Below are 144,179 nucleotides of genomic sequence, written 5' to 3'. Positions count from 1 at the left end.
TGTTTAGTTTTAGATTGATACAGGGCTAGGTTGAGACAGTGGGGCAGTGTGTTTAGTTTTGGATTGGTACGGGGCTAGGTTCAGACAGTGGGTTTAGTTTGGGATTCATACAGAGCTTGGGTGAGAGAGTGGGGCAGTGGGTTTAGTTTTGGATTGATACAGGGCTAGGTTGAGACAATGGGGCAGTGGGTTTTTTATTGGATTGACACAGGGCTAGGTTGAAACAATGGGGCAGTGGCTTTACTTTTGGTTTGATACAGGGCTAGGCTGAGACTGTGGGTCAGTGGGTTTCGTTTTGGATTGATACAGGGCTTGGTTGAGACAGATGCAGTGGGTTTAGTTTCGGATTGATAGAGGGCTTGGTTGAGACAGTGGGTCAGTGGGTTACTTTTTAGATTGATAGAACGTTTGGTTCAGACAGTGGGGAGGTGCGATTAGATTCGGACTGATAGAGGACTTAGTAGGAATTGTGGGGCAGTGGGTTTAGTTTTGTATTGATGGAGGTCTTCGCTGAGACAGTGGGGTGGTGGCATCAGTTTTGGACTGGTACAGTGCTAGGTTGAGACAGTGGGGCAGTGGATTTAGTTTTGGATTGATAGAGGGATTGCTTGAGACTATGGGGCAGTGGGTTTCGTTTTGGATTGATGCAGGGCTAGGATGAGACAATGGGGCAGTGGGTTTAGTTTTGGATTGATACAGGGCTTGGTTCAGACAGTGGGGCAGTGGGTTTAGTTTTGTGTTGGTACAGGGCTAGGTTGAGACAGTGGGTTTAGTTTTGTGTTGATACAGTGCTAGGTTCAGACAGTGGGGCAGTGGGTTTAGTTTTGGATTGGTACAGGACTCGGTTGAGACAGTGGGTCAGTGGGTATAGTTTTGGATTGATACAGGGCTTGGTTGAGACAATGGGGTTAGTTTTAGATTGATACAGAGCTTGGGTGGGACAGTGGCGCAGGGGGTTTACATAGAAACATAGAAGATACGAGCAGGAGTAGACCATTCGGCCCCTCGATCCTGCTCCGCCATTCAATGAAATCATGGCTGATCATCCAAATTCAGTACCCTGTCCCTGCCTTCTCCCCATATCCCTTGATCCCTTTAGCCTTAAGGAATATATCCAACTACTTCTTGAATATATTTAATGAATTGGCCTCCACTGCCTTCTGTGGTAGAGAATTCCACAGGTTCACCACTCTATGGTTGAAGAAATTCCTCCTCATCTCTGTCCTAAATGGCTTACCCCTTATCTTTAGTCTGTGACCCCTGGTTCTGGACTCCCCGGCCATCGGGAACATCCTTCCTGCATCCAGTCTGTCCAGTCCTTAGAATTTTATAAGTTTCAATGAGAACCCCTCTCATTCTTCTAAACTCCAGCAAGCATAAGCCCAATCGATGTAATCTCTCCTGATACATCATTCCTGCCATCCCAGGTATCAGCCTGGTGAATCTTCGCTGCACTCCCTCCATGGCAAGAACATCCGTCCTCAGATAAGGCGACCAAAACTGCACACAATACTCAAGGTGTGGTCTCACAAAGGCCCTGTAGCAAGACATCCTTGTTCTTGTCCTCGAACCCACTCACTACGAAGACCAACATAACATTTGCCTTCTTAACCGCATGCTGCACATTCATGCTTATCTTCAGCGACTGGTGCACAAGGACACCCAGGTCTTGTTGCACTTCCTCTTCTCCCAATCGATTGCTGTTCATATAATAAACTGCCTTCCTGTTTTTGCCACCAAAGTGGATAACCTCGTATTTATCCACATTATACTCCATCTGCCATGTTCCTGCCCAATCACCCAACCTGTCCAAATCATACTGGAGTTTCTCAGCATCCTCCTCACAGCACACACGTCCATCCAGCTTTGTGTCGTCTGTTTCAGTTTGATACAGGGCTTCGTTGAGACAGAGACAGTTGGTTTAGTTTTGGATTGATAGAGGGCTTGGTTGAGACAGTAGGGAGCTGGGATTTGTTTTGGATTGATAGAAGGCTTGGTTGAGATAGTGGGAAGGTGGGATTAGTTTTGGATTGATAGCGGCTTGTTTGGAATTGTGGGGCAGTGGGTTTAGTTTTGTATTGATCGAGGGCTTGATTGAGACAGTGGGGCAGTGCCACTGGTTTTGGATTGATACAGTGCTAGGTTCAGACAGTGGTGCAGTGTGCTTAGTTTTGGATTAATAGAGTGCTAGGTTGAGACAATGGGGTTAGTTTTTAATTGATACAGTGCTAGGTTGAGAGAGTGCAGCAGTGGTGTTAGTTTTGGATTGACACAGGGCTAGTTTGACACAGTGGGGCAGTGGGTTTAGTTTTGGATTTAAACAGGGCTAGGTTGAGACAATGGGGTTAGTTTTGAATTGATAAAGGGCTTGGGTGGGAGAGTGGCGCATTGGGTTTAGTTTCAGATTGATACAGAGCTTGCTTGAGACACAGGCAGTGGGTTTAGTTTCGGATTGTTAGAGGGCTTGGATGAGACAGTGGGTTTAGTTCTGGAATGATAGAAGGCTTGGTTCAGATAGTGAGGAGGTGGGATTAGTTTTGGATTGATAGAGGGATTGGTTGGAACTGTGGGGCAGTGGGATTAGTTCTGTATTAATAGAAGGCTTGGTTGAGACAGTGGGGCAGTGGGATTTGTTTAGGTTTGATACAGGGCTAGGTAAAGACAGTGGGGCAAAGCGCTTAGTTTGGAATTAATACAGGGCTAGTTTGAGAGAGTGGGGCAGTGGGCATAGTTTTGGATTGATACACGGCTAGGTTGAGACAATGGGGCAGTGGGTATAGTTTTGGATTGATACAGTGCAAGGTTGAGACAGTGGGGAAGTGGGTTTATTTTTGGATTGATACAGGGCTAGAGTAAGACAGTGGGGCAGTGGGTTTAGTTTTGGATTGATACAGGGCTAGGTTGAGATAATGGAACAGTGGGCTTAGATTTGGATTGATACGGGGCTTGGTCGAGACAGTGGGATTAGTTTTGCATTGAGTCAGGGCTAATTTGAGACAGTGGGTTGAGTTCTCGTTTGATGCAGGGCTTGGTTGTGACCGCGGGGCAGTGGAATTAGTTTTACATTGATAGAGGGCTTGCTTGAGGCAGTGGGCAGCGGTTTTAGTTTTGGATTGATAGATGGCTAGGTTGAGACAGTATAGGCAGCGGGTTTAGTTTTGTGTTGATACAGGGCTATGTTGAGAGAGTGGGGCAGTGGGAGTAGTTTGGGATTGATACAGGGCTAGGTTGAGACAATGGGGCAGTGGGTCCAGTTTTTAATTGATACAGTGCTAGGTTGAGAGAGTGGTGCAGTGGGTTTCGTTTTGGATTAATACAGGGCTAAGTTGACACAGTGGGGCAGTGGCTTTAGTTTTCGATTGATAAAGGGCTTGGGTGGGACAATGGGTTTAGTTTCAGATTGATACAGGGCTTTGTTGAGACAGAGGCAGTGGGTTTAGTTTCAGTTTGTTAGAGGGCTGGTTGAGACAGTGGGTTTAGTTTTGGATTGATAGAAGGCTTGGTTCAGACAGTGGGGAGGTGGGATTAATTTTGGATGGATACAGGGCTAGGTTGAGACAGTGGGGCAGTGGGTTTAGTTTTGGATGGGTACAGGGCTAGGTTGAGACAATGTGGCTTTGGGTTTAGTTTTAGATTAATACAGGGCTAGGCTGAGACAGTGGGGCAATGTGTTTAGTTTTAGATTGATACAGGGCTAGGTTGAGACAGTGGGGCAGTGTGTTTAGTTTTGGATTGGTACGGGGCTAGATTCAGACAGTGGGTTAATTTGGGATTCATACAGAGCTTGGGTGAGAGAGTGGGGCAGTGGGTTTAGTTTTGGATTGATACAGGGCTAGGTTGAGACAATGGGGCAGTGGGTTTTTTATTGGATTGAAACAGGGCTAGGTTGAAACAATGGGGCAGTGGCTTTACTTTTGGTTTGATACAGGGCTAGGCTGAGACTGTGGGTCAGTGGGGTTCGTTTTGGATTGATACAGGGCTTGGTTGAGACAGACGCAGTGGGTTTAGTTTCGGATTGATAGAGGGCTTGGTTGAGACAGTGGGTCAGTGGGTTACTTTTAGATTGATAGAACGTTTGGTTCAGACAGTGGGGAGGTGCGATTAGATTCGGACTGAGAGAGGACTTAGTAGGAACTGTGGGGCAGTGGGTTTAGTTTTGTATTGATGGAGGTCTTCGCTGAGACAGTGGGGTGGTGGCATCAGTTTCGGACTGGTACAGTGCTAGGTTGAGACAGTGGGGCAGTGGGTTTAGTTTTGGATTGATACAGGGCTAGGATGAGACAATGGGGCAGTGGGTTTAGTTTTGGATTGATACAGGGCTTGGTTCAGACAGTGGGGCAGTGGGTTTAGTTTTGTGTTGGTACAGGGCTAGGTTGAGACAGTGGGTTTAGTTTTGTGTTGATACAGGGCTAGGTTGAGACAATGGGGCAGTGGGTTTAGTTTTGTGTTGGTACAGGGCTAGGTTGAGACTGTGGGGCAGTGTGTTTAGATTTGTGTTGGTACAGGGCTAGGTTGAGACAGTATGGGCAGTGGGTTTAGTTTTGTGTTGATACAGGGCTAGGTTGAGGCAATGGGGCAGTGGGTTTAGTTTTGGTTTGATAAAGGGCTAGTTTGAAACAGTGGGGCAGTGGGTTCAGTTTTGTTTTGGTACAGGGCTAGGTTGAGAGAATAGTGCATTGGGTTTAGTTTTGGATTGATACAGGGCTAGGCTGAGTCAGTCGGGCGATGGGTTTAGTTTTGAATTGATACAGGGCAAGGTTGAGACTTTGGGTTTACTTTTGGATTGATACAGTTCTTGGTTGTGACGGTGGGGCAGTGGTTTACTTTTGGATTGATATATGGCTTGCCGGAGACAATGGGGAAGTGGCTTTAGTGTTGAATTGATACAGGGCTACGGGGAGACAGTGAGGCAGCGGGTTTAGTTTTGAATTGATACAGGGCTCGGTTGAGACAGTGAGGCATTGGGTTTAGTTTTGGATTGATACAGGGCTAGCCTGAGATAATGGGGCAATGGGTTATGTTTCAGATTTATAGAGGGCTTGTTTGGGACAGTGGGTCAATGGCTTTAGTTTTGGATTTACAGAAGGCTTGGTTCAGACAATGAGGAGGTGGGATTAGATTTGGATTGATAGAGGGCTTAGTTGGAACTTTGGGGCGGAGGGCTTAGTTGGAACGGTGGGGCAGTGGGTTTAATTTAGTATTGATAGAGGGCTTTGCTGAGACAGTGGAGTGGTGGCATTAGCTTTGGATTGGTACAGTGCCAGTTTGAGACAGTGGGGCAGTGGGTTTCGTTTGAAATTGATACAGATCTTGGTTGAGACTGTGGGGCAGTGGGATTAGTTTTGGATTGATATGTGGTTAGGTTGAGAAAGTGTTGCAGTGGGTTTAGTTTTGGATTAATACAGGGCTACGTTGACACAGTGGGGCAGTGGCTTTAGTTTTGGATTGATAAAGGGCTTGGGTGGGACAATGGGTTTAGTTTCAGATTGATACAGGGCTTGGTTGAGACAGAGGCAGTGGGTTTAGTTTCAGATTGAGAGTGGGTTTAGTTTTGGATTGATAGAGGGTTTGGTTGGAACTGTGGGGAAGTGGGTTTAGTTTTGTATCAATAGACGGCTTGGTTGAGACAGTGGGGCAGTGGGATTAATTTAGGATCGATACAGGGCTAGGTTGAGAAAGTATGGGCAGTGGGTTTAGTTTTGTGTTGATACAGGTCTAGGTTGAGACAGTGGGGCAGTGGGTTTAGATTTGGATTGATACAGGGCTAGGTTGAGACAGTGGGGCAGTGGGTTTAGTTTTGTGTTGATACAGGGTGAAGTTGAGACAGTGGAGCATTGGGCTTAGTTTGGAATTGATACAGGGCTAGATTGAGACAGTGGGTTTAGATTTGGATTGATAGAGGGATTGATTCAGAGAGTGTGCCAGTGGGATTAGTTTTGGATTGTAACAGGGCTAGGTTCAGACAGTGGGGCAGTGGGGTTAGTTTTGGATTGATACAGGGCTAGGTTGAGAGAGTGGGGCAGTGGGTTTAGTTTTGGATTGACACAGGGCTAGATTGAAACAATGGGGCAGTGGCTTTACTTTTGGTTTGATACAGTGCTAGGCTGAGACTGTGGGACAGTGGGTTTAGTTTTGGATTGATACAGGGCTTGGTTGAGACAGACGCAGTGGGTTTAGTTTCGGATTGATAGAGGGCTTGGTTGAGACAGTGGGTCAGTGTGTTTATTTTTAGATTGATAGATCGTTTGCTTCAGACAGTGGGGAGGTGCGATTAGATTTGGATTGATAGAGGACTTAGTAGGAACTGTGGGCCAGTGGGTTTAGTTTTGTATTGATGGAAATCTTCGCTGAAACAGTGGGGTGGTGGCATCAGTTTTGGACTGGTACAGTGCTAGGTTGAGACAGTGGGTCAGTGGGTTTAGTTTTGGATTGATAGAGGGATTGCTTGAGACTATGGGGCAGTGGGAATAGTTTTGGACTGATATAGGGTTAGGTTGAGACAGTGGGGCAGTGTTTTTAGTTTTGGATTGATAGATGGCTATGTTGAGACAGTGGGGCAGTGGGTTTAGTTTTGGATTGATACAGGGATTGGTTCAGACAGTGGGGCAGTGGGTTTAGTTTTTGATTGATACAGGGCTAGATTGAGACAGTGGGGCAGTGGGTTTAGTTTTGGTTTGATAAAGGGCTAGTTGGAGACAGTGAGGCATTGGATTTAGTTTTGTGTTGGTACAGGGCTAGGTTGAGACAGTTGGGCAGTGTGTTTAGTTTTTTGTTGAAACAGGGCTAGGTTGAGACAGTGGGGCAGTGGGTTTGGTTTAGTGTTGGTACAGGGCTAGGTTGAGACAGTGGGGCAGTGGGTTTAGTCTTGCTTTGATAAAGGGCTGGGTTGAGACAGTGGGGAAGTGGGTTTAGTTTTGTGTTGGTACAGGGCTAGGTTGAGAGAATGGGGCAGTGGGTTTAGTTTTGGATTGATACAGGGCTAGGTTGAGAGAGTGGGGCAGTGGGTTTAATTTTGCATTGATACAGGGCTTGGTTCAGATAGTGTGGCAGTGGGTTTAGTTTTGGATTGATACAGGGCTAGGTTCAGACATTGGGTTTAGTTTTGGATTCATACAGAGCTTCGTTGAGAGAGTGGGGCAGTGGGTTTAGTTTTGGATTAATACAGGGCTAGGTTGAGAGAAATGGGGCAGTGGGTTTAGTTTTGGTTGATACAGGGCTAGATAGAGACGGTGGGTACTCGGTTTAGTTTTGGATTGATACAGGGCTAGGTTGAGACATGGGGCAATGGGATTATTTTTGAATTTATAGCGGGCAAGGTTGAGACAGTGGGTTTACTTTTCGATTGAGAGAGGGCTTGGTTGTGACAGTGGGGCGGTGGATTTAGTTTTGGATTGATATATGGCTTGTTGGAGACAATAGGGAAGTGGGTTTATTTTTGAATTGATACAGGGCTAGGCTGTGACAATGGGGCAATGGGTTTAGTTTTGGATTGATACAGGACTATGGGAAGACAGTATGGCAGTGGGTTTAGTTTTGGATTGATACAAGGCTAGGTTGAGACAGTGGAGAAGCGTGTTTAGGTCTGGTTTGAAACAGGGCTAGGTTGAGACAGTGGGGCAGTGGTTTTAGTTTTGGATTATTACAGGGCTATGTTGAGACAGTGGGTTTAGTTTTTGATTGATACAGGGCTAGGTTGAGACAATGTGGCAGTGGGCCCAGTTTTTAATTGAGAGTGCCAGGTTGAAAGAGTGGGGCGGTGGGTTTAGTTTTGGATTGATACAGAGCTAGGTTGACACAGTGGGGCAGTGGCTTAGTTTTCGATCGATACATGGCTTGGTTGAGACAGAGGCAGTGGGTTTAGTTTCAGATTGTTAGAAGGCTTGGTTGAGACAATGTGTCAGTGGGTTTAGTTCTGGATTGATAGAAGGCTTGGTTCAGAAAGTGGGGATGTGGGTTTAGTTTTGGTTTGATACAGGGCGATGTACAGACAGTGTGGCAGTGGGTTTAGTTTTGGATTGATACGGGGCTAGGTTCAGACAGTGGGGCAGTGGGTTTAGTTTGGGGTTCATACAGAGCTTGGGTGAGAGAGTGGGGCAGTGGGTTTAGTTTTGGATTGAAACAGGGTTAGGTTGAGACTATGGGGCAGTGGCTTTAGTTTTGGTTTGATACAGGGCTAGGCAGAGACTGTGGGTCAGTGGATTTAGTTCCGGATTGATAGAGGGCTTGGTTGAGACAGTGGGTTCATTTTTGGATTAATAGAAGGCTTGGTGCAGACAGTGGGGAGGTGGGATTAGTTTTGGATTGATAGAGGGCTTGGTTGGAACTGTGGGGAAGTGGGTTTAGTTTTGCATCAATAGAGGGCTTGGTTGAGAGTGGGGCAGTGGGGTTAGTTTAGGATTGATACAGGGCTAGGTTGAGACAGTGGGATTAGTTTAGGATTGATACAGTGCAAGGTTGAGACAGTGGGGCAGTGGGTTTATTTTGGATTGATACAGGGCTAGTTTACTGCAGCGGGGCAGTGAGTTTTGTTTTGAATTGAAACAGGGCAAGGTTGAGACAATGGAGCAGTGGGCTTAGTTTGGAATTGATACAGGGCAAGGTTGAGACAGTGGGTTTAGTTTTGGATTGATAGAGGGATTGGTTCAGACAGTGGGGCAGTGGTTTTAGTTTTGGATTATTACAGGGCTATGTTGAGACAGTAGGTTTCGTTTTGGATTGATACAGAGCTAGGTTGAGACAATGTGGCAGTGGGTCCAGTTTTTAATTGATAGTGCTAGGTTGAAAGAGTGGGGCGGTGGGTTTAGTTTTGGATTGATACAGAGCTAGGTTGACACAGTGTAGCAGTGGCTTTAGTTTTCGATCGATAAAGGGCTTGGGTGGGACAATGGGTTTAGTTTCAGATTGATACAGGGCTTGGTTGAGACAGAGGCACTGGGTTTAGTTTCAGATTGTAACATAGCTTGGTTGAGACAATGGGTCAGTGGGTTTAGTTCTGGATTGATAGAAGGCTTGGTTCAGACAGTGGGGAAGTTGGGATTAGTTCTGGACTGATGGAGGATTTGGTTTGAACTGTGGGGCAGTGTGTTTAGTTTTGTATTAATAGAGGGCTTGGTTGAGACAGTGGGGCAGTGGGTTTAGTTTTGGATTGATACAGGGCTAGGTTGAGAGAAATGGGGCAGTGGGTTTAGTTTTGATTGATACAAGGCTAGGTTGAGACTTTGGGGCAATGGGATTATTTTTCAATTGATACAGGGCTATGTTAAGAGAGTGGGGCAGTTGTGTAGTTTTGGATTAATGTGGGGCTAGGTTGAGACAGTGGGTCAGTGGGTTTATTTTTAGTTTGATAGAACGTTTGGTTCAGACAGTGGGGAGGTGTGATTAGATTTGGATTGATAGAGGGCTTAGTAGGAACTACGGGGCAGTGGGTTTAGTTTTGTATCGATAGAGGGTTTCGCTGAGACAGTGGGGCAGTGGGAATAGTTTTGGGCTGATATAGAGTTAGGTTGAGACAGTGGGGCAGTGGGTTTAGTTTTAGTTGATACAGGGCTAGGCTGAGACAGTGGGGCAATGGGATTACTTTTGGATTGATACAGTGCTAGGCTGAGTCAGTGGGGCAATGGGTTTAGTATTGAATTGATACAGGGCTAGGTTGAGAGAATAGGGCAGTGGGTTTAGTTTTGGATTGATACAGTGCTAGGTTGAGACAGTGGTGCAATGTGTTTAGTTTTGAATTGATAAAGGGCAAGGTTGTGACAGTGAGTTTACTTTTGGATTGATACAGTGCTTGCTTGAGACAGTGGGGCAGTGGTTTAATTTTGGATTGATATATGGCTTGCTGGAGACAATGGGGAAGTGGCTTTAGTTTTGGATTGATATAGGGCTAGGCTGAGAAAATGGGTTTAGTTTTGGATTGATACAGGGCTACGGGGAGACAGTGAGGCAGTGGATTTAATTTTGGAGTGATACAAGGCTTGGTTGAGGCAGAGGCAGTGGATTTCGTTTCTGATTGGTGGAGGGCTTGGTTGGGACAGTGGGTCAATGGGTTTAGTTTTGGATTGATAGAAGGCTTGGTTCAGATAATGAGGTGGTGGGATTAGATTTGTATTGATAGAGGGCTTAGTTGGAACTGTGGGGCAGAGGGCTTAGTTGGAATTGTGGGGCAATGGGTTTAGTTTACTATTGATAGAGGGCTTTGTTGAGACAGTGGAGTGGTGGCATTAGTGTTGGATTGGTACAGTGCCAGTTTGAGACAGTGGGTTTAGTTTTAGATTGATACAGAGCTTGGTTGAGACTGTGGGACAGTGGGTTTAGTTTTGGATTGATACGTGGTTAGGTTGAGACAGTGGGGCAGTGATTTTAGTTTTGGATTGTTACAGGGCTAGGTTGACACAGTGGGGCATTGGCTTTAGTTTTGGATTGATAAAGGGCTTGGGTGGGACAATGGGTTTAGTTTCAGATTGATACAGGGCTTGGTTGAGACAGAGGCAGTGGGTTTAGTTTCAGATTGTTAGAGGGCTGGTTGAGACAGTGGGTCAGTGGGTTTAGTTTTGGATTGATAGAAGGCTTGGTTTAGACAGTGGGGAGGTGGGATTAGTCTTGGATTGATAGAGGGTTTGGTTGGAACTGTGGGGAAGTGGGTTTAGTTTTGTATCAATAGAGGGCTTGGTTGAGACAGTGGGGCAGTGGGATTAGTTTAGGATTGATACAATGCTAGGTTGAGAGAGTGGGTTTATTTTTGGATTGATAAAGGGCTAGGTTAAGGCAGTGGGTATAGTTTTGGACTGATACGGGGCTAGGTTGAGACAATGGGGCAGTGGGCTTAGTTTTGGATTGATGCAAGGCTAGGTTGTGACAATGGATTTAGTTTTGGATTGATAGAGGTATTGGTTGAGACAGTGGGGATGTAGGTTTAGTTTTGGATTGCTACAGGGTTCGGTTTGGACAGTGGGTTTAGTTTTGGATTGATACAGGGCTAGGTTCAGAGAGTGGGGCAGTGGGTTTAGTTTTGGATTGACACGGTGCTTGGTTGAGAAAGTGGGGCAGTGGGTTTAGTTTTGGATTGATACAGGGCTAGGCTGAGACAGTGGGGCAGTGGGTTTAGTTTTGGATTGATACAGGGCTAGTTTGAGACAGAGCCAGTGGCTTTAGTTTCTGATTGATAGAGGGCTTGGTTGAGACAGTGGGTCAGAGGGTTTCATTTTTGTTTGATAGAAATCTGGCTTCAGACAATGGGGAGGTAGGATTTGTTCTGGATTGATAGAGGGCTAGGATTAGACAGTTGGGCAGTGGGTTAAGTTTTGGATTGATACAGCGCTTGGCTCAGACAGTGGGGCAGTAGGTTTAGTTGTGGATTGGTACAGGGCTAGGTTGATACAGTGGGACAGTGATTTTAGTTTTGGATTGTTACAGGGCTAGGTTGACACAGTGGGGCAGTGGCTTTAGTTTTGGATTGATAAAGGGCTTGGGTGGGACAATGGGTTTAGTTTCAGATTGATACAGGGCTTGGTTGAGACAGAGGCACTGGGTTTAGTTTCAGATTGTTAGAGGGCTGGTTGAGACAGTGGGTCAGTGGGTTTAGTTTTGGATTGATAGAAGGCTTGGTTTAGACAGTGGGGAGGTGGGATTAGTTTCGGAATGATAGAGGGTTTGGTTGGAACTGTGGGGAAGTGGGTTTAGTTTTGTATCAGTAGAGGACTTGGTTGAGGCAGTGGGTTTAGTTTCGGATTGATGCAGTGCGAGGTTGAGACAGTGGGTTTATTTTTGGATTGATAAAGGGCTAGGATTAGACAGTTGGGCAGTGGGTTAAGTTTTGGATTGATACAGCGCTTGGTTCAGACAGTGGGGCAGTAGGTTTAGTTGTGGATTGGTACAGGCTAGGTTGAGATAATGGGGCAGTGAGATTAGTTTTGCACTGATGCAGGTCTAGGTTGAGACAATGGGGCAGTGGAATGAGTTTTTGATTGATACAGTGCTAGGTTGAGACAATGTGGCAGTGAGATTAGTTTTTATTGATACAGGGCTAGGATGAGACAATGGGGCAGTGGCTTTAGTTTTGGATTGATACGGGGCTAGGCTGAGCCAGTGGGGCAGTGGGATTAGTTTTGGATTCATACAGGGTTCGGTTGAGACAGTGGGGCAGTGGGTTTCGTTTTGGATTGATGCAGGGCTTGGTTCAGACAGTGGGGATGTGGGTTTAGTTTTGGATTGGTACAGGGCTAGGTTGAGACAATGGGGCAGTGGGTTTAGTTTTGGATTGATACAGTGCTTGGTTGAGAAAGTGGGGCAGTGGGTTTAGTTTTGGATTGATACAGGGCTAGGTTGAGAGAGTGGGGCAGTGGGATTAGTTTTGGATTGATACAGGGCTTGGTTGAGACAGTGGGTCAGTGGGATTAGTTTTGGATTGATACAGGGCTTGGATGAGACAGTGGGCCAGTGGGATTAGTTTTGGATTGATTCAGAGCTAGGTTGAGACAGTGGGGCAGTGGGTTTAGTTTTGGATTTATACAGGACTAGGTTGAGACAGTGGGATTAGTTCTGGATTGCTCTGGCACTGTGCAGACACATAAAACACAAACCGTCTCCTTTTGTGCTGTGAACCTCTCTGGTTCTATAGTCCATGTTTTTAGCATCAGTGCTTGGATTGCGACGTAATTCGATGGTTTTGAAGCACTTTGGCAAGTCGTGAAGATGTATAAGGCGCTATAAGAATGCAGTTTCTTTCCTTGGTGAACTAAGCATAAAAGTGTTTCTGTCTGCTTGAGTAGCAGCGGCGATTAACTCAAACCTTAATCTTATTATCCAATGACCTAGCAGTTCAGGCAGACACGGAGCTGTGTCCTAACAAAACGTCCGAATAACACACACAAAATACAGCAGATGCTACGAAAAAGAACCGCCTGTATTTTCAGATCGGCTGCTTCCTGCGTGCGGAGGCCTCCGATCTGGAAAAAATCTACGCCCTTACCTGAGTGCTCCAGAGTTCCGGCCATTTCCGCTCCTGGGCCTCTGCTCTCCGAAATGCGCAGGGTCCAGGTTTCCCAGGGGCGCATGCGGTTCCCAGGTGTCTCTGGGACCACGTGGGCCATGGGGAGCCAATGGGAGAAGGGATTCCCCTTCATGCTTTTGACAGCTTAGACCTGTCAAAAGTATGAATGGGGATCACTGAAAAAACACATCAAAACATTAAATAACTTTTTTTAAAGCACATTTTTAAAATTAGTTAAAATTATATCAAATTTAATATTTTTAAAAAAAATTTAACGTTTTGAAAAAAAATTAACCTTTTTTACGGAGCGAAAATTAAATTTTCATTTTTTTTAAAGTATTTTTAAATTATAAATGAGTGAAATTTTTTAAAATTTTTTGTTACTTTTTTAAACTCTTATGCTGGTAAACGCTGGCCATTTACCTGCTTTTACCAGGCGTAAGATTTTTAAGTGTTTTCAGTGGGCGGAGGTTGTGCAGAAAGCGGAACTCTCCATCAGCAGAGGCCCTTCTCCAGGGCAGGCATCCGATCTGTCAAGAGGATTGTTGACGGATCGGAACAGCCGGTTTTCAGCGCATGCGCTTCGCATGCCTGAAACCGGAACTTGCGAAGTCCCTGTGGGTGTGTACACAGCTCGTACGCACCCGTAGGGATCAGAAAATAAGGTCCATTGAAAAACGGAAAAGCCAAACTTGCTTCGCCCTGCGAGTCAATCAGCCTTTCTGGAGGGACATGCTGCCTCCGTTTCCCATGTGCACCCATCTTACGTACATAGGATAACATAGGATTACACAGGATATCCGGCACAGTACCAGGCCATTCGGCCCAACCAGCCTATGCTGCTCTTTATGCTCCACTCAAGTCTCCTCCCGTCTTTCCCAATCTAACTATCAGCATAACCCTCTATTCCCTTCTCCCTCATATGCTTGTCTAGCCTCCCCTTAAATGCATCAACACCATTTGCTTCAACCACACTCTGTGGTAGCGAGTTCCACATTCTCACCACTCTTTGGGAATATAAGTTTTTTTCTGAATTCCCTATTGGATTTCTTGCTGACTTTCCTTTATTGATTGCCTCTAGTTTTGCTCTTCCTCACAAGTGGAAACACTCTCTCTCTATCTACTCTATCAAAACCTTTCATCATTTTAAAGAGCTCTCAGCCCTCAGCCTGCTCTTCTCAAGAGAAAAGAGATCCAGCCTGTCCATCCTTTCCTGTTAGGTATCCTCTCGCATTTCTGCTATCATCCTTGTAAATCTTTTATGCAGCCTCTCCAGTGCCTCGATATCCGTTTTATAATATGCCGACCAGAATTGTACGCAGTACTCCAAGTGTGGTCTAACCAAGTTTTGATATAAGTTTAGCATAACTTCACTACTTTTCAATTCTATCCCTCTAGAAATAAACCCTAGTACTCGGTTTGCTTTTTATGGCTTTGTCAACCTGTGTTGCTACTTACAGTGATTTGTGTATTTATACTCCTAGATCTCTTTGTTCCTCTCCCCCACTTTGATTCGTATTTTCCAAGTAATATGTGACCTCCCTATTGTTGATTCCAAAGTCTAAATCATTAATAATGAATTGTGAACAGCAGTGGTCCCAGCACTGATTCTTGTGGGACCCCACATCCCACCTTCTGCCACTCTGAATAGCTACCCTTTACCACTACTCTCTACTCTCTGTCTTGAAGCCAGCTAGTTATCCAATCTGTTACTTATTCCCTGGCTCCGCATACGCTCACATTATTCATCAGTCTATTATGGGGTACCTTATTGGAGGCCTTTTGAAAATCTAGGTAAATTACATCTGCTACATTATCCTTGTCTACACTCTCTGTAATGTATTCAAAAAATTCAATGAGTTTGGTCAAGCAAGACTTTCATTTTTGAAATCCATGCTGACAATTCTTTATTATATTTTTAATTTCTAGATGTTCTTCTGTTTTCTCCTTTAACATTTCATTTAACTATACTTACAATGATGCAGTCAATGTCATCAAGAGAATAAGTATCACAGTTACATAAATTGACCATTTACAATAATATATTGCTGGGTTAATGGAGTGAAGTGGATATGTTACTGGACAAGTATAGCTTGAGTTTAACGAGTTGAGTTTAAATCCCACTGCGGCACTTTGAGTATTTCAATTCAGTTTTTTTTATAATCTGGTGTAAGATCTTAATGATCTCTCAGAGTTCTTGGATGAGACAACCAAAATACGTAGCAACCAGTAGTGCTTGGGCAATAGATCAAGATTTATTAAGCTTACAGCATAATATACTCAACAACAGGCGATAGTTTAAGGAGTACCTCACTGCTCTTGGTCTCTGGAACCTCTCGGACACAGGTGACATGGACTTCAGTCTGTTCCTTTGCTCTTGCAGTACGTCTGTGTAAAGTTGTTCTTTGAGTATCGAGGTTTTAACCCTTTTCTTAGCAAAAGTTCCTTTGGCCAGTGTCCATATATGGTCTTTAAACAAATCACCTTTTTTTAATTGGTTCTAATGGTAAAAATACCATTGTCACTCAGACTAAGGGGAGCATCTTGGCCCCTCCTTTCCAGTATTATTTCGACAACTTTACCCTGTTCATCGTTATCTTGTTTATAGTTCTTCACCCCATTGAATTTACCTTAACTCTCTCATTCTAGCTTCCCTGGTATGAGCAGTACAAGACCTCGTAAGCTGTGTAAGCTGCATAACTGTCTGTTATCAGAACTAGTCAAGACTGTTTCTTACTGTAGTTGAGGTTACATTTTGAACAAGCCTGAGCATTTTAGTTACAAGGTATTATGGCTCATACCCAGGAGTAATTCTGGGTAAGATTAGTTGGTCAATGGCTACACTTGAATTTATATATATATTTATATGGTTCTCAGCTACTGGGGACTGCTTAATATCAGTCTTTCCTACACAGACACCAGTAAAATTAACCATGAATCTTTCAGATTGTTGTTAAAATCCAACTGATTCCTTTAGGAAGGAAACCCGCTGTGATTGCCCGGTCTGGCCCTATAATGTGACTCTAACCCCACAACAACCTGGCTGATTTTTAAGTATGAAGTGACCCAGCACGACACCCAGTTCTCTCAATTCGCTACAAAGAACAGCACTGCAGGAGATATCATCACACAGAGAGCAGCGGGTCAAGAAGACGGCCCACCATGACCTTCTCAAGGTAGCTAGGGATGGGCAAGCAGCAGCACAACAGAAACACAACTAGAATCTTCTTATAATACCAACATACGCGGGATTCACTTCTCAGCTACCAAGTGCTGTCCTCACCTTCCGCTCAGCAGCTGCAGTAACAACTGCAATAGTCCAGTCTGGCACCACTCCAGTATCATAGGAGGATTGAAGTATTATGGCCAGACCCTCCGCGATTCCCATCCTTACTCCCATCAGCAGTCTAGAACACAGCTTAAATATATAAGATACTTAGGGGGTTCGACAAGGTAGATGCAGAGAAGATGTTTCCCCCCATTTGGGATTCTAGAACTAAGGGGCATAGTATCAGAATAAGGGGTCGCCCATTTAAAGCTGAGATGAGGTGGAATTTCTTCTCAGAGCGTCGTAAATCTGTGTTATTCTCTGCCCCAGAGAGCTGTGGAGGCTGGGTCATTGAATATATTTAAGGTGAAGATAGACAGATTTTTTAACAATAAGGGAGTGATGGTTTATGGGGAGCGGGCAGGGAAAAGGTGCTGAGCCCAAGATCAGATCAGCCATGATCTCATTAAATAGTGGAGCAGGCTCGAGGGGCCAAATGGTCTACTCCTGCTCCTATGTCCTCACCCAGACCAGGTGATTTTCGACTTTGTTTACAGCCAACTGTTTTAGTAGCTCCTCTTCATCTATTTTTATCCCGTCCAATTTCTCTACTACCTCCTCAATTATTGTGACATTGGCAGCATCCTCCACTTTAGTGAAGACAGATGCAAAGTATTCACTCAGTACCTCAGCCATACCCTCTGCCTCCACAAGAAGATTTCCTTTTAGGCACTTAATCGACTCCGCGCTTCCCATGACTTTCCTTTTCCTCTTTATATATTAATAAAATACTTTGTTACTCACTAAGCTTTCCCCATACAGTCCCTTTGCCTGTCATATTTCCTTATTCATTAATTCTCTGCCATCTCTGTATTCAGCTTAGAAACATAGAAACATAGAAGATAGGAGCAGGAGTAGGCCATTTGGCCTCTCGAGCCTGCTCCGCCATTCAATGAGATCATGGCTGATCATCCAAATTCAGTACCCGGTACCTGCTTCCTCCCCATACCCCTTGATCCCTTTACCCTTAAGAAATATATCCAACTCCTTCTTGAATATATTTAATGAACTGGCCCCCAACGCCTTCTGTGGTAGAGAATTCCACAGGTTCACCACAATCTGGGTGAAGCAATTCCTCCTCATTTCTATCCTAAATGGCCTACCCTTTAACTTTAGACTGTGTCCCCTGGTTCTGGACTCCCCGACTATTGGGAACATCCTTCCTGTATCTTGTCTGTCCAGTCCTGTCAGAATTTTGCAAGTTTCAATGAGATCACCTCTCATTCTTCTAAACTCCAGAGAGTACAAGGCCAATCGACCCAATCTCTCCTCATACGTCATTCCTGCCATCCCAGGTATCAGCCTGGTGAATCTTCGCCGAACTCCTTCCATGGCAAGAGCATTCTTTCTCAGATAAGGCGACCAAAACTGCACACAATACTCAAGATGTGGTCTCACCAAGGCCCTGTACAACTGCAGCAAGACATCCTTGTTCCTGTACTCAAACCCTCTCGCTACGAAGGCCAACATACCATTTGTCTTCTTAACTGCCTGCTGCACCTGCATGCTTATCTTCAGCGAGTTGTGCACAAGGACACCCAGGTCTCGTTGCACTTCCCCTTCTCCCAATCTATTGCCATTTAGATAATAACCTGCCTTCCTGTTTTTGCCACCAAAGTGGATAACCTCACATTTATCCACGTTATATTGCATCTGCCATGTTTCTGCCCAATCACCCAACATGTCCAAATCATCCTGGAGTTTCTCGACATCCTCCTCACAGCACACACGCCCACCCAGCTTTGTGTCGTCTGCAAATTTGGAGGTATTATATCTAGTTCCATTGTCCAGATCTTTTATATATATTGTGAATAGCTGGGTTCCAAGGACCGATCCCTGCGGTACCCCACTAGTCAGTGCCCGCCATTCCAAAGAAGACCCGTTAATTCCAACACTTTGCTTTCTGTCTGCCAACCAGTTCCTCTATCCAAGTCAATTCCTTGCCCCCAATCCCATGTGCCTTAAATTTACACGCTAATCTCTTATGCGGGACCTTATCGAAGGCCTTCTGAAATTCCAGATACACCACATCCACTGGTTCTCCCTTATCTATTTTACCAGTTTCATCCTCAAAAAATTCCAGTAGATTAGTCAAGCACGATTCACCTTTTGTGAATCCATGTTGACTTTGTCCGATCCTGTCACTGTTTTCCAAGTGCTCTGCTATTACATCTTTTATAATGGACTCTAGCATTTTCCCCAATACCGATGTCAGGCTTACCGGTCTGTAATTCCCCGTTTTCTCTCTACCACCTCTTTTGAATAGTGGGGTAACATTAGCTACCCTCCAATCCATGGGTACTGTTCCAGATTCCATCAAATGTTGGAAGATGATCAGCAATGCATCTACTATTTCTAGGGCCACTTCCTTAATTACCCTAGGATATAGAGTATCAGGCCCTGGGGATGTATCGGCCTTCAGTCCCATCAATTTCCCTAACACCATTTCCCTACAAATACTGATTTCTTTCAGTTCCACCCTTTCATGTTCCGCAGCATCCCTGGGAGGTTATTTGTGTCCCCCTTTGTGAAGACAGAACCAAAATATGGATTTAGTTAGTCTGCCATTTCTTTGTTCCCCATTATAAATTCCCCTGATTCTGACTGCAAGGGACCTACGCTTCACTTCACCAATCATTTCCTGTTCATGTATCTATAAAAGCTTTTACAGTCTGTTTTAATGTTCACTGCAAGCTTACTCTCATAACCTATTTTCCCCTTATTAATTAATCCCTTTGTCCTCTTTTGTTGAATCATAAACTGCTCCCAATCCTCAGGATTATTGCTTTTTCTGGCCAATTTATATATCCTCTCCTTGGATCTTATGGTATCCCTAATTTCCCTTGTTAGCCACACAGTTGAGTCACCTTTTTTGTTTCATTCTTATGACAAACTGGGATGAACAAATTCTGTAGTTCATCCATGCGGTCTTTGAATGTTTGCCATTGCCTATCCACCGTCAACCCTTTGAGTGACATTCCCCAATCAATCCTACCCAACTCGCGCCTCAGACCATTGTAGTTTCCTTTATTTAAATTTAGGACCCTAGTCTCTGAGTCAACTACTTCATTCTCCATCTTAATGAAGAATTCGATCATATTGTGATCGCTCCGACCCAAGGGGCCTTGTACAACAAGATTGCTAATTAATCCTTTCTCATTACATAATACCCAGTCTAAGATGGCTTGATCTCTGGTTGGTTCCTCGACATATTGGTCCAGGAAACCATCCCGTAAACACTCCAGGTATTCCTCCTCCACAGTATTGTTACTAATTTGGTTAGCCCAATCCATATGTAGATTAAAGTCACCCATGATGACTGCTGTGCCCTTATTGCATGCTTCTTCAATTTCCCTTTTAATGCCAATCCCAATCTCCGCCTTACTGTTTGGAGGTCTATATACCACTCCCACTAAAGCTTTCTGCCCCTTGGTATTTCTCAATTCTACACATACGGATTCCACATCATCAGAGCTAATGTCCTTCCTTACACTTGCGTTAATTCCTTATTTAACCAGTAATGCTACCCCACCTCCCTTTCCTTTTTGGCTATCTTTCCTGAATATCGAATACCCCTGGATGTTGAGTTCCCAGCCTTGGCCATCCTTGAGCCACGTTTCCTTAATCCCAACCAAATCATATTCCTTTACCTCTATTTGCGCAGCCCATTCATCCACCTTATTACAAATGTTCCTCACGTTAAGACACAAAGCCTTCAGGCTTGTTTTTTTAACGCTATTACAGCAATTAGAATTATTATTTACTGTGGCCACGTTTGATTTAAACCATTGATTTCTCTGACTGCCACTTGTGTTTTTCTCCTTCCTATCTTTTGCTTTTATCATTGTTTCCCTTTCCTCTGCCTCCCTGCTCAGGTTCCCAACCCCCTGCCATTTTAGTTTAAACCCTCCCCCAGAGCACTGGCAAACACTGCCCCTAGGACATCGGTTCCAGCCCTGCCCAGGTGCAAACCGTCTGGATTGAACTGGGCCCACCTCCCCCAGAACTGGTTCCAATGTCCCAGGAATTTGAATTCCTCCCCATTGCACCATTCCTCTAGCCACATATTCATCTGAAATATCCTTCTATTTCTACTCTGACTAGCAAGTAGCACTAGTAGCAATCCTGAGATTACTAACTTTGAGGTCCTATTTTTTAATTTATCTCCTAACTCCCGATATTCAGCTTTTAGGACCTCATCCCAGTTTTTACCTATATCGTTGGTACCTATATGCACCACGACAACTGGCTGTTCACCCTCCCCTTCCAAGATGTTCTGCAGCCGCTCCAAGACATCCTTGACCCTTGCACCAGGGAGGCAACACACCATCCTGGAGTCTCGTTTGCGGCCGCAGGAATGCCTATCTATTCCCCTTACAATAGAATCCCCTATTACTATAGCTCTACCCCTCTTTGTCCTCCCGTCCTGTGCAGCAGAGCCACTCCTGTTGCTAGGAAGTTGGCTGCTGCTGCCTTCCTCTGATAAGCCATCCCCCCCAACAGTTCTCAAAGTGGTGTATCTGAGAGGGGGATGTCCACAGGGGACCCCTGCACGACCTGCCTGCGCCTAGTACTCTGCCTGTTGGTCACCCCTTCCCTTTCTGCCTGTCCAACCTCTAGCTGCAGTGTGTCCAACTCCGTAAACATGCTATTCACGATATCCTGAGCATCGCAAATGCTCCAGTATGCATCCAGTCGCAGCTCCAGCGCCACAATGTGGTCTCTCAGTAGCTACAGCTGGATGCACTTCCTGCACATGTAGTTGTTATGGACACACGAAGTGTTACCGAGTTCCCACATAGCGCAGGAGGAGCATACGATGGCACTGGGCTGTCCTGCCATGATTTCCCCTTTAATTAATTGAAATTAAATTATATCATTCAATCCCACCAATTACACTACAGTTAAATGGTTTACCAACCGTCCCCGCTACACCACAGAGACCTTAGTAACTTTAAACCACAGAGTTTAAGTTTAAAAATAGAGAAATACTCACCAACCAATCACCTACCTGCTTTCTGGTGATGTCACACTTCAATTACTTTTTACTTCTCTCCCTCCCGCTGAGCTCGGAGACTGGAGGCTGGTACACCTCACCTGAACTCTGGCGCCCTTTTTAACCCACCGCTCAGCCTGATGCTTTACTGTATGAAGAACCTGACGTAAGTCTGCTTTTTGACTTCATTTTACTCTGTTTCTTCAGGCAGCCAGCGAGCTCTAGCTTTGGATGTCCTGCCGCTCCCCCTCGTGGGAATGTGCCTATTCAGTGTCCAAACCATCTCCTCTTTGAAGGCCTCTCATTGTGCATGTACTGTTTACCTGCTAATCTTTATTTCCAATCCTCCTAGGCCAGATCCTTTTTCAACTTACTAAGCCCGAGTAAAACTGAAGCCAATGGAGATCAGGGGTAAATTCACCAGTGGTTGAAGTCAATCCTCGCAGAAAGGAAGATGTTTGTTGAAAGCCAATCATCTCAACCCCAGAACATTACTGCAGGAGTTCTTCAGGGCAGTATTCTAGGCCCAACCATCTACTTCAATGAATTTCTAAGATTCTAGATTGAGGCAAGACAGGGATGAGACAGAGACTATCCAGTGTTCTGGCAAATCTTTTCATGGGTCAAACGGCCATAGATCAGTGAGAGTTGTACAAAAAGTAATTAATCGTGATACAGAACCAATTTATACCCCAAAGGGCAAGACCTCTGCTTGCCAAAAAAAAGTAAACCGCCATGGACGACAAAATAGGTAAGGAACTACATAAAACTAAGCAATAAGCATGCAAAAAGCAGCACGGGTCCTGACGACTGGGAGAGGTAAGAACAAAAGGTGACAAAACAGATAGTAAGCGTTTGGGAATATGAATTAAGTTAGGAAAAAAAGCGTGGTCAGGAGCAATGTGGGCTACAACGTGATATTGCAAATGAAAATAAGGAAATGGCAGACAGTGAATAATTATTTTACATCAGTATTTACAGTAGAGGAAGAGGATAGCATGTCGGAAATCCCAAGGAAACTAATATTGAAACAGGGACAGGACTCACCAAAATAACATTAATGAAGAAAATAAAGGCATGAAAGATTAACAAATCCCCAGGGCCAGATGGTTTCCATCCCAGCTTTTTAAAGGAAGTCGGTGAGCACATTGCAGATGTGCTAACTATAATCTTACAAAGTTCTCTTGATTTGGGCACGTTCTTTCAGTTTGGAAAATTGAACATGTCACTCTGCTATTTTAGAAAGGTGAGAGCGAAGCCAGGGAATTATAGAGCAGTTAGCTTAACATCTGTTGTCGGGAAACTACTAGAATCTATCATTAAGGATAGAGTGACTGAAATTCTTAAATTCTCAGCTAACCAGAGAGAGCCAGCATGGATTTGTAAAGGGTTTGTAAAGGGTAGGTCATGCCTGACGAATCTTTTTCAATTTTTGAAGAGGTGACTAAAGTACTGGCCAGAGAAATGTCTATGGATGTTATTTATAGGGACTTCCAAAAGGCATTCGACAAAGCCCCTCAGAAGAGATTGTTAGCTAAAGGTGAAGCTCATGGATTCGAAGGCAAATTATTGACCTGGTTAGGATATTAGCTGAGCGCTAGGAGACAGAGTGGGGGTAATGGGCAGGTTGTCTAATTGGCAGGACATGACTAGTGGTGTCCCGTATTGATCTGTGTTGGGGCCTCAACTATTCACCGCATTAATTAATGACTTAGATGATGGGAAAGAGAGCTACATGTCCAAGTTTTCCGATGACACAAAGATAGGTGGCATGTACGCAGTGTAGATGGAAGCATAAAATTACAGAGATCTTAATAGATTAAGTGAATGGCAAACCTGAGGCAAATGGGTTACAAACGTGTGAGGTCATCCACTAGGACCTAAAAAGGATAGATCAGAATACATTTTAAATAGTGAAAATATAGAAGCAGTGGAGGTCTAAAGAGACTTAGGGGGTCCATGTACATAGATCATTAAACTTTCACGGAGAGGAACAGAAAATAATTAAAGAGGCTAATGGAATGCTGCACTTTATATCTAGAGGACTGGAGTACAAGGGGGTAGAAGTTGTGCTACAGCTGTACAAATCCATGGTTAGACCATACCTGGGGGTTATTTTGGCCAAAGGGTGATAACAGGCGCTAAATGGGTGCTGTACCAAATGGGCGCCTGTTTGAAAATCTGGCGATCATGAGACCAGCTGTTACCATCAGCATATGTGCCAGAGGGTCAATCACAGGAGGTGGAGGAGGAATGGGGGAAGCACCAGAGTCTTCCAGCTAGACAAGCCGCCCCTGGGAGGGACGCTCGTCGCAAGCTAATTGAACAGAGCTTTAGAGACCAGCTCCACCAGACCCCAGAGAACTGTGGCCACACGAGGTACCTTCCACCAGAGAGTCCATCATCTGCACTCAATCTGGTCACCCCTTCCCCCTGAAGATCACACTAAGAGACCACCGATTCCACCACTACCCAATTACCATAATCAATGTTTTATACACATCACAAACAAAATATGTAAATATGACAGAAACAACATCACTTGAAAACATTAAACGGTTCACCCTGGGGTTTACCCTCAGTGGCTATCGATAAGTGCTGCTGGGTAATCTGGTGCTTCTACAAAGTGCAGCCCCACTGTCAGCAGCAGGCGAGGTGGAGGCTGCTCAGAATCTAGAGAGGGAGGTTCAGATGTCCTCCTGGGACGCCCTCGAGAGGCTGAGGGCCGTGATGGCCCCGACTTAGATTGCATCATCCCAGCATGGGCTTCAGCAGTCTGGGCCACCTGGCTGACAGGCAATGGCAAGAGCAATGGTGGAGTGGCGGGGGAGGGAGCAGGAATGCTGGTATCCGGAGAGAGGCCCATAGGTTCCTGCTCCACGATTCCCACGCCACTACCTGGGGGCCTCTTTTCAGCCCACCCAATGATCTGGTAGAGGACAGATCTGCATCGGAGACACTCTGCAAGCCCGTTTCTGCCGAGGAGCCCAGAGCCACCAGGGCAGCTGCCTGAGCTTCCATGGGAGCTGCAATGACTGCAGTGGAAGCTGCGACCTCAGTCATCAGACGCTGCATGATGTCGGGCTCCGCAGGTCGCTGGCTGGAAGTCACCAGCCTCTCCACGCTGGAGAAGATGTGTTCCAGGCTCTGGGTCCAGCCCCGGACCAAGGTGGAGGCGGACTCCACCATCCCTCTCGCCACGACCAGTAGGCTGTCAGGCAGGCTCTCCATTGCAACAAGCATTTGGTTTGTCGTATCCATCAGCCTTCTTCTGAAGCTTGGCCCTGTGAGGTCCTCATCCGACTCCTCTCCAGTAGAACTAGTGCGAGACCTCGCCTCAGGGAAATGTGGCATCTGTGTTCCTTCCACCCAGCGTGGCTGCTGCCCGCTATTGCCTGGTGCATCCCTCGGTGAGGATTCCTCTTCTAAGCCAGCTTCTAAGTTGCTCGTGGTGCCGGCCTCTGAGCGGATGCCTGCAACAGTGGTAGCCAGTGATACAGTGCATTAGTCCTTGCTCTCCTGGCTTCACCAGGCTGATACCTGGGATGGCAGGAATGACGTATGAGGAGAGATTGTGTCGATTGGGCTTATACTCACTGGAGTTTAGAAGATTGAGAGGGGATCTCATCGAAACCTATAAAATTCTGTCAGGCCTGGACAGACTAGATGCTGGAAGGATGTTCCCGATGGTCGGGGAGTCCAGAACCAGGGGTCATAGTCTAAGGATAAGGGGTAGGACATTTAGGACTGAAATGAGGAGGAATTTCTTCACCCAGAGAGTGGTGAACCTGTGGAACTCTCTGCCACAGTGGGTGGTGGAGGCCAGTTCATTAAATATATTCAAGAAAGAGTTGGATATATTTCTTGAGGCTAAAGGGATCAAGGGATATGGGGAGAAGGCAGGGACAGGGTACTGAATTTGAATGATCAGCCATGATCTCATTGAATGGCGGAGCAGGCTCGAAGGGCAGAATGGCCTACTCCTGCTCATATCTTCTATATTTCTATGTTTCCTCTTCCTCCAGGGAGTGAGCTGGCTGTTGCTCTTGCTGAACCTGCTCCACGGGGCAAGGTGCATCTTGCTCCTGGTAATCTACAATGTAAAGCGGGAAGCGAGGATGCCTTTTGGGCGATTAGAGATAAGGAATAGGCTTGCATCTGCAAGGAAGCTGCAGTGGCCACCTACCTCTCTGCGAGATGCCCTCTGCTCTGCCTCTGGCCCCAATGCCTGCCAAGCCCCTCCTGATCACGTCCAGCACTGCCTCCTCAAAGGGAGTGATCTCTGGAGTCTTGCTTCCCCTCTCCCGGTCGGCTGCTGCTGTTGCTTGCCATGTGCTTGTTTTTCCTGGAACAGAAAAAGAGTGGCGATTGTGAAGGAGTGTATTGGCAGGCGTGTTGTGTGTGTGTGTGTGTGTGTGTGTGTGTGTTTGTGTGTGTGTGAGATGCCTCACATGGTTGAGGAGCTGTGAGATGTGTCTGAGGTGTGTGTACTCTTCTGATGGGTACACTAAAACCAATAGACTGTAACTAATAAAACTTTAAAAGAACCTTAACAAATTAAATTAAAATTGAATTGGCCAGGGTGATGATGCACTCCAGTCCCCGTGGCACCCACCGGTCGTGGAAGGCCTCAAGCATGCCGGCGGACACCACGTGCTCCATCTCCAAGGCCACCCGGGCGCGAACATGGCTGTGGAAGAGAGAGGCAGGCAGTCAGGCCCCCTCGACCGCCCACTGCCTGGACCAGTTGAGTGCATTATCACCCCGGCCAATGAAATTTTAATTTAATTTGTTAAGGTTCTAGGTAATAGAAAAAGGTTATAGCCTAAAAATTAAAGCCAAGCCTTTCAAGGGGGAAGTTAGGAAACATTTCTACATGCAAAGGTTGTAGGAATTAGGAACTCCCTTCCACAATCAGCAATTGTTACTAGGTTATTTGTTAAGTTTAAACTGAGATTGATATATTTTTGTTAACCAAAGCTATTAAGGGGTATGGTGTAAAGGCAGGTCTATAGCGTTGGTCACAGGCCAGCCATGATCTCATTGCATGGAGGAACAGGCTCGTGGGGCTAAGCAGCCTGCTCCGGCTCCTATGTTCCCTCCATCATAACGTCAGGAATGGGCCTGTTCGCTAATAGTTGTAGTACTCAGCTCAATTCGCAACTCCTCAGATAGTGAAGCAGACATATATATGAGTGAGAGGGGAGCAGAGGGTTATGCAGATAGATTTAGATGAGGAAAGGCGGGGGGAGGCTCTAGTGGAGCACAAAAAATGAAATGGACTGGTTGGATCGAATGGCCTGTTTCTGTGCCTTATAATTGTGAAAATTGACAGACAGGATGTACTAGAAGGGCTGGGTATGCTTAGAGTGGATAAGTCGCCTGGTCCAGATGGCTTGCATCTCAGAATGCTAAGGGAATTGGGGGAGGGGAGAACGGAAGTACTTGCTTTAATTTGCCAATCTTCCCTGGATGTGGGGGAGGTGACTGAGGATTGGAACCTGGCAAATGTGACACCATTCTTCAAGAAAGGGTGTAAGAACAATCCTAGTAACTGCAGGCCAGTCAGTTTAACATCAGTAGTGGGTAAAGTTTTAGAAACAATTATCAAGGAAAATATTAACGTTCACTTGGAGAGGTTTAAGCTACTTAAGGAGAGTCAACACGGGTTTGTAAAAGGAAGATCGTGTTTGACTACACTAATTGAATTTTTTGATGAAGTAACAGGGAGGATCATTGAAGGGAATGCATTGGAAGTTGTCTACATGGATTTTCGGAAGGTGTTTGACAAAGTACCAAATAGAAGGCTGGTTAACAAAATTGAGGCTCATGGAATAGGTAGGTCAGTGGCAGCTTGCATAAGGAATTGGCTTAAGGACAGAAAATAGCTAGTTGTGGTAAATAGCTGTCTTTCAGACTGGATGAGGGTAGACAGTGGTGTTCCCCAAGGGTCAGAACTGGGGCCACTGCTTTCTTGATATAAATAAATGATCTGGATATTGGAATACAGTGTAGAATTTCTAAATTTGCTGATGACACCAAACTTGGGGGTGTGGCAAACAGTGAGGATAATAACAATCGACTGCATCAGGACATAGAAAGGCTAGCAGAATGGGCAGACACGTGGCAGATGGAATTTAATACAGAGAAGTGTGAGGTGATGCATTTTGGCAGAATGAACAGGGAGAGGCAATATACTACACTTAATGGCACAGTTTTAAAGAGTGTGCAGGGACAGAGGGACCTGGGAGTTAATGTGCATAGGCCCCTGAAGGTGGCAGGACATATTGAGAGAGTGGTTAACAAAGCATATGGGATCTTGGGCTTAATAAATAGAGGTATTGAGTAGAAAAGTAGAGAAGTTATGCTGAATCTTTATAAAACGCTGGTTAGGCCACAACTGGAGTATTGTGTCCAGTTCTGGTCACCACAATTTCGGGAGGACATGAATGCACTTGAGAGGGTGCAGAGGAGATTTACCAGAATGGTTCCGGGGATGGGGATGTTAGCTACAAGGACAGGTCGGAAAAGCGGGATTTGTTTTCATTAGAGCAAAGGAGGTTGAGGGGTGATTTGATAGAGGTGTACAAGATTATGATGGGTTTGGATAGGCTGTTCCCACTAGCTGATGGTACAAAGACTAGGGGACACAGATTTAAGGTTTTGGCAAGAGTTACAGTCAGGATGTGAGGAAAAACTTTTTTATGCAGCGAGTGATGAGATCCTGGAACTCGCTGCCAACGGAAGTGGTGGAAGCGGAGACACCCAATGTTTTCAAGGGGGGCTGGATAGGCACTTGAGGGAAATAAACTTGCAGGGCTACGGTGATAGAGCGGGGGAATGGGACTGACTGGACTGCTCTACAGAGAGCCAGCATGGACTCGATGGGCCGAATGGCCTCTTTCTGTGCCATTATGTCTCTATGGCCCTATGACATTGTCCCTTTAAAGAGACACAGAGACACTGCCCCTTTAAACAGACACAGAGACACTGCCCCTTTAAACAGACACAGAGACACTGACCCTTTAAACAGACACAGAGACACTGCCCCTTTAAACAGACACAGAGATACTGCCCCTTTAAACAGACACAGAGACACTGACCCTTTAAACAGACACAGAGACACTGCCCCTTTAAACAGACACAGAGACACTGCCCCATTAAACAGACACAGAGACACTTTCCCTTTAAACAGACACAGAGACACTGCCCCTTTAAACAGACACAGAGACACTCTCCCTTTAAACAGGCACAGAGACACTGCCCCTTTAAACAGGCAGAGAATTATATCGCCGATCCTTTATCGTTGCTGGGTTAAAATCCTGGAACTCCCTCCCTAACAGCACTGTGGGCTTCCGTGACCGGTGTGCGCCACGGGGACTGGAGTGCATAATTGATTTGGACAACCAAATTTTAATTTGATTTGTTAAGGTTTATTTAAAGTTTTATTAGTTACAGTTTATTTTGCTTGGTCCAATCAAAAGAGGAACAGCACTGTGGGAGTACCTTCACCACACAGACTGCAGCGGTTCAAGCAGGCGGCTCACTACCACCTTCTCAATAGTAACTAGGGATGGGCAATAAATGCTGGCCTTGTCGGTGACGCCCACATCCCATAAACAAATTAGACAAAATATAAGTGTTGCCCTAAAACAGTCAAACCAAATTTTAATTTGATTTGTTAAGTTTTAGTTGAACTTTTGTTCATTTACAGTCCAATTTGGGTTTTTTTTTTTTGGTCCAATCTAAAAGAGTGCCCTAAAACCGGCACTTGTTGCGATGATTGTTGTTTGATAACTGTGTGGGCGGGGGGCAACCCAGTCTCACCCTTATTGGTCCATCAAAAAGACCCAATGACTGAGGATCGGTTTCGATTCGCAGCGCCTTTTCCAGTCAATCCCATGCGACCTGACAAGATGCTGTCTCTCAATCAGCACGGACACCCATTGGACGAGAAAAATGCTGACGTCACTGGTCACAAGGATTTGATTAAAGCTGCGGTTTGATTGGTCAACGCACGGTTAGAGTCCCGTATAAATCAGAGCTGTGGGCTGAAGAGAAGTAAACACAGAGATAAGAGATGCTCAGCGAGGTTTGATTTGATGTTCTCTGGAAGTAGTTTCTGGGGTTACAGAAGAGCAAGTTATAGTGAGCGGGCGATTGTTTCTCTCTCCCTGCTCTGTTTGTTTTCCTTCTGTCTTTAGTTGGGAACCAAAAAGTTTCGGGTTGAAGCTGGAGCAGTTTCTGTGCTGATGTTTGAGATAGTTGCTGTAATCTCTTATTTAATTATTTATAAGCAGCTGGTTAACCGGCGTGTTTGGTTTTCCTGGTCTCGGCTGCTGGATTCCTTCTGATTTAGGCTAAGCCTCTTTTGTAAGCTACGCGGCCGGGAGTTCAGCGCTGCAATCAGAAGAACATAAATAGGCCACTTGGCCCCTCGAGCCTCCTCTGCCATTTCTGAACCTCCTTCACACTTTCCTCTATTTGCTGCCACATTACCGTGTCTTCAAGATATGTTAATGGCCATTCCTAACTGAGCTGATTGTCTCCTTCTGATGCAGATCCGATTAAATCTGTCATTCGGTGTAAAACTAGCAGATATGGAGAGTGGTGCCAAAATCAATTTACCTTGGAGTTGTGGCGTTCCAAAGGCTGTGGTGAGCCCTCTGATTGAACGGGAAGAACTCTGCGATTCTGGTATGTTGCTTTTTTCTTTCTACTCACTCGGTCTCTGAAATCCAGATGTTTGGGAGATCCCTGGTTTAGCGGCCGAGTCTGGAGAAGGTTCACTCGGTGTCCTGGATGTTTAATGTCTCCTGACTATTAGAATGATCTCTCTTCTAATGGTGTTAAGAATCTTAAACTTTCTTTCATGTAGCGTCTTTCATGACCTCGATGTCCCAAAGCACCTTGTGCCCAATAAGACATTAAGTGTAGTCACTTAAGTTGTGATGTGAGCGTGGAGATTAATCTGTCCAGATCTAATGGCTTGCCCCACATCGTTCCACTCTCTAATCTTACTCTGGGTTTGTAGAGAGGAACTAGATGTGAGTAGAATTTTTACCTTGCCAGTTGGGTGTTGGAGGGGCCCTTGCTCTCAAGAGCTGTGATGGGGCATGAGTTCACTTGCTGGGCCTTAATGGTTTGTTAAATTTGGAAAATACTTTGCAAACTTCTGTGAAATATATCAAGGTATTGTACCATTTAATTTTTAATCAAACTGGGTCAAAGGAATTAGAAAACATATTAAACCCGGTCCATCCGCAACTCGGTCATGATGGGCGGAGTTTAATGCCCACTTTACTGATCAACTTGTGTCGAGCTGTGGTTCTGCTGGTACCGCCCACACCTGAAGGTTATGGGTTAATTCCCGTTACAGACACTTGAGCATAAAAAAATCTAGGCTGAGAATCCAGCGCAGGACTGAGTGCTGCATTGGCTGGAGGGTGAGATGTTGAACCGAGGCCCTGTCTGCTCTCGGAGATTTAAGATTCCAACAGTGGTTGAAGAGCAGGGAGTTCTCCCTGATGTCCTGGCCAATATTTATCCTCAATCAGTATCACTAAAGCAGATTATTTGGGCACTATCATTGTGGGATCTTGCTATGTGCAAATTGGCTGCTGCGTTTGCCACACTACGACAGTGACTCCACTTCAAAAGTACTGCTTTGGCTGTAAAGCGCTTTGAGACGTTTGGCGGTCGAAGAGGCGCTATACTGATGCAAGTCTTTATTTCCGAAGAAAATCTGAACTTTGACCAGAACCGATGCTATAGGACAACAGGAAGAGGAGGAGGCAATTTAGCCCCTCGAGCAATATTCTGCCGTTCAATGAGATCATGGCTGATCTGTGACCTAACTCATTCCCGCCTTTGCCCCTTATCCCCGAATACCTTTTGATTAACACATCTTTGAGTTAAATTTAACATTTGAGCTATCAATTGTTTGCGGATGAGTTCCCAAATTCTACCGCCCTGTGTACTGTCATCTCTCCGAATAATGTTTCACTTTTTGCACCGAACCTGGTACTGCCGGATTAGACACTTTCGATGTGAAGTTTACTTTTCAAACTTTGCCCCGCCTCTGTCTCGGTGACCTACCCGTCCGACCCGGCTATTCACGTGGGCCACTCGAGTGATCTTTCCAATCCAGGCTCTCGGGAGTCTGGGCTCACAACCGCCAGGCTGGGTTCAAATTACTGCCGTGAACAGACCGAGCCCGGAGAGTGTTCAACTTTTCACTGGGACCTAACCCACTGCCTGCCGCAGTCTCTGGGCTGGAAGTTCCCGGAGGATTATAACCGGCTGGGTTAGAATGAAATGCCATCCTTTGCTGAAGTGGTTTGGGAGCGAATGAGGAACTGTTCTGACTCGGGTTATTGTCTCGCTAACGCTGGGCTGGGATCCCTTTCAAGGCTTGTGATGCAGGATGTGTCTATCGTTGAATCCTCTTACAGCGCAACTTCTGCTTTTGTGACCGACAACCTGCGATGCCCTGTGAGCGCCCGCCGTTTAAACCTAATAACGAGTTAGGAATGGGTCTGTTTGGTGCTTGTATACATACTCCTAAAATCAAGCGAACCCGAGGGAGTGATTTTCAAGGTTTGGGGGCCGAGGATTTACCCCGTTCCTTTATTAACCGCTCACCCTCTGTACAAGGAAGGGCTGCGAATTCCTACTCCGGGGAGTGTCTCTTGTGGGATCGAGGGCTCAATCCAGACTCGGATCCTGGAGTTTGTTTGAAAATGGCTGTAGACTGCTTAGAATACCGGCTTGGCCTCAGTATCACAATTTAAGAGATCTGACCGCCCCACCTCCTAAACTCCTGCCTTTCTCCTCCTGTCTCTGCAGAGGGCGGAGCGTCGAGCGCTGGAATCTCCACCAGTCCCCCGAACACGGTAAATTCGCTGGCGGCCAGGAGACGGTCCGCTGCTGAGGGTCTGACCCAGCCTCTGGGGTAAGTAATGCCGAGTCTCCCTCAACCTCCAGTGGCGGAGTCCTTTAGATTGGCCGTGTCACCATTCAGGCTCCGCGTTGGCCGTGAAGACCAGGCTCAATGTGAGGAATGAGTTCGGGTTTCCAGGAATTATCCAGGATCTCTGAAGACCCTGCCTGATACGATCCGGCTTGTCTGTGCTCCCTCCGCCGACCGGTGACTACCGAAGGATTGGTGATTAGCTTCGTTGAATTGGGGTTCGAACTAGTTTCAACATAGATTTTAGGGGGATTGTTGCTGCCAGAAATGTAACATAGCATTAATTTAAAAAGCAGACCCTCCAAGGTAGTAATCTCTGGATTATTCCCAGTGCCACGTCCTAGTGAGCAGAAATGGGAAGTGAATGAATGGCTAGAGACATGGTGCAGGAGGGAGGGCTTCAGATCCCTGGGACATTGGGAGCAGTTCTGTAGCGGGAGGGGCCTGTTCAAGAAGGCCGGCTTGCACCAGAACAAAGCTGGGACCAATACTTCTGGACAAGTAAGTCAATGTTGGGAAGGTTTAAACTAATTCGGCAGGATGGTTGGGTACCAATATGTAGTATTTATAAAGTAGAAATAAGATGTACACTACTGAGTTTCAGTTAGAAATACAGAATTGGGTGGGATCATAGACAATAAAGTCCAAGTTCGATTTGGAGTGCATGTGTGCACAGGTTGGTGAGCTGCAGGCGCAAAAAACCGCGAATATGATGTGGCACTAACGAGAACTGTCTCAATGTGAGGATTGGATGCTTCATATGGTGGTTCCAAAGTCTTCAGGAGATGGGGAGGGGACCAAGCACGAGGGGTAGCGGTTTTGATCGAGGGAAATATTCTAAATGTCCTTGAGGATCAAAGGCAGAATCTTTGATTTGTAGTTGAGAAAGTGTGGAGATATTGCGCTACTTGGGGTATTTTATAGGCCATTAAATAGTGAAGGAGATACATGGGCAGATTTTTCAAAAACTAGAGATGCATGAACGATAGTAGTGATAATGGGAGACATTAACTCCCTCTATGAAATGGGGCTGTGATTTTTCAAGGAGGGAATTCGGGTGTGCTCAAGAGAAATTTATTGATCAGTAGGTTATTAGCCAAAGAGGAAAGGAGGCATTGCTGGATGTAGTCCTGGAACTAACTCGATCAATTAGCGAATGTAACATTTGGAGAGCATCTCGAATATTTATCATAGTATGGTAAGATTTAGTCTAGTTATGGAGGGCTATTTTCAGTGAATTGATTAGGATCTGGCCCGGGTAAATTGGAGTTGCAAGACTTGATGTCAGACATGACAAACCATGAGGATGAAACCAATCGACTGCAACAAGAGGTAGAAAGGCTAGCAGAATAGGCAGGCAAGTGACAGATGGAATTTAAGTGAGGTGATGCATTTTGGCAGAAGGAACAGGGAGCGGCAATATACACTTAAGGGCGCAACTTTAAAGCGTGCAGGGACAGGGTGACCTGGGAGTTAATGTGCATAGGTCCGTGCAGGTGGCAGGACACATGAGATCTTGGGCTTAATAGAGGTATTCAGTACAGAAGTGAAGAAGTTATGCTCGGCCTTTATAAAGCACTGGTTAGGCCACAACGGGAGTATTGCATCCAGTTCTGGTCACCACATTTTAGGAAGGATATGAAAGTATTGAAGGAAGGGGAGGTGGGGTGGCTGTTAATAAAGGAAGGAATCACTAATAGAGAAATTATATTGGGTCAAAAGATCAGGATAATGAAACAGTTTGGGTGGAGGTAAGGAATAATAAGGGGGGGGAAACACTAGTGGGTGTAGTCTATAGGCCTCTGAACAATGGCAACTCTGTTGGATGGAGTATCAATCAGGAAATAGTTGAGGGTTGTAATAAGGGAACATCTTTAATTATGGGGGATTTTAACTATCATATTAATTGGACAAATCAAATTGGGCAGGGCTGCCTTGAGGATGAGTTCATTGAGTGTATTAGGGATGGGTTTCTTGAGCAGTATGTAACTGAACCGACCAGAGGGCAAGCAACCTTGGATCTGGTCCTGTGAAACGAGACAGGATTAATTAAAAATGTCCTAGTAAAGGATCCCCTTGGAATGAGTGACCATAACATGGTTGAATTCCATATTCAATTAGAGGGTGAGAAGGTTGGATCTCAAACAAGCGTGCTAAGCTTGAATAAAGGAGACTATGAAGGTATGAGAGCGGAATTGAGTAGAGTGGATTGGGAAAATAGATTAAAGGGTAAGAGGATACATGATCAGTAGTGTACATTTAAGGAGTTATTTTACAACTTCCAAAAAATATATATTCCACTGAAGAAAAGGGTGTAAAAGAAAAGACAGCCATCCATGGCTAAGTAAAGAAATTAAGGATAGTATTCGACAAAAAAACAAGGGCATATAACATAGCCAAATCTAGTGGGAGGATTGGGAAAACTTTAAAAGACAGCAAAAAATAACACCGATTGATTAAGAAAGGGAAGATAGATTATGAAAGTAAATTAGCAAAAAATATAAACATAGTAAGAGTTTTTATAGTTATATAAAAAGTAAAAGGGTGGCTAAAGTAAATGTTGGTCCCTTAGAGGATGAGACCAGGAAATTAATGGTGGGAAATATGGAGATGGCAAAAACACAATGAATATTTTACATCAGTCTTTACAGTAGAAGACACTAAGAATATTCTAACACTGGACAAACAGGGGGCTAAAGGGGGGGGGAGGAGCTAAACACGATCAAAATCACGAAGGAAGTGGTACTCGGTAAAATAATGGGACTCAAGGCGGATAAATCACCTGGACCTGATGACTTACATCCTAGGGTCTTGAGGGAAGTGGCGGTAGGGATTGTGGATGCATTGGTAATAATTTTCCAAAACTCCCTGGACTCAGCAAAGGTCCTGGCAGACTGGAAAACTGCTAATGTAACACCCTTATTTAAAAAGGGCAGTAGACAGAAGGCTGGAAACTATAGACTAGTTAGCCTAACATCTGTGGTAGGTAAAATTTTGGAGTCCATTACTAAGGGGACAGTAACAGGACATTTGGATAATTTAATAGGACAAAGTCAGCATGGTTTTATGAAGGGGAAGTCATGTTTGACAAATTTGCTGGAGTTCTTTGAGGAAGTAACGTATAGGGTGGATAAAGGGCAACCAGTGGACGTAGTGTATTTAGACTTCCAAAAGGCATTTGACAAGGTGCCACACAAGATTATTGCTTAAGATAAAAAATCACGGGATTGGGGGTAATATTCTGGCATGGATAGAGGATTGGCTATCTAACAAGGCAGAGAATTGGGATAAATGGTTCATTCTCAGACTGGCAATCAATAACTAGTGGTGTTCCACAGGGGTCAGTGCTGGGTCCCCAACTCTTTACAATCTATATTAACGATTTGGAGGAGGGGACCGAGTGTAACATATCAAAGTTTGCAGATGATACTAAGATGGGAGGGAAAGTAGTGTGAGGAGGACATAAAAAACCTGCAAGGGGACATCGACAGGCTAAGTGGGCAGAGATTTGGCAGATGGAATACAATACTGCAAAGTGTGAGGTTATGCACTTTGGCAAGAAAAATCATAGAGCAAGTTATTATCTTAATGGCAAGAAACTGAAAGTACTGAAGTACAAAGGGATCTGGGGGTCCTGGTGCACGAAACTCAAGGTTAGTATGCAGGTGCAGCAAGTGATTAAGGTGGCCAATGGAATGTTGGCATTCATTGCTAGGGGGATAGAATATAAAAATAGGGAGGTATTGCTTCAGTTGTACAAGGTATTGGTGAGACCGCACCTGGAATACTGCGTACAGTTTTGGTGTCCATACTTAAGGAAGGACATACTTGCTCTCGAGTCAGTACAAAGAAGGTTCACTCGGTTAATCCCGGGGATGAGGGGGTGGTCACATGAGGAGAGGTTGAGTAGATTGGGACTCTACTCATTGGAGTTCAGAAGAATGAGAGGCGATCTTATTGAAACATATCAGATTGTGAAGGGGTTGGATCGGGTGGATGCGGGGAAGATGTTCCCGATGGGTGAAACTAGAACTAGGGGGCATAGTCTTAGAATAAGGGGCTGCTCTTTCAAAACTGAGGAGGAACTACTTCACTCAGGGTGGTAGGTCTGTGGAATATGCTGCCCCAAAAAGCTGTAGAAGCTACATTACATAAATAAAAACAAATAGTTTCCTAGAAGTAAAGAGAATTAAGGTTTATGGGGAGCGGGCAAGAATTTGGACATAGTCTAGGTTCGGATCGGTCATGGCCCTGTGGGTAGCGGAGCGGGCCCAGGGGCCGTGTAGCCTGATCCTGCTCCTATTTCGTGTCTAATTCTGTTCGATTCAGGAGATGGTTCTGTGATAGTGGATTGGTGGTTAGGATAAGATCAGCCATGATCTTATTGAATGGCGGAGCAGGCTCGTGGGGCTGATTGGCCTACTCCTGCTCTTATTTCTTATGTTATGTACAGACGAGATTTACCGGGATGAGTAATTGCAGTTACGTGGATAGCGAAGCTGGGGCGGTTCTCCATGGAGCCGAGGAGGCTAATCGGCTGTTTAATAGTGTTTAAAATCAAAGGGTTTAGAGAACTTCTTACAATGGCTGAAGGGTAGCTCACGAGGGCACAGATTTAAGGTGATTGGCAAAAGAACCAAAGGCGTCATGTGAAACTTTACGAGTGGTTAGTCTTTGGAATGCACTGCCTGCTGGGATGGTGGATGCCGACTGAACAGTAGCCTTAAAGGGAACTGGATAAATGCTTGCAGGGGATAAAAGTGCATGGATTGCACGCCGAAAGAACAGGCGCAGACTCTCACTACTCCCTGGATATCGTGACTGTCGGCCTTGCTCTGGCGGCTCCTCACTTCACAGTTCACTGGCTGCAAGTGCAAGTGGAACAGTCAGCTCGAATGCTGTTTGAAGACTCGCCTTGTTAATTCAGCCTGGTTACATCCCGGGAGCCAGTGCTGTGGTTCATTGAGCCTCTTTAAACTGTGGCCAGAAATCGGCTGGCTTCTCCCACCTGCCCAATTTGGTCTCCTTTGAGAACTGGCTGGTCTTGGTCGTATTTTCTCCCACCGCCAGTTGCTCATATCTAGACTTCACCAGCAAATTGTCCGGTAAATTTAAGCTCGAGTTCCTTTCCAGAACAGTGGCCGATTCACCAGGTAGTTAACTCCCACAGTCAGGACTAACTGAATGTGGTAGTAATAACCAACAGGTTTCACTTGGTTCCATATAACGCTTCCTTATTTCAGCCTGAAGATGGTCTCCCTCTGATAAAGATAATTGGATGTTCAATGAACCGCCTTCTCTTCCGGCAAGCTTGCTGCAGCCCAACAATCGGGAGGTGCTCGAGGTCACGTGGTGATCCCCGGAGACCCAAGCTGACTCTGCCATGAACTCCCACAGTTCTCAATTAAGTTGCAAACACACGTCGGTCCGAACTGGGCTTGTTCCTTCAGTGTCCAGCTTCCCCATGACTTGACTTTCTAGGGCGGTGCCTTTTAACCGAGAATCCGAATCAGTGGGATAAATGCATAGCTCCTGTTGCAACTGTTCTTTCTCACGGTCGCGGGTCTGATGGGGGCCAGGGAAAGATTGCCTTGTTTCCCTTGCTAATAGTTGGGCTACAGCTAGAGCCCTGCATACAGCTTTGGGGTCGCCATTAAAGGAAATGTGATTGCACTAGAGAAGGTACAAGGGGATTTACCAGGATGTTGACAGGACTGGAGAACTTTAGCAATGAGGAATGATTGGATGGGCTGGGGTGGTTTGCATTGAGGTGTCTAAACTGGGGTCTAGGTAGTGGATAGGACGGACCTATTTCAGTTGGAGGTCAATAACTAGAACAGATTGAAAGTCGTCTTTAGAGGTGTTTAGAAATGTTCACCTGGGGTGGGGGTCTGGAACTCGCTGCCTGAGAGGGTGGTAGAGGCAGAGACCCTCATCGCATTACATAGTACTTGGATATGCACAGTGTAGTAACCTGTAACGATACGAACCAAAAGATGGAAAGTGGGATTAGACTAGATGGCTATTTCGACATTACATGATTGGACGAATGGCATCCTTCTGTACCGTAAACTTCCGATTGTGATTTCCATCAATCCCGATTCACCACATTGAGCCTCTATCTGCTGTTGTCACCCGTGCTAACTGCTCTCCTGTCAAATCAAACCTCGAGTTTCGGATTTGCCTCGGATTCATCAGGAATAGTTAAGTGAAGTCATGCCGCCCAAAAGTCAGTGTCCGGATAGCGCCTTTTGAGACCTGTAAATTCTAAATTCACGCTGCTTCTTGCAGTGATTCCCTGGGTTAAACGCACCACTTAATAATTAAAACCGATCGAAGCTTAATTCCTTAGTCTGGACCTGATTTCTACCGCTTCAGCTGAGTGTTGGACCATCAGGTGCCCCCCTATCCATTTAGAATAAGAGGTGGGGATGGGGAATGGCTCCAGTGTAGTGTCACCTCTGGTCTCGTAAATCTGATTCTGAGGCGTTGGCTCCCTGTCTGTTGTCCGTGCGTGAGGCTCAAACCTGCGCAGTTCAATTATCTAACCAGGAACTAGCGACCCTCCAGTGACTCTGGGGCCGAGGGGAAGTAGGACTGGGAATAGAAATGACCATTGCAGACCTGGTGATTTTTGAAGTTCAGAGCCAGATTAGCTATCGCAGCCCCGCTAATGGGTGACCTGTGCTAAGGAAGTCTACAGGACTCCGAGCTGGTCTCGCTCACCCCGAAGGTTTGAGCCTTCACTCGATGCTGGAGGGCATTTTCCCTCCGAATAACCCTGAACTTAAACAGCCCGAGACCTGGCTAGAGGATGATCACCAGCTGACTCATGACTCCAGTGAAGCCCCCTATAGTTCAGGTCCTGGCACCTGTCCCAATTCCTGCTCACCTTGTAAATTACTGGGGTTGGGGTGCAAATTGAACCTGGATTTTCTTAGGAATTCGCCACCTTTGTGGGAGTGAGGCAGGGAGGAGACGGCTGCTGCTCAGTTGGGAGCAACCTCGCCTGAGTGAGGAGGTTGTGGTTTCAAGTCTCACTGCAAAAACCTGTACAATAATCTAGGCTGACACTCCAGTGCAGTACTGAGGGAGTGCTGCACTGTTGCTGGTGCTCACCTTTCAGATGAGACATTAAACCCAGGCCCTGTCTGTTCTCAGATGGACGTAAAATCTCCCATGGCACTAAAGCAGCAGGAGTTATCTGCGGTGTGCTGGCCAATATTACATCAATCAACGTCAGTGAAACCGATATCTAAAAATACTGCAGATGCTGGAAATCTAAAATAAAAACAATGCTGGAGGTCAAGTAGCATCTGAGAAACAGATTTAACGTTTCATGTCGATGACCTTCCGTCAGTACTGGAAAAAAGCAGGAAATGGAACAGTTTTTTAAGCAACTGCAGGGGCTGGGAAAGTGGGGAGGGGATGAAAGAACAAAAGGGAAGGTCTGTGATGGGATACAAGGCAGGAGAGGTTCAGATATTCAAGGCAAAAGGAGGTGGTAATGGGACAAGTTAAATAAAGTATCAGATTAAACATTTTCTCGTCTATTTGTGGGAGCTTGTGTTCAGATTGGCTGGCACGTTTCCTACATTACGACAGTGACTACACTTTCAAGTTTTAAAGCATTTTGGGACGTGAGCTATATAAAACAGGTCTTAAAATAAACTTGCTTTCTTTCTCTGGAGAGCTTGAATTGTTGGTGCGAATCAAGTTCATGAAGAATAGACTGTCTAATTTGTAGTGTTGGCCAGCCTGCGTGAACTAACTGCCAACTCCGCTTTTCTGGGTGAACTAACCACATCTGTGCTTCCCTTTATCCCTAGGCGGTCCAGGAGCCATGTATACTGGAGGCCAATGAGCTCGGAGTAGCAGGAAATGTCGACAATCGCTCGATTACAAAGGAAGACGGCAGAGCACAGGCGGCTCAACGAAGCAATGATGCATCTCGCGATTGCTGGCACAAGTAAATTGGTTGACTGCGCGTGGCTGATTTGGAAGAGATTCCAGGTGTCCCTTTTGTAGGGAGGTGTCTATAGCCAGTGTTGGAGAGATGAAATGCAAGGTTCATTAATGCTATTTCGTGAGGCTGACTTTAGGTAGCCCACAGGCTATTTGTAACCCACTGAACTATGGGGAGAAGGCTGGTGTGTATGCGGTGCGTAGGTTGTATTGCCTTCCAAGTAATTCAGATTATGTTTCTACAACTGGAGCTCTACCTGCGATCATGTACAGAGTTCAATTTGATTCCCAACATTGTCCATTCTAAAAGCTCATTTTTCATGATTGCCACTGTCACCAGTTTCATCTGAGTGTTCGACAAGGGAAAGAATCCCGGACCATTAGCCAATTCCATCAGTTAGTTGATCAGAGGCTGATGGTCAGTATTTAACACAGCGGCAGAGGCTAATAATTGGGTCCGTTTGAAGATCGGCTTCTTTAATCTGCTGAGTTTGGAGTCACCAGTCGTCTGTATCTGTATTGTCTCTTCCACTCCGAAGTTTCTTCCCAGCAGGATGGCGTGGCACCACATCCCTACTGAGCATCCCGGGGATGGATAGCGCTGAATGCTTTCACTGGCACGGAGTGACTTCAGAGTGGCCTCAATTCCTTCTGGGGCCCTGGATCATTCTTCCTGTGCTGAGACATAAGGCAGTAGCCAAACGACACCGCTCCATTCTGTCTTGGGCTTTTAACTCCAGCTCATCCTTTCAAGTTCACTTCAGCTGCATCCCTGTTGGGTTGCGTCCAGCTCCACATTTGTTTAGGATCTTTGTCAGGAATGCAGAATATGATTAATCCAGGTCCATCTTCTGGCTAGTGGCATGCAGTACACTTGGGCCACCGGATCACGGTAAATCTATTAGGATAAATGATCGTCCACGAGAAAATATTGGGTGGGGTCTCCCACTATCAATGGCCTCCAGGATCTTGCCCAAGTGGTTATGTTTGTGAGGCAGTTCTATGCAGGAGCGGGCACATCACTGAGCCTGATCATTGCCATATTCCAATGTAGAGCTGCTGACAGGTCAAGTGGTGTCCCTCGTGTTTCCCTCTTCTGAGATGGATGATGGCCAGTGAATTGCTGTCGTTGATGCTCTGCCAGAGTCCAGCAACTCTGCCCCAAGGCGTGAGACTGTCCTGAGCCTTAATCAGCACCACATAGGTGGCCCGTTTCTCAAGTTCTGGGAGAACTTGAATATTGACCTTGTGCCCTTCTGAGCTGCGTCACTTTAAACGCCCTCCTGTTAATTCTGAAATGGTCCCCCTTGCTCTGCTGATGTATCCAGTTTTATAGAATGTTTCTTGCTGTTCGCCTTCACTTGCACTACAGCAACCTCTTCAGCTCCTGCTGTGGACTTTCCGTTAAGGGTTCAGAAAGTGATAATCCCGCAACTTTTAAATTTTGGGGGTGACTGGAGAAGTGATATCCCAAGTGGGAAGCAGGGAGATCCATGAGGAGAGACACCCAGATTTCCAATATGCATCGAAGATTCCACAGGACAAACTATAGGTTGACTAAAAGGTTTAGAGATTGCATTATAGGCAGTGGTGCAATCAGGCTATTCGGCCCAACCAGTCCATGCTGGCATTTATGCTCCACTTGAGCCTCCCCCCTGTCTTTCGTCTTCTAACTCCATCTGTAGCCCTCTATTCCCTTCTCCCTTAAGTACATCCATACTATTTGCTTCAACCACTCCCTGTGGTAGCGAGTTCCACATTCTCACCACTGAGTGAAGAAGTTTCTCCTGAATTCCCTATTTGATTTCTTGGTGGCTATCTTATATTGATGGCCTCTAGTTAGTTATGCTCTTTCACACTAGCAAACCTTTCATACTTTTAAAGACCTCTGGGTCACTACTCAGCTGTCTCTTTTTCAAGAGAAAGGAGACCCAGCCTGTCCATCCTTTCCTCAAGCCAGCTAGTTATCCATTTTGCTACTTGTCCCCTGACTGCATTCTCTGGCCTTGTTCTGCATTCCCTGACTTTGTTCATCAGTCCCTTATGTAGTACCTTATTTGAAGGCCTTCCGCAAATCTAGATAAATTACACCTACTGCATCACCCTTGTCTGCTCTCCCTGTTGCCTCTTCAAAAAAAAATTCAGAGGTTGAACAAACAAGCTTTCCCTTTTGATTTCAATGTTGACTGTTCCTTTATTGGCTTTTCTAGATTTTGTTTTCTCCTTTAGTAGGTATTCCATTTATATTTCCTACCATCATTAAGCTGACTGGTCTATAGTTCCCTGGACATGTTCTATCTCTCCTCAAGTATAGGTATATTCGCTAACCACCAGTCCTCTGGCACCACCATTTTTAACGAATTACTAAATATGTAATATGAGCCTATATCTTCCCTAGATTATTTTAAAATGTGCAGATGTAACCCATCTGAACCAGGTTTCTCCTTAGTATGATTAGTTTATTTAATATCTCAATGCACATCTCTAATTTTGCCTTCCAGCATCATGTCCACCTGTTCTATCTCCCTGGTAAATATAGAAGCCAAGTAATTATTTAATTTCTGCCATCTCTCTATCGCTGCCTGTGGTATTATCCTGTCCATCTTAGTGGCCCTATTCCCATTCCCACCTCCCTTTTTTAGCTTGTCTAAAATATTTTACAACATGTTCCTTGATTTAATTTCATAGTCCCTCTTTGCCTTCCTAATTGTTGACTTTTCTCTCCTAATCACTTCGTATTCTCCCTTATGCTCTCCCCTTGCTGTCCACGTAATGTATGCCTCTTTCCTTACCCTCATTTTTCCCTTGTGGCTTTAATCATCCATGATATCTCATTAGTGTTCAGTTTGTTTTTAGCAGAATCTCGAGAATGCGAGCTTGGGTGAAGGATACAGTGGGCACTTGCTAGTCAGGCTGAGGGTCAAAGGTGAGAATCGGGTCTTGTGGGCAGACTGGGGAAGGCCTGATGCCTTTTCCATCTTGAGTTAATCTACAGGAAGACATTGGATTCATCAATTCAATGTAAAAATGGCAAATTTGTAGCTAAACCTGGGACCGGGTAAAGAGGTGGTTGTGTGGGGGGAAAAACCGGAGGGAATTTGGATGGAGCAGTGTCTGTTAAGTACCTATCGGTAGTGTGGAAATGGCAAATGCGTGTTGGGTCTTTAAGCGGACTGAGCTATCCGATGCTGCCTTCAATCTTGTGATCTCCTCAGGTCAGAACATGAGGAATTCCATCCCGCTCACCAGGCCGATCAATATCCAGCTCCACACAAACAGGCCAGCCGAAGGTCACCGGGAGTCCGGATCAGAACCAGAGTACAAACTGTCGCATTTCATCAAGGATCTCCGCAAGTACCCGCCCTCGGTGAGTGAACACCGAGAACCACGGTAACATTTCACCATCCATTTAACGCTGAGAGGAATCCCAAGATACCTTGAGCTGTTTCTCATTAAAAGCCCTGATGGCTACATAAACAGGAGCAGGCTATTTAGCCCCTCGAACCTGTTCTGCTATGAGATCATGGCTGATCTGTGACCTAACTGCATATACTCGCTTTTGCCCCATATCCCTTAGTAGCTTTGGCTAACGACCTATCCAGCTTAGATTTAAAATTAACAATTGATCCCAGCATTAATTGCCGTTTACAGAAGTTCCAAACTTCTAACACTATTTTATGTCGAAGCGTTTACTAACTTCACCACTGAAAGGTATGGTTCCAATAGGCTATGTCCCCTAGTCCTAGACTCCAACCAGGAGTAATAGTTTCTCTCTTTACCTTCAGTTCGCTTTAATATCTTTAACTTCGACCAAATCCACTTAACCTTAAATGCCAGCTAATACCACTCCTGTTTGTATAATTTCTCCTCGTAAGTTAACCCTTGGCAGTCAGGTATTCTGGTAAACCTGCACTCCCGCCAAGCCAATATACGTACCCGTACGTACCAGATTTAGGAACAGCTTCTTTCCCAGGGCAGTCATCCTACTGAACTCCACAAATAAACTCTAAAGCCTGCACATCTGCCAAAGCACTTTATTATGGTTATGCTTATGTTAATGTATTACAAGCCAAATGTATGTTGAATGTTTAAATGTCTTAATCTAAATGTACACTCTTGGGAACCACAAGCCTATATTTCGTTGTATGCACTTGTGCACTAACAAGTTGATTTGATATCCTTAAGGTGTGGTGCCCAGAACTGTGCTCAGTTCTCCAGATGTAGTCTAACCAGGGCTTTGTCTAACAGTAGCATAACTTCTACCTCTTCCCCCTTGGTTAATCCTCGAGATATAAGACCAGCATTCATTAGCTATTTTTGATTTTCTGTAGCTGTCCGTGAAATTTTAACGATCTATGTACATGGCGGGAGGCCTTTTTTTAGGCCTCTACTGTTACTAGCTTTTCACCATTTGGAAAGTACTCTGATCTATCCTGCATTCAAAAGTGGATGACCTCACACTTGCTTTGAAATCCATTTGCCACAGTTTTGCCCATGCGCCTTTCTATCCCATTTAGTTAATAAATAGTGAATAGTTGAGGCCCAACACATTCCTGTGGGACACCACTAGTTACATCCTGCCAATTATCCCTACTGTCTCCTGCCACTCATCCAATTTCCTAACCAGGTTAATGATTTGCCTTTAATTCCATGAGCTATCAGTCTTGAGGAATTTATCAAATGCCTTTTGGAATTCCATAGACCCTCCTCCGACTCCACCTCCGTCAGGCATGACCTGCCTTTCACAGATCCATGTAGGCTTTCTGATCAGCTGCCACTTTTCAAATGTTTAGTCTCTACATCCTTGGACTCTAGTAATTTCACAACAGGTGTTAGGCTAACTGCTCTAATTCCTGGATTCACACTCCTTGAATAGCGAGTATCATGCAGCTTTCCCATTAAAGGAATAGTTGTTGAATCGAGAACCATTTGGAACCTCATAGTTGGCGCATCTGGCATGTTCTTATCTGCTCCCTTTAAATCCCTGGGATGGGAGCCATTGGGTCACTTAGTGCCATTACTGTTTGCTTTCATTGAGTCCACATTTCGTTGATGTCTGGCATTATTCAACATGGCCACCATTTCCGTATTTTCACTTATCGATTTTCAAGGGGGCGCATGTCACTCACGACCACCTGCTTTTTCCTAATATAAACGGAAATAATTGATTGGTGCCATGCTGTGAGCAGATGAAGCCCATGCTGTAATTGAGTATAAGGAAATGGCAGACTTGCGAAATAATAAGAGGAAACTAGAATTAATTGGCTTTAAATCTAAGAATGGTAATGGGGGCTGAAGATTGACAAATCTCTACGACATTAGTGGTAGATTGACTGAGCACTTGGACAACGGAGCCAGCATAGCGTTGTAAAGGGTAATTGATTTGCCTATTTTTCTTGGTCACGTTGTAAATGTATTTAAATGGAAATTAATTTAAAGGAGTTGGTGCATCGTGGTAAGGAAATGAGTCCACAATCCTTGGTAAACAAGAATTGAAATGCAGTAGAGAAGTTCTCTAACAGATTCTCAAATCAAAAGTAGCAACAGCAAGGCCGGTTTAAGAGCGCATACAAACCAAACATTGGGTTTCACTAGAAGCAAAGAATTGAAGAGCAGAAGTTCTGGTTAATTTGTATAGGACTTCTTGTACTGTACACGTGATCTCTATTGAAAAGAGGCACTGGAGAAGGCTCATCCATGCAATTTCTTGCACCATCAGGAAAGACTAACTGGCTGGGGCTGAGGTGACCTGATGGAAGTCTCCAGTTATGCGGGGCTTTGGGGGAAACAACTAGACAGATGTGTCTGCTTGTAGAGAACCCAAAACTAGATCATAAGATCGTCCCTAAGATTTCAAGAACTACTTGATAGAATGTGGAACTGGATACCACGAGGGTAGTTGAGGCAAATAGTATAGATGCATTTAAGGAGCAGCTACATTAACGAGGGAGAAAGGAATACAAGGTTGTACCCATGGAGTTGATGAACTAGGGTTGGAAGGAAGCTCTTGTGGAGCTTACAGCAGTAGGACCGAGCGGCCTGTTCCTGTGTTGGGGATTCAATGTAATTCTACGGATGTTATTTATATGGACTTCAGAAGGCGTTGGTTTACGGTTTCACGAAATACTGTTGGCATAAATGAAAGCACATGGAAAAGGAGGCAGCCATTTGACATTGGTTAGCAGGCAGGAGACAGTAGGGCTACTGGACATGTACTCCAATTGGCAGGTTGTGACTGCCGGTTCCCCTAGGGAATCCGTACTAGGGCGTCAGCTTTTTCAATGAGTTGGATGAAGGAATAGAGATCCGTATATCCAAGTTTGTTGACGAGAGCAATTTAATGGTGCAGTTAGTAGTGTAGGTGGGAGCAGCAATTTTCAAAAGGCCGCTGATCGAGCAAAACTGTGGCCAGCTGGAGTTTAATGCAGGGCAGTAAGGTCATCCACTTTAGACCCTGAGGAACTTGGATCCGAGTATTTTTATAAATGGTCAGCTAGGAACTGAAGGAGTAGAGATTGAGGCACATGAGCAGATCGTTAAACTAGTGGACAGGTACAAAATAACTTTACAAGGCTATGGGATGTTGGGCATCCTCGAGTAAAGGCCATCAGTGGAAGTACTTGGTTGTACAGAGCTCTGTTTGGACCACCTCTGGGGAACTTGGTTCAGTTCTGGGCAACGCGCCTCGAGAAGGATGTATTGGGCTTGGAGAAGGTGCAAGACATTGTATGCATTGATATCAATCCTGGGATTGGCAGAGTAGATTGAGATTCTGCACTAACGCTACTGTCATTCCAGACACACACAACCAGAGGACGCACCGTGCCAAGGCCGATCAACTTGTCTTGCCCCAGGAAAAGGGAGTGCAACGATGCGGCTCTCTGGCAGTATATCTCGATGGCAGAATACATTGACGTGTTTGAACATAGCACACAAGCGAGAGGCGGCAAGCTGGCCAGGCGCCAGGAGACACCAGGTACTATAGTCGGCTCTTCTCCCGACCATTCTCGGAGGCCCTCTCTCTTCTGCTCCACCCGCCCCGCCTTCTCCGCGCTCTCTGCCCATAGTCTTCAATTCAGAAACCTTGAAATGAGAACCGATTTAAACGTTGATTCTTCCCCCCCCCCCCAAACATTGTCCTGTTCGAGCATCTCTGGACACGCCCAGCTCTTGCTGCCCGACCCGAACAACGCGGTGCCCGAGCTAGTATCGGAATCTGCCGCTCTGACCAGGGCCTCCGGCGGGTCTGTGCCTGTTGAGAAATGGCTTGAGGCCCAAGTATTTTTAGAGCCGGGAGAGGCCTCGCCAACGCCGGGCTGGATATGAATCTGACCCCAGAGGTAAACTGAGAGCGTCTGAGCTGTGAGACTCTGCCAACTAATGGCTCCCGGCTCTGGACATTGAGACCCAGGAATCGTCCGTTTGTTTCCCAACAGGACCCTGGGGATTGGAGTCTCGTTCCCTGACGGGTTATTGGAGGGAGGTCGGGGATGAACGGGCCCGCACTCTTCCTCATCGTCAATCTGCTCTAATTGTGCTATTAACGTACAAAGAACTGGGTAAAGGGAAGCTTGTTTAAACTGGACTGAAATAACTGGGTGGGCGTGGGTAACCATCAAACCCTGGATTTATATCCCTTCTCCCAGCGGGTTGCGACATGAACGGGAAGATCTCGGGTCCTGCTGAGTGACTCGGTCTATCGCGGGCTGTCCGGGACACAAACTATTAGAGCGGGGCCGGGGTGAGTCCAGCTAGTCAGAAGTCACTGTCTTGAGACTGAATTCCGCGTTTCTCTTTCCCTCTGCACTTTACAGATGAACAAGGCGGGTTGAGGCTAAAGGGAGACTGTGAAAACCGGGATCAGTGAGCAGTCGAGAGCCGGAATTTCCTGATCAGTGTGTCCGTTTGTCGTTGCTCAGTCCGGTCTTATCCAAGGGCCTCCTTTGTGAAAACTCTTCCATGTTTTAGTTTTACTACTGCCGCCGGTATAATCCTCATCATGCGGTCAGTGAATGATTCCGGTCCGGTTTAGTGTCTCGTCAAAACCCAACCAGGCAGCGGAACTGTTTTCTAAGCTGAAATTTTGAAAACGGGCCAGCGCCCGAGAGATAACATTTTAAGACCGGGGTTTATTTCACTGCTCCAAGGTCACGCGGGGTCTCAGCGGGTCAGTGAAATTTTATTCATTCTTCAGACCGATCCGCCCTCCACTGGCGCTCACCCGGCCGATTCGATCAGTCGCTGACCTTATTGGATCAGAAATGTTTAAATTAGTTTGAATAGTGATGCACGAGTCTCTAATCTGCAAGATTTGCTCTTCCTGACCCCCAGAGGGGAATCTTCCCCAATCCAAATCTCCTTTCCCTGTATCTGGTTTCGAAGATGCTGATGGCCGTTACTGCGGGACTGTGGTCCCAGGGGAGCCGGGCAGTAAGTGGCCAGGGATTGTCAAACTCGGTACATGTATGGATGTGGTTTTAATGTTTAATACTTGTTTGTACTTAATAAATACCTTCCACGTAAGGTTCTGGTCTCCGGTGTTTGGATCTTGAACAGCCGAGCTTATTCCGGGTGAAGTGAAATTCGGTGTCGCAGGAATAGCAAATGAGACTGGGCCGGAGCTGGTTAAACTCTGGGTTAGATCGTGTTGTATTGCAAATATCCTGTGGTGCATTAACAGATTTCGGGAATGTCCACTTTTGGAATAATGTGATTTTTTTTTTCCTGCCTCTCTCCCTCTTTCCTGCGGACCTTGCCTCATTAGGCCGCTCCTCCTGTTCACGGACTCGCCCCGCTGGCAATGGAGGCCCAGCCGATTCACCGGGTTTAATGGGCTAACTCAGGACTCGGGTCCCCAGTCCCAGCACGGTCAGTGATCCATATTCAATCATCAGTCTGAACCGCTGCTGCCACCTGCCTTTAACCTTTAATAACAAAGCATTACCTCGAGTGCTTGACCTCTCCCCGCCCCCCGCTCCTTCTTATCGACATGTTGCAGGATTTCACAGGGCTGGCAGCGTGCGTATGGAGTCATAAGCGCCCCACAAGTTCCAGCTTTCCACGTGCAATGGTGCCCATCCGCTAGAAATTCACTTCTGCTGGCACAGGGTTGGGCATTTATTGAGGTGTATAAAATTGAGGGGCCTAAAAGTGGATAGAAGAAGGGTCAAAAACCAGGGGAGACAGATTTAAAGTAATTGGAGGAAGGTTTAGAGGGGATTTGAGGGGAAATGTCTTCGCCCAGAGGGTCGTGGGGGTCTGGAACTCACTGCCTGAAAGGGCGGTAGAGGCAGGAACCCGAGCCACATTTAATAAGTACTTGGATGTGCACTTGGGATGCTGGAACCTGCAGGGCTACGGACCAAGAGCTGGGAAGTGGGATTAGGCTGGATAGCTTTGTTGGCCGGCACGGACACGATGGGCTGAAATGGCCTCCTTCCGTGCTATAACTTTCTGATTCGCCCAACAACTGCACTGCCCAGCCCATACCCACCAAACTCTTGCGCCTTCTTGCAACTGCATAAGGCTTTAAATAATTGTTAATTACAAATTTTATAACTATTTACATTGGCTTACATTTAAAATTAGGTCAATTTTTTTTCCTGGTTAAAGTTTTTTTTGTTTACATGGTAATAAATTTTGAACCTGATTTACTTTTACTTCATTGTTTAATTATTTTTGGGGATTTCTATTCTGCTTGTGGAGGGTTCCCTACGTAAATGGAATCCCATGAGCACAATGGGAATCCCCCTTTGTCATTGGTTGGCCTGGCCCAGGTGATCCCAGAGACGCTTGCGAACCTCCTGCGCCCCCTGGTGTGCGTGGGCCTTTATGCAGGTGGACCCCTGCCGGCCCAGCACCGCCAGATTCAATTCCCAGTCAAATGTGCCGGTATCGCATTTACCCTGACGATACGCAGTAGTAACCCTCGAACCTTCCTGACTGAGCTGTCACGCTGCTTGTCTGACATCAAGCATATGCTCAAACATTTTTCCTGTAATACTGGCCAGACTGAATCCCCAATCTGCGGTTGCCAACTCACTCCATCACTCCCCCTGACGGCTTTGAATGAGGCGGAACCAGACCATTCGCAATCTCGGCGCCTTATTTGACTTTCATTTTATATAGCGCCTTCCGCTACCTCGGGACAGTCTAAAAGCGCTTTTGAGCTGTTGTATTGTAGAAAATGCGGCAGTCAATTTGCGCACCGCAATGTGATAATTACAAGATAATCCGTAAGTGATCTTGACTGAGATAAATATTGACCAGGACACCGCGGATTACTCCCTCGTTCTTCAAAATGGTGCCATGGGATCATTTACGTCCATCTGAGAGCGGGCCTGGCCTCAGTTTAACAGCACCTCCAACAGTGCAGCAATGCCTCAGTCCTGCACGAGTGTCAGCCTAGATTTGAACCCACAATCTTGACTATCCTAACTCGCAGCAAGTCCCCTTCACTCATCACCCCTGTGACCTCTGATCTACATTGGCTCCCGGTCTGGCAAAGCCTCGATTTAAAATTCTCACCCTTGTTTATTAAAACCTCTCTCTGCTACTGAGATCTGTGCGCTCTTGTACACCCAATTTTTATCCTTCCACAATTGGCGGACGTGCCTTCAGTTGCCTAGGCCCTAAGCTCTGGAACACCCTCACTAATCCCCTCCACCTTTCTGGTTATTTCTCATTGATTAAGCGGCTCTGTAAAACCTACCTTTGACCAAGCTATTGTCACGTGTCCTAATATTTCTGTGGCTCGAAGTCAAATTGTTTGATGCCACTCATGTGAAGCGCCTTGGGACGTTTGACTGTTATGGGCGCTATATAAAGGCAAATTGTTTTGACCTTAATGGCATTTGGGTCTCTTTATTTAAGGAGGGATATATTTGCATTGGAGGCAGTTCAGAGAAGGTTCTTTAGGTTAATTCCTGAGTTGAAGGGGTTGTCTTGAGAAATTTGAGCAGTTTGGGCCTATAATCGTTGGAGTTTACAAGAAAGATGTGATTGTGGCGGAGCCACCAAGGGTCTCAGAACAATTAGTAATAATCCCTTCATCTAGTGTAGTGCAGCCGCAGACTGCACCTTTGAACTGCCTGATAACTACTGTATTGTGTTTTCCTGCACTCCACGTGAAGATGTCATGACGCCAATCACGTGACCACCAGTGCTGTGAAGAACGTCATGACGTCAGCTTCCAGAATCTTCCAGTAGTCGTCGAGTACCCAGCAAGCTGACTAGACCTGTGTACTGTTTCTCTTGTAGTTTCCCTGTTAACTTCGTTGTTCATTAAAACCTGTTGATTTGATTCATCGAGTCGAATACCTTTATTCAGATAGGAACCTCTGTTCCTACATTGGTGACCCCGATCTCGGTGGATAACTTTATTCGAGGATGAACACGAACGCCGTCGCCCTTAAACTGCCGCAGTTCTGGAACAGCATCCAACAGCATGGTTTTTCCAGGCAGAAGCAGTGCGCTCTCCGGGACGTCACAGCAGACGTGACCCGTTATTATGTGGTTGCCGCTCTCGACAGTGCCACGGCCTCGCGGGTCATCAGCATCCTTGGAAGCCAACCGGAGGAGGGCAAGTACGAAGCGCTTTAAGTCCGTTTACTACAGGTATTTGATTTTAAGTCGGAGCGGGCACGCAAGCTTATTTCCATGCCCGGCCTCGGGGACTCAACCATCAGAGCTGATGAGTCAAATGCTCACGCTGTTGGGCGCGGAACCCCAATGTTTTTTATTCCGTGAGCTTTTCCTCTGCCAGCTTCCCGAACTGGTTCAGGTGGCCTTGGCCAACACTGCCATCACAGACGGTGCTGAACTCGCTGCACAGGCAGACAAGATATTTACTGTTACTCAGCAATGTTGTGGAGCCACGAGGTGCCTGTCTCCCCGCCCCCCCCCCCCACGCGAGCGAAGCCCAGCCCTCCCCCAGCAGGATGCTGCGCGTACCACGCCCGTTTTGGCGCCAAAGCTCCCTGCTGCCGGCCTCCTTGCAGTTTCCCTCAAGGAAAAAAAAAAACACCAACAAGCCCGCGTCCTCCCGGACGGACGACAAGGTCTAAAAAGCATAGCAAGTTAGCTATGGCGCCGGGCTCAGCGGGCAAACTCATTTATGTTACAGATTCCGTTATGGGCCAACGATTCCTGTGCAACACTGGTTCACAGTGCAGCATCCGCCCAGCCTCAAAGCTGGACCTACTATCCGGCGGCCAGGGGCCTTCCCTCGTGGCAATAAATGGCACTGCCATGCGTACATTCGGGAAACAGACGGTAAACTTAACCTTCGCCGGTCAGCGTTTTGTCTGCGACTTTATTACAGCTAATGTCTCGCAGGCCATCCTGGGGGCTGATTTTTTTTTTTTCTGTGCCAATGGTCTGCTGGTCGACGTCCAACACTGCTGACTCATTAATGCATCCACTTTCCACGCAGTGCACTGCCACCGCAGCACCGCCGTGGCCTGTGCGGTTCTGTCGCAAGACGGGTTTACGCGCCTGCTCGGCGAATTCCTGGAGCTCACCAGGCCCACTTTTTTTTGGCTGCAAGCACACGGCACGGGGTGGAGCACCATATTTCCATGACCGGAGCACCCGTTTATGCTCGGGCACGGTGATTAGAAGCTGCAAAGGCTGAGTTCCAGACCATGGAGCGCCTGGGAATCATCCAGCATTCGGACAGTCCTTGGTCCTCCCCACTGCATATTGTACCCAAACCAGGCGGCGGATGGCGACCTTACGGGGATTACAGACTCTTAAACGACGCCACGACACCAGACAAGTACCCTATTCCCCACATCCAAGATTTTTTGGCACATCTGGCTGGCAACACTATTTTCTAAAGTGGATCTTGTTCGTGGATATCGCCAAGTTCTGGTGCACCCTCCAGACGTCCCCAAAACGGCAGTCATCACTCCGTTCGGCCTTTTTGAGTTCCTCCGCATGCCATTCGGTCTGAAACGCAGCGCAAGCATTCCAGCGTTTGATGGACTCTATTACGGGACCTGCCCTTCATTTTTGTATATTTGGACAACATCCTAATAGCCAGCAAGGATACGACAGCTCACATGGCACATTTACGTACACTTTTCGCCCGACTCAGCCAACACGGCCGTATTGACAATCCGGCCAACTTGAGGCGACCCAACTGGGTGGACAGGCTCCCATGGGTGATGCTAGGCCTCCGGACAGCACCAAAGGAGGATCTTCAGTCTTCGTCGGCTGAACTGGTTTATGGCCAGACACTCTGGGTGCCAGGTGATTTTCTCCCTCCGCACACCAAACCGTGGTCCACAGCTCAACAGCTCCTACTTCATCAGGAGGCGGCTAGGAATTTTCTGCCCATCCCAACCTCGCAGCATGACTGGCAGAGGCCTCGCATCCTGACAGCTCATGAGTTCAGACTATGTCTTTATTCGACAGGACGGTCACAGAGACCCACTCAAGCCACCGTATACCGGACCTTTTCGTGTCATCTCATTGGGGGGAAAGTTTTTCAGTTGAAGTCGGTGGAAAATCTGATACCGTCTCTATCGACCGGCTCAAACCAGCCCACCTGGATCGGAGTGAGCCTCTCGTGGCTGCCCAACCGCCTTGCCGCGGCCGGCCGCCAGACCAGCCGTGCACCAGCCCGCTGTCGAACAGCCCGATCCGGCCTCAGACACAGCTGCACCTCTGCCTACCATTTCTGCCCCGCCCGAAACGCTGTTTCTGCCGCAATCCGTCACTGCTTCTACGAACGTCCCGTTTCCGCTGCCGGAGTTTCATTGCCGTTCAGCCAGGATCATTAAGCCTCCTACTCAGTTGACAATGTCCGTTAAAGTGGATTCTGGGGGGGGCACCTGTTACAATTAGTAATAATCCCTTTAACTACAGTGTACTGCAGCCGCGGATTGCACCTTTTTAAACTGCCTGTTAACTACTATTGTTTTCCTGCACTCCGTGATGACGTCATGACGCCGATCACATGACCACCAGTGGCGCAAAGAATGCGATGACCTCATGACGTCAGCTTCCAGTAGTCGTCGAGTGCCCAGCAAGCTGAACAGACCTGTGTACCGTTTCTTCTGTAGTTTCCCTGTTAACTTCGTTCATTAAAAACTGTTGATTTGATTCATCGAGTCGAATACCTTATTCAGATAGGAACGCCCGTTCCTACATGATCTTATTAAAATGTAAGATTGAGGGCTTGACAAGGTAGATACAGCGAGGATGCTCCCCTCGTGGGGAATCTAGAACTAGGGGGCATAGTTTCAGAATAAGGAGTCGCCCATTTAAAACTGAGGAGGAATTTCTGAGGGTCGCGAATCTTTGGCATTCTCTACCCCAGAGAGCTGTGGTGGTGGAGTCGGTGGATTTCTTTTCAGGTGGAGATACAGATTTCTGAATGGGAAGGGAGTCGAGGGTTATGGGGAGTAGAGGCCGGGAGGTGGAGTTGAGGCCAAGATCAGATCAGCCATGATCTTATTGAATGGTGGAGCAGGCTCGGGGGCCGAATGGCCTATTCCTGCCCTTATTTCTTATGTTCGTGTCATTCTCGGGATAAGGGTGTCACAAGCAAGGCTGGTAATTGTTGCCCTGAGCAGGTGGTGATGGGCCGCCGCCTTGAACCGCTGCAGTCCCTGTGGTGAAGGTGCTCCCACAGCGCTGTTTGACCCAGTGACGGTGGTATTTGCCGCGATGTGATGCAACTGAATGGCTTGCTGGGGCACTTCCGAGAGCAGCCGTGTTGGTGAGAAACTGGAGTCACATAGGCCAGACCAGGTAAGGACGGCAGCTTCCTTTCCCTAAAAGACATTAGCGAACCATTTGGGTAGTTACGACAATCTGACAGCATCGTGGTCAGTTTTTTTCGGATGTCAACTTTTATTCTAAACTGGACTCAAATTCACAAGCCTAGTGCGATTTTAAACCCGTTATCTGGATTATTAGTGACATGACCACGACACTGCCGAACAGCACATTGGCTTTCAATGCAGTTTTTTTAAGATAAATACTTGGAAAGCAGAAATTATGGTTCAGGGAGCATCTGTAAATGAGAGCGGTGTCAGACCGTACAGTCCCTCTCCACATCCATTTGTCTCCAGGTTGATCAGCAGCCCAATCACTCTCCTTCCCACTTACTTCCTCCAAATAAAATGTCACTATGGGAGATATTGGGGGGAGTATTGCTATACATACTTTACCTCTAATAGGAAACATTGAAACTCTAGTGAGCACCGTATATTAAATCGTCACTGAGATAATAACCTAACCCATTATACGCCGTGTATGAGGTAAATACCAGTTCTAACATTATAAATCACATACCAGTGACTCCCGTCAACAGCTAGACAGTGTGTCGTCATAAACTGCTAAGACTAACACAGTCCCCCCAGGAGCTCTACCTTTTGTATATGGTTAATTTGGTCCTGGGTTAACGCTATTATGTCAGTGTACTTTCTCTCCAACAGGCCTAAAGACTTGCACTTGTATCGCGCCTTTCACGACCGCGGGACGTCCTAAAGAATTTCACAGCCAATGAAACACTTTTTGAAGTCTAGTCACTGTTGTAATGTAGGAAATGCAATGTCGCCTGCACAGTAACCTCTGTTTAATCACTAACGAGAAACCGTGGATCGGTTATGTCCATTTTATCTCTTCCCAGTAAATTCCTAAAACAAGCGTATTCATCCCACATCACAGTCACTTAAGAGAAGAAATAAGAGCAGGAGTAGGCTATTCAGCCCTTCGAGCCTGCTCTGCCATTCAATGAGATCATGGCTGATCTGCCTCAATTCCATTCACCGGCCCTATCGCCATATCCCTTGATGCTCTTACTAGTCAGAAATCTATCGACTTCTGTTTTGAATATACCCATGACTGAGCCTCCCGAGAATTCCAAAGATTCACCACCCTCTGAAGAAATGTTTTCTCATCTCAGTCCTGAGTGGCCCCTGGTTCTAGACTCTCCAGCCAAGGGAAACATTCTCCCAGCATCCACCCTATCGAGCCCTGTAATAATTTTGTATGCTTCAATGAGATCCCCCCTCATTCTTCTGAATTCAAGAGAATACAAGCTTAGTTTACTCAATCTCTTCTCATACGACAGTCCCACCATCCCAGGAATCAATCTCGTGAACCTTCGTTGCACTTCCTCTGGCAAGTATATCCTTCCTTGGGTAAGGAGACCAAAATTTTAGACAGTACTCCAGGTGTGGTCTCACCAAGGCCCTATATAATTGGAGTAAGACTTCTTTACTCCTGTACTCAAATCCTCTTGTAATGAAGGCCAACATATCATTTGCCTTCCTAATGGCTTGCTGCACCTGCACATTCACTTTCAGTGACTCATGTACAAGGACAGCCAAGTCCCTTTTTGAGCATCGGCATTTCCCAATCTTTTGCCATTTAGGAAATACTGTGCCTTTTTTTTCTACCAAGGTTTATCCACATTATATTCCATCTGCCATGTTTTTGCCCACTCACTGAGCCTGTCGAGATCCCCTTGACGCCTCTTCACATCCTCAACTGACACTGCCACCTAACTTCATCAGCAGCAAATTTGGAATTGTTACACTTAGTCCCCCTCATCCAAATCATTGATATAGATTGTCCCACTCATCCAAATCATTGATATAGATTGTAATAGCTGGGGCCCAAGCACCGCTCCATGCGGTACCCCACTATTCACAGCCTGCCATCCTGAAAGACCCATTTATCCCTAATTTGTTTTGTCTGTTAACCAATTTTCAATCCATGCTAGTATATTACCCCCAAATCCATGTGCCCTAATGTTGTTCACCAACCTCTTGTGACCTTATCGAAGGCCTTTTGAAAATCCAAATATGCCACATCTACCGGTTCCCCTTTGTCTACTCCACTGGTTACATCCTCCAATAGGTTTGTCAAACAGGACTTCCCTTTCATAAATCCATGTTGACTCTGCCCAATCTTACTATTAGTTTCTAAGTGCACAGATATTGCATCCTTTATGACCGATTCCAGCATTTTCCCAACTACTGATGTGAGGCTAACAGGTCTGTAGTTCCCCCGTTTTCTCTCTCCCTCCTTTTTGTAAATAGCGGGGTTACATTTGCTATCCTCCAATCTGCAGGAATCGTTCCAGTATCTATAGAATTTTGGAAGATGACAACTAATGCGTCCACTATACTAACGGCCACCTCTTTCAAATCCCTAGGATGTAGGTCATCCGGTCCTTGGGATTTATCGATTTTTAGTCCCATTAATTTTGCTAGTACTATTTTTTTTTTACTAATTTCTTTAACTTCTTCATTCTTGCTATACCTGTGGTTTTCTCGTATTTCTGGGAGTTTTTTTGTCTTCCACTGAAGACAAACAAAGTATTTAATTCCTCTGCCATTTCCTCATTCCCCATTATAAGCTCTCCTGTCTCTGACTGATTTGCTATATTTTCTATTGGATGGCTAATGAGAATGTTTCCACCTTTTCCAGGCCTGTCCCTGTATAACCGGCAGCTGATTTCGTGTTAATATGTGGACATATTTACAAAGCTCACCATGGGTTTTCTACTTTCTACACCTATACTTGCATTTCCCAACTTGAGGCTCCAAAATAACCTGGTTGCATCCTCGAAGCCTAGTTTCCTGTCCGTGCTAACATTCCCGTCACTTACAACAGTCTGCTTCTGTCGGGGGCAATGTTTACTTGAATTTCTGTGACATTGTGGGCCCTTGCAGGCAGCAATATCTAATCTCCAATTTTAGTCATTCTGGTTGGTGTAAGCGAGAATGTTGACCACATGAAGGGCCCCGTGCGTGTAGAGTTTCTCATAAGCTGTAATCACAGGTGATCTCATTGAAGTCTGACAGGGTAGATGCAGGAGGATCTTCCCCCTGGCTGGGGACTCTAGAACCAGGGGTCACAGTCCTAAATGGCTGACCCTTTATTCGGAGACTGAGATGCGGAGAAATGTCTTCACTCAGGGTGGTGAATCTTTGGGAATCTCTAACCCAGAGGGCTGTGAAGGCTCATCATTGAGTAGATTCAAGACCGAGATCGATAGATTTTTGAGTATTAATGGAATCGAGGGATATGCGGATAGTGAAGGAAAGTGGCGATGAGGTAGAAGATCAGCCATGACCTTATTGAATGGCGGACCAGGCTCCAAGGGTCAAATGACCAACTCCTGCTCCTATTTCTTATGTTCCTCGCTTCAGGAAGTGCCAAAAAGATTTGCAAGGTTGTCACCAGAACTGAGATTAGCTATTGGAAAGAATGAACAGGTTGTGGTTTTCTCTTCAGAAGAGACCTGATCGACGTCTTTACATTATGAATGGCTTGGTGAGAGGTGGAGAGAACGTTTCCACTTGTGGGAGAATCCAAAACAAGGGGCCATAAATAAAAGAGCTACTAATAAATCAAATAGGGAAATAAGGAGAAATATCTTTACTGAGTGGTTAGAAAGTGGAACTCGCTGCCACAGGAAGAAGTTGAGACAAATAGCTTAAATGCTTTCAAAGGGAAAGAGACGAGTACACGAGCGAAACAGGAATAGAAAGATATGCTGAGAGGTTGAGATGAGGTCGATGCAATGGGAGGAGACTGGTGTGAATCATAAACAGCAGCACAGACTAGTTGGGCCGAATGGTCTGTTTCTGTTATATCTAATTCTATGTATTGCTGTTGTCCCAGGATTCAGTCCCAAAATAATGTCATTCCTCTTGCAAGGCTCCATGGTATCATACACCGATCTGAATATTCGCACATTGCCCCGATCCATATCCCCATCTGATTTCCAGATATCCATATCTTTGGCAAATATAACATTTTGGATCCTATCGTGTTCTACACCTGTGGTAAACCACGTTCACTATCTTATCACTGTTAGTAGTTAGCACTGTTCACCACTGTTCGTTATAACTGTATCACTGACCACTATTGTATCACGGTACGAGGTCGCCTCTTGCCACACTGCTATACCTGGGATGACCACTGCCGACTCCGCCTTGGCTCCACCCACCAGGCCAGGTATAAAGGTGAGCGACTGGCTGGTATTCCTCCTGCTTCGATCGGATCACCCACGAGAGTGGGCTCTGTTATTTAGTCAATAAAAACCTTTAGTCACCTTCGTAACTCTTCGCCTTTTATTGGAGGAATTGATAGGTATATCAATTTTATTGACTAAATTTAATGATGTCCGACAACGAGTCACAACCGGCGGAGGAGCCACCAGCGCAGCTCCCAGGAGCACAGCCACACCAGCCAGCTTGGCTGCGAGCACTCAGACCGCCGTACCTGGACCTGAACCCACGAGCAGCAAACTCAGCCGCAGACTTTAAACACTGGCTGGTCTGCTTCGAATCATACCTGAGAGAATCCAGCGTCCCTCAGGCATCCAAACTAAGTGTCCTGCAGGCACAACTGAGCCTGAGAGTATACACTCTCATCGAGGACATGACTACCTACGAGACCGCCATCAACCTGCTGAAACAGAAGTACCGGACCCCGGTAAACTACATGTACGCTAGGCACCTCCTAAGATCACGGCCGCAACAGCCAGGAGAATCAGTAGCCGAATTCTCACAGGCGCTATATGCACTCGCCAGGAACTGTGACTTTAAATCGGTGTCGGCAGCCGAAAATACTGAAGATAATATCCGCGACGCATTCCTGAAAGGCCTACGGTCCGAGTACTCACGGCAAAAACTGCTGGAAGCTAAAGACCTCAGCATGGAAAAAGCTGAAGCCCTCGCTATCTCCCTGGAAGTGGCCCACCAAGATCAGGAAGCATTCACCAGGTACTGCTCGCGACCCTGGGACTCGGGCCCGAACCCTACCACAGCACCCTTCCCAGCACCGCCCCCGGGACCTAACTCTGCGTCGGCGTCCCGGACCCGACCGGCCCCGCCACCCCCGGCACCGGCCCCGACATCGGGCATCCGCGATCGGGCCGCCGGCTGTTTTTTTTGTGGCCAGGAGAAGCACCCGAGGTCGCGCTGCCCAGCCAAGAACTCCATATGTAAAACCTGCCTGAAGAAAGGCCACTTCTCCAAGGCCTGCAGGAGCGGATCCTCAGAGGCCAGCAGTGCCGCATGCGAACTATGGGGGCGGCCATCTTCGTTTAGGGCAACTGAGGCCAGCATCCCCACACATGAGTCATGGGGGCGGCCATCTTTGTTTAGGGCAACTGAGGCCAGCATCCCCACACATGAGTCATGGGGGCGGCCATCTTTGATTAAGGCAACCGACCCCAATAGTGCCTCATGTGAGCTACGGGGGCAGCCATCTTCTCCGTCATTTTGCCCTACCTCGTGGGAGACGCCATTTTACTCACCACGCCCGACCGCCTCGCCCGCAGACGACAACGACTCGCTCAGCTACACACTAGCTTCCGTCACCCTGGACCAAGTCCGCCCGCACCATCTGTCCAAGTCAATGATGGACATCAAAGTGAACGGCCACGCCACGACCTGCCTGTTCGACAGCGGAAGCACGGAGAGCTTCATCCACCCAGACACGGTGAGCCACTACTCCCTCTCTGTCCTACCAATGCGCAGCCGAATCTCGATGGCATCGAGGTCCCATGCCACGGACATCAGCGGCTACTGTGTCGTGACCCTGTCGGTTAAGGGCACGGAGTATAAAAACTTTAAACTCCTCGTCCTCCCCCATCTCTGCGCTGCCGTCCTACTAGGGCTGGACTTCCAATCCCACCTCCAAAGCGTAACCCTAGCATACGGTGGACCCCTCCCCCCACTCACAGTCAACAACCAGCAAACGTTAAACCGCCCACCGCATAACACCTGCAGCCTCTCCACCCTCAAGGTCCCGCCACCCTCTCTGTTTGCTAACCTTACCCCTGACTGCAAACCCATCGCTACCAAGAGCAGGCGGTATAGCGCCGGGGACAGAGCCTTCATTAGCTCTGAGGTGCGGCGCCTCCTGAAAGAGGGCATTATCGAGGGGAGCAGCAGCCCCTGGCGTGCCCAGGTCGTAGTCGTAAAGACCGGCGATAAAAACCGCCTGGTCATCGACTACAGCCAGACCATAAACAGATATACCCAGCTGGACGCATACCCCCTCCCCCGCATATCTGACATGGTCAATCAGATTGCACAGTATAAAGTATTCTCGACCATCGACCTGAAGTCGGCCTACCACCAACTCCCTATCCACCCTGAGGACCGCCTGTATACCGCCTTCGAGGCGAATGGGCGCCTATACCACTTCCTTAGGGTCCCCTTCGGTGTCACTAATGGGGTCTCGGTCTTCCAATGGGAGATGGACCAGATGGTTGACCAGAACGAACTGCAGGCTACATTCCCCTACCTAGATAACGTCTCTATCTGCGGCCGCGACCGGCAGGAACATGAGGCGAATCTGGAGAAATTCCTCCGTACGGTCCAACGGCTGAACCTCACCTACAATAAGGAGAAATGCGTGTTTAACACCACGCGCCTTGCCATCCTCGGCTGCGTAGTGGAGAACGGAATCATCGGCCCCGACCCAGAAAGAATGCGCCCCCTCATGGAGCTACCCCTCCCCCACTGCCCTAAAGCACTTAGGAGAACCCTGGGGCTTTTCGCCTACTATGCCCAATGGGTACCCAATTACGCGGACAAAGCCAGACCCCTCCTGAAAGCCACTTCCTTCCCCCTCACGGAGGAGGCGTGCGCGGCCTTCTCCCTCATTAAGGGAGACATAGCCAAGGCCACGATGCACGCAGTGGACGAGTCCATCCCCTTCCAGGTGGAGAGCGACGCATCCGACTTCGCCTTAGCCGCCACCCTAAACCAGGAGGGGAGGCCAGTGGCCTTCTTCTCAAGGACCCTACAGGGCCCCGAGATCCGACATTCGTCGGTCGAGAAAGAGGCCCAGGCGATCGTGGAGGCAGTACGGCGCTGGAGGCACTACCTGGCAGGCAAACGATTTACCCTCCTCACCGACCAGCGTTCGGTGGCTTTCATGTTTAATAACAAGCTGAAGGGCAAAATAAAGAATGACAAGATTTTGAGATGGAGAATCGAGCTCTCCACCTACGATTATGAGATCTTGTGCCGGCCAGGCAAGCTGAACGAATCCCCTGATGCCCTTTCACGAATGACATGCACCAGCACGCATATCGATAGGCTTCAGACCCTCCACGACCAGCTCTGCCACCCCGGAGTCACCAGACTCTACCATTTCATTAAGGCCCGCAACCTGACCTACTCCATCGAGGAGGTCAGGACCATGGCCAGGAACTGCCAGACCTGTGCGGAGTGCAAAGCGCACTTCTATAGGCCGGACCGAGCAAGCCTGATCAAGGCCACCCGCCCCTTCGAGCGCCTGAGCATCGACTTTAAGGGGCCCCTCCCGTCCTCTGACCGTAATGTGTACTTCCTCAACATCGTTGATGAGTACTCCCGTTTCCCCTTTGCCTTCCCCTGCCCCGACATGACCAGTAGCACGGTCATTAAGTGCCTGAATGCCCTCTTCGCCTTGTTCGGGTTCCCGAACTATATACACAGCGACCGGGGCTCCTCCTTCATGAGCGAGGAACTCCGGCAATTCCTCCTAGAGAGAGGTATTGCAGCAAGCAGGACCACCAGCTACAGCCCCAGAGGTAACGGACAGGTGGAAAGAGAGAACGCGACGGTATGGAAGGCCGTCCTCTTAGCCTTAAAGTCTAAGGGCCTCCCAACCGCCCGCTGGCAAGAAGTCCTCCCGACAGCGCTGCACTCCATCCGGTCATTACTTTGCATGGCCACTAACACCACCCCCCATGAACGAATGTTCGTTTTCCCCAGGAAGTCGACTACGGGAACCACTCCACCAACCTGGCTGACCGCCCCGGGGCCGGTCTGGCTGCGGAAACACGTGAGGACCCATAAAACGGACCCCCTGGTCGAGAGGGTGAACCTCCTGCACGCCAACCCCCAGTACGCCTACGTGGCGTACCCAGACGGGCGGGAGGACACTGTCTCCCTACGAGACCTCGCACCCTCAGCCGATCCGGAAACACCGCCACCACCCCCCCCTACCTCAGTCCAGGTAGACGGCATGCCGGAACCCCACGAGCCCTCGCCGACCACGCAAACACCAGCATCAACACCGGATAAGGCACCAGCACCGGATAAGGCAACACCACCGCTGCGGCGATCGGAGAGGCTTACGAAGCCTCCGGACAGACTGACCTACCAGAATTGGTAGTACACTTCACCCCGCCGGACTTAATTCTAAACAAGGGGTGAATGTGGTAAACCACGTTCACTATCTTATCACTGTTAGTAGTTAGCACTGTTCACCACTGTTCGTTATAACTGTATCACTGACCACTATTGTATCACGGTACGAGGTCGCCTCTTGCCACACTGCTATACCTGGGATGACCACTGCCGACTCCGCCTTGGCTCCACCCACCAGGCCAGGTATAAAAGTGAGCGACTGGCTGGTATTCCTCCTGCTTGGATCGGATCACCCACGAGAGTGGGCTCTGTTATTTAGTCAATAAAAACGTTTAGTCACCTTCGTAACTCTTCGCCTTTTATTGGAGGAATTGATAGGTATATCAACACCATCCACCTCTTTCTGAACCTGATTCAGCGCAAACCCTCCATACATGCAGCACGTGATTGCCCGTGAGACCAGTTGCTCCTTGTAATCTTTGTTGTTCTGAATGATTACTGTATCAATTTTATTGCTAATCTGCCCGACCCCTTCTGCCAGTTCAGTCACTGACCCTGCTTGTTATGTAGCACCATCCCCTTTCTGCCTGTTTATTCTTTTAGGCCAGCCCTGTAATTGTTAGAGCACTGTCCCATCATCTTCCCGCACCGTCCCATCATCTTCCCGCACCGTCCCATCATCTTCCCGCACTGTCGCTGTTAATTCATCTAAATAACCTGACTTGTGATTAGTAAAATCGTGTATCATTTCTCTTAGCACCGCAGACTACAAATTCAACACACATTCAAGTACATAAATAGAAAGGCAAAGATACAGAAGAAAAGCTTAACAGTAGGAATAATCGGGAGTTTCAATCCACCCTATAAATCTTTTAGGTGTACGTGTCCCTACATGTCATTTACAGATCCTTCCAGAAGATGGCGAGTCTCCCAGCTCTCAGTTTTATTTCAGTTGCTGTCTGTTGCCTGTGTTATACATCACCGTGAAAGAGCTTGTTCAAGAAGTGCTTTCGTAGTCGCTAAAGCAGTACAGTGACCAAAAGGAATAGCTTCGACCCACGAAAGGAAATAATCAACAGTAACTAGAAGATATTTATTTGCCCCTGCCGTCTGAGGCAGCTCGCCTGTGTAGTCAATTTTCAATCGTTTACAATATCCCTTCGGGGGTTGGCTAAGGAGGGAGTCTCGCTTCTTGCGGGAGGGTGGATTGTCATGTGCACAAGGGAGCCGAATATCAAGGTGGGCCTTGACCTCATCTTTGCACCGGCAGCTAGCAGCCGTGACCCCCTGTAATAAAGAGCAGGAAATCCCCCATGGCTCATCTGCGGAGTCCTGGAATGGGTGAAAGAAACGCATTTGTCAATTTTCTAATAGCCTTCTGTCATCATGGTTAGTGTATTTGGTAAATAGACCCTCAAATTAAAGCTTGACATGTAACATAGAAAATTAGGAGCAGGAGTAGGCCATTCGGTCCTTCGAGCCTGCTCTGCCATTCAATATGATCATGGCTGATCCTCTGTCTAATACCATATTCCCGCTCACTCCCCATACCCCTTGATGCCTTTTGTGTCTAGAAATCTATTTATCTCCTTCTGAAATATATTCAGTGACTTGGCCTCCACACCCTTCTGTGGTAGAGAATTCCACAGGTTCACCACCTCTGAGTGAAGACATTTCTCCTCATCTCATGTCCTAAATGTCCTACCCCGTATCCCGAGACCGTGACCCCTCGTTCTAGACACCCCAGCCAGGAGAAACATCCTCCCTGCATCCTGTCTGTCTAGCCCTGTCAGAATTGTATACGTTTCAGTGAGATCCCCTTTCATTCTTCTAAACTCTAGTGAATACAGGCCTAGTCGACCCAATCTCTCCTCATACGACAGTCCTGCCATCCCAGGAATCAGTCTGGTGAACCTTCGCTGCACTCTCTCTATGGCAAGTATATCCTTTCTTAGGTCAGGAGACCAAAACTGCACACAGTACTCCAGGTGTGGTCTTGCCAAGGCCCTGTATAACTGTAGTAAGACATCCTTGCTCCTGTACTCTCATCCTCTTGTAATGAAGGCCAACATACCATTTGCCTTCCTAACTGCTTGCTGAACCTGTGTTTGCTTTCAGTGACTGGTGTACAAAGACACCCAGGTCCCTTTCTCCATCAGCATTTCCCAATCTAGCACCATTTAAATAAAACTCTGCCTTTCTGTTTTTCCTACCGAAGTGGATAACTTCACATTTATCCACGTTGTACTGCATTTGCCTTGTAATTTCCCACTCACTCAACTTGTCTAAATCACATTGCAGCCTCTCTTCAACCTCCTCACAACATATAATCCCACCTAGTTTCGTGTCATCGGCAAACTTGGAAATATTACATTTGGTTCCCTCATCCAAATCATTGATATGTATTGTGAATAGCTGGGGCCCAAGCATTGATCCCTGCAGTACCACACTAGTTACCGCCTGCCACCCTGAAAAAGACCCATTTATTCCTACTCTCTGTTTCCTGTCTGTTAACCAATTTTCAATCCATGCCAGTATATTACCCCCAATCCGAGGTGCTTTAGTTTTGCACACTAACTTCTTATGTGGGACTTTATCAAAGGCCTTCTGAAAATCCAAATACACCACATCCACTGGTTCTCCCTTATCTATTCTACCAGTTACATCTTCAATAAACTCCAGTAGGTTTGACAAACAAGATTTCCCTTTCATAAATCCATGTTGACTTTGTCTAATCCTGCTGATATTTTCTAAGTGTACTGTTATCACATTCTTTTATAATAGACTCTAGCCATTCCCTACTACTGATGTTAGGCTAACCGGTCTGTAGTTCCCTGTTTACTCTCTCTTCCTTTTTTAAATAGTGGGGTTACATTTGCCACCCTCCAAACTGCAGGAACTGTTCCATAATCTATGGAATTTTGGAAGAGGACAACCAATGTATCCACTATTTCCATGGCTACCTCTTTTGGTACTCTGGGATGTGGATTATCATGCCCTGGGGATTTATCAGCTTTCAGTCCCATTAATTTCTCCAGCACACTTTTTTTACTAATACTAATTTCCTTTAATTCCTCCTTTTCACTAAACCCTTGGTTCCCTAGCATTTCTGGGAAGTTATTTGTGTCCTCTTCTGTGAAGACAGAACCAACGTATTTGTTTAATTGCACTACCATTTCCTTGTTCCCCATTATAAATTCTCCAGTTTCTGACTGTAAGGGGCCTACATTTGTCTTCACTAATCTTTCTCTTTTTACATACGTGTAGAAGCTTTTACAGTCTGCTTTTATGTTCCTTGCAAGTTTACTCTTATACTCTATCTTTCCCCTCTCAGTCAATCTCTTGTTCCTTTTTTGCTGAACTCTAAACTGTCCCCAATCCTCAGGCTTGCTACTTTTTCTGGCAGCTTTATATGAATTCTCTTTGGATCTAATACCATCCTTAATTTCTTTTGTTAGCCATGGTTGGGCCACTTTTCCTATTGTGATTTTTGCGCCAGAAAGGAATGTATAACTGTTGCAATTCATGCATTCGTTCCGAAATGTTACCAATTGCCTATCCACCATCATGCTTTTTAATGAAGCTCCCCAATCTATCATAGCCAACTCACTCCTCATACCTTCGTAGTTTCCTTTGTTTAGATTTAGGACCCTAGTTTCGGATTGGACTTCTTCACTTTCCATCTTAATGAAGAATTCTATCATGTTATGGTCACTCTTCCCTAAAGGACCCCGCACAACAAGATTATTAATTAACCCCTTCTCATTGCACAATACCCAATCTTGGATTGCCTGTTCCCTAGTTGGCTCCTCAATGTACTGGTCTAAAAAAACATCTCGTACACACTCCAGGAATTCATCCTCTACAGTAGTATTGCTAATTTGGTTTGGCCAGTCTCGATGTAGATTAAAGTCATGCTGATTACTGTAGTACCCTTGTTACATGCATCTCTAATTTCCTGTTTTATGCCATCCCCTACATTACCACTAGTGTTTGGAGGCGTATAGACAATTCCCACCAATGTTTTCTGCCCCTTGCTGCTGCTTAGCTCCACCCAGACTGATTCTGCATCTTGATTTTTCTGTGCCAATATCCTTTCTCACTATTGCTCTGAATTCATCCTTTACTAACAAGGCCACCCCACCTCCTTTTCCTTTTCGCCTATCCTTCCTAAATATCGAATATCCTTGGATATTCAGCTCCCAGCCTTGGTAACCCTGCAGCTATGTCTCCATAATCGCAATTATACTGTATCTGTTTACATCTGTTTGCGCTGTTAATTCGTCTACCTTATTACGAATGCTTCGTGCATTCAGATATAGTGCCTTTAGATTTGTCCTTTTAACATTTTTAGACATCTTAACATTTTTTTGTACTGTGCCCCTATTTGTCTTATTAGTATTTTTTCTTACCCGGACCCTATTTGTTAATGCACTCCTTTGTCTGTATGCACTATCCCTTCCTGACACAATCTGGTTATCCTTACCCCAATCACTTTCCTGCACTGCTTCCTTGTCTTTTCTTCTCAGCATCTTTAGTCATTCACTTATCTCATCCATTCCAACACTAACATGTTCATAAGGGGGAGAATCTATTCACTGCTCTGTATGTGGAAAGTGATTCAATCGACCATCCCATTTACTGACACGCCAGCACAGTCACACCTGAGAGAAACCGTTTAGATATGTCACGTGTGGGAAGGGATTCACTCCGTTGTCCCACATGTTGACACTCCAGAGTGTCCACATTGAGAACTGTTGCTGTAAATACTCTGAATGTGAGAAAAGCTTTCAAAGTTCCAAGAAGTTGATGCACGATCAGCGCATTGATGCTGGAGAGAGGCGGTTTCAATATCCTGTGTGTGGGAAGAAATTCACCCCACCTGCTGAGACTCCAGTGAGTTCACAGGTGACTGCAGGGGTTTGGATTCTGTTCTTAATCACATCCAGGACAGAATCATGGCAAAGTGGTTTTCTGTGTGAATTACTGATTAATTTTCTCTCTGTCGGATCACGGAAACTCATTCGCCATTCAAGAATTGGTACTTTCAATGGCGGGGCTTGTCCCCAGCATGCCCCCCGGGGGAGAATGTGCCCGATAACAACTGGAAGAGCAAAGAGCACAGTGCGCAGGCGCACTTCCCGACTATATTCGGCGCATGCGCAGTGTCACTGAGACGAGCTGTGCGGGTACCAGAAGTGGACAAAGGCGGGAGATGCGATTTTTGCGTCGATTATGATTCAGCGGGGCGCAGGGAGGTAACGCACTCGGTGGGCGGGCTTCATAAACACCTGGTGTAGGCGGCAAGTCTCGAATGAGAACTTACAGTTTCCGCGTTTGCAACTCCGGGGCTTTTTCCTGCTAATAAGCCGAGGCTGATTGCGGCCATCTTTGTAAAGGAAAGCTGCAGGTGTGTTTGTCACAGACTTGCTTCATCAAGCGGTAGAGTGCGTGCACGGCCATTTTTGTAAAGGACCCATTAGTGGACGGGGCTTCAGCATCCCACTGAGTGAACTGAACCCAGCCAGAGGCAGCACCTTCAGGGGAGGAGAGGGAGGGGAACCAGTGAGTATGGAACTGAACCCAGCCAGAGTCATAACCTTCATAGAAACATAGAAGATAGGAGCAGGAGTAGGCCATTCGGCCCCTCGAGCCTGCTCCGCCATTCAATGAGATCATGGCTGACCAAATTCAGTACCCCGTTCCTGCCTTCTCTCCATATCCCTTGATCCCTTTAGCCTTAAGAAATATATCCAACTCCTTCTTGAATATATTTAATGCATTGGCCTCTACTGCCTTCTGTAGTAGAGAATTCCACAGGTTCACCACTCTCTGGGTGAAGAAATTCCTCCTCATCTCTGTCCTAAATGGCTAACCCCTTATCCTTAGACTGTGACCCCTGGTTCTGGACTCCCCGACCATCGGGAACATCCTTCCTGCATCTAGTCTGTCTAGTCCTGTTAGAATTTTATAAGTTTCAATGAGATCCCTTGTCATGCTTCTAAACTCCAGCGAGTATAAGCCCAATCGACCCAATCTCTCGTCATACGTCATCCCTGCCATCGCAGGTATCAGCCTGGTGAATCTTCACTGCACTCCCTCCATGGCAAGAACTTCCTTCCTCAGATAAGGTGACCAAAACTGCACACAATACTCAAGATGTGGTATCACCAAGGCCCTGTACAACTGCAGCAAGACATCCTTGTTCCTGTACTCGAACCCTCTCGCTACGAAGGCCAACATACCATTTGCCTTCTTAACCGCCTGCTGCACCTGCATGCTTCCCTTCAATGACTGGTGCACAAGGACACCCAGGTCTCGTTGCACTTCCCCTTCCCCCAATCTATTGCCGTTCAGATAAAATCTGCCTTCGGGGAGGTGAGGGGGGGAACCAGTGAGTGCAGAACTGAACCCAGCCAGAGTCAGCACCTTCAGGGGAGGAGAGGGAAGGAAACCAGTGAGTGTAGAACTGAACCCAGCCAGAGCCAGCACCTTCAGGGGAGGAGTAATGTTATAACGGCACAGAAGGAGTCCATTCGACCCATTGAGTCCGTGCCGGCTCTCTGTAGAGCAGTCCCATTGCCCTGCTCTATCCCCGTAGCCCTGCAAGTTTATTTCCCTCAAGTGCCTATCCAGTCACCTCTTGAAAACATTCAGTGTGTCTGCTTCCACCACTTTCATTGTCAGCGAGTTCCAGATCATCACCACTTGCTGCGTAAAAAGTTTTTCCTCACATCCCCCCTGTATCTCTTGCCCAAAACCTTAAATCTGGCTTCCCTAGTCCTTGTACCATCAACTAGTGGGAACAGCCTTACCCCGTCTAGCCTATCCAAACCCGTCATAATCTTGTACACCTCTATCAAATCACCCCTCAACTTCCTTTGCTCCAGTTAAAACAAATCCAGCTTCTCCAACCTGTCCTTGTAGCTAACATACCCCATCCCCGGAACCATTCTGGTAAATCTCGTCTGCACCCTCTCAAGGGCCTTCACATCCTTCCTAAAGTGTGGTGACCAGAACTGAATGCAATACTCCAGTTGTGGCCTAACCAGCACTTTATAAAGATACAGATTCACCATAACTTCTCTACTTTTGTACTCAATACCTCTATTTATGAAACCCAAGATCCCATATGCTTTGTTAACCACTCTCTGAATATGTCCTGTCACCTTCAGGGACCTATGCACATTAACTCCCAGGTCCCTCTGTCCCTGCACACTCGTTAAAATTGTGCCATTAAGTGTATATTGCCTCTCCCTGTTCCTGCTACCAAAGTGCATCACCTCGCACTTCTCTGTATTAAATTCCATCTGCCACTTGTCTGCCCATTCTGTTACCCTTTCTATGTATGTCCGTGGCAGTCGATTGGTATCATCCTCACTGTTTGCCAGACCCCCCATGTTTGGTGTCATTGGCAAATTTAGAAATACTACTTTGTATTCCATTATCCAGGTCATTTATATATAGTACTGACCATTGGGGAACATCACTGTCTACTATCCTCCAGGCTGAAGAACAGCCATTTACCACAACTCGCTGTTTTCTGTCCTTAAGCCAATTCCTTATCCAAGCTGCCACTAACGAACCTGTTCCACGAGCCTCCATTTTGTTAACCAGAGGGAGAGAGGGGACTCAGTGACTGTAGAACTGAACCCAGCCAGAGTTAGTACCTTGAGGGCAGGAGAGGGAGGGGAACCAGTGAGTGTAGAACTGAACCCAGCCAGAGTCAGCACCTTCAGGGCAGGAGAGGGAGGGGAACCAGTGAGTGAAGAACTGAACCCAGCCAGAGTCAGCACCTTCAGGGGAGGAGAGGGAGGGGAACCAGTGAGTGTAGAACTGAACCCAGCCAGAGTCAGCACCTTCAGGCGAGGAGAGAGAGTGGAGCAAAAGACAAACTGTCCTGAGATGTGTGATTGTTTTGTGTTTTAACACAGGGAGGAGGGACAATGTGTGGGACGGGGATTTACAGCTTTGGGGGAACAAGAGAGGAAAGAATGTTCCATAGAAACTAGAATTGTCTGTTCTGAATTTCTGTCCTGTACTTACAGTGATGAGTGTTGTAAACTCCTTTTACAGGGTATTAGAAAGGGAGGATTTGCTGACGGAATCTTGAACCAAACATCATGTCAAGATCTGTCAGTCACTCGATTCATCAGGACCTGAATATCGTCGGCCTTTGAATTTGGAAGGAGAATTGTTTGTCTGTTCTGTCTGGGAAAAGATTTCAAACATCAATGTGACTGGAAAAGCACCGAGACACACACACCCGAGTGAGAGTGTTCCAGTGCACTGACTGTAGAAAGAGCTTTAACCAGTTACACAGCCTGGAAAAATATCGCACCATTCACAGCGGGGAGAAACCGTTCACATGTTCACATGTGGACGAGACTTGAATTGATAGTCCAACCTGGAGAGACACAAGGACACCCGCACCACGGAGAAACCGTGGAAATGTGGGCACTGTGGGAAGGAATTCATTTGTCGTCTAATCTGGAAATTCATCGGCGCAGTCACGCTGGGGAGAGGCCGTTCACCTGCTCCAACTGTGGGAAAGGATTCACTACTTCATCCCACCTACTGAGACACCAGCGTGTTCACAAGTGACCGGAGTTGGATTCTGCTGTTATTGCTGCTTTCAATCACATCCCGACTGAATCATGCCCATTCTGACAGTTGGAGTTTGTTTCTGCTGATGTTAATAACCCCTATAACTGGGCTGGAGTTTAGTATTTTGATATTTCAAATAACACAGTGTGGCGATATTTGATGTCTCCAAGAGCAGACTAATTGATGTCCTGTTACCAACTGCTCCATTTTTGGGCCTTTTCTCATTTCTAACTCGAGATTATTTCAGTTCTCCTACCTTCGGTTACTCTCATGGACAAGTCCCAGCTCCCCATACCTTCCAGAGTGCCTCTCCTAGCCTTGGTATCCAGGGAAGGTCTCGGTAACACGCCCGAGATTACTAAACACAAAACCCAGTCTGTTAATCACGTTCAGCTACTGGACTTAGCGTGTGTCCAACAGCATCTCTCTCACGTTTGATGTGTGAATAGAGCATCACGCCTGCAAACCTGCTTTCAATTTAAATTTGAATCCTCTCAGTGAGTGTATTTTTAAAAATTACGTACAATTAAACAGATCACATCAAATAATTGGCAAAGATTTAGAGTCAACAAGATGAACAAGTGAACACATCATGGCCCAATACCCCAGCTCTATATTCACAGGAGAAAGTCTGTTATCTAACTTCTCGAGTGGACAGAATAGAGAAAGATCCCAACTCTAAGAACATCTAGAATCTGTTGTAAATATCTTTCAAATCCTGACTGGTCCAATCCGTCAGTTTCCTTTCAATTGAAGTGAATGGAAGATGAGAGGGGTGTTGACATATGGACCTCGGTTAATTCAACTTCTGGAAGGTGTTTATGTTTAGTTCATTTGATATTGGGGAAAATGTGGTTGGTATCATTAGAGAGAGAGAGAGATTTCACTGGGCAACTGCTGGTATTTGCAACCAACTGGCCTTGGATATTTTCATCACAGAATATTTCAATCAGAAATATGATGTTGGGATAAGAAAAGTCTGGAGACTAGAGGTTTGTGCTGCCCCAGGAAGGCCAGTGTTTTTACCTGCTTCTAATGTTGTTGATGTGTGTTGAAGAAAATGCAGACTTGTGTCTCTGGACTGTGCATTAGCCAGAGACGACGATATTAGGCAATGCCAGCTCCAGTTTGATAAGAGGTTGATGGCAGAGCAAGAGATCCAGCAGTTTTAAGAATTTATCTCTCGTTATCTGCAGACATCGAATGTTGCAGCATGCTGACAAAATTGGACTTAAGACTTTAACCTATTGGGTTAAATTATTGGGATCGATTGTTATAGAATTGAATTGTTATAGAATGGAAAAGTAGTGAAGTTATGCTAAACTTGTATCGAACCTTGGTTAGACCACACTTGGAGCACTGCGTACAATTCTGGTCGCCATATTATAAAAAGGATATAGAGGCACTGGAGAGGGTGCAGAGAGGATTTACAAGGGTAATACCAGAAATGAGAGGGTATACCTGTCAGGAAAGGATGGACAGGCTGGGTCTCTTTTCTCTTGAAAAAAGACTGAGGGGTGACCTAATTTCATGAAAGGTCTTTAAAATTATGAAAGGTTTTGCTAGAGTAGATAGAGAGAGAGTGTTTCCACTTGTGGGGAAGAGCATAACTAGAGGCCATCAATATAAGATAGTCACCAAGAAATCAAATAGGGAATTCAGGAGAAACTTCTTTACCCAGAGAGTGGGGAGAATGTGGAACTCGCTACCACAGGGAGTGGTTGAGGCGAATAGTATAGATGCATTTAAGGGGAGGCGAGACAAGTACATGAGGGAGAAGGGAATAGAGGGTTATGCTGATAGAGTTAGATGGGGAAAGACGGGAGGAGGCTCGAGTGGAGCATAAAAGCCGGCATGGACTGGTTGGGCCGAATGGTGTGTTTCTGTGCCGTATATCCTGTGTAATCCTATTTTCCAAGACACATTGCTCGAAGGGGAGGATAAATGACTCGCATCCAAACACAATTGTTACTTTTGTCTTCTTTGTAAAATCACATAGTCTGGGCATAATTTGTTTGTGAAATTAAAATTGATTATATGGACTAGAAGTAATTGAATCAGGAAATGTATTTTATAATGATGTGCATTTTGAAATTGTACTTGGAACATCTCCTCATTAAAGACCACCCATTGTTCCATTACAGTTTTTCCTGTCACTCTTTAGTTCCATTTTACCCTGGCTAGATCCTTTCGCATCCCATTAAAGTTAGCCCTATTCCACTCTAGATTGTTCCTTGCTCCTCTCCATTGCTCATCTAAATCTTATGATACGATGATCACTCGTACCCAAGTGTTCTCCCACAGACACTTGGTCGACCTGGACCACCTCATTCCCCAGCACCAGATCCAGCGATGCCTCCTTCCTAGTTGGGCCAAGAACATACTGTTCCAGGAAATTCTCATGAACGCATTTCAGAAATTCCCTCCCCCTCCTTTCCCTTTACCCTAGTGTAAGTGAGGAAAATCTGGATGGTAAAACAGAACTAACAGACTCAGGTGTTACCCAGTTTATTACGAGTGCACATGGGAGAACCACCTCAGCCAACCCCAGCTGGAGGCTCCGTTCTCAGAGGAAAAGTGACAATACTGCTTAGTTTATACAGTTTATTAGACAACACCCACTTATTACTAATGGGGGGCGTATACATGGGAATATTGATACTTCATTGGTTTACATGGTTAATCAATCAACTACTAAGCCTGTCCTTCGAACTCGAGTACCCCCTGAATACATCAGTAAAAAGCTTATGGGCTGCAAAGGCATCATTCTAACTTCGCATTCATTAGCTTATCTCTTATTCTTGTTATCAAAATAGGGAGGCAGGCATCTTCAGCACGACATGGCCTTGCTGAACAAAGCCCTCGTCAAAAAGGGCCAGCTGACTATTCTCTAAGACCTGTCTGCAAAGGTCTCATCAATGTGCCTTTGTGCCTTATCTCTTTCAAGAGGCCTCCTCCAAACATGTACTCGGAGTAATTTACGAGCGAAGCTTTGGAATGTCCTTGGTCATCTGCTTGTTAGTTTAAAAAGAATTAATATAGCCAAGTATCCCATGGTGCTTTGCATTTTGTTTTCCAGCTAACAAGACTAAATGGTACCTTTCAGACAGTTTTATACCGGTTGAATATTGAGGACCCCTTTATATCTTTTAAACCAAATTTTATCCTAACAATCCCCTCTTTTGGCCCTTGGCTAAGCCCAAGGTAGCCAACCCCTATCTGTCACCTATATGCAGGATGCTGTACCTCATCTTAACCAGATTCCCTTCATGGTGGCCACCAGTCCGGGTGGAAGAGACACAGAACATCTGAAAGTCCTATCAAACTATGATTGTCTCCCCTTTTATATGCACCTTACCCCGGTATATACTACTCCCGGTACCACTCAGACGTGTCCTTTGTTGAGATCAAAGAGGCACTGGGGACATTCTCACCCAGTCTCTGCTTTACTGCCTTAGCCAACCTTTTCATCCTCTGCCTATGACATTTATTACAGGCCATGAAAATCAAGAAGCACATTATAACAAACTGCACTACTATTAATACATATGAGATTAATCTAATCCAAAGATGGATCTGTATATTCAGCCCCCAACTCCAAAGGTCATCCCACCAAGCGGTGACTTTAATTTGATCAATGTCATGCTTAATGTTTTTATTGTTCTGTTGTAGGTTATAATAAACCTTCTGGGAGAGGCATATCTCCATTTTCAATACTTTCAAGTGTTCGGGCAACAGGGTATCGGATACCCAAATGTGTTCTGATAGTCTTTTAAGTCTTTCTTGATATCTTCAGAAACTTGTAAGGTGGTGAGGTTATGCTGGTGTATCTCCACCAATTCCTCGTGTCCAATCCGTACCGGGATTTCCGGAGTGGAGCAGAACTCTGAACTTGGAATATCACAAGTTAGATTGGCATATTTAAACATTTTCAAATTAGTTGTAACGCAATATTCACCCTTTCCGGCGTATGCCACTTGAGTGGGTTTTAAATCCGCCTCTAAGGCCTCCATGGTACAATTAATATCCCGTACTTACAAGCAGCTAGAGATGGCAGCAGGAAGGGACCGCGCCAGAGAGGGGAGGGGGGTCAAGTAGGTATTAGGGCTATTTATTAATTGCCAGAACTTTATCCTAGAATATGCAGAAATGGCCCGACTATACAGGATTTGATCAAAGGGGGATGCCCTTACAAATAGATTCCGACCAAGGAACGCACTTCACGGGCAAAATACTGAAGGATATATGTAAACTAATGGGAATTAAACAAAAGTTCAACATACCCTATCGTCCGCAAAGTTCGGGCATGGTGGAACGCATGAACCGTACATTAAAGCAATCCAAGAAACAGGGCAATGCATGGGCAGACGAGGCAGCCAAGCGGGCAGCTGAGAAAGGGAATCTGACCAATGAAGCCCAGGTGTTCGTGTTTAGTTAAAGTGTGAAAACACAACTGTCTTATTCGATCGGGAAAGTTTTTTTTTTATTTACGTGAAGGGACGCAATTGCGTAAGGCTGATAATGTTTTGCTCCACCTTCAAAAGCCTGCAAAGGAGTTAACACTTTCCACTGTTAAGTTACTTAAAAAAAGTTAGTTAATAGTCGAATAATTAAAGGCACGGCAGAGTAACTTGGTCCAGCGGATGCACATCCTGTGCCTTTCCACCATCTAAAAGGCACAATTCAGGAGTGTGCTGGAATACTCTCCACTTGCCTGGATGAGTGCAGCTCCAACAACACTCAAGAAGCTCGACACCAAAGCAGCCCACTTGATTGGCACCCTATCCACCACCTTAAACATTCACTCCCTCCACCACTGGCGTACCGTGGCTGCAGTGTGTACCATCTACAAGATGCACTGCAGCAACTCGCCAAGGCTTCTTTGGCAGTACCTCCCAAACCCGCGACCGCTTCCACCTAGAAGGACAATGGCAGCAGGTGCATGGGAACACCACCACCTCCAAGTTACCCTCCAAGTCACACACCATCCTGAATTAGAAGTATATCGGCCGATCCTTCATCGTCACTGTTTCAAAATCCTGGAACTCCCTCCCTAACAGCACTGTGGGAGTACCTTCACCACACGGACTGCAGCGGTTCAAGAAGGTGGCTCACCACCACCTTCTCAAGGGCAACTAGGGATGAGCAATAAATGCTGGCCTTGCAAGCGCAGCCCACATCTTATGAACGAATAAAACAAAATATGGGAACTCCAGGATGCTTCCCATGTCCTGGACAACCACGTGTGCAGGAGGTGTCATCAGCTGGAGGAGATCGAGCTCTGGGTTTCGGAGCATGAGCAGCAGCTGGTGTCACTGCGGTGCATCCGTGAGGCTGAGAGCTGTGTGGATAGGATGTTTCAGCAGCTGGTCACCCCGCAGCTAATGAGTCTGCAGGCAGAGAGGGAATGTGTGACTGCTAAACAGAAGAGGAGGACCAGGCAGGTAGTGCAGGAGTCCCTGGAGTGCATCTCGCTCTCCAACCAGTATTCTGTGCTGAGTACTGTTGAGGGCGATGGTTCCTCTGTGGATTACAACCAGAGCCAAGTCCATGGCACCACAGGTGTCTTAGCTGCACAGGGGTGGAGGAGGAAGACAGGGAAAGCAATAGTGGGAGGGGATTCAATAGTTAGCGGAGCAGACAGGCGTTTCTGCAGCTGCAGACCTGACTCCAGTATGGTATGTTGCCTCCCTGGTGCCAGGGTTAAGGATGTCACTGAGTGGATGCAGGACACTCTGAGGGGGGGAGTGTGAACACCCAGAGGTTGTTGTCCATAACAGTACCAACAACGTAGGTAGAAAGAGGGATGAGGTCCTGCAGATAGATTTTAGGGAGCTGGGAAAGAGATTAAAAAGCAGAATCTCAAAGGTAGTAATCTCTGGATTACTCCCAGTGCCACGCGTGAGTGAGTATAGAAATAGGAGGATAGAGCAGATGAATGTGTGGCTGGAGAGACAGTGCAGGATGGAGGGCTTCAGATTCCTGAGGAATTGCGGCCGATTCTGGAGGAGGTGGGATCTGTACAGGCCGGACAGGATGCAGCTCAACAGAGCCGGGACCAATATCCTCGTGGGAAGGTTTGCTGGTGTGGCAGTATTGGTTAAGGAGAATGTTACAGTGCTGGAGAGGGAGGATGTCCTGGAGGGGTCAAGGACATAATCTATATGGCTGGAGTTAAGAAGAAATAGAGGTGCCATTACACTACTAGGTGTATTCTATAGACCACCAAATAGTGGGAAAGATATGTAGGAGCAAATTTGCAGAGAAAATACAGAGAGGTGCAACAACTATAGAGTAGTGATAATGGGGGACTTCAACTATCCTAATATAGACTGGGATCATAATAGTGTTAAGGGCAGAGAAGGGGAAGAATTTCTGAAGTGTGTTCAGGAGAACTTTCTTGATCAGTATGTTTCTGGCCCAATGAGGGAGGAGGCATTGCTGGATCTGGTTCTGGGGAATGAGGTGGGTCAAGTGGAGCAAGTGTCAGTAGGTGAACATTTAGGGAACAGTGATCAGAGTATCATAAGGTTTAGATTAGCTATTGAAAAGGATAGGGAGCAATCTAGAGTAAAAATGTTTAACTGGGGGAAGGCCTATTTCAGTGGGATGAGAACGGATCTGGCCTGGGTAAACTGGAATCAAAGATTAGCAGCAAAACAGTAATGGAACAATGACACATTCATTACAGGCCTCAAGATTAACCCACACAGGGACATTGCTGTCAGTGAAGAGAGACGAGAAAGACCAAAGTGCCGTTTGCCCCTCTCAGTGTGGCCCTGAAGGACTGTGTCCAGGCTATAGTTCAGTACCCGCCGTACGATCCTCCCCCCAGATTGTCCTTTCTGAGCACCAGCCAGGTGATGCTAAACACTCAGGTGGGAATGACAAAAATCTACAACAATGTGTTTAAAGCAAAGCTGATTTATTTGACATATTCCAGAATATTAATAACCCCTGTAACTGGGCTGGAGTTTAATATCAGCAGAAACAAACCCCGACTGTCAGAATGAACATGGTTCCTTTGTTAATTGTTTCTCGTTCTCTCCTCTTGTGTGAAACCAAATTAACAAATAAATTGTAACTAAAAACCAATAACCCCTTAAATAAACCTTAACCCCTCAAATTAAAATTTGATCATTTGAACTAATTATGCACTCCAGTCCCCGCGGCGCCCACCGGTCACGAAATTGCTCGAGCGTGCCGGCGGAGACCGCGTGCTCCATCTCCAGGGCCACCCGGGCGCGAACATGGCCGCGGAAGGGCGGGAGGCAATCAGGCCGGACGACCCCCTCGACCGCCCGCTGCCTGGACCGATTAATGGCTTTCTTGGCCAGGCCCAGGAGCAGGCCCACGAGGAGGTCCTCCAACCTGCCCGCTCCCCTCCGCACGGGGTGACCGTAGATCAGGAGCGTGGGACTGAAGTGCAACCAAAATTTGAGGAGCAGCCCCTTCAAAAAATGGAAGAGGGGCTGCAACCTCTCACACCCCATATATACGTGGAACACGGACTCCTCCAGACCGCAAAACAAACAGGCGGTCTGGGAGTCCGTGAATCTATTTAAAAATCTATTGCACGGAACTGCCCTGTGCAACACCCTCCAGGCCAAGTCCCCGATAGATGAACATGGTTCAGTCCTGGATGTGATTAACAGCTGCAAAAACATCAGAATCCAACCCCTGCAGTCACTTGTGAACTCGCTGGTGTTTCAGCAGGTTGGATGACTGAGTGAATCCCTTCCCAGATCAGTGCAGGTGAACGGCCTCTCCCCAATGTGAACTCGCTGGTGTGTCACCAGGGAGGATGACTGAGTGAATCCCTTTCCACACTCGGAGCAGGTGAACGGTCTCTCCCCAGTATGAGTGCGCTGGTGTACAGTGAGGTCAGATGATCGCCTGAACCCAGTTCCGCAGTGAGAGCACCTGAACGGTCTCTCATCAGTGTGAACATGTTGATGGCACATCAGTTCCCCAGAACTTTTATAGCACTTCCCGCAGTCCGGGCATTTAAAAGGTCTCTCGTCAGTGTGAACTCGCCAGTGCTGCAGCAGGTGGGATGAATTAGTGAATCCCTTCCCACACTCAGTGCAGGTGAATGGCCTCTCCCTGGTGTATTCAGCTCAGACGGGTAGTTGAATTGCTTCCCATGGAACCACATTTACATGGTTTCTCCCCGGTGTGACTGCGCTTGTGTCTCGACAGGCCGGAGGATCGGCTGAAGCCTCGTCCACACACAGAACACGTGTACAGTTTCTCCCTGCTCTGAACGGTGCTTTCTGCTTCCATGCTCAAAGGTCCTGATGATATAAGCGACTCTGTCAGATCTTGAAATGAAGTTTGGTTTGAGTTTCCCATCTGAAAAGCCACCTCTTCTAATACCCTGTAGAATTAATTTCAAAGAGGAAAAAGGGAGGGTGGGAGAGAATCCACAAAAACACAAACGCAAGTTGTGAAATTGAGCTCAATGCATCTGGGAATTTGTGGGTCCGGCATTAGAAAAAAGTGACCATGAAAGCTGCCGGATTGTCGTAAAAACCCAACTGGTTCACTAATGCCCTTCAGGGAAGGGAACCCGCCACCCGGTCTGGGCCTACACAAGACTCTGGCCTCTATGGGAGGAGAGAGAGTGAGGTGGGAGGGGGAGGGGTGAAGGTGAGTGACTTTATACATCTGGAACTCGACGAGAACTTTGACAGACCCGCCCAAACACGTGACCTCCACCACCTAGAAGGACAAGGGCAGCAGGTGCATGAGAACATCATCATCTCCCAGTTCCCCTCCAAGTCACACACTGTCCTGATTTGGGCATATATCGCCGTTCCTACATCGTCGCTGGGTGAAAATACTGGAACTCCTCACCGAACAGCATTCTGAGAGTACCTTCACCACACGGACTGCAGAGGTTCAAGAAGAAGGCCCAGCATCACCTTCTCAACGGGCAACTGGGGACTGGCAATATCTGCTGGCCCTGCTAGTGACACCCACATCGAATTAATTTTAAAAATCTGTACATATAAAATGGATTGAAGGCCTCTACAGAAATACTTGTTCCTAAAACGATAATCTTTTACACTGCACAGACAATGTCTGTTTAGCAAATTAATCTCCCCTAGAATCCAACTCCCTTTACAGTCTCACATTGGAAATTGTTGGGTCCCACTGGGCTCAGAGGTACTGGGGGTTAAACCCAGCAGATTCTCCCCCCTCTCCACTCCAGCTCAAACTGCTGCAACAAGAAAGCCCCACAAAGGAGGCCAGGGACCGAGTTCCACAGCCACCACCCACTGTGATGCTAATTGGCTCTGAATTGCTCCCTCTGCTGTATAAATGCAAGTTGTCATGTTTCTTGTCTGGGGGAGGCGCTGCACCTTGGGGTTAATGGTGCCAGTATCCTGGGCACACATCCGCTGGCTCTGACTCGGGGCCTGAGAACCACAATCAGTGTTGCTGAGGGATTCCAACCCTGGGACTGTACATGGGGATAAAACCCTGGGAATGTACATGGGGATTCTAACCCTGGGATTGTACATGGGGATTCCAGCCCGGGGACTGTACATGGGGATTCCAGCCCTGGGACTGTACATGGGGATTCTAACCCTGGGACTGTACATGGGGATTCTAAACCTGGGACTGTACATGGGGATTCTACCCCTGGGACTGTACATGGGGATTCTAACCCTGGGACTGTACATGGGGATTCCAAACCTGGGACTGTCCATGGGGATTCCAACCCTGGGACTGTACATGGGGATTCCAAACATGGGACTGCACATGGAGATTCTAACTCTGGGACTGTACATGGGGATTCCAACCCTGGGACTGCACATTGGAATTCTAACGTTGGGGCTGTACATGGGGATTCTAACCCTGGGACAATACATGGGGATTCCAGCCCTGGGACTGTACATGGGGATTCCAACACTGGGACTGTATATGGGGATTCTAAACCTGGGACTGTACATGGGGATTCTAACCCTGGGACTGTACATGGGGTTTATAACCCTGGGAGTGAGAGAGAGAGAGACTGGGAATGAATGAGAGAGAGATTGGGTGTGTGTGAGAGAGAGATTGGGAGTGTGAGAGAGAGACAGGGAGTGTGAGAGAGAGAGAGACTGGGAGTGAGAGCGAAAGAGATTGGGAGTGTGAGAGAGAGAGAGTGATTGGGAGTGTGAGAGAGAGAGAGAGAATGGGAGTGTGAGAGAGAGAGAGATTGGGAGTGTGAGAGAGAGAGATTGGGAGTGTGAGAGAGAGAGAGATTGGGAGTGTGAGAGAGAGAGAGTTTAGGAGTGAGAGAGAGAGACATTGGGAGTGTGAGAGAGAGAGAGACTGGGAGTGAGAGAGAGAGAGATTGGGAGTGTGAGAGAGAGAGATTGGGAGTGTGAGAGAGAGAGAGTGATTTGAGTGTCAGAGAGAGAGATTGGGAGTGTGAGAGGGAGAGAGATTGGGAGTGTCAGAGAGAGAGATTGGGAGTGTGAGAGAGAGAGAGGATGGGAGTGAGAGCGAGACAGAGAGATTGGGGGTGTGAGAGAGCGAGATTGGGAGTGTGAGAGAGAGAGATTGGGAGTGTGAGAGAGAGAGACTGGGCGTGTGAGAGAGAGATTCGGACTGTGAGAGAGAGAGATTGGGAGGTTGCGGGAGAGAGACTGGGAGTGAGAGAGAGAGATTGGGAGTGTGAGAGAGAGAGAGATTGGGTGTGTGAGAGAGAGAGAGATTGGGAGTGTGAGAGAGAGAGATTGGGAGTTTGACAGAGAGATTGGGAGCGTGAGAGAGAGAGATTGGGAGTGACAGAGAGAGAGACTGGGAGTGAGAGAGAGAGAGATTGGGGGTGTGAGAGAGAGAGATTGGGAGTGTGTGAGAGAGAGAGAGAATGGGAGTGTGAGAGAGAGAGAGAATGGGAGTGTGAGAGAGAGACATTGGGAGTGTGAGAGAGAGAGAGGCTGGGAGTGTGAGAGAGAGAGAGTATAGTAGTGTGAGAGAGAGAGAGATTGGGAGTGTGAGAGAGAGATTGGGAGTGTGAGAGAGAGAGAGATTGGGAGTGTGAGAGAGAGAGAGATTGGGAGTGAGAGAGAGAGAGATTGGGAGTGTGAGAGAGAGAGAGACTGGGAGTGAGAGGGAGGGATAGGGAGTGTGAGAGAGACAGAGACTGGGAGTGAGAGAGAGAGAGATTGGGAGTGGGAGAGAGAGAGAGATTGGGAGTGAGAGAGAGAGATTGGGAGTGTGAGAGAGAGAGACTGGGAGTGAGAGAGAGAGAGAGATTGGGAGTATGAGAAAGAGAGAGATTGGGAGTGTGAGAGAGAGAGAGATTTGGAGTGAGAGAGAGAGAGAGAGATTCGGAGTGTGAGAGAGAGAGAGATTGGGAGTGAGAGAGAGAGATTGGGAGTGTGAGTGAAATAGTGGGTGTGAGAGAGAGAGGGATTGGGAGTGTGAGAGAGAGAGGTTGGGAGTGTAAGAGAGTTAGAGATTGGGAGTGTGAGAGAGAGAGAGATTGGGAGTGTGAGAAAGGGAGATTGGGAGTGTGAGAGAGAGAGATTGATGTGTGAGAGAGAGAGAGAGATTGGGAGTGTGAGAGAGAGAGAGGTTGGGAGTGTCAGAGAGAGAGATTGGGAGTGTGAGAGAGAGAGAGATTGGGATTGAGAGAGAGAGAGTGAGATTGGGGGTGTGAGAGAGAGAGATTGGGAGTGTGGGAGAGAGAGATTGGGAGTGTGAGAGAGAGAGACTGGGAGTGTGAGAGAAAGATTGGGAGTGTGAGAGAGAGAGAGATGGGGAGTGTGAGGGAGAGAGACTGGGAGTGAGAGAGAGAGATTGGGAGTGTGAGAGAGAGAGAGATTGGGAGTGTGTGAGGGAGAGAGTTTGGGAGTGTGAGAGAGAGAGAGATTGGTGTGTGAGAGAGAGAGAGATTGGGAGTGTGAGAGAGAGAGATTGGGAGTTTGACAGAGAGATTGGGAGTGTGAGAGAGAGAGAGATTGGGAGTAACAGAGAGAGAGACTGGGAGTGACAGAGAGAGAGATTGGGGGTGTGAGAGAGAGAGATTGGGAGTGTGTGAGAGAGAGAGAGAATGGGAGTGTGAGAGAGAGAGAGAATGGGAGTGTGAGAGAGAGAGATTGGGAGTGTGAGAGAGAGACATTGGGAGTGTGAGAGAGAGATAGGCTGGGAGTGTGAGAGAGAGAGAGAATAGTAGTGTGAGAGAGAGAGAGATTGGGAGTGTGAGAGAGAGATTGGGAGTGTGAGAGAGAGAGAGTTTGGGAGTGTGAGAGAGAGAGAGATTGGGAGTGAGAGAGAGAGAGATTGGGAGTGTGAGAGAGAGAGAGACTGGAAGTGAGACGGAGGGATTGGGAGTGTGAGAGAGACAGAGACTGGAAGTGAGAGAGAGAGAGATTGGAAGTGTGAGAGAGAGTGAGATTGGGAGTGAGAGAGAGAGATTGGGTATGTGAGAGAGAGAGACTGGGAGTGAGAGAGAGAGAGAGATTGGGAGTATGAGAGAGAGAGAGATTGGGAGTGTGAGAGAGAGAGAGATTGGGAGTGAGAGAGAGAGAGAGAGATTCGGAGTGTGAGAGAGAGAGAGATTGGGAGTGAGAGAGAGAGATTGGGAGTGTGAGTGAAAGAGACTGGGTGTGAGAGAGAGAGGGATTGGGAGTGTGAGAGAGAGAGGTTGGGAGTGTAAGAGTTAGAAATTGGGAGTGTGAGAGAGAGAGAGATTGGGAGTGTGAGAGAGAGAGATTGGGAGTGTGAGAGAGAGAGATTGGGAGTGTGAGAGAGAGAGAGAGATTGGGAGTGTCAGAGAGAGAGATTGGGAGTGTGAGAGAGAAAGAGATTAGGAGTGTCAGAGAGAGAGATTGGGAGTGTGAGAGAGAGAGAGATTGGGATTGAGAGAGAGAGAGAGAGATTGGGGGTGTGAGAGAGAGAGATTGGGAGTGTGAGAGAGAGAGACTGGGAGTGTGAGAGAAAGATTGGGAGTGTGAGAGAGAGAGAGATTGGGAGTGTGAGGGAGAGAGACTGGGAGTGAGAGAGAGAGATTGGGAGTGTGAGTGAGAGAGACTGGGAGTGTGAGAGAAAGATTGGGAGTGTGAGAGAGAGAGAGATTGGGAGTGTGAGGGAGAGAGACTGGGAGTGAGAGAGAGAGATTGGGAGTGTGAGAGAGAGAGAGATTGGGAGTGTGAGAGGGAGAGAGTTTGGGAGTGTGAGAGAGAGAGAGGTTGGTGTGTGAGAGAGAGAGAGATTGGGAGTGTGAGAGAGAGAGATTGGGAGTTTGACAGAGAGATTGGGAGTGTGAGAGAGAGAGAGATTGGGAGTGACAGAGAGAGAGACTGGGAGTGAGAGAGAGAGAGATTGGGGGTGTGAGAGAGAGAGATTGGGAGTGTGTGAGAGAGATAGAGAATGGGAGTGTGAGAGAGAGAGAGAATGGGAGTGTGAGAGAGAGAGATTGGGAGTGTGAGAGAGAGACATTGGGAGTGTGAGAGAGAGATAGGCTGGGAGTGTGAGAGAGAGAGAGAATAGTAGTGTGAGAGAGAGAGAGATTGGGAGTGTGAGAGAGAGATTGGGAGTGTGAGAGAGAGAGAGTTTGGGAGTGTGAGAGAGAGAGAGATTGGGAGTGAGAGAGAGAGAGATTGGGAGTGTGAGAGAGAGAGAGACTGGGAGTGAGAGGGAGGGATTGGGAGTGTGAGAGAGACAGAGACTGGAAGTGAGAGAGAGAGAGATTGGGAGTGTGAGAGTGAGAGAGATTGGGAGTGAGAGAGAGAGATTGGGTGTGTGAGAGAGAGAGACTGGGAGTGAGAGAGAGAGAGAGATTGGGAGTATGAGAGAGAGAGAGATTGGGAGTGTGAGAGAGAGAGAGATTGGGAGTGAGAGAGAGAGAGAGAGATTCGGAGTGTGAGAGAGAGAGAGATTGGGAGTGAGAGAGAGAGATTGGGAGTGTGAGTGAAAGAGACTGGGTGTGAGAGAGAGAGGGATTGGGAGTGTGAGAGAGAGAGGTTGGGAGTGTAAGAGTTAGAGATTGGGAGTGTGAGAGAGAGAGAGATTGGGAGTGTGAGAGAGAGAGATTGGGAGTGTGAGAGAGAGACATTGGGAGTGTGAGAGAGAGAGAGAGATTGGGAGTGTCAGAGAGAGAGATTGGGAGTGTGAGAGAGAAAGAGATTAGGAGTGTCAGAGAGAGAGATTGGGAGTGTGAGAGAGAGAGAGATTGGGATTGAGAGAGAGAGAGTGAGATTGGGGGTGTGAGAGAGAGAGATTGGGAGTGTGAGAGAGAGAGATTGGGAGTGTGAGAGAGAGAGACTGGGAGTGTGAGAGAGAGATTGGGAGTGTGAGAGAGAGAGAGATTGGGAGTGTGAGGGAGACAGACTGGGAGTTAGAGAGAGATTTCGGGAGTGTGAGAGAGAGAGAGATTGGGTGTGTGAGAGGGAGAGAGATTGGGAGTGTGAGATAGAGAGATTGGGAGTGTGACAGAGAGATTGGGAGTGTGAGAGAGAGAGAGAATGGGAGTGAGAGAGAGAGAGACTGGGAGTGAGGGAGAGCGAGATTGGGGGTGTGAGAGAGAGAGATTGGGAATGTGAGAGAGAGAGAGACTGGGATTGTGAGAGAGAGAGAGAGATTGGGAGTGTGAGAGAGAGAGAGAGAATGGGATTGTGAGAGAGAGATTGGGAGTGTGAGAGAGAGAGAGACTGGGAGTGTGAGAGAGAGAGATTGGGAGTGTGAGAGAGAGAGAGATAGGGAGTGTGAGAGAGAGAGAGATTGGGAGTGTGAGAGATAGAGATTGGGAGTGTGAGAGAGAGAGAGATTGGGAGTGAGAGAGTGTGAGAGATTGGGAGTGAGAGAGAGAGATTGGGAGTGTGAGAGAGAGAGACTGGGAGTGAGAGAGAGAGAGATTGGGAGTGTGAGAGAGAGAGATTGGGAGTGTGAGTGAGTTAGAGATTGGGAGTGTGAGAGAGAGAGAGATTGGGAGTGTGAGAGAGAGAGATTGGGAGTGTGAGAGAGAGAGATTGGGAGTGTGAGAGAGAGAGAGAGATTGGGAGTATCAGAGAGAGAGATTGGGAGTGTGACAGAGAGATTGGGAGTGTGAGAGAGAGAGAGATTTGGAGTGAGAGAGAGAGAGACTGGGAGTGAGAGAGACAGAGATTGGGTGTGTGAGATTCCTGGGAATCTACAATGTAAAGCGGGAAGCGAGGATCTCTTTTGGGCGATTAGAGATAAGGAATAGGCTTGCATCTGCAAGGAAGCTGCAGTGGCCACCTGCCTCTCTGCGAGATGCCCTCTGCTCTGCCTCTGGCCCCAATGCCTGCCAAGCCCCTCCCGATCACGTCCAGCACTGCCTCCTCTAAGGAAGTGATCACTGGAGTCTTGCTACCCCTCTCCCGGTCGGCTCCTGCTGTTGCTTGCCATGTGCTTGCTTTTCCTGGAACAGAAAAAGACTGGCGATTGTGAAGGAGTGTATTGGCAGGCGTGTTTTTGTGTGTGTGTGTGTGTGTGTGTGTGTGTGTGTGTGTGTGTGTGTGTGTGATGCCTCACTTGGTTGAGGAGCTGTGAGATGTGTCTGAGGTGTGTGTACTCTTCTGATGGGTACATTAAAACCAATAGACTGTAACTAATAAAACTTTAAAAGAACCTTAACAAATTAAATTAAAATTTAATTGGCCGAGGGGGTTTTGCACTCCAGTCCCCGTGGCACCCACCGGTCATGGAAGGCCTCAAGCATGCCGGTGGACACCACGTGCTCCATCTCCAAGGCCACCCGGGCGCGGACATGGCTGCGGAAGAGAGAGGCAGGCAGTCAGGCCCCCTCGACCACCCGCTGCCTGGGCCAGTTGGTTGCATTATCACCCCGGCCAATGAAATTTTAATTTAATTTGTTAAGGTTCTCGGTAATAGGAAAAGGTTATAGCCTAAAAATTAAAGCCAAGCCTTTCAAGGTGGGAAGTTAGGAAACATTTCTACATGCAAAGGTTGTAGGAATTAGGAACTCCCTTCCACAATCAACAATTGTTACTAGGTTATTTGTTAATTTAAACTGAGATTGATATATTTCTGTTAACCAAAACTATTAAGGGATATGGGGTAAAGGCAGGTCTATAGCGTTAGGTCACAGGTCAGCCATGATCTCATTGAATGGAGGAACAGGCTCGTGGGGCTAAGCAGCCTGCTCCGGCTCATATGTTCCCTCCATCATAACGTCAGGAATGGGCCTGTTCACTAATAGTTGTAGTACTCAGCTCCATTCACAACTCCTCAGATAGTGAAGCAGACATATATATGAGTGAGAGGGGAGCAGAGGGTTATGCAGATAGATTTAGATGAGGAAAGGCGGGAGGAGGCTCTAGTGGAGCACAAACAATGAAATGGACTGGTTGGATCGAATGGCCTGTTTCTGTGCCTTATAATTGTGAAAATTGACAGACAGGATGTACTAGAAGGGCTGGGTATGCTTAGAGTGGATAAGTCGCCTGGTCCAGATGGCTTGCATCTCAGAATGCTAAGGGAATTGGGGGAGGGGAGAACGGAAGTGCTTGCTATATTTTCCAATCTTCCCTGGATGTGGGGGAGGTGCCTGAGGATTGGAACCTGGCAAATGTGACACCATTCTTCAAGAAAGGGTGTAAGAACAATCCTAGTAACTGCAGGCCAGTCAGTTTAACATCAGTAGTGGGTAAAATTTTAGAAACAATAATCAAGGAAAATATTAACGGGCACTTGGAGAGGTTTAAGCTACTTAAGGAGAGTCAACACGGGTTTGTAAAAGGAAGATCGTGTTTGACTACACTAATTGAATTTTTTGATGAAGTAACAGGGAGGATCGTTGAAGGGAATGCAGTGGATGTTGTCTACATGGATTTTCGGAAGGCGTTTGACAAAGTACCAAATAGAAGGCTGGTTAACAAAATTGAGGCTCATGGAATAGGTAGGTCAGTGGCAGCTTGCATAAGGAATTGGCTTAAGGACAGAAAATAGCTAGTTGTGGTAAATAGCTGTCTTTCAGACTGGAGGAGGGTAGACAGTGGTGTTCCCCAAGGGTCAGAACTGGGACCACTGCTTTCTTGATATAAATAAATGATCTGGATATTGGAATACAGAGTAGAATTTCTAAATTTGCTGATGACACCAAACTTGGGGGTGTGGCAAACAGTGAGGATAATAACAATCGACTGCATCAGGACATAGAAAGGCTAGCAGAATGGGCAGACACGTGGCAGATGGAATTTAATACAGAGAAGTGTGAGGTGATGCATTTTGGCAGAATGAACAGGGAGAGGCAATATACACTTAATGGCACAGTTTTAAAGAGTGTGCAGGGACAGAGGGACCTGGGAGTTAATGTGCATAGGCCCCTGAAGGTGGCAGGACATATTGAGAGAGTGGTTAACAAAGCATATGGGATCTTGGGCTTAATAAATAGAGGTATTGAGTAGAAAAGTAGAGAAGTTATGCTGAATCTTTATAAAACGCTGGTTAGGCCACAACTGGAGTATTGTGTCCAGTTCTGGTCACCACAATTTCGGGAGGACATGAATGAACTTGAGAGGGAGCAGAGGAGATTTACCAGAATGGTTCCGGGGATGGGGATGTTAGCTACAAGGACAGGTCGGAAAAGCGGGATTTGTTTTCATTAGAGCAAAGGAGGTTCAGGGGTGATTTGATAGAGGTGTACAAGATTATGATGGGTTTGGATAGGCTGTTCCCACTAGCTGATGGTACAAAGACTAGGGGACACAGATTTAAGGTTTTGGCAAGAGTTACAGTCGGGATGTGAGGAAAAACTTTTTTATGCAGCGAGTGATGAGATCCTGGAACTCGCTGCCGATGGAAGTGGTGGAAGCGGAGACACCCAATGTTTTCAAGGGGGGACTGGATAGGCACTTGAGGGAAATAAACTTGCAGGGCTACGGTGATAGAGCGGGGGAATGGGACTGACTGGACTGCTGTACAGAGAGCCGGCATGGACTCGATGGGCCGAATGGCCTCTTTCTGTGCCATTATGTCTCTATGGCCCTATGACATTGTCCTTTTAAAGAGACACAGAGACACTGCCCCTTTAAACAGACACAGAGAAACTGCCCCTTTAAACAGACACAGAGACACTACCCTTTAAACAGACACAGAGACACTGCCCCTTTAAACAGACACAGAGATACTGCCCCTTTAAACAGTCACAGAGACACTGCCCCTTTAAACAGACACAGAGACACTGACCCTTTAAACAGACACAGAGACACTTTCCCTTTAAACAGACACAGAGATACTGCCCCTTTAAACAGACACAGAGACACTGCCCCTTTAAACAGACACAGAGACACTGCCCCTTTAAACAGACACAGAGACACTGCCCCTTTAAACAGACACAGAGACACTTTCCCTTTAAACAGACACAGAGACACTGCCCCTTTAAACAGACACAGAGACACTCTCCCTTTAAACAGGCACAGAGACACTGCCCCTTTAAACAGGCAGAGAATTATATCGCCGATCCTTTATCGTTGCTGGGTTAAAATCTTGGAACTCCCTCCCTAACAGCACTGTGGGCTTCCGCGACCGCTGGGCGCCATGGGGACTGGAGTGCATAATTGATTTGGACAACCAAATTTTAATTTGATTTGTTAAGGTTTATTTAAAGTTTTATTAGTTACAGTTTATTTTGCTTGGTCCAATCAAAAGAGGAACAGCACTGTGGGAGTACCTTCACCACACAGACTGCAGCGGTTCAAGCAGGCGGCTCACTACCACCTTCTCAATAGCAACTAGGGATGGGCAATAAATGCTGGCCTTGTCGGTGACGCCCACATCCCATAAACAAATTAAACAAAATATAAGTGTTGCCCTAAAGCGGACAAACCAAATTTTAATTTGATTTGTTAAGTTTTAGTTGAAATTTTGTTCATTTACAGTCCAATTTGGGCTTTTTTTGGTCCAAACTAAAAGAGTGCCCTAAAACGGGGACTTGTTCCTCTTTTTAAAGAACCAAGTAATATCAACAATAAAACTGTAAATAAACCGTTAAAAAAAAACTTCAAATAAACCCTTGGAAATCAAATTAAAATTTGGTTCTCCAGCCCAATTATGCACTCCAGTCCCCGCGGCGCCGACCGGTCACGGAAGTGATCGAGCGCGCCGGCGGACACCGCGTGCTCCATCTCCAGGGCCACCCGGGCGCGAACATAGCCACGGAAGAAAGGGAGGCAATCCGGCCGGACGACCCCCTCGACCGCCCGCTGCCTGGACCAATTAATGACTTTCTTAGCCAGGCCCAGGAGCAGACCCACGAGGAGGTCCTCCAACCTGCGCGCTCCCCTCCACACCGGGTGAGCGTAGATCAAGAGCGTGGGGCTGAAGTGCAGCCAAAACTTGAGGAGCAGCCCCTTCAAATAATGAAAGAGGGGCTGCAACCTCTCACACTCAATGTAAACATGAAACACGGACTCCTCCAGACCGCAGAATAAACAGGTGGTCTGGAGTCTGTGAACCTACTTAAGAACCTATTGCACGGGACTGCCCTGTGCAACACCCTCCAGGCCAAGTCCCCAATAGAACAAGGGAGGACTCCCGCATAGAGAGCCCCCCATTGGGAACTCCGCCTCCGTCGGAAGGTAAAACGGCACGCCACGGCGTGTCCGGACGGCAGGCGAAGATGGCAAAGTGGAAGGTGTTCAGGAGCAGCCCGTACAGGAAACCCCTCCGTGCGGAATGAAAAGGCACGGAGGGTATTCCCTCGAGACGGCTCAAGTTGTGAGGCGCCGGCTCCCGAGGGGGGTTCGGGGCTGGGCGCCGACAAGGAATTCCGTCTGAACGGGGGAAAGCTCAGACGGGATCACCCCATGTGCCAGAGCCGCCTCGATACGCCTAGTGGTGCCGGGGCGCACTTTCGCCTTTATCGACTCGACGCCATCGGCCGCGAGCTGGACGTTGACCCAAGACATGCGCCTCGCCAACTCCTCCGGCGCCATCCAGCCTGCTCCTCCGCCATCGAGCAGGTCCCCGACTCGAGTCATCTTGCCAGCCATAGCTCTACGCTCCACCAGCCACCCGAACCTGCGGACGTGGAGGTGCGGATTCCTGAACTGTGGCTCCCGAAGGACAGCCACCATTCCTGTCGGGAGAGAGCTGCGCCTGGAAGCAACCTGATTCCAAATCCATAGCAGTTCCTGGTAGAAGACAGGCAGCTCTCGCAGGCTGGCACACGTGCCACCCACATTCACAAACAGGAGCTGCGTGTCATAATTGATGCCGCGCAGCTGGCGGAAGAAATACGTCGCCAGCGCACACCATCTTGGAGGAATCTCAACAGACAGGTATCTCTGCAGCGTCTGAAGATGGAAAGTCGCAGCCTGGGTGCGAAGGCACACCAGCGCCTGACCGCCCTCCCAAAGTGGGAGACTCAGAACTGCGGCAGAGACCCAGTGCATCCTGTTGTTCCAGAAAAAATCGACGAGCTTCTTCTGTATCTTGGCGACAAACACAGGGGGAGGGATCAGAGTAACCAACCGGTACCACAACATGGCGGCCACCAGTTCGTTTATGACCAAAGCCCAACCCCTGTAGGACAACACTCGGAGCAATCCTGTCCAGCGTCCTCAGCGAGTGCCGACTTTGGCCTCCAACTCATGCCAGTTCGCCGGCCAGGCGTCCGCGGCCGGGCTGAGGTAGACTCCCAAGTAGAGGAGGTGCGTAGTGCTCCAGACGAAGGGCCTGAACTCCTCCGGCAGGGAGTCCACCCGCCACTGACCCACCAGGAGTCTGGAACATTTCCTCCAGTTGATACTGGCGGAGGATGCGTCCGAGTAAATCTGCTGGCATTCCCGCATCCTCCGCAAGTCAACGGGATCTGTGACCATGAGGAGCACGTCATCGGCGTAAGCTGAGAGGACCACCTCCACGCCCGGCCCTTGCAGAGCCAGTCCCGCCAACCTCTTCCGCAAGAGGCGCAGGAAAGGCTCTATGCAAATGGCATATAACTGGCCGGACATGGGGCATCCCTGATGCAACCCCCTCCAGAAGGGAAGGGGCGCCATCAAGGACCCGTTAACTTTAATCAGACACTCCGCGGCAGCGTACAGAAGTCGGATCCGGGCGACAAAATGCATCCCGAACTCGAATGCGCGCAGAGTCCCGAAAAGGTACTCGTGATCCACCCTGTCGAACGCCTTCTCCTGATCCAGGGAAAGGAAGGCGACCGACAGACCAGCCCTCTCGGAATGTTGGACCAGGTCGCGGACCAGATGGATGTTATCATGGATAGACCGGCCCGGGACCGTGTAGGACTGGTCGGGGTGGATCATGTGGGCCAGCACGGCACCAAGGCGAGCAGACATGGCCCTGGCAAAAATTTTGTAATCCGTGCTGAGGAGGGAGAACGGGCGCCAGTTCTTAAGGAGGCGGAGATCGCCCTTCTTAGGCAGCAGGACAATCACCGCCCTGCGCCAAGAGAGGGGCATCTCCCCGGTCGCCAAACATTCCCCCAGGACCCGCGCTTGGTCGCCCCCCAAGACGTCCCAGAACGCCCTGTGAAACTCCACGGTCAGCCCGTCCAGCCCCGGGGACTTCCCCCTAGAGAGCTGGCGGAGGGCGCCGGTCAGCTCCTCCAGAGTCAGAGGAGCGTCCAATTTTTCGGCACCCTCCAGGCCGACCTTCGGCAGGTCCTCCCATAAAACTCTGCACGCACCCTCGCTGGACGGATCCGGAGAGAACAGAGCCCCGTAATAGGGGCGGGTCTCCGCGCGGATTCCCTCCGGATCTGAGACCAGAGATCCGTCGTCGGCCAGCAGCTCCAAGAGCTGCTTACGGACCCCCCGTCTTTTTTCCAGCGAGTAGAAGAAGAGGGAGCCGCGGTCCAGGTCCCGCAGGAACTGGATCCGCGACCTCACGAACGCGCCTCGGGACCCGACGAGCTGCAGGTCATTCAGTGCGCCCTTCTTCTCTTCGTACACCAACCGCAGGGCCGGGTCCTCGACGCCTTGACTGAGACGGGACTCCAGGTCGAGCACCTCCTTCTCCAACCGCCCGACCCGGGCCTCCCGCCTCTCGGTCGACCCCCTCGCATACTCCTGACAGAAGAGACGGAAGTGAGCCTTGCCCACGTCCCACCATAGCCTCAAGGAGGGGAGGCCCCCCTGCTTCCTTCTCCAGCAGGCCCAGAACCAACTAAACGAATCACGGAAACATGCGTCCTCCAGCAGCAGGTTGTTAAAGTGCCAGTACGCGGACCTCCCCCACGTGCGCAGCGGAACGAGCTCCGCCCACACCAGGTGGTGGTCCTTGCATGGCACTCCCGCATGGAAGCCGCCGGAACGCAGGAGACGTATGCTCGGGAAATGTAGAGGCGGTCGATTCTGGACGCTCCTCTCCCAGACCTCACACAAGTGAAGGCGCTGGAGTCGGGATGGAGATTTCGCCAGACGTCCACCAAGTCGAGGGACCCGACCAGGTCCCTCAACTTCTCCATCGCCGCCGGGTTTCGCAGGCTGCCCGTGCGGTCCTTTGCCTCGAGGGTGCAGTTAAAATCCCCCCCGAGGATGATGCACTCGCCCGCGTCGATGGAGCCCATAAGAGTGGACACTTCTTCAAAGAAGCGCGCTAGCTGCGCACCGGTCTGAGGGGCGTACACGTTCACTAGATGGAGCGGCACGCCCCCCAGGTGAACAGTGACCTGGAGCAAGCGGCCCGGCACGAGTTCCTTGACCCCCAAGATCTCCGGCTGAAAATGCGGTGCCAGCAAGATAGCCACCCCACTGGAAACACTGGAGAGGTGACTCATGCTGACCCCTCCTTGCCACTCCAGGAGCCACGTGGCCTCATCTCCCGGAACGGTGTGGGTTTCTTGCAGGAAGCACACCGCATACTTCCCGTCCTGAAGGACCGAAAAGTTATTAAATCTGCGGCTAGCTTCCCAACAGGCACTTTTTGCGATGATTGTTGTTTGATCCTCTTTTTGTGAAAACATAAATTTAGAAAAATAAAAACTGTAAATAAACCATTAAAACTTCAAATAAACCTTAAGAATCAAATTAAAATTTGGTTTTCCAACCCAATTATGCACTCCAGTCCCCGCAGCGCCCACCGGTCACGAAAGTGATTGAGCGCGCCGGCGGACACCGCGTGCTCCATCTCCAGGGCCACCCAGGTGCGAACATGGCCACGGAAGAGAGGGAGGCAATCCGGCCGGATGACCCCCTCGACCGCCCGCTGCCTGGACCAATTAATGGCGTTCTTTGCCAGGCCCAGGAGCAGACCCACGAGGAGGTCCTCCAAACCGCCCGCTCCCCTCTGCACCGGGTGACCATAGATCAAGAGCGTGGGACTGAAGTGCAACCAAAACTTGAGGAGCAGCCCCTTCAAATAATGGAAGAGGGGCTGCAACCTCTCACACTTGATATATATATGAAATACGGACTCCTCCAGACCGCAGAACAAACAGGCGGTCTGGGAGTCCGTAAACCTACTTAAGAACCTATTGCAAGGGACTGCCCTGTGCAACACCTTCCAGGCCAAGTCCCCAATAGAACAAGGGAGGACTCCCGCATAGAGAGCCCCCCATTGGGGACCTCCACCTCCGTCGGAAGGTAAAACGGCACGCCACGGCGTGTCCGGACGGCAGGCGAAGATGGCAAAGTGGAAGGTGTGCAGGAGCAGCCCGTGCAGGAAACCCCTCCGTGCGGAATGAAAAGGCACGGAGGGTATTTCCTCGAGACAGCTCAAGTTGTGAGGTGCCGGCTCCCGAGGGGGGGTTCGGGGATAGGCGCCGACAAGGAATTCTGTCCGAACGGGGGAAAGCTCAGACGGGATCACCCCACACGCCTGAGCCACCTCGATACGCCTAGTGGTGCCGGGGCGCACTTTTGCCTTTATCGAGTCGATGGCATCGGCCGCGAGCTGAACGTTGACCCAAGAGATGCGCCTCGCCAACTCCTCCGGCGCCATCCAGCCCGCTCCTCCGCCATCGAGCAGGTCCCCGACTCGAGTCACCTTGCCAGCCACAGCTCTGTGCTCCGCCAGCCACCCGAACCTGCGGACGTGGAGGTGCGGATTCCTGAACAGTGGCTCCCGAAGGACAGCCACCATTCCTGTCAGGGGAGAGCTGCACCTGGAAGCGACCTGATTCCAAACCCATAGCAGTTCCTGGTAGAAGACAGGCAGCTCTCGCAGGCTGGCATGCATGCCACCCACATTCACAAACAGGAGCTGCGTGTCATAATTGAGGCCGCGCAGCTGGCGGAAGAAATACGTCGCCAGCGCACACCATCTTGGAGGAATCTCAACGTACAGGTATCTCTGCAGCATCTGAAGATGGAAAGTCGCAGCCTGGGTGCAAAGGCACACCAGCGCCTGACCGCCCTCCCTAAGCAGGAGACTGAGAACCGCGGCAGAGACCCAGTGCATCCTGTTGTTCCAGAAGAAGTCGACGAGCTTCTTCTGTATCTTGGCGACAAACGCAGGGGGAGGGATCAGAGTAACCAACCGGTACCACAACATGGCGGCCACCAGTTGGTTTATGACCAACGTCCGACCCCTGTAGGACAACACTCGGAGGAATCCTGTCCAGTGTCCTAAGTGAGTGGCGACTTTGGCCTCCAACTCGTGCCAGTTCGCCGGCCAGGCGTCCTCGGCCGGGCTGAGGTAGACTCCCAAGTAGAGGAGGTGCGTAGTGCTCCAGGCGAAGGGCCTGAACTCCTCCGGCAGGGAGTCCACCCGCCACTGACCCACCAGGAGTCCGGAACATTTCTCCCAGTTGATCCTGGCGGAGGAAGCGTCCGAGTAAATCTGCTGGCATTCCCGCATCCTCCGCAAGTCAACGGGATCCGTGACTATGAGGAGCACGTCATCGGCGCAAGCCGAGAGGACCACCTCCACGCCCGGCCCTTGCAGAGCCAGTCCTGCCATCCTCTTCCGCAAGAGGCGCAGGAAAGGCTCTACGCAAATGGCATATAACTGGCCGGACATGGGGCATCCCTGACGCACCCCCTCCTGAAGCGAAGGGGCGCCATCAAGGACCTGTTAACTTTAATCAGACATTACGCGGCAGCGTAAAGAAGTTGGATCCAGGCGACAAAATGCGTCCCGAACCCAAATGCGCGCAGAGTCCCGAAAAGATACTCGTGATCCACCCTGTCGAACGCTTTCTCCTGATCCAGGGAAAGGAAGGCAACCGACAGACCAGCCCTCTGGGAATGGTGGACCAGGTCGCGGACCAGATGGATGTTATGATGGATAGACCGGCCCGGGACCGTGTATAACTGGTCGGGGTGGATCATGTGGGCCAGCACGGCGCCAAGGCGAGCAGACATGGCCCAGGCAAAAATTTTGTAATCCGTGCTGAGGAGGGAGACCGGGCGCCAGTTCTTAAGGAGGCGGAGATCGCCCTTCTTAGGCAGCAGGACAATCACCGCCCTGCGCCAAGTGGGGGGCATCTCCCCGGTCGCCAAACTTTCCCCCAGGACCAACGCGTAGTTGCCCCCCAAGACGTCCGAGAACGACCTGTAGAACTCCACGGTCAGCCCGTCCAGCCCCGGGGACTTCCCCCTAGAGAGCTGGCGGAGGGCGCCGGTCAGCTCCTCCAGACTCAGAGGAGCGTCCAATTTTTCGGCGCCCTCCAGGCCGACCTTCGGCAGGTCCTCCCACAAAACTGTGCGCGCATCCTCGCTGGACGGATCCAGAGAGAACAGAGCCCCGTAATAGGCACGGGTCTCCGCGCGGATTCCCTCCGGATCCGAGGCCAGAGATCCGTCGTCGGCCAGCAGCTCCAAGAGCTGCTTACAGACACCCCGTCTTTTTTCCAGCGAGTAGAAGAAGGGGGAGCCGCGGTCCAGGTCCCGCAGGTACTGGATCCACGACCTCACGTACGCGCCTCAGGACCCGACAAGCTGCAGGTCCTTCAGCGCACCCTTCTTATCTTCATGCACCAACCGCAGGGCCGGGTCCTCAACGCCTTGACCGAGACAGGACTCCAGGTTGAGCACCTCCTTCTCCAACCGCCCGACCCGGGCCTCCCGCCTCTTGGTCGACCCCTTCGCATACTCCTGACAGAAGAGATGGACGTGAGCCTTGCCCACGTCCCACCATAGCCTCAATGAGGGGAAGACCCCTGCTTCCTTCTCCAGCCGGCCCAGAACCGACTAAACGAATCCCGGAACTGTGCGTCCTCTAGCAGCAGGTTGTTAAAGTGCCAGTACGCACCCCCCCCCATGCGCACAGCGGAACGAGCTCCACCCACACCAGGTGGTGGTCCGTGCACGGCACCGGCCGCATGGAAGCCGCCGGAATGCAGGAGACGTATGCCCGGGAAATGTAGAGGTGGTCGATTCTGGACGCTCCTCTCCCAGACCTCACGCAAGTGAAGGCGCTGGAGTTGGGATGGAGATTTCGCCAGACGTCCACCAAGTCGAGGGACCCGACCAGGTCTCTCAACTTCTCCATCGCCGCCGGGCTCCGCAGGCCGCCCGTGCGGTCCTTTGCCTCGAGGGTGCAGTTAAAATCCCCCCCGAGGATGACGCACTCGCCCGCGTCGATGGAGCCCAGAAGAGTGGACACTTCTTCAAAGAAGCGCGCTTGCTGCGCACCAGTCTGAGGGGCGTACACATTCACTAGATGGAGCGGCACGCCCCCCAGGCGAACAGTGACCTGGAGCAAGCGGCCCGGCACGAGTTCCTTGACCCCCAAGATCTCCGGCTGAAAATGCGGGGCCAGCAAGATAGCCACCCCACTGGAAACACTGGAGAGGTGACTCATGCTGACCCCTCCTTGCCACTCCAGGAGCCACGTGGCCTCGTCTCCCGGAACGTTGTGGGTTTCTTGCAGGAAGCACACCGCATACTTCCCGTCCCGGAGGACCGAAAAGTTATAAAATCTGCAGCTAGCTTCCCAACGGGCACTTGTTGCAATGATTGTTGTTTGATCCTCTTTTTGAGAAAACATAAATTAGACAAATAAAACTGTAAATAAAACCATTAAAACTTGAAATAAACCTTAAGAATGAAATTAAAATGTTGTTCTCCAGCCCAATTATGCACTCCAGTCCCCGCGGCGCCCACCGGTCACGGAAGTGATCGAGCGTGCCGGCGGACACCGCGTGCTCCATCTCCAGGACCACCCGGGCGCGAACATGGCCACGGAAGAGAGGGAGGCATTCCGGCCAGACGACCCCCTCGACCGCCCGCTGCCTGGACCAATTAATGGCTTTCTTATCCAGGCCCAGGAGCAGACCCACGAGGAGGTCCTCCAACCCGCCCACTCCCCTCCGCACCGGGTGACCGTAGATCAAGAGCGTGGGACTGAAGTGCAACCAAAACTTGAGGAGCAGCCCCTTCAAATAATGGAAGAGGGGCTGCAACCTCTCACAATCGATATATATATGAAACACGGACTCCTCCAGACCACAGAACAAACAGGCGGTCTGGGAGTCCGTAAAACTACTTAAGAACTTATTGAACGGGACTGCCCTGTGCAACACACTCCAGGCCAAGTCCCCAATAGAACAAGGGAGGACTCCCGCATAGAGAGCCCCCCATTGGGGACCACCACCTCCGTTGGAAGGTAAAACGGCACGCCACGGCGTGTCCGGACGGCAGGCGAAGATGGCAAAGTGGAAGGTGTGCAGGAGCAGCCAGTAAAGGAAACCCCTCTGTGCGTATTGAAAAGGCACGGAGGGTATTTCCACGAGACGGCTCAAGTTGTGAGGCGCCGGTTCCCGAGGGGGGGTTCGGGGCTGGGCGCCGACAAGGAATTCCGTCCGAACGGGGGAAAGCTCAGAAGGGATCGCCCCACACGCTTGAGCCGCCTCGATACGCCTAGTGGTGCCGGGGCGCACTTTCGCCTTTATCGACTCGATGGCATCGGCCGTGAACTGGACGTTGACCCAAGACATGTGCCTCGCCAACTCCTCCGGCGCCATCCAGCCCGCTCCTCCGCCATCGAGCAGGTCCCCGACTCGAGTCACCTTGCCAGACACAGCTCTGCGCTCCGCCAGCCACCCGAAGCTGTGGACGTGGAGGTGCGGATTCCTGAACAGTGGCTCCCGAAGGACAGCCACCATTCCTGTCGGGGAGAGCTGCGCCTGGAAGCGACCTGGTTCCAAACCCATAGCAGTTCCTGATAGAAGACAGGCAGGTCTCGCAGGCTGGCACGCGTGCCACCCACTTTCACAAACAGGAGCTGCGTGTCATATTTGAGGCCGCGCAGCTGGTGGAAAAAATACGTCGCCAGCGCACACCATCTTGGAGGATTCTCAACGTACATGTATCTCTGCAGCGCCTGAAGACGGAAAGTCGCAGCCTGGGTGCGAAGGCACACCAGCGCCTGACCGCCCTCCCTAAGCAGGAGACACAGAACCGCGGCAGCGACCCAGTGCATCCTGTTGTTCCAGAAGAAATCGACGAGCTTCTTCTGTATCTTGGCGACAAACGCAGGGGGAGGGATCAGAGTAACCAACCGGTACCACAACATGGCGGCCACCAGTTGGTATATGACCAACGCCCGACCCCTGTAGGACAACACTCGGAGCAATCCTGTCCAGCGTCCTAAGCGAGTGACGACTTTGGCCTCCAACTCGTGCCAGTTCGCCGGCCAGGCGTCCTCGGCCGGGCAGAGATAGACTCCCAAGTAGAGGAGGTGCGTAGTGCTCCACGCGAAGGGCCTGAACTCCTCCGGCAGGGAGTCCACCTGAAACTGACCCACCAGGAATCCAGAACATTTCCCCCAGTTGATCCTGGTGGAGGATGCGTCCGAGTAAATCTGTTGGCATTCCCGCATCCTCCGCAAGTCAACGGGATCCATGACCATGAGGAGCACGTCATCGGCATAAGCCGAAAGGACCACCTCCATGCCCGGCCCTTGCAGAGCCAGTCCCGTCAACCTCTTCCGCAAGAGGCGCAGGAAAGGCTCTACGCAAATGGCATATAACTGGCCGGATATGGGGCATCCCTGACGCAACCACCTCCCGAAGCGAAGGGGCGCCGTCAAGGACCCGTTAACTTTAATCAGACACTCCGCGGCAGCGTACAGAAGTCTGATCCGGGCGACAAAATGCGTCCCGAACCCGAATGCGCGCAGAGTCCCGAAAAGATACTCGTGATCCACCCTGTCAAACGCCTTCTCCTGATCCAGGGAAAGGAAGGCGACCGACAGACCAGCCCTCTGGGAATGGTGGACCAGGTCCCAGACCAGATGGATGTTATCATGGATAGACCGGCCCGGGACCGTGTAGGACTGGTCGGGGTGGATCATGTGGGCCAGCACGGCGCCAAGGCGAGCAGACATGGCCCTGGCAAAAATTTTGTAATCCGTGCTGAGGAGGGAGACTGGGCGCCAGTTCTTAAGGAGGCGGAGATCGCCCCTTTTTGGCAGCAGGACAATCACCGCCCTGCGCCAAGAGAGGGGCATCTCCCTGGTCGCCAAACATTCCCCCAGGACCCGCGCGTAGTCGCTCCCCAGGACATCCCAGAACGCCCTTTGGAACTCCACGGTCAGCCCGTCCAGCCCCGGGGACTTCCCCCTAGAGAGCAGGCGGAGGGCGCCGGTCAGCTCCTCCAGACTCAGAGGAGCGTCCAATTTTTCGGCGCCCTCCAGGCTGACCTTCGGCAGGTCCTCCCACAAAACTCTGTGCGCATCCTCGCTGGACGGATCCGGAGAGAACAGAGCCCCGTAATAGGCGTGGGTCTCCACGCGGATTCCCTCCAGATCCGAGACCAGAGATCCGTCGTCGGCCAGCAGCTCCAAGAGCTGCTTACGGATCCCCCATCTTTTTGCCAGCGAGTAGAAGAAGGGGGAGCCGCGGTCCAGGTCCCGCAGGAACTGGATCCGCGACCTCACGAACGCGCCTCGGGACCTGACGAGCTGCAGGTCCTTCAGCACGCCCTTCTTCTCTTCGTACACCAACCGCAGTGCCGGGTCCTCGCCGACTTGACCGAGACGGGACTCCAGGTCGAGCACCTCCTTCTCCAACCGCCCGACCCGGGCCTCCCGCCTCTTGGTCGACCCCCTCGCATACTCCTGACAGAAGAGATGGACGTGAGCCTTGCCCACGTCCCACCATAGCCTCAATGAGGGGAAGACCCCTGCTTCCTTCTCCAGCCGGCCCAGAACCGACTAAACGAATCCCGGAACTGTGCGTCCTCTAGCAGCAGGTTGTTAAAGTGCCAGTACGCACCCCCCCCCATGCGCACAGCGGAACGAGCTCCACCCACACCAGGTGGTGGTCCGTGCACGGCACCAGCCGCATGGAAGCCGCCGGAATGCAGGAGACGTATGCCCGGGAAATGTAGAGGTGGTCGATTCTGGACGCTCCTCTCCCAGACCTCACGCAAGTGAAGGCGCTGGAGTTGGGATGGAGATTTCGCCAGACGTCCACCAAGTCGAGGGACCCGACCAGGTCTCTCAACTTCTCCATCGCCGCCGGGCTCTGCAGGCCGCCCGTGCGGTCCTTTGCCTCGAGGGTGCAGTTAAAATCCCCCCCGAGGATGACGCACTCGCCCGCGTCGATGGAGCCCAGAAGAGTGGACACTTCTTCAAAGAAGCGCGCTTGCTGCGCACCAGTCTGAGGGGCGTACACATTCACTAGATGGAGCGGCACGCCCCCCAGGCGAACAGTGACCTGGAGCAAGCGGCCCGGCACGAGCTCCTTGACCCCCAAGATCTCCGGCTGAAAATGCGGGGCCAGCAAGATAGCCACCCCACTGGAAACACTGGAGAGGTGACTCATGCTGACCCCTCCTTGCCACTCCAGGAGCCACGTGGCCTCGTCTCCCGGAACGTTGTGGGTTTCTTGCAGGAAGCACACCGCATACTTCCCGTCCCGGAGGACCGAAAAGTTATAAAATCTGCAGCTAGCTTCCCAACGGGCACTTGTTGCAATGATTGTTGTTTGATCCTCTTTTTGAGAAAACATAAATTAGACAAATAAAACTGTAAATAAAACCATTAAAACTTGAAATAAACCTTAAGAATGAAATTAAAATGTTGTTCTCCAGCCCAATTATGCACTCCAGTCCCCGCGGCGCCCACCGGTCACGGAAGTGATCGAGCGCGCCGGCGGACACCGCGTGCTCCATCTCCAGGGCCACCCGGGCGCGAACATGGCCACGGAAGAGAGGGAGGCATTCCGGCCAGACGACCCCCTCGACCGCCCGCTGCCTGGACCAATTAATGGCTTTCTTATCCAGGCCCAGGAGCAGACCCACGAGGAGGTCCTCCAACCCGCCCACTCCCCTCCGCACCGGGTGACCGTAGATCAAGAGCGTGGGACTGAAGTGCAACCAAAACTTGAGGAGCAGCCCCTTCAAATAATGGAAGAGGGGCTGCAACCTCTCACAATCGATATATATATGAAACACGGACTCCTCCAGACGACAGAACAAACAGGCGGTCTGGGAGTCCGTAAAACTACTTAAGAACTTATTGAACGGGACTGCCCTGTGCAACACCCTCCAGGCCAAGTCCCCAATAGAACAAGGGAGGACTCCCGCATAGAGAGCCCCCCATTGGGGACCACCACCTCCGTTGGAAGGTAAAACGGCACGCCACGGCGTGTCCGGACGGCAGGCGAAGATGGCAAAGTGGAAGGTGTGCAGGAGCAGCCAGTAAAGGAAACCCCTCTGTGCGTATTGAAAAGGCACGGAGGGTATTTCCACGAGACGGCTCAAGTTGTGCGTTGCCGGTTCCCGAGGGGGGGTTCGGGGCTGGGCGCCGACAAGGAATTCCGTCCGAACGGGGGAAAGCTCAGAAGGGATCGCCCCACACGCTTGAGCCGCCTCGATACGCCTAGTGGTGCCGGGGCGCACTTTCGCCTTTATCGACTCGATGGCATCGGCCGTGAACTGGACGTTGACCCAAGACATGCGCCTCGCCAACTCCTCCGGCGCCATCCAGCCCGTTCCTCCGCCATCGAGCAGGTCCCCGACTCGAGTCACCTTGCCAGACACAGCTCTGCGCTCCGCCAGCCACCCGAAGCTGTGGACGTGGAGGTGCGGATTCCTGAACAGTGGCTCCCGAAGGACAGCCACCATTCCTGTCGGGGAGAGCTGCGCCTGGAAGCGACCTGGTACCAAACCCATAGCAGTTCCTGATAGAAGACAGGCAGCTCTCGCAGGCTGGCACGCGTGCCACCCACTTTCACAAACAGGAGCTGCGTGTCATATTTGAGGCCGCGCAGCTGGTGGAAAAAATACGTCGCCAGCGCACACCATCTTGGAGGATTCTCAACGTACATGTATCTCTGCAGCGCCTGAAGACGGAAAGTCGCAGCCTGGGTGCGAAGGCACACCAGCGCCTGACCGCCCTCCCTAAGCAGGAGACACAGAACTGCGGCAGCGACCCAGTGCATCCTGTTGTTCCAGAAGAAATCGACGAGCTTCTTCTGTATCTTGGCGACAAACGCAGGGGGAGGGATCAGAGTAACCAACTGGTACCACAACATGGCGGCCACCAGTTGGTATATGACCAACGCCCGACCCCTGTAGGACAACACTCGGAGCAATCCTGTCCAGCGTCCTAAGCGAGTGACGACTTTGGCCTCCAACTCGTGCCAGTTCGCCGGCCAGGCGTCCTCGGCCGGGCAGAGATAGACTCCCAAGTAGAGGAGGTGCGTAGTGCTCCAGGCGAAGGGCCTGAACTCCTCCGGCAGGGAGTCCACCTGAAACTGACCCACCAGGAATCCAGAACATTTCCCCCAGTTGATCCTGGTGGAGGATGCGTCCGAGTAAATCTGTTGGCATTCCCGCATCCTCCGCAAGTCAACGGGATCCATGACCATGAGGAGCACGTCATCGGCATAAGCCGAAAGGACCACCTCCATGCCCGGCCCTTGCAGAGCCAGTCCCGTCAACCTCTTCCGCAAGAGGCGCAGGAAAGGCTCTACGCAAATGGCATATAACTGGCCGGATATGGGGCATCCCTGACGCAACCACCTCCCGAAGCGAAGGGGCGCCGTCAAGGACCCGTTAACTTTAATCAGACACTCCGCGGCAGCGTACAGAAGTCTGACCCGGGCGACAAAATGCGTCCCGAACCCGAATGCGCGCAGAGTCCCGAAAAGATACTCGTGATCCACCCTGTCAAACGCCTTCTCCTGATCCAGGGAAAGGAAGGCGACCGACAGACCAGCCCTCTGGGAATGGTGGACCAGGACCCAGACCAGATGGATGTTATCATGGATAGACCGGCCCGGGACCGTGTAGGACTGGTCGTGGTGGATCATGTGGGCCAGCACGGCGCCAAGGCGAGCAGACATGGCCCTGGCAAAAATTTTGTAATCCGTGCTGAGGAGGGAGACTGGGCGCCAGTTCTTAAGGAGGCGGAGATCGCCCCTTTTTGGCAGCAGGACAATCACCGCCCTGCGCCAAGAGAGGGGCATCTCCCTGGTCGCCAAACATTCCCCCAGGACCCGCGCGTAGTCGCTCCCCAGGACATCCCAGAACGCCCTTTGGAACTCCACGGTCAGCCCGTCCAGCCCCGGGGACTTCCCCCTAGAGAGCAGGCGGAGGGCGCCGGTCAGCTCCTCCAGACTCAGAGGAGCGTCCAATTTTTCGGCGCCCTCCAGGCTGACCTTCGGCAGGTCCTCCCACAAAACTCTGTGCGCATCCTCGCTGGACGGATCCGGAGAGAACAGAGCCCCGTAATAGGCGTGGGTCTCCACGCGGATTCCCTCCAGATCCGAGACCAGAGATCCGTCGTCGGCCAGCAGCTCCAAGAGCTGCTTACGGATCCCCCATCTTTTTGCCAGCGAGTAGAAGAAGGGGGAGCCGCGGTCCAGGTCCCGCAGGAACTGGATCCGCGACCTCACGAACGCGCCTCGGGACCTGACGAGCTGCAGGTCCTTCAGCACGCCCTTCTTCTCTTCGTACACCAACCGCAGTGCCGGGTCCTCGCCGACTTGACCGAGACGGGACTCCAGGTCGAGCACCTCCTTCTCCAACCGCCCGACCCGGGCCTCCCGCCTCTTGGTCGACCCCCTCGCATACTCCTGACAGAAGAGATGGACGTGAGCCTTGCCCACGTCCCACCATAGCCTCAAGGAGGGGAAGCCCCCCTGCTTCCTTCTCCAGCCGGCCCAGAACCGACAAAACGAATCCCGGAACCGTACGTCCTCCAGCAGCAGGTTGTTAAAGTGCCAGTACGTGGAGCCCCCCGGCGCGCGCAGCAGAACGAGCTCCGCCCACACCAGGTGGTGGTCCATGCACGGCACCGGCCGCATGGAAGCCGCCGGAACGCAGGAGACGTATGCCCGGGAAATGTAGAGGCCGTCGATTCTGGTCGCTCCTCTCCCAGGCCTCACGCAAGTGAAGGCGCTGGAGTCAGGATGGAGATTACGCCAGACGTCCACCAAGTCGAGGGACCCGACCAGGTCCCTCAACTTCTCCATCGCCACCGGGCTTCGCAGGCCACCGGTGCGGTCCCTTGCATTGAGGGTGCAATTAAAATCCCCCCCGAGGACGACGCACTCGCCTGCGTCGATGGAGCCCAGAAGAGTGGACACTTCTTCAAAGAAGCGCGCTTGCTGCGCACCGGCCCCAGGGGCGTACACGTTCACTAAATGGAGCGGCACGCCCCCCAGGCGAACAGTGACCTGGAGCAAGCGGCCCGGCATGAGCTCCTTGACCCCCAAGATCTCCGGCTGAAAATGCGGGGCCAGCAAGATAGCCACCCCGCTGGAAACACTGGAGAGGTGACTCATGCTGACCCCTCCTTGCCACTCCAGGAGCCACATGGCCTCGTCTCCCGGAACGGTGTGGGTTTCTTGCAGGAAGCACACCGCATACTTCCCGTCCCGAAGGACCGAAAAGTTATTAAATCTGCGGCTAGCTTCCCAACGGGCACTTGTTGCGATGATTGTTGTTTGATAACTGTGGGGGCAACCCAGTCTCACCCTTATTGGTCCATCAAAAAGACCCAATGACTGAGGATCGGTTTCGATTCGCAGCGCCTTTTCCACTCAAATCTTTTATTTAAATCTGGTAATACTTATTACAATACACCAACTTCATAATAAATCCATTACATTCATTAACCACAATAAGGCTAACCTTAACAAAAATCAACTTTAAGATTAACAGTACAAATAAAATAATACATTTTTTCAGACAAATACAATGTCAACAATACAATTACCCATAATAAAAAACAATACATATCGGTCCTACTGACAATCTAGTAACTCCTCATTTTTGCTTAGTATAACCTGTTGTCTTTTTAAATTTTAACATTCAAGTACAACAGCACTTATACAACTCAACAGTTACATAATAAATCCATTACATTCATTCACCAATTATAGTCAACAATATAAATATAACAATAAATTTTACAGGTTTATCAATAATATTTAACAGTACAAACTGCAACTATTCAATAAACCAAGAATCCGTACACGCCAGTCCAACTGGCATTGTTCAATCATTCATTCCTCCATTCGTCCATTCGTTCGCTCAAGCGTAAATTCCATGTGCATGTGTGCCGTTTCTATCTGCATGCATGCCTATGTGTTCGTTCATCTGTCCGGCAGACCTCACGCTCACCAGGCGGCACTCGATTCACCTTGGGAGCGAGGGTCCTTCATTCAGTCGAACGCAAGTTCCAATGTATATACGTGCGTATCATTTGTCTACCTGTATGCATGTGTGCGTTCGTTCATCCATCCGGCAGGCCTCACGCTCACCAAGTTTCCCCCATCCCGGGGAGCGGGCCCTTCATTCGGTCGAACGTAAGTTCCATTATGTATGTGTGCGTGCGTGCATATATTTGTATCCGCATGGGTGCGTTCACTAGAGCGTTCGTTCGTTCGATTAAGGAAGGTTATAACATTAGATACCACCACAACATATACAGTCCCACACCCATATCAAAAATCACTTCAAATAAACTATTTTTAACCAAAACCCCAAAAACTTCTTCAACAAAGTAATACCAGTCCAACGCCAGTCCTATTGCCTCTCTCATAACTCCTCGTCTTCACTTGATGTTATCCAACCATATAATGTCATAATCCTTATCCACAGTCTTCAACCTTTCCACAGAAAAAGAAGCCGTCCACTTTCTCAAATCCCGTAAAAGAGGAAAACAAATACAAAAAATTTCCTTCTTCTTGCTGTTATCACTCACAGGACCCAACCATCAAGACATTCGTTATCCCTTGCCAATACTTATTTTGCCTTTTATCTTCCTTTTATTTTCCTTTTTCACTTTTAATCCATTCTCTTTTCCCATCATTGGCTGTTCAAACACGATACTATAGATGGGAACAGTCTGTCTTTCCTCCACCAAAATGGCGGCACAAACCCGATCCCATCACCGAAACAAAGCCTCACAGCTGCCAGCAGATGGAGCACAGGCGGGGCAGCTGGAACTCATTCGGGCCAGAGACCGTTCTTCGACCTTAGTAACCGTACAACATGCTCACCCACAGCATCATCCGACTCCGCTCCTGGCGGCCAGCCGCTCCACCCTAAGCCCCCCGCCGCCTTCCGCACTGGCGTTCCCCCCGAGCAGCCGAGGTGTGGAGCAGTCTGTTCATCCAGCACCGAGCCGAGCTGAGCTGAGCTCGCACATACGCACCAATAATTTGGGTTGAAAGAGGCTCCAATGGAGAGATAAACATAGGAGGAATAAAGCTCCATGTTGATCTGCTTGTTGACAGCATCCTCACAGTCCTTGTGATAGTTCTGACGCACTTGGGAGGCCATCTTAACTCTTCCTGTTGCAAAGCACTGAGCTCAAACTCCACTGTAGTAACAACCTCACACTGGAGAGGTGACTCATGCTGACCATTCCTTGCCACTCCAGGAGCCACGTGGCCTCGCCTCCCGGAACGGTGTGGGTTTCTTGCAGGAAGCACACCGCATACTTCCCGTCCCGAAGGACCGAAAAGTTATTAAATCTGCGGCTAGCTTCCCAACAGGCACTTGTTGCGATGATTGTTGTTTGATAACTGTGGGGGCAACCCAGTCTCACCCTTATTGGTCCATCAAAAAGACCCAATGACTGAGGATCGGTTTCGATTCGCAGCGCCTTTTCCACTCAAATCTTTTATTTAAATCTGGTAATACTTATTACAATACATCAACTTCATAATAAATCCATTACATTCATTAACCACAATAAGGCTAACCTTAACAAAAATCAACTTTAAGATTAACAGTACAAGTAAAATAATACATTTTTTCAGACAAATACAATGTCAACAATACAATTACCCATAATAAAAAACAATACATACCGGTCCTACTGACAATCTAGTAACTCCTCATTTTTGCTTAGTATAACCTGTTGTCTTTTTAAATTTTAACATTCAAGTACAACAGCACTTATACAACTCAACAGTTACATAATAAATCCATTACATTCATTCACCAATTATAGTCAACAATATAAAGACAACAATAAATTTTACAGGTTTATCAATAATATTTAACAGTACAAACTGCAACTATTCAATAAACCAAGAATCCGTACACGCCAGTCCAACTGGCATTGTTCAATCATTCATTCCTCCATTCGTCCATTCGTTCGCTCAAGCGTAAATTCCATGTGCATGTGTGCCGTTTCTATCTGCGTGCATGCCTATGTGTTTGTTCATCTGTCCGGCAGACCTCACGCTCACCAGGGGGCACTCGATTCACCTTGGGAGCGAGGGTCCTTCATTCAGTCGAACGTAAGTTCCAATGTATATACGTGCGTATCATTTGTCTACCTGTATGCATGTGTGCGTTCGTTCATCCATCCGGCAGGCCTCACGCTCACCAAGTTTCCCCCATCCCGGGGAGCGGGCCCTTCATTCGGTCGAACGTAATTTCCATTATGTATGTGTGCGTGCGTGCATATATTTGTATCCGCATGGGTGCGTTCAGTAGAGCGTTCGTTCGTTCGATTAAGGAAGGTTATAACATTAGATACCACCACAACATATACAGTCCCACACCCATATCAAAAATCACTTCAAATAAACTATTTTTAACCAAAACCCCAAAAACTTCTTCAACAAAGTAATACCAGTCCAACGCCAGTCCTATTGGCTCTCTCATAACTCCTCGTCTTCAATTGATGTTATCCAACCATATAATGTCATAATCCTTATCCACAGTCTTCAACCTTTCCACAGAAAAAGAAGCCGTCCACTTTCTCAAATCCCGTAAAAGAGGAAAACAAATACAAAAAATTTCCTTCTTCTTGCTTGTTATCACTCACAGGACCCAACCATCAAGACATTCGTTATCCCTTGCCAATACTTATTTTGCCTTTTATCTTCCTTTTATTTTCCTTTTTCACTTTTAATCCATTCTCTTTTCCCATCATTGGCTGTTCAAACACGATACTATAGATGGAAACAGTCTGTCTTTCCTCCACCAAAATGGCGGCACAAACCCGATTCCACCACCGAAACAAAGCCTCACAGCTGCCACCAGATGGAGCACAGGCGGGGCAGCTGGAACTCATTCGGGCCAGAGAGCGTTCTTCGACCTTAGTAACCGTACAACATGCTCACCCACAGCATCATCCGACTCCGCTCCTGGCGGCCAGCCGCTCCACCCTAAGCCCCCCGCCGCCTTCCGCACTGGCGTTGCCCCCGAGCAGCCGAGGTGTGGAGCAGTCCCTTCATCCAGCACCGAGCCGAGCTGAGCTGAGCTCGCACATACGCACCAATAATTTGGGTTGAAAGAGGCTCCAATGGAGAGATAAACATAGGAGGAATAGAGCTCCATGTTGATCTGCTTGTTGACAGCATCCTCACATTCCTTGTGATAGTTCTGACGCACTTGGGAGGCCATCTTAACTCTTCCTGTTGCAAAGCACTGAGCTCAAACTCCACTGCAGTAACAACCTCACACTGGAGAGGTGACTCATGCTGACCCCTCCTTGCCACTCCAGGAGCCACGTGGCCTCGCCTCCCGGAACGGTGTGGGTTTCTTGCAGGAAGCACACCGCATACTTCCCGTCCCGAAGTACCGAAAAGTTATTAAATCTGCGGCTAGCTTCCCAACAGGCACTTGTTGCGATGATTGTTGTTTGATAACTGTGGGGGGGGGGGGCAACCCAGTCTCACCCTTATTGGTCCATCAAAAAGACCCAATGACTGAGGATCGGTTTCGATTCGCAGCGCCTTTTCCACTCAATCCCATGCGACCTGACAAGATGCTGTCTCTCAATCAGCACGGACACCCATTGGACGAGAAAAATGCTGACGTCACTTGTCACAAGGATTTGATTAACGCTGCGGTTTGATTGGTCAACGCACGGTTAGAGTCCCGTATAAAGCAGAGCTGTGGGCTGAAGAAAGGTAAATACAGAGGTGAGAGACGCTCAGCGAGGTTTGACCTGATATTCTGTGGAAGTAGTTTCTGGAGTTACAGCAGAGCAAGTTTTAGTGAGCGGGCGATTGTTTCTCTCCCTGCTCTGTTTGTTTTCCTTCTGTGTTTAGTTGGGAACCAAAAGTTTCGGGTTGAAGTTGGAGCAGTTTCTGTGCTGATGATGTTTGAGATAGTTGCTGTAATCTCTTATTTAATTATTTATAAGCCGCTGGTTAACCGGCGTGTTTGGTTTTCCAGGTCTTGGGGTGGTCTCCTGGTCTCGGCTGCTTGAATCCTTCTGATTTAGGCTAAGCCTCTTTTGTAAGCTACTCGGCCGGGAGTGCAGCGCTGCAATCAGAAGAACATAAATAGGCCACTTGGCCCCTCGAGCCTGCTCCGACATCATTTCTGAACCTCCTTCACTCTTTGCTGCCACATTACCGTGTCTTCAAGATATGTTAATGACCATTCCTAACTGAGCTGATTGTCTCCTTCTGATGCAGATCCGATTAAATGTCATTCGGTGTAAAACTAGCAGATATGGAGAGTGGTGCCAAAATCAATTTACCTTGTATACCTTGGAGATGTGGCGTTCCAAAGGCTGTGGTGAGCCCTCTGATTGAACGGGAAGAACTCTGCGATTCCGGTAAGTTGCTTTTTCTTTCTACTCACTCGGTCTCTGAAATCCAGATGTTTGGGAGATCCCTGGTTTAGCGGCCGAGTCTGGAGAAGGTTCACTCGGTGTCCTGGATGTTTAATGTCTCTTGACTATTAGAATGATCTCTCTTCTAATGGTGTTAAGAATCTTAAACTTTCATTCATGTAGCGTCTTTCATGACCTCGATGTCCCAAAGCACTTTGTGCCCAATAAGACATTAAGTGTAGTCACTTAAGTTGTGATGTGAGCGTGGAGTTTAATCTCAGTCCAGATCTAATGGCTTGCCCCACATCTTTCCACTGTCTCTAATCTTATTCTGGGTTTGTAGAGAGGAACTAGATGTGAGTAGAATTTTTACGTTGCAAGTTGGGTGTTGGAGGGGCCCTTGCTCTCAAGAGCTGTGACGGGGCACTAGTTCACTTGCTGGGCCTTAACGGTTTGGTAAATTTGGAAAATACTTTGCAAACTTGTGAGAAATATATCAAGGCATTGTAACATTTAATTTGTAATGAAACTGGGTCAATTAATTAGAAAACAAATTAAACCTGGTCCATCTGCAACTCGGTCATGATGGGCGGAGTTTAATGCCCACTTTACTGATCAACTTGTGTCGAACTGTGGTTCTGCTGGTACCGCCCACACCTGAAGGTTATGGGTTAATTCCCGTTACAGACACTTGAGCATAATAAAATCTAGGCTGAGACTCCAGCGCAGGACTGAGTTCTGCATTGGCTGGAGGGTGAGATGTTGAACCGAGGCCCTGTTTGCTCTCGGAGATTTACAAGATTCTAACAGTGGTTGAAGAGCAGGGAGTTCTCCCTGATGTCCTGGCCAATATTTATCCTCAATCAGTATCACTAAAGCAGATTATTTGGGCACTATCATTGCGGGAGCTTGCTGTGTGCAAATTGGCTGCTGCGTGTCCCACACCGACAGTGACTCCACTTCAAAAGTACGACTTTGGCTGTAAAGCGCTTTGAGACGTTTGGCGGTCGAAGAGGCGCTATACTGATGCAAGTCTTTATTTCCCAAGAAAATCTGAACTTTGACCAGAACCGATGCTATCGGACAACAGGAAGAGGAGGAGGCAATTTAGCCCCTCGAGCACTATTCTGCCGTTCAATGAGATCATGGCTGATCTGTGACCTAACTCATTCCCGCCTTTGCCCCTTCTCCCCGAATACCTTTGGTTAACACATCTGAGTTAAATTTAACATTTGAGCTATCAATTGTTTGCGGATGAGTTCCCAAATTCTACCGCCCTGTGTACTGTCATCTCTCCGAATAAAGTTTCACTTTCTGCACCGAACCTGGTACTGCCGGGTTAGACACTTTCGATGTGAAGTTTACTTTTCAAACTTTGTCTCGGTGACCTACCCGTCCGACCCGGCTATTCACGTGGGCCACTCGAGTGATCTTTCCAATCCAGGCTTTCGGGAGTCTGGGCTCACAACCCACAGACCAGGCTGGGTTCAAATTACTGCCGTGAACAGACCGAGCCTGGAGAGTGTTCAACTTCTCACTGGGACCGAACCCATTGCCTGCCGCAGTCTCTGGGCTGGAAGTTCCCGGAGGATTATAACTGGCTGGGTTAGAATGAAATGTCGTCATCCTTTGCTGAAGTGGCTTGGGAGAGAATGAACTGTTCTGACTCGGGTTATTGTGTCTCTAACGCTGGGCTGGGATCCCTTTCAAGGCTTGTCATGCAAGATGTGTCTATCGTAGAATCCTTTTACAGCGCAACTTCTGCTTTTGTGACCGACAACCTGCGATGCTCCGTGAGCGCCCGCCGTTTAAACCGAATAACGAGTTCGGAATGGATCTGTTTGGTGCCTGTATATATGCTCCTAAAATCAAGCGAACCCGAGCGAGTGATTTTGAAGGTTTGGCGGCCGAGGATTTACCCCGTTCCTTTATTAACCGCTCACCCTCTGTACACGGAAAGGCTGCGAATTCCTACTCCGGGGGGTGTCTTTTGTGGGATCGAGGGCTCAATCCAGACTCGGATCCTGGAGTTTGTGAAAATGGCTGTAGACTGCTTAGAATACCGGCTTGGCCTCAGTATCAGGGGGCGGTCAGAACTCTTATATACCATCACCTAAACTCCTGCCTCTCTCCTCCTGTCTGTGCAGAGGGCGGAGCGTCGAGCGCTGGAATCCCCAACACTCCCCCGGACACGGTAAATTCGCTGGCGGCCAGGAGACGGTCCACCGACGGCCGACTGTTCGCTGCTGAGGGTCCGGCCCAGCCTCTGGGGTAAGTAATGCCGAGTCTCCGTCAACCTCCAGCGGCGGAGTCCTTTAGATTAGCCGTGTCACCATTCAGTCTCCGCGTTGGCCGTGAAGACCAGGCTCAATGTGAGGAATGAGTTCGGGTTTCCAGGAATTATCCAGGATCTCTGAAGACCCTGCCTGATCCGATCTGGCTTGTCTGTACTCCCCCTCCGCCGCCCGGTGACTACCGAAGGATTGGTGATTAGCTTCGTTGAGTTGGGGTTCGAACTGGTTTAGCATAGATTTTAGGGGGGATTGTTGCTGCCAGAAATGTAACATAGCATTAATTTAAAAAGCAGACCCTCCAAGGTAGCAATCTCTGGATTATTCCCAGTGCCACGTCCTGTGAGTAGAAATGGGAGGTGAATGAATGGCTAGAGACATTGTGCAGGAGGGAGGGCTTCAGAACCCTAACACATTGGGAGCAGTTCTGTAGCGGGAGGGGCCTGTTCAAGAAGGCCGGCTTGCACCAGAACAAAGCTGGGACCAATACTTCTGGACAAGTTAGTAAATGTTGGGAGGGTTTAAACTAATTCGGCAGTATGTTTGGGCACCAATATGTAGTATTTATAAAGTAGAAATAAGATGTACACTACGGAGTTCTAGTTAGAAATACAGAATTGGGTGGGATCATAGAAAATAACGTCCAAGTTAGGTTTGGAGTACATGTGTGCACAGGTTGGTGAGCTGCAGGCGCTAAAAACCACGAATATGTGGCACTAATGAGAACTGGTTCAAATGTGAGGATGGGATGCTTCATATGGTGATTCCGAAGTCTTCAGGAGAGATGGGGAGGGGACCAAGCACGAAGGGTAGCACTTTTGATTGAGGATCAAAGGCAGAATCTTTGATTGTAGTTGAGAAACAGTGTGGAGATATTGGGCTACTTGGTGTATTTTATAGGCCATTAAATAGTGAAGGAGATACATGGGCAGATTTTTCAAAAACTAGAGATGCATGAACGATAGTAGTGATAATGGGACACTTTAACTCCCTCTACGGAATGGGGCAATGATTTTTTTTTCAAGGAGGGAATTCAGGTGTGCTCAAGAGAAATTTATTTATCAGGTTTATTAGCCAAAGAGGAAAGGAGGCATTGCTGGATGTAGTCCTGGAACTAACTCGATCAATTGGCGAATGTCACATTTGGAGAGCATCTCGAATATTTATCATAGTATGGTAAGATTTAGTCCAGTTACGGAGGGCTATTTTCAGTGAATTGATTAGGATCTGGCCCGGGTAAATTGGAGTTGCAAGACTTGATGTCAGACATGACAAACCATGAGGGTGAAACCAATCGACTGCAACAAGAGATAGAAAGGCTAGCAGAATAGGCAGGCAAGTGGCAGATGGAATTTAAGTGAGGTGATGCATTTTGGGAGAAGGAACAGGGAGCGGCAATATACACTTAAGGGCGCAACTTGTGTAGGGACAGAGTGACCTGGGAGTTAATGTGCATAGGCCCCTGAAGGTGGCAGGACATATGAGATCTTGGGCTTATTAAATAGAGGTATTCAGTAAAGAAGTTATGCTCAACCTTTATAAAGCGCTGGTTAGGCCACAACGGGAGTATTTCATCCCGTTCTGGTCACCACGTTTTAGGAAGGATATGCAAGTCTTTGCGGGTACAGACGAGATTTACCAGAATGGTTCCAGGGATGAGTAATTGCAGTTACGTGGATAGCGAAGCTGGGGCGGTTCTCCTTGGAGCCGAGGAGGCTAATCGGCTGTTTAATAGTGTTTAAAATCAAAGGGTTTAGAAAACTTCTTACAATGGCTGAAGGGTAGCTCACGAGGACACAGATTTAAGGTGATTGGCAAAAGAACCAAAGGCGACATGAGAAACTTTACGAGTGGTTAGTCTTTGGAATGCACTGCCTGCTGGGATGGTGGATGCCGACTGAACAGTAGCCTTAAGGGAACTGGATAAATGCTTGCAGGGGATAAAAGTGCATGGATTGCACGCCGAAAGAACAGGCGCAGGCGCAGACTCTCACTACTCTCTGGATATCGTGACTGTCGGCCTTGCTCTGGCGGCTCCTCACTTCACAGTTCACTGGCTGCAAGTGCAAGTGGAACAGTCAGCTCGAATGCTGTTTGAAGACTCGCCTTGTTAATTCAGCCTGGTTACAGCCCGGGAGCCAGGGCTGTGGTTCATTGAGCCTCTTTAAACTGTGGCCAGAAATCGGCTGGCTTCTCCCACCTGCCCAATTTGGTCTCCTTTGAGAACCGGCTGGTCTTGGTCGTAATTTCTCCCACCGCCAGTTGCTCATATCTAGACTTCACCAGTAATTTGTCCGGTAAATTAAGCTCGAGTTCCTTTCCAGAACAGTGGCCGATTCACCAGGTAGTTAACTCCCACAGTCAGGACTAACTGAATGTGGTATTAATAACCAACAGGTTTCACTTGGTTCCATATAACGCTTCCTTATTTCAGCCTGAAGATGGTCTCCCTCTGATAAAGATAATTGGATGTTCAATGAATCGCCTTCTCTTCCGGCAGGCTTGCTGCAGCCCAACAATCGGGAGGTGCTCGAGGTCACGTGGCGATCCCCCGGAGTCCCAAGCTGACTCTACCTCGAACTCCTACCGTTCTCAAGTAAGTTGCAAACACGTCGGTCCGAACTGGGCTTGTTCCTTCAGTGTCCAGCTTCCCCAATGATTTGACTTTTTAGGGCGGTGCATTTTAACCGAGAATCAATCGGTGGGATAAATGCATGGCTCTTGTTGCAACTGTTCTTTCTCACGGTCCCGGGTCTGATGGGGGCCAGGGAAAGATTGCCTTGTTTCCCTTGCTAATAGTTGGGCTAGAGCCCTGCATACAGCTTTGGGGTCGCCATTAAATGAAATGTGATTGCACTAGAGAAGGTACAAGGGGATTTACCAGGATGATGACAGGACTGGAGAACTTTAGCAATGAGGAATGATTGGATGGGCTGGGGTGGTTTGCATTGACTTGTATAAACTGGGGTCTAGATAGTGGATAGGACGGACCTATTTCAGTTGGAGGTCAATAACTAGAACAGATTGAAAGTCGTCTTTAGAGGTGTTTTAGAAATGTTCACCTGGGGTGGTGGGGTCTGGAACTCGCTATCTGAGAGGGTGGTAGAGGCAGAGACCCTCATCGCATTACATAGTACTTGGATATGCACAAAGTGTAGTAACCTGTAACGATACGAACCAAAAGATGGAAAGTGGGATTAGACTAGATGGCTATTTCGACATTACATGATGGGACGAATGGCATCCTTCTGTACCGTAAACTTCCGATTGTGATTTCCATCAATCCCGATTCACCACATTGAGCCTCTATCTGCTGTTGTCACCCGTGCTAACTGCTCTCCTGTCAAATCAAACCTCGAGTTTCGTATTTGCCTCGGATTCATCAGGATTAGTTAAGTGAAGTCATGCCGCCCAAAAGTCAGTGTCCGGATATCGCCTTTTGAGACCTGTGAATTCTAAATTCACGCTGCTTCTTGCAGTGATTCCCTGGGTTAAACGCACCACTTAGGAACTAAGCTTCGATCGGTTTTAATTATTTAGTCTGGACCTGATTTCCACCGCTTCAGCGGAGTGTTGGGCCATCAGGTATCCCCACTATCCATTTAGAATAAGAGGTGGGGATGGGGAATGGCTCCAGTGTAGTGTCACCTCTGGTCTCGTAAATCTGATTCTGAGGCGTTGGCTCCCTGTCTGTTGTCCGTGCGTGAGGCTCCAACCCGCGCAGTTCAATTATCTAACCAGGAACTAGCGACCCTCCAGTGACTCTGGGGCCGAGGGGAAGTAGGACTGGGAATAGAAGTGACCATTGCAGACCTGGTGATTTTTGAAGTTCAGAGCCAGATTAGCTATCGCAGCCCCGCTAATGGGTGACCTGTGCTAAGGAAGTCTACAGGACTCCGAGCTGCTCTCGCTCACCCCGAAGGTTTGAGCTTTCACTCGATGCTGGAGGACATTTTCCCTCCGAATAACCCTGAACTTAAACAGCCCGAGACCTGGCTAGAGGATGATCACCAGCTGACTCATGACTCCAGTGAAGCCCCCTATAGTTCAGGTCCTGGCACCTGTCCCAATTCCTGCTCACCTTGTAAATTACTGGGGTTGGGGTGCAAATTGAACCTGGATTTCCTTAGGAATTCGCCACTTTTGTGGGAGTGAGGCAGGGAGGAGACAAGCGAGGTTGCTCCCAACTGAGCAGCAGCTGAGTGAGGAGGTTGTGGTTTCAAGTCTCACTGCAAAAACCTGTACAATAATCTAGGCTGACACTCCAGTGCAGTACTGAGGGAGTGCTGCACTGTTGCTGGTGCTCACCTTTCAGATGCGACATTAAACCCAGGCCCTGTCTGTTCTCAGATGGACCTAAAATCTCCCATGGCACTAAAACAGCAGGAGTTATCCGTGGTGTGCTGGCCAATATTCCATCAATCAACGTCAGTGAAACAGATATCTAAAAATACTGCAGATGCTGGAAATCTAAAATAAAAACCATGCTGGAGGTCAGGTAGCATCTGAGAAACAGATTTAACGTTTCATGTCGATGACCTTCCGTCAGTACTGGAAAAAAGCAGGAAATGGAACAGATTTATAAGCAACTGCAGGGGCTGGGAAAGTGGGGAGGGGATGAAAGAACAAAGGGGAAGGTCTGTGATGGGATACAAGGCAGGAGAGGTTCAGATAGTCAAGGCAAAAGGAGGTGGTAATGGGACAAGTTAAACAAAGTATCAGATTAAACGTTATCTAGTCTGTTTGTGGGAGCTTGTGTCCAGATTGGCTGGCACGTTTCCTACATTACGACAGTGACTACACTTCCAAGTTTTAAAGCATTTTGGGACGTGAGCTATATAAAACAGGTCTTAAAATAAACTTGCTTTCTTTCTCTTTGGAGAGCTTGAATTGTTGGTGCGAATCAAGTTCATGAAGAATAGACTGTCTAATTTGTAGTGTTGGCCAGACTGCGTGAACTAACTGCCAACTCCGCTTTTCTGGGTGAACTAATCACATCTGTGCTTCCCTTTATCCCTAGGCGGTCCAGGAGCCATGTATACTGGAGGCCAATGAGCTCGGAGGAGCGGGAAATGTCGACAATCGCTCGATTACAAAGGGAGACGGCAGAGCACAGGCGGCTCAACGAAGCAATGAGGCATCTCGCGATTGCTGGCACAAGTAAACTGGTTGACTGCGCGTGGCTGATTTGGAAGAGATTCCAGGTGTCCCTTTTGTAGGGAGGTGTCTATAGCCAGTGTTGGAGAGATGAAATGCAAGGTTCATTAATGCTATTTCGTGAGGCTGACTAGATAGCCCACAGGCTATTTGTAACCCACTGAACTATGGGGAGAAGGCTGGTGTGTATGGGGTGCGTAGGTTGTATTGCCTTCCAAGTAATTCAGATTCTGTTTCTACAACTGGAGCTCTACCTGCGATCATGTACAGAGTTCAATTTGATTCCCAACATTGTCCATTCTAAAAGCTCATTTTTCATGATTGCCACTGTCACCAGTTTCATCTGAGTCTGTTCTACAAGGGAAATAATCCCGGACCATTAGCCAATTCCATCAGTTAGTTGATCAGAGGCTGATGGTCAGTATTTAACACCGCGGCAGAGGCTAATAATTGGGTCCGTTTGAAGATCGGCTTCTTTAAACTGAGTTTGGAGTCACCAGTCGTCTGTATCTGTATTGTCTCTTCCACTCGGAAGTTTCTTCCCAGCAGGATGGCGTGGCACCACATCCCTACTGAGCATCCCGGGGATGGATAGCGCTGAATGCTTTCACTAGCACTGAGTGACTTCAGAGTGGCCTCAATTCCTTCTGGGGCCCTGGATCATTCTTCCTGTGCCGATACATAAGGCAGTAGCCACACGACACCGCTCCATTCTGTCTTGGGCTTTTAACTCCAGCTCATCCTTTCAAGTTCACTTCAGCTGCATCCCTGTTGGGTTGCGCCCAGCTCCACATTTGTTTAGGATCTTTGTCAGGAATACAGGATATGATTAATCCAGGTCCATCTTCTGGCTGATGGCATGCAGTACACTTGGACCATCGGATCACGGTAAAGCTATTAGGATAAATGATCGTCCACGAGAAAACATTGGGTGGGGTCTCCCACTATCAATGGCCTCCAGGATCTTGCCCAAGTGGTTATGTTTGAGATGGTTCTATGCAGGAGCGGGCACATCTCTGAGCCTGATCATTGCCATATTCCAATGTAGAGCTGCTGACATGTCAAGTGGTGTCCCTCGTGTTTCCCTCTTCTGAGATGGATGATGGCCAGTGAATTGCTGTCGTTGATGCTCTGCCAGAGTCCAGCAACTCTGCCCCAAGGCGTGAGACTGTCCTGAGCCTTAATCAGCACCACATAGGTGGCCCGTTTCTCAAGTTCTGGGAGAACTTGAATATTGACCTTGTGCCCTTCTGAGCTGCGTCACTTCAAACGCCCTCCTGTTAATTCTGAAATGGTCCCCTTGCTCTGCTGATGTATCCAGTTTTATAGAATGTTTCTTGCTGTTTGCCTTCACTTGCACTACAGCAACCTCTTCAGCTCCTGCTGTGGACTTTCCGTTAAGGGTTCAGAAAGTGAAAATCCCGCAACTTTTAAATTTTGGGGGTGACTGGAGAAGTGATATCCCAAGTGGGAAGCAGGGAGATCCATGAGGAGACACCCAGATTTCCAATATGCATCGAAGATTCCACATGACAAACTATAGGTTGACTAAAAGGTTCAGAGATTACATTATAGGCTGTGGAGCAAACAGGCTATTTGGTGCAACCTGTCCATGCTGGCATTTATGCTCAACTTGAGCCTCCCCCTGTCTTTCGTCATCTAACACTACCTGTAGCCCTCTATTCCCTTCTCCCTTAAGTACATCCATACTATTTGCTTCAACCACTCCCTGTGGTAGCGAGTTCCACATTCTCACCACTGAGTAAAGAAGTTTCTCCTGAATTCCCTATTTGATTTCTTGTTGACTCTCTTATATTGATGGCCTTTAATTTTAAAGACCTCTTGGGTCACTACTCAGCTGTCTCTTTCAAGAGAAAGGAGACCCAGCCTGTCCATCCTTTCCTCAAGCCAGCTAGTTATCCATTTTGCTACTTGTCCCCTGACTCTGCATTCTCTGACTTTGTTCATCAGTCTCTTTTGTAGTACCTTATTTGAAGGCCTTCTGCAAATCTAGATAAATTACACCTACTGCATCACCCTTGTCTGCTCTCCCTGTTGCCTCTTCAAAAAAATTCAGAGGTTGAACAAACAAGCTTTCCCTTTTGATTTCAATGTTGACTATTCCTTTGGCGTTTCTAGATTTTGTTTTCTTCTTTAGTAGGTATTCCATTTATATTTCCTACCATCATTAAGCTGACTGGTCTATAGTTCCCTGGACATGTTCTATCTCTCCTTAAATATAGGTATATTCGCTAACCACCAGTCCTCTGGCACCACCATTTTTAACGAATTACTAAATATATGTAGTATGAGCCTATCTCTTCGCTAGATTATTTTAAAATGTGCAGATGTAACCCATCTGAACCAGGTTTTTCCTTAGGTTGATTAGTTTATTTAATATCTCAATGCACATTTCTAATTTTGCCTTCCAGCGTCATGTCCACCTGTTCTATCTCCCTGGTAAATATAGAAGCCAAGTAATTATTTAATTTCTGCCATCTCTCTATCGCTGCCTGTGGTATTATCCTGTCCATCTTAGTGGCCCTATTCCCATTCCGACCTCTTTTTTTTAGCTTGTCTAAAATATATTTTACGACATGTTCCTTGATTTAATTTCATAGTCCCTCTTTGCCTTCCTAATTGTTGACTTCTCTCCTAATCTCGTCGTATTCTCCCTTATGCTCTCCCCTTGCTGTCCACGTAATGTATGCCTCTTTCCTTACCCTCATTTTTCCCTTGTGGCTTTAATCATCCATGATATCTCATTAGTGTTCAGTTTGTTTTTAGCACAATCTCGAGAATGCGAGCTTGGGTGAAGGATACAGTGGGCACTTGCTAGTCAGGCTGAGGGTCAAAGGTGAGAATCGGGTCTTGTGGGCAGACTGGGGAAGGCCTGATGCCTTTCCCATCTTGAGTTAATCTACAGGAAGACATTGGATTCATCAATTCAATGTAAAAATGGCAAATTTGTAGCTAAACCTGGGACCGGGTAAAGAGGTGCTTGTGTGGGGGGAAAAACCGGAGGGAATTTGGATGGAGCAGTGTCTGCTAAGTACCTATCGGTAGTGTGGAAATGGCAAATGCGTGTTCGGTCTGTAAGCGGACTGAGCTATCCGATGCCGCCTTAATCTTGTGATCTCCTCTCCGGTCAGAACATGAGGAATTCCATCCCGCTCACCAGGCCGATCAATATACAGCTCCACACAAACAGGCCAGCCGAAGGTCACCGGGAGTTCGGATCAGACCAAGAGTACAAACTGTCGCACTTCATCAAGGATCTCCGCAAGTACCCGCCCTCGGTGAGTGAACACCGAGAACCACGGTAACATTTCACCATCCATTTAACGCTGAGGAAGAATCCCAAGATACCTTGAGCTGTTTGTCATTAAAAGCCCTGATGCCTACATAAACAGGAGCAGGCTATTTAGCCCCTCGAACCTGTTCTGCTATGAGATCATGGCTGATCTGTGACCTAACTGCATATACTCGCTTTTGCCCCATATCCCTTAGTACCTTTGGCTAACGATCGATCCATCTTAGATTTAAAATTAACAATTGATCCCAGCATTAATTGCCGTTTACAGAAGTTCCAAACTTCTAACACTATTTTATGTCGAAGCGTTTACTAACTTCACCCCTGAAAGGTATGGTTCCAATAGGCTATGTCCCCTAGTCCTAGACTCCAACCAGGAGTAATAGTTTCTCTTTACCTTCAGTTCGCTTTTAACTTCAACCAAATCCACTTAACCTTAAATGCCAGCTAATACCACTCCTGTTTGTATAATTTCTCCTCGTAAGTTAACCCTTGGCAGTCAGGTATTCTGGTAAACCTACACTGCACTCCCTCCAAGGCCAAGCCAATATACGTACCCGTACGTACCAGATTTAGGAACCGCTTCTTTCCCAGGGCTGTCATCCTACTGAACGCCACAAATAAACTCTAAAGCCTGCACATCTGCCAATGCACTTTATTATGGTTATGCTTATGTTAATGTATTACAAGCCAAATGTATGTTGCATGTTTAAATGTCTTAATCTAAATGTACACTCAGGAACCGCAAGCCTATATTTCGTTGTACTGCACTTGTGCACTAACAATGACAATAAAAGTTGATTTGATATCCTTAAGGTGTGGTGCCCAGAACTGCTCAGTTCTCCAGGTGTAGTCTAACCAGGGCTTTGTCTAACAGTAGCATAACTTCTACCTCTTCCCCCTTGGTTAATCCTCGAGATATAAGACCAGCATTCATTAGCTATTTTTGATTTTCTGTAGCTGTCCGTGAAATTTTAACGATCTATGTACATGGCGGGAGGCTTTTTTTAGACCTCTACTGTTACTAGCTTCTCACCATTTGGAAAGTACTCTGATCTATCCTGCATTCAAAAGTGGATGACCTCACACGTGCTTTGAAATCCATTTGCCACAGTTTTGCCCATGCGCCTTTCTATCCCATTTAGGTAATAAATAGTGAATAGTTGAGGCCCAACACATTCCTGTGGGACAGCACTAGTTACATCCTGCCAATTATCCCTACTGTCTCCTGCCACTCATCCAATTTCCTAACAAGGTTAATGATTTGCCTTTAATTCTATGAGCTTGAACTTTTAGCTAACAGTCTTGAGGAGTTTATCGAATGCCTTTTGGAATTCCATAGACCCTCCTCCGACTCCACCTCCGTCAGGCATGACCTGCCTTTCACCGATCCATGTAGGCTTTCTGATCAGCGGCTTTCTGATCAGCTGCCACTTTTCAAATGTTTAGTCTCTGCATCCTTGGATTCTAGTAATTTCACAACAGGTGTTGGGCTAACTGCTCTAATTCCTGGTTTCTCACTCCTTGAATAGCGAGTATCATGCAGTTTTCCCACTAAAGGAATAGTTGTTGAATCGAGAACAATTTGGAACATCATAGTTGGCGCATCTGGCATGTTCTTATCTGCTCCCTTTAAATCCCTGGGATGGGAGCCATTGGGTCACTTAGTGCCATTACTGTTTGCTTTCATTGAGTCCACATTTCGTTGATGTCTGGCATTATTCAACATGGCCACCATTTCCGTATTTTCACTTATCGATTTTCAAGGGGGCGCATGTCACTCACGACCACCTGCTTTTTCCTAATAATATAAATGTAAATAATTGATTGGTGCCATAATCTGAGCAGATGAAGCCCATGCTGTAATTGAGTAAGGAAATGGCAGACTTGCGAAATAATAAGAGGAAACTGTAGAATTAATTGGCTTTAAATCTAAGAATGGTAATGGGGGCTGAAGATTGACAAATCTCCACGACATTAGTGGTAGATTGACTGAGCACTTGGACAACGGAGCCAGCATAGCGTTGTAAAGGGTAATTGATTTGCCTATTTTTCTTGGTCACGTTCTAAATGTAATTAAATGGAAATTAATTTAAAGGAGTTTTGTGCAACTTGGTAAGGAAATGAGTGCACAATCCTTGGTAAACAAGAATTGAAATGGAGTAGAGGAGAATGTCTCGCAGATTCTCAAATCAAAAGTAGCAACAGCAAGGCCGGTTTAAGAGCGCATACAAACCGAACACTGGGTTTTACTAGAAGCAAAGAATTGAAGAGCAGAAGTTCTGGTTAATTTGTATAGGACTTCCTGTACTGTACACGTGATCTCTATTGAAAAATGAGGCACTGGAGAAGGCTCATCGGTGCAAGAAATTGCACGGATCAGGAAAGACTAGCTGGCTGAGGCTGAGGTGACCTGATGGAAGTCTCCAGTTATGCGGGGCTTTGGAGGAAACAACTAGACAGATGTGTCTTCTTGTAGAGAACCCAAAACTAGATCATAAGATCGTCCCTAATTAAACCGAGTAAGATTTCAAGAACTACTTGATAGAATGTGGAACTGGATACCACGAGGGTAGTTGAGGCAAATAGTATAGATGCATTTAAGGAGCAGCTACATTAACGAGGGAGAAAGGAATACAAGGTTGTACCCATGGAGTTGATGAACTAGGGTTGGAAGGAAGCTCTTGTGTTGCTTACAGCAGTAGGACTGAGCGGCCTGTTCCTGTGTTGGGGATTCTATGTAATTCTACGGATGTTATTTATATGGACTTCAGAAGGCGTTGGTTTACGGTTTCACGAAATAGACTGTTGGCATAAATGAAAGCACATGGAAAAGGAGGCAGCCATTTTAACATTGGTTAGCAGGCAGGAGACAATAGAGCTACTGGACATGTCCTCCAATTGGCAGGTTGTGACTGGCGGTTCCCCACGGAATCCGTACTGGGGGGGGCGGCGGCTTTTCACTTTCAATGAGTTGGATGAAGGAATAGAGATCCGTATATCCAAGTGTGTTGACGAGAGCGAGTTGGATGGCGCAGTTAGTAGTGTAGGTGGGAGCAGCAATTTTCAAAAGGCCACTGATCGAGCAAAACTGTGGCCAGCTGGAGTATAATGTAGGGAAGTGAGGTCATCCACTTTAGACCCTGAGGAACTTGGATCCGAGTATTTTTATAAATGGTCAGCTAGGAACTGAAGGAGTAGAGATTGAGGCACATGAGCAGATCATTAAACTAGTGGACAGGTACAAAATAACTTTACAAGGCTATGGGATGTTGGGCATCCTCGAGTAAAGGCCATCAGTGGAAGTACTTGGTTGTACAGAGCTCTGTTTGGACCACCTCTGGAGAACTTGGTTCAGTTCTGGGCAACGCGCCTCGGGAAGGATGTATTGGCCTTGGAGAAGGTGCAAGACATTGTATGCATTGATATCAATCCTGGGATTGGCGAATAGATTGAGATTCTGCACTAACGCTATTGTCATTCCAGACACACAACCAGAGGATGCACCGTGCCAAAGCCGTTCAACTTGTCTTGCCCCAAGAAAAGGGAGTGCAACGATGCGGCTCTCGGGCAGTATATCTCGATGGCAGAGTACATTGACATGTTTGAACATCGCACACAAGCGAGAGGCGGCAAGCGGGCCAGGCGCCAGGAGACACCAGGTACTACAGTCGGCTCTTCTCCCGAACATTCTCGGAGGCCCTCTCTTCGCTCCCCCTCCTCCTCCTCCTTTCCCCCCCGCCCTGCCTTCTCCGCGCTCTCTGCCCATAGTCTTCAATTCAGAAACCTTGAAATGAGAACCGATTTAAACGTTGATTTCCGCCCCCCAAAATTGTCATGTTCGAGCATCTCTGGACACGCCCAGCTCTTACTGCCCGACCCGAACAACGCGGTGCCCGAGCTAGTATCGGAATCTGCCGCTCTGACCAAGGCCCACGGCGGGGCTGTGCCTGTTGAGAAATGGCTTGAGGCCCAAGTATTTTTAGAGCCGGGAGAGGCCTCGCCACCTCCGGGCTGGATTTGAATCTGACCCGAGGTAAACTGACAGCGTCTGAGCTGTGAGACTCTGCCAACTAATGGCTCTGGACATTGAGACCCAGGAATCGTCCGTTTGTTTCCCAACAGGACCCTGGGGATTGGAGTCTCGTTCCCTGACGGGTTATTGGAGGGAGGTCGGATGAACGGGCCCGCACTCTTCCTCATTGTCAATCTGCTCTTTGTGCTATTAACGTACAAAGAACTGGGTAAAGGGAAGCTTGTTTAAACTGGACTGAAATAACTGGGTGGGCGCGGGTAACCATCAAACCCTGGATTTGTATCCCTTCTCCCAGCGGGTTGCGACATGAACGGGAAGATCTCGGGTCCTGCTGAGTGACTCGGTCTATCGCGGGCTGTCCGGGACACAAACTATTAGAGCGGGGCCGGGGTGAGTCCAGCTAGTCAGAAGTCACTGTCTTGAGACTGAATTCCGCGTTTCTCTTTCCCTCTGCACTTTACAGATGAACAAGGCGGGTTGAGGCTAAAGGGAGACTGTGAAAACCGGGATCAGTGAGCAGTCGAGAGCCGGAATTTCCTGATCAGTGTGTCCGTTTGTCGTTGCTCAGTCCGGTCTTATCCAAGGGCCTCCTTTGTGAAAACTCTTCCATGTTTTAGTTTTACTACTGCCACCGGTATAATCCTCATCTTGCGGTCAGTGAATGATTCCGGTCCGGTTTAGTGTCTCGTCAAAACCCAACCAGGCAGCGGAACTGTTTGCTAAGCTGAAATTTTGAAAACGGGCCAGCGCCCGAGAGGTAACGTTTTAAGACCGGGGTTTATTTCACTGCTCCAAGGTCACGCGGGGCCTCAGCGGGTCAGTGAAATTTTATTCATTCTTCAGACCGATCCGCCCTCCGCTGGCGCTCACCCGGCCGATTCGTCAGTCGCTGACCTTATTGGATCAGATATGTTTAACTTTGTTTGAATAGTGATGCACGAGTCTCTAATCGCCAAGATTTGCTCTTCCTGACCCCCAGAGGGGAATCTTCCCCAATCCAAATCTCCTTTCCCTGTATCTGGTGTCGAAGATGCTGATGTCCGTTACTGCGGGACTGTGGTCCCAGGGGAGCCGGGCAGTAAGTGGCCAGGGATTGTCAAACTCGGTACATGTATGGATGTGGTTTTAATGTTTAATACTTGTTTGTACTTAATAAATACCTTCCACGTAAGGTTCTGGTCTCCGGTGTTTTGGATCTTGAACAGCCTAGCTTATTCCGGGTGAAGTGAAATTCGCTGTCGCAGGAATAGCAAATGAGACTGGGCCGGAGCTGGTTAAACTCTGGGTTAGATCGTGTTGTATTGCGAATATCCGGTGGTGCATTAACAGATTTCGGGAATGTCCAGTTTTGGAATAATGTGACTTTTTTTTTTATCCTGCCCCCCTCCCTCCATTCCTGCGGACCTGGCCTTATTAGGCCGCTCCTCCTGTTCACGGACTCGCCCCGCTGGCAATGGAGGCCCAGCCGATTCACCGAGTTTAATGGGCTAACTCAGGACTCGGGTCCCCAGTCCCAGCACGGTCAGTGTTCCATATTAAATCATCAGTCTGAACCGCTGCTGCCACCTGCCTTTAACCTTTAATAACAAAGCATTATTACCTCGAGTGCTGGACCTCCTTCTCCTCTTTCCCCCCCGCTCCTTCTCATCATGTTGCAGGATGTCACAGGGCTGGCAGCGTGCGTATGGAGTCATCAGCGCCCCACAAGTTCCAGCTTTCCACATGCAATGGTGCCCATCTGCTAGAAATTCACTTACGCTGGGACAGGGTTGGGCATAAATTGAGGGGCCTAAAAGTGGACAGAAGAGGGGTCAGAAACCAGGGGAGACAGATTTAAAGTAATTGGGGGAAGGATTTGAGGGGAAATGTCTTCGCCCAGAGGGTCGTGGGGGTCTGGAACTCACTGCCTGAAAGGGCGGTAGAGGCAGGAACCCGAGCCACATTTAATAAGTACTTGGATGTGCACTTGGGATGCTGTAACCTGCAGGGCTACGGACCAAGAGCTGGGAAGTGGGATTAGGCTGGATAGCTTTGTTGGCCGGCACGGACACGATGGGCTGAAATGGCCTCTTTCCGTGCTGTAACTTTCTGATTCGCCCAACAACGGCCCAGCCAATACCCACAAAACCCTTGCGCCTTCTTGCAACTGCATAAGGCTTTAAATAATTGTTAAATACAAAATTTATAACTATTTACATTGGCTTACATTTAAAATTAGGTCAATTTTTTTTCCTCGTTAAAGTTTTTGTTTACATGGTAATACATTTTGAACCTGATTTACTTTTACTTCATTGTTTAATTATTTTTGAGGATTTCTATTCTGCTTGTGGAGGGTTCCCTACTTAAATGGAATCCCCATGAGCACAATGGGAATCCCCCTTTGTCATTGGTTGGCCTGGCCCAGGTGATCCCAGAGACGCTTGCGAACCTCCTGCGCCCCCTGGTATACGTGGGCCTTTATGCAGGTGGACCCCTGCCGGCCCAGCACCGCCAGATTCAATTCCCAGTCAAATGTGCCGGTATCGCATTTACCCTGACGATACGCAGTGGTACCCCTCGAACCTTCCTGATTGAGCTGTCACGCTGCTTGTCTGACATCAAGCATATGCTCAAACATTTTTCCTGTAATACTGGCCAGACTGAATCCCCAATCTGCGGTTGCCAACCCACTCCATCACTCCCCCTGACGGCTTTGAATGAGGCGGAACCAGACCGTTCGCAATCTCGGCGCCTTATTTGACTTTCATTTTATATAGCGCCTTCCGCTACCTCGGGACAGTCTAAAAGCGCTTTTGAGCTGTTGTATTGTAGAAAATGCGGCAGTCAATTTGCGCACCGCAATGTGATAATTACAAGATAATCCGTAAGTGATCTTGACTGAGAAATATTGACCAGGACACCGCGGATTACTCCCTCGTTCTTCAAAATGGTGCATGGGATCATTTACGTCCATCTGAGAGCAGGCCTGGCCTCAGTTTAACAGCACCTCCAACAGTGCAGCAATGCCTCAGTCCTGCACTAGAGTAGCAGCCTAGATTTGAACCCACAATCTTTTGACTATCCTAACTCGCAGCAAGTCCCCTTCACTCATCACCCCTGTGACCTCTGATCTACATTGGCTCCCGGTCTGGCAACGCCTCGATTTAAAATTCTCACCCTTGTTTATTAAAACCCCTCTCTGCTACTGAGATCTGTGCGCTCTTGTACACCCAATTTTTATCCTTCCACAATTGGCGGACGTGCCTTCAGTTGCCTAGGCCCTAAGCTCTGGAACACCCTCCCTAATCCCCTCCACCTTTCTGGTTATTTCTCATTGATTAAGCGGCTCTGTAAAACCTACCTCTTTGACCAAGCTATTGTCACGTGTCCTAATATTTCTGTGGCTTGAAGTCAAATTGTTTGATGCCACTCATGTGAAGCGCCTTGGGACGTTTGATTGTTATGGGTGCTATATAGAGGCAAATTGTTTTGACCTTAATGGCATTTGGGTCTCTTTATTTAAGGAGGGATATATTTGCATTGGAGGCAGTTCAGAGAAGGTTCTTTAGGTTAATTCCTGAGTTGAAGGGGTTGTCTTGAGAAATTTGAGCAGTTTGGGCCTATAATCGTTGGAGTTTACAAGAAAGATGTGATTGTGGCGGAGCCACCAAGGGTCTCAGAACAATTAGTAATAATCCCTTCATCTAGTGTAGTGCAGCCGCAGACTGCACCTTTGAACTGCCTGAAAACTACTGTATTGTGTTTTCCTGCACTCCACGTGAAGATGTCATGACGCCAATCACGTGACCACCAGTGCTGTGAAGAACGTCATGACGTCAACTTCCAGAATCTTCCAGTAGTCGTCGAGTACCCAGCAAGCTGACTAGACCTGGGTACCGTTTCTCTTGTAGTTTCCCTGTTAACTTCGTTGTTCATTAAAACCTGTTGATTTGATTCATCGAGTCGAATACCTTTATTCAGATAGGAACCTCTGTTCCTACATTGGTGACCCCGATCTCGGTGGATAACTTTATTTGAGGATGAACACGAACGCCGTCGCCCTTCAACTGCCGCAGTTCTGGGAACAGCATCCAACAGCATGGTTTTTCCAGGCAGAAGCAGTGCGCTCTCCGGGACGTCACAGCAGACGTGACCCGTTATTATGTGGTTGCCGCTCTCGACAGTGCCACGGCCTCGGGGGTCGTCAGCATCCTTGGAAGCCAACTGGAGGAGGGCAAGTACAAAGCGCTTTAAGCCCGTTTACTACAGGTACTTGATCTTAAGTCGGAGCGGGCACGCAAGCTTATTTCCATGCCCGGCCTCGGGGACTCAACCGTCAGAGCTGATGAGTCAAATGCTCACGCTGTTGGGCGCGGAACCCCAATGTTTTTTATTCCGTCAGCTTTTCCTCTGCCGGCTTCCCGAACTGGTTCAGGTGGCCTTGGCCAACACTGCCATCACAGACGGTGCTGAACTCGCTGCACAGGCAGACAAGATATTTACTGTTACTCAGCAATGTTGTGGAGCCACGAGGCGCCTGTCTCCCCCACGCGAGCGAAGCCCAGCCCTCCCCCAGCAGGATGGTGCGTGTACCACGCCCGTTTTGGCGCCAAAGCTCGCTGCTGCCGGCCTCCTTGCAGTTTCCCTCAAGAAAAAAATAAACACTCCAACAAGCCCGTGTCCTCCCGGACGGACGACAAGGTCTAAAAAGCATAGCAAGTTAGCTATGGCGCCGGGCTCAGCGGGCAAACTCATTTATGTTACGGATTCCGTTATGGGCCAACGATTCCTGTGCAGCATCCTCCCAGCCTCAAAGCTGGACCTACTATCCGGCGGCCAGGGGCCTTCCCTCGTAGCAATAAATGGCGCTGCCATGCGTACATTCGGGAAACGGATGGGAAACTTAACCTTCGCCGGTCAGCGTTTTGTCTGTGACTTTATTACAGCTAAAGTCTCGCAGGCCATCCTGGGGGCTGATTTTTTTTTTTCTGCGCCAATGGTCTGCTGGTCGACGTCCAACACTGCTGACTCATTAATGCGTCCACTTTCCACGCAATGCACTGCCACCGCAGCACCGCCGTGGCCTGTGCGGCTCTGTCGCAAGACGGGTTTACGCGCCTGCTCGGCGAATTCCTGGAGCTCACCAGGCCCACTTTTTTGGCTGCAAGCACACGGCACGGGGTGGAGCACCATATTTCCACGACCGGAGCACCCGTTTATGCTCGGGCACGACGATTAGAAGCTGGCAGCTGCAAAGGCTGAGTTCCAGACCATGGAACGCCTGGGGATCATCTGGCGTTCGGACAGTCCTTGGTCCTCCCCACTGCATATTGTACCCAAACCAGGCGGCGGATGGCGACCTTGCGGGGATTACAGACTCTTAAACGACGCCACGACACCAGACAAGTCCCCTATTCCCCACATCCAAGATTTTTCGGCACATCTGGCTGGCAACACTATTTTCTAAAGTGGATCTCGTTCATGGATATCACCAAGTTCTGGTGCACCCTCCAGACATCACCAAAACGGCAGTCATCACAACGTTCGTCCTTTTTGAGTTCCTCCGCATGCCATTCAGTCTGAAAAACGCAGCGTTTGATGGACTCTATATTACGGGACCTGCCCTTCATTTTTGTATATTTGGACGACATCCTAATAGCCAGCAAGGATACGACAGCTCACATGGCACATTTTACGTACACTTTTCACCCGACTCAGCCAACACTGCCTTATTGTCAATCCAGCCAACTTGAGACCCAACTGGGTGGACTGGCTCCCATGGGTGATGCTAGGCCTCCGGACAGCACCAAAGGAGGATCTTTAGTCTTCGTCGGCTGAACTGGTTTATGGCCAGACACTCTGGGTGCCAGGTGATTTTTCTCCCTCCGCACACCGAACCATGGTCCACAGCTCAACAGCTCCTACTTCATCAGGAGGCGGCTAGGAATTTTCTGCCCATCCCAACCTCGCAGCATGACATGCAGAGGCCTCGCAGCCTGACAGAGCTCATGAGTTCGGACTATGTCTTTATTCGACAGGACGGTCACAGAGACCCACTCAAGCCACCGTATACCGGACCTTTTCGTGTCATCCCATTGGGGGAAAAGTTTTTCAGTTGAAGTCGGTGGAAAGTCTGATACCGTCTCTATCGACCGACTCAAAACAACCCACCTGGATCGGAGTGAGCCTCTCGTGGCTGCCCAACCGCCTTGCCGCGGCCGGCCGCCAGACCAGCCCGCTGTCTAACAGCCCGATCCGGCCTCAGACGCAGCTGCACCTCTGCCTATCATTTCTGCCCCGCCCAAAACGCTGTTTCTGCCGCAATCCGGCACTGCTTCTACTAACGTCCCGTTTCCGCTGCCGGAGTTTCATTGCCGTTCAGCCAGGATCATTAAGCCTCCTACTCGGTTGACCATGTCCGTTTAAAGTGGATTCTGGGGGGGCGCCTGTTACAATTAGTAATAATCCCTTTAACTACAGTGTACTGCAGCCGCGGATTGCACCTTTTAAACTGCCTGTTAACTACTGTATTGTTTTCCTGCACTCCGTGATGACGTCATGACGCCGATCACGTGACCACCAGTGGCGCAAAGAATGCGATGACCTCATGACGTCAGCTTCCAGTAGTCGTCGAGTGCCCAGCAAGCTGAATAGGCCTGTGTACCGTTTCTTCTGTAGTTTCCCTGTTAACTTTGTTCATTAAAAACTGTTGCTTTGATTCATCGAGTCGAATACCTTATTCAGATAGGAACGCCCGTTCCTACATGATCTTATTAAAACGTAAGATTGAGGGCTTGACAAGGTAGATGCAGCGAGGATGCTCCCCTCGTGGGGAATCTAGAACTAGGGGACATAGTTTCAGAATAAGGAGTCGCCCACTTAAAACTGAGGAGGAATTTCTGAGGGTCGCGAATCTTTGGCATTCTCTACCCCAGAGAGCTGTGGTGGTGGAGTTGGTGGATTTCTTTTCAGGTGGAGATAGATTTCTGAATGGGAAGGGAGTCTGGGGTTATGGGGAGTAGAGGCCGGGAGGTGGAGTTGAGGCCAAGATCAGATCAGCCATGATCTTATTGAATGGCGGAGCAGGCTCGGGGGCCGAATTGCCTATTCCTGCCCTTATTTCTTATGTTCGTGTCATTCTCGGGATAAGGGTGTCACAAGCAAGGCAGGTAATTGTTGCCCTGAGCAGGGGGTGATGGGCCGCTGCCTTGAACCGCTGCAGTCCCTGTGGTGAAGGTGCTCCCACAGCGCTGTTTGACCCAGTGACGGTGGTATTTGCCGCGATGTGATGCAACTGAATGGCTTGCTGGGGCACTTCCGAGAGCAGCCGTGTTGGTGAGACTGGAATCACATAGGCCAGACCAGGTAAGGACGGCAGCTTCCTTTCCCTAAAAGACATTAGCGAACCATTTGGGTAGTTACGACAATCTGACAGCATCGTTGTCAGTTTTTTTCGGATGTCAACTTTTATTATAAACTGGACTCAAATTCACAAGCCTAGTGCGATTTTAAACCCGTTATCTGGATTATTAGTGACATGACCACGACACTGCCGAACAGCACACTGGCTTTCAATGCAGTTTTTTTAAGATAAATACTTGGAAAGCAGAAATTATGGTTCAGGGAGCATCTGTAAATGAGAGCGGTGTCAGACCGTACAGTCCCTCTCCACATCCATTTGTCTCCAGGTTGATCAGCAGCCCAACCACTCCTTCCCACTTACTTCCTCCAAATAAAATGTCACTATGGGAGATATTGGGGGGAGTATTGCTATACATACTTTAACTCTAATAGGAAACATTGAAACTCTAGTGAGCACCGTATATTAAATCGTCACTGAGATAATAACCTAACCCATTATACGCCGTGTATGAGCTAAATACCAGTTCTAATATTATAAATCACATACCAGTGACTCCCGTCAACAGCTAGACAGTGTGTCATCATAAACTGCTAAGACTAACACAGTCCCCCCAGGAGCGCTACCTTTTGTATATGGTTAATTTGGTCCTGGGTTAACGCTATTATGTCAGTGTACTTTCTCTCCAACAGGCCTAAAGACTTGCACTTGTATCGCGCCTTTCACGACCGCGGGACGTCCTAAAGAATTTCACAGCCAATGAAACACTTTTTGAAGTCTAGTCACTGTTGTAATGTAGGAAATGCAATGTCGCCTGCACAGTAACCTCTGTTTAATCACTAACGAGAAACCGTGGATCGGTTATGTCCATTTTATCTCTTCCCAGTAAATTCCTAAAACAAGCGTATTCATCCCACATCACAGTCACTTAAGAGAAGAAATAAGAGCAGGAGTAGGCTATTCAGCCCTTCGAGCCTGCTCTGCCATTCAATGAGATCATGGCTGATCTGCCTCAATTCCATTCACCGGCCCTATCGCCATATCCCTTGATGCTCTTACTAGTCAGAAATCTATCGACTTCTGTTTTGAATATACCCATGACTGAGCCTCCCGAGAATTCCAAAGATTCACCACCCTCTGAAGAAATGTTTTCTCATCTCAGTCCTGAATGGCCTTCCCTTTTCCCTGAGGCTGTGGCCCCTGGTTCTAGACTCTCCAGCCAAGGGAAACATTCTCCCAGCCTCCACCCTATCAAGCCCTGTAATAATTTTGTACGCTTCAATGAGATCCCCCCTCACTCTTCTGAATTCAAGAGAATACAAGCCTCGTTTACTCAATCTGTTCTCATACGACAGTCCCACCATCCCAGGAATCAATCTCGTGAACCTTCGTTGCACTTCCTCGGGCAGGTATATCCTTCCTTGGGTAAGGAGACCAAAATTATAGACAGTACTCCAGGTGTGGTCTCACCAAGGCCCTATCTAATTGGAGTAAGACTTCTTTACTCCTGTACTCAAATCCTCTTGTAATGAAGGCCAACATATCATTTGCCTTCCTAATGGCTTGCTGCACCTGCACATTCACTTTCAGTGACTCATGTACAAGGACAGCCAGGTCCCTTTTGAGCATCTGCATTTCCCAATCTTTTCCCATTTAGGAAATACTGTGCCTTTTTTTTCTACCAAGGTTAATCCACGTTATATTCCATCTGCCATGTTTTTGCCCACTCACTGAGCCTGTCGAGATCCCCTTGAAGCCTCTTCACGTCCTCAACTGACACTGCCACCTAACTTTATCAGCAGCAAATTTGGAATTGTTACACTTAGTCCCCCTCATCCAAATCATTGATATTGATTGTGAATAGCTGGGGCCCAAGCATCGCTCCATGCGGTACCCCACTAGTCACAGCCTGCCATCCTGAAAGACCCATTTATCCCTGCTTTGTTTGGTCTGTTAACCAATTTTCAATCCATGCTAGTATATTACCCCCAAATCCATGTGCCCTAATGTTGTTCACCAACCTCTTGTGACCTTATCGAAGGCCTTTTGAAAATCCAAATATGCCACATCTACCGGTTCCCCTTTGTCTACTCCACTAGTTACATCCTCCAATAGGTTTGTCAAACTGGACTTCCCTTTCATAAATCCATGTTGACTCTGCCCAATCTTACTATTAGTTTCTAAGTGCACAGATATTGCATCCTTTATGACAGATTCCAGCATTTTCCCAACTACTGATGTGAGGATAACAGGTCTGTAGTTCCCTGTTTTCTCTCTCCCTCCTTTTGTAAATAGCAGGGTTACATTTGCTATCCTCCAATCTGCAGAAATCGTTCCAGTATATATAGAATTTTGGAAGATGACAACTAATGCGTCCACTATACTAACGGCCACCTCTTTTTCAAAACCCAAGGATGTAGGTCATCCGGTCCTTGGGATTTATCGACTTTTAGTCCCATTAATTTTGCTAGTACTATTTTTTTTTTTACTAATTTCTTTAACTTCTTCATTCTTGCTATACCTGTGGTTTTCTCGTATTTCTGGTAGGTTTTTTTTGTCTTCCTCTGTGAAGACAAACAAAGCATTTAATTTCTCAGCCATTTCCTCATGCCCCATTATAAGTTCTCCTGTCTCTGACTGATTTGCTATATTTTCTATTGGATGGCTAATGAGAATGTTTCCACCTTTTCCAGGCCTGTCTCTGTATAACCGGTAGCTGATTCGTGTTAATATGTGGACATATTTACGAAGCTCACCATGGGTTTTCTACTTTCTACACCTATACTTGCATTTCCCAACTTGAGGCTCCAAAATAACCTGGTTGCATCCTCGAAGCCTACTTTCCTGTCCGTGCTCACATTCCCGTCACTTACAACAGTCTGCTTCTGTCGGGGGCAATGTTTACTTGAATTTCTGTGACATTGTGGGCCCTTGCAGGCAGCAATATCTAATCTCCAATTTTAGTCATTCTGGTTGGTGTAAGCGAGAATGTTGACCACATGAAGGGCCCCGTGCATGTAGAGTTTCTCATAAGCTGTAATCACAGGAGATCTCATTGAAGTCTGACAGGGTAGATGCAGGAGGATCTTTCCCCTGGCTGGGGACTCTAGAACCAGGGGACACAGTCCTAAATGGCTGACCCCTTATTCAGAGACTGAGATGCGGAGAAATGTCTTCACTCAGGGTGGTGAATCTTTGGGAATCTCTAGCCCAGAGGGCTGTGGAGGCTCATCATTGAGTCGATTCAAGACCGAGATCGATAGATTTTTGAGTATTAATGGAATCGAGGGATATGCGGCTAGTGTAGGAAAGTGGAGATGAGGTAGAAGATCAGCCATGATCTTATTGAATAGCGGACCAGGCTCCAAGGGTCAAATGATCAACTCCTGCTCCTACTTCTTATGTTCCTCGCTTCAGGAAGTGCCAAAAAGATTTGCAAGGATGGCACCAGAACTGAGATTAGCTATTGGAAAAAATGAACAGGTTGTGGTTTTCTCTTCAGAAGAGACCTGATCGACGTCACTAAATTATGAATGGCTTGGTGAGAGGTGGAGAGAACGTTTCCACTTGTGGGAGAATCCAAAACAAGGGGCCATGAATAAAAGATAGCTACTAATAAATCAAATAGGGAAATAAGGAGAAATATCTTTACTGAGTGGTTAGAAAGTGGAACTCGCTGCCACAGGAAGAAGTTGAGACAAATAGCTTAAATGCTTTCAAAGGGAAAGAGACGAATACACGAGCGAAACAGGAATAGAAAGATATGCTGAGAGGTTGAGATGAGGTCGATGCAATGGGAGGAGACTGGTGTGAATCATAAACAGCAGCACAGACTAGTTGGGCCGAATGGTCTGTTTCTGTTATATCTAATTCTATGTATTGCTGTTGTCCCAGGATTCAGTCCCAAAATAATGTCATTCCTCTTGCAAGGCTCCATGGTATCATACACCGATCTGAATCTTCACACATTGCCCCGATCCATATCCCCATCTGATTTCCAGATATTCATATCTTTGGCAAATATAACATTTTGGATCCTATCGTGTTCTACAACATCCACCTCTTTCTGAACCTGATTCAGCGCAAACCCTCCATACATACGGCACGTGATTGCCCGTGAGACCAGTTGCTCCTTGTAATCTTTGTTGTTCTGAATGATTACTGTATTAATTTTATTGCTAATCTGCCCGACCCCTTCTGCCAGTTCAGTCACTGACCCTGCTTGCTCTGTAGCACCATCCCCTGTCTGCCAGTTTATTCTTTTAGGCCAGCCCTGTAATTGTTAGAGCACTGTCCCATCACCTTCCCACACCGTCCCATCATCTTCCCGCACTGTCCCATCATCTTCCCGCACTGTCGCTGTTAATTCATCTAAATAACCTGACTTGTGATTAGTAAAATCGTGTATCATTTCTATTAGCACCGCAGACTCCAAATTCAACACACAATCAAGTACATAAATAGAAAGGCAAAGATACAGAAGAAAAGCTTAACAGTAGGAATAATCGGGAGTTTCAATCCACCCTATAAATCTTTTAGGTGTACGTGTCCCTACAAGTCATTTACAGGTCCTTCCAGAAGATGGCGAGTCTCCCAGCTCACAGTTTTATTTCAGTCGCTGCCTGTTGCCTGTGTTATACATCACCGCGAAAGAGCTTGTTCAAGAAGTGCTTTCGTAGTCGCTAAAGCAGTACAGTGACGAAAAGGAATAGCTTCAACCCACGAAAGGAAATAATCAACAGTAACTAGAAAATATTTATTTGCCTATGCCGTCTGAGGCAGCTCGCCTGTGTAGTCAATTTTCAATCGTTTACAATATCCCTTCGGGGGTTGGCTAAGGAGGGAGTCTCGCTTCTTGCAGGAGGATGGATTGTCATGTGCACAAGGGAGCCGAATATCAAGGTGGGCCTTGACCTCATCTTTGCACCGGCAGCTAGCAGCCGTGACCCCCTGTAATAAAGAGCAGGAAATCCCCCATGGCTCATCTGGGGAGTCCTGGAATGGGTGAAGAAACGCATTTGTCAATTTTCTAATAGCCTTCTGTCATCATGGTTAGTGTATTTGGTAAATAGACCCTCAAATTAAAGCTTGACATGTAACATAGAAAATTAGGAGCAGGAGTAGGCCATTCGGTCCTTCGAGCCTGCTCCGCCATTCAATATGATCATGGCTGATCCTCTGTCTAATACCATATTCCCGCTCACTCCCCATACCCCTTGATGCCTTTTGTGTATAGAAATCTATCTATCTCCTTCTGAAATATATTCAGTGACTTGGCCTCCACACCCTTCTGTGGTAGAGAATTCAATAGGTTCACCACCTCTGAGTGAAGAAATTTCTCCTCATCTCAGTCCTAAATGTCCTACCCCGTATCCTGAGACCGTGACCCCTCGTTCTAGACCCCCCAGCCAGGAGAAACATCCTCCCTGCATCCTGTCTGTCTAGCCCTGTCAGAATTGTATACGTTTCAAAGAGATCCCCTTTCATTCTTCTGAACTCTAGTGAATACAGGCCTACTTGACCCAATCTCTCCTCATACGACAGTCCTGCCATCCCAGGAATCAGTCTGGTGAACCTTCGCTGCACTCTCTCTATGGCAAGTATATCCTTTCTTAGGTCAGGAGACCAAAACTGCACACAATACTCCAGGTGTGGTCTTACCAAGGCCCTGTATAACTGTAGTAAGACATCCTTGCTCCTGTACTCTCATCCTCTTGTAATGAAGGCCAACATACCATTTGCCTTCCTAACTGCTTGCTGAACCTGTATGTTTGCTTTTAGTGACTGGTGTACAAAGACACCCAGGTCCCTTTCTCCATCAGCATTTCCCAATCTAGCACCATTTAAAAAAGACTCTGCCTTTGTTTTTTTCCCACCGAAGTGGATAACTTCACATTTATCCACGTTATATTGCATTTGCCTTGTAATTTCCCACTCACCCAACTTGTCTAAATCACATTGCAGCCTCTCTACAACCTCCTCACAACTTATAATCCCACCTAGTTTCGTGTCATCAGCAAACTTGGAAATATTACATTTGGTTCCCTCATCCAAATCATTGATATGTATTGTGAATAGCTGGGGCCCAAGCACTGGTCCCTGCGGTACCCCACTAGTCACCGCCTGCCACCCTGAAAAAGACCCATTTATTCCTACTCTGTTTCCTGTCTGTTAACCAATTTTCAATCCATGCCAGTATATTACCCCCAATCCGAGGTGCTTTAGTTTTGCGCACTAACTTCTTATGTGGGACTTTATCAAAGGCCTTCTGAAAATCCAAATACACCACATCCACTGGTTCTCCCTTATCTATTCTACCAGTTACATCTTCAAAAAACTCCAGTAGGTTTGTCAAACAAGATTTCCCTTTCATAAATCCATGTTGACTTTGTCTAATCCTGCTGATATTTTTTAAGTGTACTGTTATCACATCCTTTTATAATAGACTCTAGCCATTCCCTGCTACTGATGTTTGGCTAACCGGTCTGTAGTTCCCTGTTTTCTCTCTTTTTTGAAATAGTGGGGTTACATTTGCCACCCTCCAACCTGCAGGAACTGTTCCATAATCTATGGAATTTTAGAAGAGGACAACCAATGTATCGACGATATTCCCATGGCTACCTCTTTTGGTACTCTGGGGTGTGGATTATCATGCCCTGGGGATTTATCAGCTTTCAGTCCCATTAATTTCTCCAGCACACTTTTTTTTACTAATACTAATTTCCTTTAATTCCTCCTTTTCACTAAACCCTTGGTTCCCTAGCATTTCTGGGAAGTTATTTGTGTCCTCTTCCGTGAAGACAGAACCAAAGTATTTGTTTAATTGCTCCTCCATTTCCTTGTTCCCCATTATAAATTCTCCAGTTTCTGACTAAGGGGCCTACATTTGTCTTCACTAATCTTTCTCTTTTTACATACGTGTAGAAGCTTTTACAGTCTGCTTTTATGTTCCTTGCAAGTTTACTCTTATACTCTATCTTTCCCCTCTCAGTCAATCTCTTGTTCCTTTTTTGCTGAACTCTAAACTGTCCCCAATCCTCAGGCTTGCTACTTTTTCTGGCAGCTTTATATGACTTCTCTTTGGATCTGGTACCATCCTTAATTTCTTTTGTTAGCCATGGTTGGGCCGTTTTTCCGTTTGTGATTTTGCGCCAGAAAGGAATGTATAACTGTTGCAATTCATGCATTCGTTCCTAAATGTTAGCCATTGCCTATCCACCATCATGCTTTTTAATGAAGCTCCCCAATCTATCATAGCCAACTCACTCCTCATACCTTCGTAGTTTCCTTTGTTTAGATTTAGGACCCTAGTTTCGGATTGGACTTCTTCACTTTCCATCTTAATGAAGAATTCTATCATGTTATGGTCACTCTTCCCGAAAGGACCCCGCACAACAAGATTATTAATTAACCCCTTCTCATTGCACAATACCCAATCTTGGATTGCCTGTTCCCTAGTTGGCTCCTCAATGTACTGGTCTAAAAAAACATCTCGTACACACTCCAGGAATTCATCCTCTACAGTAGTATTGCTAATTTGGTTTGGCCAGTCTCGATGTAGATTAAAGTCACGCTGATTACTGTAGTACCCTTGTTACATGCATCTCTAATTTCCTGTTTTATGCCATCCCCTACATTACCACTACTGTTTGGAGGCCTATAGACAACTCCCACCAATGTTTTCTGCCCCTTGCTGCTTCTTAGCTCCACCCAGACTGATTCTACATCTTGATTTTCTGTGCCAATATCCTTTCTCACTATTGCTCTGAATTCATCCTTTACTAACAAGGCCACCCCACCTCCTTTTCCTTTTCGCCTATCCTTCCTAAATATCGAATATCCTTGGATATTCAGCTCCCAGCCTTGGTAACCCTGCAGCTATGTCTCCATAATCGCAATTATATTGTATCTGTTTGCGCTGTTAATTCGTCTACCTTATTACGAATGCTTCGTGCATTCAGATATAGTGCCTTTTGATTTGTCCTTTTAACATTTTTAGACATCTTAACATTTTTTGTACTATGCCCCTATTTGTCTTATTAGTATTTTTTCTTACCCGGACCCTATTTGTTAATGCACTCCTTTGTCTGTACGCACTGTCCCTTCCTGACACAATCTGGTTATCCTTACCCCAATCACTTTCCTGCACTGCTTCCTTGTCTTTTCTCCTCAGCATCTTTAGTCATTCACTTATCTCATCCATTCCAACACTAACATGTTCATAAGGGGGAGAATCTATTCACTGCTCTGTATGTGGAAAGTGATTCCATCGACCATCCCATTTACTGACACACCAGCACAGTCACACCTGAGAGAGACCGTTTAGATACGTCACGTGTGGGAAGGGATTCACTCCGTTGTCCCACCTGTTGACACTCCAGAGTGTCCACATTGAGAACTGTTGCTGTAAATACTCTGAATGTGAGAAAAGCTTTCAAAGTTCAAAGAAGCTGATGCACGATCATCGCATTGATGCTGGAGAGAGGCGGTTTCAATATCCTGTGTGTGGGAAGAAATTCACCCTACCTGCTGAGACCCCAGTGCGTTCACAGGTGACTGCAGGGGTTTGGATTCTGTTCTTAATCACATCCAGGACAGAACCATGGCAAAGTGGGTTTCTGTGTGAATTACTGATTAATTTTCTCTCTCTCGGATCAGGGAAACTCATTCTCCATTCACGAATTGGCACTTTCAATGGCGGGGCTTGTCCCCAGCATGCCCCCCGGGGGAGAATGTGCCTGATAACAACTGGAAGAGCACAGTGCGCAGGCGCACTTCCCGACAATATTCGGCGCATGCGCAGTGTCACTGAGACGAGCAATGCGGGTACCAGAAGTGGACAAAGGCGGGAGATGCGATTTTTGCGTCGATTACGATTCAGCGGGGCGCAGGGAGGAAACGCACTCGGTGGGCGGGCTTCATAAACACCTGGTGTAGGCGGCAAGTCCCGAATGAGAACTTATAGTTTCCGCGTTTGCAACTCCGGGGCTTTTTCCTGCTAATAGGCCGAGGCTGATTGCGGCCATCTTTGTAAAGGAAAGCTGCAGATGTGTTTGTCGCAGACTTGCTTCATCAAGCGGTAGAGCGCGTGCGCGGCCATTTTTGTAAAGGACCCATCAGTGGACGGGGCTTCAGCATCCCACTGAGTGAACTGAACCCAGCCAGAGGCAGTACCTTCAGGGGAGGAGAGGGAGGGGAATCAGTGAGTGTAGAACTGAACCCAGCCAGAGTCATAACCTTCATAGAAACATAGAAGATAGGAACAGGAGTAGGCCATTCGGCCCCTCGAGCCTGCTCCGCCATTCAATGAGATCATGGCTGACCAAATTCAGTACCCCGTTCCTGCCTTCTCTCCATATCCCTTGATCCCTTTAGCCTTAAGAAATATATCCAACTCCTTCTTGAATATATTTAATGCATTGGCCTCGACTGCCTTCTGTAGTAGAGAATTCCACAGGTTCACCACTCTGGGTGAAGAAATTCCTCCTCATCTCTGTCCTAAATGGCTAACCCCGTATCCTTAGACTGTGACCCCTGGTTCTGGACTCCCCGACCATCGGGAACATCCTTCCTGCATCTAGTCTGTCTAGTCCTGTTAGAATTTTATATGTTTCAATGAGATCCCTTGTCATTCTTCTAAACTCCAGCGAGTATAAGCCCAATCGACCCAATCTCTCCTCATACGTCATCACTGCCATCGCAGGTATCAGCCTGGTGAATCTTCACTGCACTCCCTCCATGGCAAGAACTTCCTTCCTCAGATAAGGCGACCAAAACTGCACACAATACTCAAGATGTGGTCTCACCAAGGCCCTGTACAACTGCAGCAAGACATCCTTGTTCCTGTACTCGAACCCTCTCGCTACGAAGGCCAACATACCATTTGCCTTCTTAACCGCCTGCTGCACCTGCATGCTTCCCTTCAACGACTGGCGCACAAGGACACCCAGGTCTCGTTGCACTTCCCCTTCCCCCAATCTATTGCCGTTCCGATAATAATCTGCCTTTGGGGAGGTGAGGGGGGGAACCAGTGAGTGCAGAACTGAACCCAGCCAGAGCCAGCACCTTCAGGGGAGGAGTAATGTTATAACGGCGCAGAAGGAGGCCATTCGGCCCATCGAGTCCGTGCCGGCTCTCTGTAGAGCAGTCCCATTGCCCTGCTCTATCCCTGTAGCCCTGCAA

General features: G+C 48.1%; 2 protein-coding genes across 2 annotated transcripts; both read left to right on the top strand.

Moving 5' to 3' along the window:
• Positions 1-29,937: 29,937 nt before the first annotated feature.
• On the top strand, positions 29,938-110,587 carry LOC147119680 (targeting protein for Xklp2-A-like). The gene is made up of 8 exons (XM_085984132.1): positions 29,938-30,006; positions 32,158-32,263; positions 40,111-40,250; positions 43,462-43,613; positions 47,045-47,222; positions 48,061-48,109; positions 109,522-109,585; positions 110,423-110,587. Exons 3-8 carry the CDS (start codon positions 40,163-40,165, stop codon positions 110,585-110,587), a joined length of 696 nt encoding a protein of 231 aa, XP_085840258.1. The 5' UTR covers positions 29,938-30,006; positions 32,158-32,263; positions 40,111-40,162.
• Positions 110,588-111,714: 1,127 nt separating this feature from the next.
• Positions 111,715-127,829, top strand: LOC147119679 (uncharacterized). Its single transcript, XM_085983764.1, has 7 exons — positions 111,715-111,864; positions 114,009-114,132; positions 116,653-116,748; positions 119,173-119,312; positions 122,462-122,608; positions 126,109-126,284; positions 127,122-127,829. Exons 1-7 carry the CDS (start codon positions 111,732-111,734, stop codon positions 127,137-127,139), a joined length of 834 nt encoding a protein of 277 aa, XP_085839890.1. The 5' UTR covers positions 111,715-111,731; the 3' UTR covers positions 127,140-127,829.
• The last annotated feature ends 16,350 nt before the right edge of the window (positions 127,830-144,179 follow it).

This window comes from Somniosus microcephalus, chromosome 4 (genome assembly GCF_052327205.1).
Source record: "Somniosus microcephalus isolate GS21.2 chromosome 4, FLI_Smic_1.0, whole genome shotgun sequence".
NCBI lineage: Eukaryota > Metazoa > Chordata > Chondrichthyes > Squaliformes > Somniosidae > Somniosus > Somniosus microcephalus.
The sequence above is the reverse complement of the archived record's forward strand: the minus strand, read 5'-3'. Positions and strand labels throughout refer to the sequence as shown.

Bases quoted from the DNA above. Each gene is read 5' to 3' on its own strand.
- LOC147119680 (XM_085984132.1), top strand. From the start codon at position 40,163: ATGTCGACAATCGCTCGATTACAAAGGAAGACGGCAGAGCACAGGCGG. The intron at 48,110-109,521 runs GTGAGCAGTCGA...TCTGTCCGGCAG, and splicing joins GACTGTGAAAACCGGGATCA to ACCTCACGCTCACCAGGGGG. The intron at 109,586-110,422 runs GTAAGTTCCAAT...GCTCACCCACAG, and splicing joins GGTCCTTCATTCAGTCGAAC to CATCATCCGACTCCGCTCCT.
- LOC147119679 (XM_085983764.1), top strand. From the start codon at position 111,732: ATGTCATTCGGTGTAAAACTAGCAGATATGGAGAGTGGTGCCAAAATC. The intron at 111,865-114,008 runs GTAAGTTGCTTT...CTGTCTGTGCAG, and splicing joins GGAAGAACTCTGCGATTCCG to AGGGCGGAGCGTCGAGCGCT. The intron at 122,609-126,108 runs GTGAGTGAACAC...TTGTCATTCCAG, and splicing joins TCCGCAAGTACCCGCCCTCG to ACACACAACCAGAGGATGCA.